We start from the raw sequence: 142,444 nt of genomic DNA, 5'->3' as shown, positions 1-142,444 counted from the left end.
GATGATACTTACAAACCTCGGCCCCATTTTTCACAAATGTCCTCTTCCTTCCCTTGCTAAAGATGCTTTTTTTCCCTTTTTGTTCTTACACAAAAATAGAAGATAACGCAATAGATTTAGGCTACGCTGTCTAGTTGAAATGTATGATTAGATATTGAACATAATACAAATATAAGTTGATTGTCTTCGTCATTCATGTGATTAGTCAAAACTGAGGGTTTGCATATCTTTAGTTTTTACTACAATCATATTCTACATTCAATATGATATACAATGGACTGTCATAATAATTTGGTTTGAATTTGCGTTTGGTGAGAATTGATTCAATCGAACTTTAGGTCTTTCACTTAAAAATAAACAAAATACCACCATATCGTAATATTAAGCTATTAGTATTCACACTTTTCAACAAAGTAATACTAGATTGTAGTATTGATGGTTTGTTTACCTATATGTACATTGTATTTAGCTTCCAATTTCTCAAATCTCATTTTCTCTGCACTAAAGGAACACAACGTTAAGCCCAAGGGCCAAGGCGAACGGATGTATGTATTTGGAACACAAGTTTAGTGGATCCTTAATCCATTCCCCCTGAAAATACCAAACCCAAAACAGTTAAAAAAAAAAAAAAAAAAAAAAAAAAGGTTGCTGTATGGGGACCTCACCACGTGATGTGAATCATTCATCACATGCATGCAGATTGCTTTTACAATTATGAGTGCAATGGATTTTTTTATTTTTTTTTTAATTTTTGAATTTAATCTTGTAATGAATTAGTAATAATATAGTTTAAATTATCTTTGATGAGAACCGAATTTAAAGACTTTCACATAAAGAAAAATATCACTAAATCGTAGTACTAAGTGGTATAAGTGCAACGGATTTAAATTAGTTAAATTCTTTAATTCCATCAGCCATTAGATCTCAAGAATTAATTATGACCATCTGTTGCTGGAGCGCTTGGTTTTGGTACTCGGATCCTTGTAAAAAATTGGTTGCCTTTAATAATACTCTCCCATTGATATAATTCATTGTTTTGGCCATGAATGAAAATAGGATTGTTGCCACATATAATCTCCATCGTATCATGTTAAAAATTATGTTATGCGATGATGTGACATATAATTGAGTTCTAAAAATTTAATTATATATTATCATGTGGACTAACTCATCATTTTGGTCCCTAACATTTAAAATCGATAAAAGTGGTCATTGAGATTATTCACCGTCAATCATTTTAGTCATTTCATAAACAATCTCCATTAAATTAAGGATATTTTATCAAATCAACCCTTCCACTTGAACGGGTGGTTTCTTTAATTTAACAGAGTTTTTCACAGAAAGATCGAAACAATTGACGGTGGATAATTTAAGAGGTCACTTCTATTGGTTTAAATCTCAAAGGTCAAAGTGAGGGTTGACAATCTAAAAAACCATTTTGGCACTTAGATTGTGGCTCTGTCTTCAATTTATATTTCTCTATGCAATACAAGGCAATAGTTTGTGGCTAGTGAGAGTGATCGATTCACAAAATTAATAGTGAAGTTTTTTTCACTCTCAAAATTTTGTATATAACTTTAAACTACTAGAAGACATATAAGTTTCACATGCTCTCTCGATCCACAATCATGTGGGTGTTTTTTAGTTTTGTTCGAGCAGATTGGGAACAAGAACTTTTTTAATTATGTATGGTTTTTTCAAGAGCTTTTACTTCTGCATGTCCATATATTTTCATTTTTTGTTTTGCCATTTAAAGAGAGAAAAGTATAGAGCATCGTAACTTTACATTTCACCGGTGGAGCAGCATTCACATACAGGTAGAAGATATTATGTGAGGTGTTCAAATACGGCCTGTCAGCCAAGAATGGAAATACCAATGGAAAAAAATATCACTTACTTTTTCATGAAATTTGATTTGTGCATCAGGATCAAAATTATTTGGTCACGTGAATTCCGACTTGATACGAAGAACAAATGGTGGCACACCAGATAATTTAGAATAGCACATTGATCAAGTCAACAGTAAACAGTGTATTTCTACCCCTAATTGAATTGCCGGGGCATTTGACATTAAAAATTTACTTTGCATAGAAGAAAAAAAATTAATATTACGTTTAATTTCGAGTAAGACTTTTAACCAATCATGTCTAGCCAGATGTTATTATCTAAAATTACAATCTTGTCCCAATCATGCCACGGTTCATATTCTCTTAGTTTTAATATTATTTTTTTGCACTTTTTTGTATTTGTTTATAATTTTTAAACATTTTTTAATAATAGAATTCATATGGACCGTCGGATGGCTTTTTTTTAATCCAATCCAAGAGTCCAGGTTGTGCCGCTTAGAGAAGAAGTCTTTTACATATATATATATATATATATATATATTTTTTTTTTTTTTTTGAATTTTTAATAAACAAGTTATCAAGGGACCGTTGGATTTGGCAAATCCGACGATCCAGATTCACAGTTTGCTACAGCACGGGTCTGCTGCCTGGTGCAAAAAATAAAAAATAAAAAAATAAAAAAAGTGGGTGAAGTCCTAACGTCAAATAGCCTTAAGTGAGGCCTCAGGCCTCAGGCCATTCTCGCCCAAAATGGCTACAATATTGGCTTATCCCATTAAATACCTCTACAACGTGTTTTCATAATGTCATCAAATCGAAGCTTGGTCGTTCCCAATGATAGGATCTTCACTAATCGTTGTATAAGCACGACATCAAGCAGCATCTTCATAAATTGAGTAATTTTCACCTTTGTTTGAAGCCTCATTTGAACCTGCTATTGATGATAAACTAAATCAGCAAACTAAACAAAATAAATTATATATAATAAGTATATAAAATGAAGTTGTGGTAAACTTGGTTAGATGAATTTAGTACTTATAAGAATAATGAAAAAGCAAAAAAAAAAAAAAAAAGAGAGCAACGGCCAAATTGAAAAAACATCAATCTAGCCATTTGAAACAAGAGAGAGAGCAGCAGTAACCGTAGCTTTCAAGTTGAACTTGTAAAAGAAATTTAAAAACAAAATGAATCGGGACCCTTCCTTTGGAAACTGTTGATTCTTATCCCGGAAGTATTAGCTGCAACAAGAAATCGATGTATCATTTGGTCTTTCTCTAAGGGATAATGATGTTCACGTAACCATTTTTATATCTCACACGTCTTTATTATTCTTATCTTATTGAATTTTATTCGATAATCCGACGATTGAAAATTGAGAGAATGGTGTGCAAAATAAAAATGGATGCACGGATAGTACTACCGTAAATAATAGATGCAGTAAGAAATAATGGCTATAGAAAGTATTAATATATAGTATAGAAAATTCATGATGCATTTCATTCGTTGAATCTAGCCTTCGGTAAACAATTTATTTATAGAAAATAATTTACATTTTCAGCTATATTTTGATTGTAGGTTTGGAAAATGGAAAGCACGAGTACTTCAATAATTAAATAAAAATTATCTTTAGTTCATATCTTACTAGATTTAAACACCTGATTATTTTAGGCATATTTGCAATCTAATTCAGCTAAATTTTTTTACCTTTACTTCTTTTGTTTACTCATGGAGTTAAACTTAAGAGGAAATTGAAGGAATGGTCCTGAACTATGATCGAAATGTAGTTTTGGTCCTTAAACTTAAAATTCATTAGATTTGGTTCTTGAACTTAACAAATTGTAGAGCATTGGTCCCTCCATACTAACACGGTAACACCGTGAGATTTTCGGTTAGTTTGATGATGTGATCTTTGTGGGCTCCATATTTTTGTTAACTAAATGTCACGTGGCTTAAAAATTCAAAATTAAAATAAATACAAACATAGAGAAAGTAAAAAAATAAAAATATAAAAGCTAACTCTCTCTCTCTCCCGTCTTCCCTTCTGCCTCGCCTCCTCCAAACCCCAGCCACAGCATTGTAGCACTCTCCAAACAACCAAAACAAAAGAAAGTTTCTAATCCAAATGTCGAACACAAATGCCATTGTTGGATGATCAGATGGACAAGATCGCTTACGGGTTGGAGATGGCAGGGTGTCGGTTTATATGGGGCGTTCGATCAAAGACGTGGACACCGGATGAAGAGTGGGAAAATGACACGTGTCTGTCATTTTCTCGTTCATCGTCTTCGATCTATGCTTTAACTTCCAAAATCCTCAGCCATCAATTCCATTCTCCCTTCCCCATTTTTCCCACCCTCCACCTCCATGGATTTCCTCAAAACCTTATGATTTCGGATATGTTGCCACTTTCCATGAACGCGTTTTGACGCAGGAAGCATGTAGAGCTTTGGTGCGGGTGTTCACACCACCAGCTCTCATGGATTTGCTTCGACGGCTTTGTTGCCTTCGATGGCTTTGTTGCTCATGGGTTCTCTCACCAACTTTCTTTAGTTTGTAGTTACTGTTCTCACGGCTTTGTTTCTAAAAAATATATTCGCTTTGGTGAATCCAATTGAACAATAGAATATCAATTCTTTGCTAATATAAAATAGTAGTTAACCATGCATACATTTATTTACAATTTTTCTCCATCTTTTTCTTATCTTTTCCACATGCATATATATTTTCTAGTTAATAACCAAGTAAATATTATGTAGATGTACAATTTGTGGTCGAAGCAAAATTCCAGTACGACCCTTCATGCAAAGTCGCTAAGGATTGCAACAAGTTGTGTTATCACTGCAAGTGCATCAAGGAGACTTGCCACTGTTCAACAGAATTTCAGACCAAGTCAATTTCTGAAGAAGGAAACCCTTAACTGAGAGTTCACTGATGTTCTTGGAATAATTGTGCTACTAAAGCACAAGGGTTGTAATTTGATAAACATATGAATAAATTGACATCTTTTCCTTATCCTAGCAAACATATAAATAATAATTAATCATTCAACTTGTGGCGTTTGAGTGCAAAAGTTGGTGACAACAGTACAATATTTAGCAAATTTCATTCTAAATAGATGATTGATATTTCTCGATCACTAGCACAATATGAAACCTAAAGGCAATATGTTCAGGTCAACAGGTTAACCTCACTCACACAAGTAGATTAACACATAATGTTTCAATGGTTGCTCATTGCATCAATTTGGAAAGAGTCTGTTGCTATACCCATGGAAGCACTTGATAAACACTTTCAAAGAATGTTGGTTTTGGCGGAATGGGTTTGCATCTAATGTACATGGTTGTGAGAAAATGTTGAGCAATAGGATAAGGAAGATTACACAAACCATTGAAAAGAGCAACCACAAACACCCTAGTCAATTGACCTTGCTCACCAAGGTGAATTTACTTGCTCCTTCTGTCCATTCTATCTTTTACAAAAGAAGCTTGGTAGTGGTACCAAGCCCAAGTCTCCTCCTTTACTCCCAGTGCTTGTGGGGTGAGGAAATTGAGTAGATAGCTACACTCCATGGTACCATTAATGAATGGATTGGTATTATTCTTCTGGCTTGGGCTATGGAATCATTGGCTACCTTGCCACTTGAGCTTTGGTGAATTGAGCGATTCAATTAAGTCCGGTATCATTCTGGTTTTCTATACAAACTGGGCAGCAGAAAAAACAGATTGGAATCATCAGGGGCAGGTGCTTCAGTCCTGCTCAGTTACTTAACCTTAAGGCTTGAATACAAGCCTATTTTCGGGGCGGGATGGAGTTGTTAGGTACCTCATTCTATTGGGCCTATTCCATTTAGTATAGTTATCCCATTCACATATTTCGGGTTGTAGATTGCTCAGGCTCTATGTATTTAGTCTCTTTTACTCTTTTGAAGGATTATGAATGAAAATATAAATGTTTTAGTTCATCTCCTTTCCCCTTTTCTCTCTACTTCTCCCTCTTTTCTTCCTTTACGATTATTGATCCCATAACATTCGCATTGGAGTGTTTACTGCAATCAACACTCCAATCCGATTTTTCAATCGATATATTCATCATCTTTTCTTTTCCTCCTCAAATTACTTTCTTAATGAAATTGAAGATTCGGTCCACGACTGTGAAGTGTACATCGATGGCAAGATCTATTAACGCTATTGAATTACAGAAATCTTAAAGAATAAGAAACTAAAGGAATCGAAGAAGAGGAGAGAGAGCTTTCAATCATATATTCTGAGTAAAAGGAAATATTACATCATGAGTCTCTAAGTCTCTAAGACTATACTTATATGGAGACCGTGTTGCACAGTTTTACATTTTTACCCTTTTAACTCCAACTACCTCTAACTGTTTTGAAGATAAGTCCCACCTGATTCCAACTAATTCAATTTATTTTGGTTAAGATCAACAGTATATGAGTATTATTAGCAGAAGTGGGCAGAGGCAGACAGACAGATTCAACAACAGAAAGTGGAAATTTTATAACTTTTGAGGTTTATTTACATAAAATCCAATACAATTGCACCTCCAGTAATCCAACTAGCAAGTTCGTACATCCGTTCCTTAACAAGTTACTGCCTTCATTTTTGCCAAAACTTACGTTCACATCCATCCATAGGCAAGGAACCTGAGAAAGATTAATTTTAAAACATGATCAGCGTAAAGTCTAGCGGAAATCAGAAAAACAAAAAACAGTTCATGTAGATTCATAAACGTACAATCTCGGGTTGGCCATCCCAAGCGCTGTCGTGCTAAATCGTATTCGATTATCTTATCTTTGAGAATAATATCTGCAATGGAAGAAGAAAAAACATCATACTATATAATGTCACAAACAGCAAGTGTGTTTTCCCTTAAAACTCGACAACCAGGTAATAATTCGGATCTAACCTCCAAAGATTGTGACCGGTCCCTTAGATTTCTGAAATGCAATCTCCCAAGTAGTAACACCATTCTGAAACGATACAAAGTTCATCACATTAACTTCAAACAACCTTCAATTTCATTTAATATAATTATGTATATTGCAACTACTTTGAAAAAGAATTTTTACAGCAGGAGCTGGGAGATAAAACACAACATCATAGGACATCGATATGTTGACCCCGCTGCCGACAACATGTTTGAATATTTTCACGTGTCTTACGTGATCCCGTAGGCGAACCTGGTGTAAGTCGACCGGATAAATGGGGGAGACTGCAGGCCGCAGCGTTAGAACCACTGCTTGGACAGTGCAGAGCCGGAGCAACAAGAAGGTTATGAACACCAAAAGTGAAGCCATGTGGTATCATCTGGAGGGGTCGGAGGGAGAGGGAGAGGGAAGGGTGATTGCCTGAAGGTGAGTGGGCTTCGGCTTCCAATTTAGAGAGAGGTGACTGTGCTTCTGCTTTCTTTACACACAGAGAGAGGGGGGGAGAGAAAGAGAGAGAGAGAGGGGAGGGTGATTGAGAAGATTAGTGGTGATTAATGGGGAGCTTCTGCTCCAATTTATAGAGAGAGGCAGTGACTGTATGCTTCTGCTCCAATTTATAGAGAGAGGGAGTGACTGTATGCTTCTGCTTCTTTCAGAGAGAGAGAGAGAGAGGTTGAAGCGAGTCAGATAGAAATCGGTGGAGCTACTATTTTTGATGGCATGTAAAGACTTTCAAGGCATTAGCAAGTCTTACTACAAAAACCCCGCGAAATTTTAAAATAAATATATGGCGAAGATTCCACTGACTTTTTCCTTGTACGAGTTTCTTTCTGCACATGGACCTAACTGAAAGCCCGAGGTGAGCAGATACGCACAAACCTCGGCTCCGTTTTTCATAAATGTCCTCTTCCTTCCTTGCTTGAATTAGATAAAGTTGTTTGAGCCCAAATATGCTTTCTTTCTCTATTTGTTCTTGCACAAAATAAAGAAAACATGGTGAGTGGTATATTTAGGCTACGCTATCTAATGGGACAGTTAGGTATCAAACTAAGTCGATCATTTTTGTTATTTACGTGAGTCGAATTTGAGTGTTCAAGTTCTTTGCTACATTTAGCATTACCTATACTAACGAGTGTGAGAGTGAGCTAAATCTCATAATGGACAAGTCATAATAATTTGGTTCAAATTCGTCTTTGACGATAACAAAATGAAAGACCTCTCACTTAAAAGCGAATATGAATATCCCTATACTGTAATAACACATGACTAAGTTTTTGCACTTCTACATCCGAAAGAAAAATGCTAGAACAGAACACCAACATTAAGCCCAAGGGCCAAGGCAAGCGCATGTATGTATTTGGACTTGGTTTCCAAATACAAGTTTATTGGATCATTTCCCCTACAGTCAGCTTGACAAACACCAATCCAAAAACAGTCCCAAAAAGACCACTAAAAAAAATGTAAATTCGTAGAGGACCCCATGCTGAGCCATTCATCACGATACCACATGCATGGCCTATTGCTTTTACAGCCTTTACAAGTTTATGGAGGGCTCTTCCACTCATTCGTCACAATGCAGACTACTCTTTTTCTTTTTTCTTTTTTTTTTGGAAACTATGCACACTACTTTTTCGTTTTTACATTGGATTTAAATTAGTAAAAAAATTCTCTATTTCCATCAGCCATTAGATCTCAAGGATTAACTATGGCCGTCCATTCCTGGACCATTTGGTACTCGGATCCTTGCAAGAAAATTGGTTGTTTCTAGAACTGTAAGGGTAAATCTTTATCGCAATTATTTTACTTTTTTTAATTGCGTGATGAAAAAGATAGACAAAGAATGAGATTGAAATTGATACATGACATAATCTCTCTATTGTAAAGATAATCTCATAATCCCCATTGCATGATAAATATTATTAAAAAATTAAAAATAAAGCAATAAATTTGTATCTTCTGCGATTAGGAGCGTTAATTAGGTAATCAAGAAAACAAAAAAATAAAATGCTAAATAATATTATAAACTTTCCTGCAAATAGAACCAAATTTCTATGAGTCATACATATCATTTACCTAGAGACCGGTGTTATTTCATTTTTTTTAATTTTATCCGGTGATATTTATTGAATTTTTCTCAAATATTGGACACAAAACGGTCAGTATGTATGTGGAACAGGGAAACCCCTTGCTTGAGACCATAAGGAATCCAACATTCCCTGCGCTTGTCCATTCAGTAAAATTACAAAAACATCGTCTTCTTTTTTCAAGAAATATGAGAATGTGAGAATCTCGAGGAGGACATGAAAGTAATGGTGGATTTGGTCACCAACCACCATGACCACCATGAGAGGATCTTTGTTACAATTTTGTTTTGAATTTTTTGTTTACATCATGCAGAATATTTATACTATATGTATTTTTATATATGCAAAAAAAATCAGTTTTTCCGTAAAATTAATGAACAATATGGAAAGGAATCTATTTATTTGTAAGCACGTGCATGGTCATTTGTTTTCCGATGTGAGACTAATACTCTCAACATGTCCTCCTAAGTGTACCGAACATGTGGACAACATAAAGATGTTATAGAGCAAGTGTAGTCGTTGAGCTTCACGCATGACAGTCTGCTCTAATATTATGAAGAAAATCGATATTCCACCATAAAATCATTTAGCAATACGATCAATATGTATATATTTAAATATATTACTATATGTAGGATATTTAATTGTGCAATCCTTATATAAGTTTTTTTTTTATAAATTTTTTTTTAAATGCACAATTATATTTTTTGAAGTACTAATAATAATTTTCTTTTAATCATAATTTTGGTGGCTTTTGTGCTGGAAATGTTGGGAGCTTTTTAAGATTCCACAAATTGGGGTCGAAGCAAAATTATGCATGTGTACAATTTGGGGTCGAAGCAAAATTCTAGTTCGACCCTTCATGCAAAGTCGCTAAGGATTGCAACAAGTTGGGTCATCACTGCAAATGCATCAAGGAGACTTGCCACTGTTCAGCAGAATTTAAGACCAAGTTAATTTCTGAAGAAGGAAACCCTTAACTGAGAGTTCACTGATGTTCTTCGAATAATTGTGCTACTAAAGCACAAGGGTTGTAATTTGATAAACATATGAATAAATTGACATCTTTTCCTTATCCTAGCAAGCATATAAATAATAATTAATCGTTCAACTTGTGGCGTTTGAGTGCAATAGTTGGTGACAACAATACAATATTTAAAAATTTTCATTCTAAATAGATGATCGATATTTCTCGATCAGTAGCACAATTATTCAACTTGCGATTCCAACTTCGGTAAAGATTCAAACTTTGAAAACAAATTCCTGAATTTCCACTTGTGATTCCAAAATTCATTCATCCCCAAAATTGTCAAATTGTATACAGCAGGAGGGCTCTAAAGCTGATTGTGACAAGCATTGAATTTAAAAAAAAACCAAAATTATATCAAACAGGTAATAACTTTGATTGTTTCTTTCTAAGCTTGATACATCAAAACCAATTCAACACCCAAGTTGAACGAGTTTGCACGAAATTATGTATAATCGAATATAACTGTAGACTACTAAAACATATCAGTATCACATGTTTACCCAATTCACAATCATGTGGGTGTTTTTAACTTTCTTCGAGCAGATTCTGAACAAGAGTTTCCTTAATTATGTAGAGTTTTTTCAAGAGCTTTTACTTGTGCATCGTAGATGTTCATATCGTGTTATCATTTTTGGTTCTAAGTTACTTGATTATTCTGTTTTAGAGCATCTCTCAGATGCCTTTTTAACGCTGTAGATGCTCCACGAAGTTCCGAAGCATGAGGCTTGTTTCGAATGGGACGTTAAACTAGGAGCCTCGACATAATTTGTGCTTTTACTTCATACTTGCTACTGTCAACTTAGAAAACATGTCACCTAGCCAGTACTATATAGTTTTTTTCCCTCGTAATGAAACAATAATATCATTCATGAAAAACTTTAACCTTATTGTGGTCGGTGGTCCACATTTCCATCAATAGATCTCAACCACAATGCATGACAAAATCTGATTTCAACAAAACATGCAGGTGGACTAGTGCGGATACCTGGGCAATTGTCTAATTCCTCTGCGAGCCATTCATCCAGATTATTGTCTTCAAGGTGTCTAGAACTCAAGATTAAGGACATTCACCAAACAAATTCAAAGAACTCATCATTGTTCTGAGAATTTAGAGATGAAGTTCATTTCCGAAGACGTGTCTACGCGCTCGCAAGCGCAGAAGGAAATCCCTAACCAAGAGTCCACTACTCTTCAAATAATTGTGCTAAGCGCAAGAGTCGCAGATGCGAGAAACATATGAATAAATAGATGTCTTTTCCTTGTCCTACCAAACAAACAAATAATAATTAATCATTCAACTTCATCCAATTCGTGCCATGTTCTTTAAAATTTAGCAAATTTCATTTGGAGTAGATGATGATATTCTTCTACACAAATCAACGGTCTCGCACAGCTGTTGACGCAGCTGCAGCATGAGTCCAGCGATCACATGCTGCTATTTTTTTTCTTTTTTTTTATTTAGTACAAATCAACGGTCCAAATTTGATTTGAAATTTGTAATAATATAAATCTCGAATTTAGGTTATGCACTATAGATATTTTTTTGTTAGCTAGAGATAATATTCTTTTTGGGACACAAGATTCTCTTTTAAGTTTTAGAGTATCTCCAATAAGAGTTCTCAAAGCCGTCTTTACCACCATATGTTCCTATATATAAGGACTGTAGAACTTCTAATGGGGTGGAATAGTTGTCCCAGTAATATAGTGTCTCGCTGGAGTACACACAAAAATCGCCACATATAGGGACTCTTAAGTGGGGGCTGAGATTGATTTTGTGTGGGACAAAAGCCTCACCCACGTGAATCCAATATATGGTACCTTCTTTGTTCTTCTTGTATTTTTTTTTTTCTTCTTATTGTTTTTAGATCAATGACAACCATACTCCAACCAAAATAATAACGATTTGTTTAATTTTTTAGTCCTTACATTTAAAGATATACTATAAGGACTTTTTATTGGAGACAATATTCTTTTAAGGATCTGAATATCCTCTTATTGTGTACTCCATTGTTGCACTGATGAAAAATGGCAAAAACCCCTCCAAATAGATGAATTGTGGTTCTTTCTGTCAGCTAGATAGCCAAGAAAAAACCAAAAAACCACTCTCTAGCTAAAAGCATGATCAAGATCAGTTGACAACCATATTTGCAATAAAGCAATAGACATAGATTAACCTATTGAGTTACGTGTGAGCTTTATTTTTGTTTAAGACCAGTAAACCAACTTTTAAAAGAAAACAAAGCAAAGTAGGAATGGAAGATTAGGGATATATACACAAAAAGAATACAATTATTTCTCGACTTTGAGTTTTTCTTTTGGGGTTGCAGTTGGCAACAGGAAGGAAGAATTGCAGAAGTGGGAAGTGGGTAACTTTTTTGGTTAAAGAGATTGGTATTTAAGGACAGCAAAAATGGACGTCTCAACCATCACCCAACACATGCATCCTCCATTATTTGCTTTGTAAGGATGATAGTCTAGAAATATACTTACTATATAAGTGTATCTACCAACCTAGCTTGGTTGGATTATATAGTAATGGAGGAGAGGAAGTAGTAGAAATATAAAGAGGGATGGAGAAAACAGAAGAGGGTTTGATGTGTGTTGCTTTCTTGCTCCATTAACCGTCCATCTCTTCATGTATGGGAAAAAGGGAAGGTGTGTGTGTGCGATTGTGTTATAAGGGTATTTGGAGAGTGGCCTCTTTTTATGAATGGAGGTTTTTGAACGGGATCCATTTATGCTAGAAGTTGCACTCAAGAGCTTTATTTTCATGTAAAGAAAAGAAAAAGGAGAGGAAGGTCATGGTCTTTATGAAGAGAAAAAACAAAATGAGAGGACCCCTCATGTTTTTGCTTCTTGGATTTTTGAATTGCCCCTTTATCTAGATTTGTTTTCTGACCTCCCCAAGAGTACTACTTCTGTTCAAAGTTTTTCATCTCTCTCTCTCTGTCTCTCTCTCTCTCTCCTGCATTATTTGAACATATAGTTACTAACAGGGTAGTGACGTAACTGAAGGAGACTTCCATGTGATGTTCTGTGAAGTGTTCACGACAATGTCCTATTTTTGAGTTCATTTATGGAAAGTGGGGAGCATCCCCTTTGATTCACTGTGCTACCATTTTACATCAATATGGTGCCAATGCCACAAAATGTAGGGCGTCTAAGAGATGTTTTATGCATGCATATATATATACATGTAACAATGCATGACCACCATAAATTACAGAGAAATTAGTTGTATTTACCAAAAAAAATTATTTACTTGTTCATGATGTGAGGAAGAGTGTTAGCCATATTGAGATACATTATGCTTGTAAGGGAGTTGTTTTTAGAGTCCATCGTGACTAGAGGTTACGTTTTGGGGAAAGGTGTACAACATACGTAATTAATCACGTATAATTGATACAAGTGTGAGTAAGATTCCTGTTTGAAGAAAGAAAATTAAATAGGAACATATCTTTACAATATTTCACCTGTTGGAGTAGTCAGGACAAAGGCGTGGATGGAAATAAGGACCCATGTGGTCCTACGATCACCTGGAGTCTGAAAAACATAATCACCCACATGGTGCAATTTGGAGGGGCGAAAACACTCTAAAAGCAAGTTTTTCACTTGAAATATTCCGCCGTACAAACAAATCCAACATCTCAAAACACGTCAAGCTATAATAACACAACAAATCACTAAACCCTCACTTTATATCTTCAAATCATTGAATGATGTAGGAGCTTTTTGTCCTTACGCAGCTCCATCACGATTTGTTCCTTCGAATTTGAACTTGGAAAAACAATTAATTAATAAATTATTTTTAATTGATTAATAAATTATTTTTAATTAAAAAAAGAGAGCAACGGCCAAATTGAAAAAACATCTATCTAGCCATTTGAAACAAGAGAGAGAGCAGCAGTAACCGTAGCTTTCAAGTTGAACTTGTAAAAAAAATTTGAAAACAAAATGAATCTGGACCCTTCATTTGGAAACTGTTGATTCTTCTCCCGGAAGTAATAGTTGCAACAAGAAATCGATGTATCATTTGGTCTTTCTCTAAGGGATAATGATGTTCACGCAACTATTTTTATATCTCACACGTCTTTGTTATTCTTATCTTATTAAATTTTTTTAATTCATTCGATAATTCAACGGTTGAAAATTGAGAGAATGGTGTGCAAAATAAAAATGGGTGCGCGGATAGTACTACCGTAAATAATAGATTCAGTAAGAAATAATGGCTATAGAAAGTATTAATATATAGTATAGAAAGTTCATGATGCATTTCATTCGTTGAATCTAGCCTTCGGTAAACAATTTATTTATAGAAAATAATTTACATTTTCAGCTATATTTTGATTGTAGGTTTGGAAAATGGAAAGCATGAGTACTTCAATAATTAAATAAAAATTATCTTTAGTTCATATCTTACTAGATTTAAACACCTGATTATTTTAGGCATATTTGCAATCTAATTCAGCTAAATTTTTTTACCTTTACTTCTTTTGTTTACGCATGGAGTAAAACTTAAGAGGAAATTGGAGGAATGGTCCCTAAATTATGATCAAAATGTAGTTTGGTCCTTAAACTTAAAATTCATTAGATTTGGTCCTTGAACTTAACAAATTGTAGAGCATTGGTCCCTCCATACTAACACGGTAACACCGTGAGATTTTCCGTTAGTTTGATGACGTGATCTTTATGGGCTCCATATTTTTGTTAACTAAATGCCATGTGGCTTAAAAATTCAAAATTAAAATAAATACAAACATAGAGAAAGTAAAAAAATAAAAATATAAAAGCTAACTCTCTCTCTCTCTCTCTCTCTCTCCCGTCTTCCCTTCTGCCTCGCCTCCAAACCCCAGCCACAGCATTTTAGCACTCTCCAAACAACCAATACAAAAGAAAGTTTCTAATCCAAATTTCGAACACGTCTCCCATGGTAAACGAATTCACAATGACATCCATCCACGCTGTCTCCAGAGGTAAGATTCAAGAATTTTGTGGGATGCAGGTTCGGGGTTTGGGTGAAGGCTGTGCTCCGCGGGCTACAGGTTGGGGTCGGCTGCGGTTGTTGGTGGATGAGGTAGGCCTGCAATTTTTGTTGTAATTTTCATCTTTTCTATTATATAAATAAATAAATAAATAAATATATATATAGGTGAAACTAACATGTAAACACTTTTAACTAAAACTAACGGAATTGATAATGAAGGGCTAACGCTCCGCATCTTATCAAGTTCAAGGATCAAATATAATGATTTTTTAGTGTAGGGACTAAGCTGCAATTCTAGGATAGTTAAGGGACCATTCCTCCATTTCCTCTACATTTACAGCTCTATATATCTTACTTACATTTGCAGAAAATTGTACTCAAAGCAGAACTATCAGATTCCTTTGCTTTTGCTGCCAACAACCGAAGAGATGGAGAAAACTCTCAAAGTAGCTTTCATCATCGCGCTCATCTTCCTTGCTGGATCTAGCGGTAAAATATACAATCCGAACACTTATTTTTTTCCTTCACTTACTGCAAAATGGAATCGAAGCTTGAGCAAGCCTAATCCTAGTAGCGGTTTTGAGTTTAGTTTCCCCTGCATTTTTTTTTGTTCATCGTCTCCGATCTGTGCTTTAACTTCCAAAATCCTCAGCCATCAATTCCATTCTCCCTTCCCCATTTTTCCCACCCTCCACCTCCATGGATTTCCTCAAAACCTTATGATTTTTGATATGTTGCCACTTTCCATGAACGCGTTTTGACGCGGGAAGTATGTAGAGCTTTGGTGCGGGTGTTCACACCACCACCTCTCATGGATTTGCTTCGACGGCTTTGTTGCCTTCGATGGCTTTGTTGCAGATGGGTTCTCGCACCAACTTTCTTTAGTTTGTAGTTACTATTCTCACGGCTTTGTTTCTAAAAAATATATTCGCTTTGGTGAATCCAATTGAACAATAGAATATCAATTTTCTGCTAATATAAAATAGTAGTTAACCATGCATACATTTATTTACAATTTTTCTCCATCTTTTTCATATCTTTTCCACATGCATATATATTTTCTAGTTAATAATCAAGTAAATATTATGCAGGTGTACAATATGTGGTCGAAGCAAAATTCCAGTTCGACCCTTCATGCAAAGTCGCTAAGGATTGCGACAAGTTGGGTTATCACTGCAAGTGCATCAAGGAGACTTGCCACTGTTCGGCAGAATTTCAGACCAAGTCAATTTCTAAAGAAGGAAACCCTTAACTGAGAGTTCACTGATGTTCTTGGAATAATTGTGCTACTAAAGCGCAAGGGTTGTAATTGGATAAACATATGAATAAATTGACATCTTTTCCTTATCCTAGCAAATATATAAATAATAATTAATCATTCAACTTGTAGCATTTTGAGTGCAATAGTTGGTGACAACAGTACAACATTTAGCAAATTTCATTCTAAATAGATGATCGATATTTCTCGATTAGTAGCACAATATGAAACTTGCGATTCCAACTTGGGTAAAGATTCAAACTTTGAAAACAAATTCCTGAATTTCCACTTGCGATTCCAAAATTCATTCATCCCCAAAATTGTCAAATTGTATACAGCAGGAGGGCTCTAAAGCTGATTGTGACAAGCATTGAAATTAACAAAAAAAAAAAAACCAAAATTATATCAAACAGGTAATAACTTTGACTGTTTCTTGCTAAGCTTGATACATCAAAACCAATTCAACACCCAAGTTGAACGAGTTTGCACAAAATTATGTATAATTGTATATAACTTTAGACTACTAAAACATATCAGTATCACATGTTTACCCAATTCACAATTATGTGGGTGTTTTTTACCTTTCTTCGAGCAGATTATGAACAAGAGCTTCCTTAATTATGTAGAGTTTTTTCAAGAGCTTTTACTTGTGCATCGTAGATGTTCATATTGTGTTATCATTTTTGGTTCTAAGTTGCTTGATTATTCTGTTTTAGAGCATCTCTCAGATGACTTTTTAACGCCGCAGATGCTCCACGAAGTTCCGAAGCATGAGGCTTGTTTCAAATGGGACGTTAAACTAGGAGCCTCGACATAATTTGTGCTTTTACTTGTATGAGACTTGCAACTGTCAACTCAGAAAACATGTCACTTAGACAGTACTATATAGTTTTTTTCCCTCGTAATGAAACAATAATATCATTCATGAAAAACTTTAACCTTATTGTGGTCGGTGGTCCACATTTCCATCAATAGATCTCAATCACAATGCATGACAAAATATGATGGCAACAAAACAGGTGGACTAGTGCGGATACCTGGGCAATTGTCCAATTCCTCTGTGAGCCATTCATCTAGGTTATTGTCTTCAAGGTGTCTAGAACTCAAGATTAAGGACATTCACCAAACAAATTCAAAGAACTTATCATTGTTCTGAGAAATTAGAGATGAAGTTCATTTCTGAACACGTGTTTACGCGCTCGCAAGCGCAGAAGGAAATCCCTAACAAAGAGTCCACTACTCTTCAAATAATTGTGCTAAGTGCAAGAGTCGCACATGCGAGAAACATTTGAATAAATAGATGTCTTTCCCTTGTCCTACCAAACAAATAAATAATAATTAATCATTCAACTTCATCCAATTCATGCCATGTTCTTTAAAATTTAGCAAATTTCATTTGGAGTAGATGATGATATTCTTCTACACAAATCAATGGTCTTGCACAACTGCAACATGAGTCCCGCGATCACATGCTTTTTTTTTTTTTTTAATTACAAATCAACGGTCCAAATTTGATTTGAAATTTGTAATAATATAAATCTCGAATTTAGGTTATGCACTATAGATTTTTTTTTTTTTTTGTTAGAGATAATATTCTTTTTGGGACACAAGATTCTCTTTTAAGTTTTAGAGTATCTTCAATAAGAGTTCTCAAAACCGTCTTTACAACCACCATATGATCCTATATATATATAAGGACTATAGAACTTCTAATGGGGTGGAGTAGTTGTCCCAATAGTATAGTGTCTCGCTGGAGTACACACAAAAATCGCCACATATAGGGACTCTTAAATGGGGGCTGAGATTGATTTTGTGTGGGACAAAAGCCTCACCCACGTGAAGGCTTTACTCTTTTTTTTTTTTTGAAAAAAAGGGGATGGGAATCCAATGGTCTAGATAGCTTCTTTGTTCTTTGTTCTTCTTTTTTTTCTTTTTTTTTTTTTTTTTTTTTCTTATTGTTTTTAGATCAATGACAACCATACTCCAACAAAAATAATAACGATTTATTTAATTTTTAGTCCTTACATTTAAAGATATATTATAAAGATTTTTATTGGAGACAATATTCTTTTAAGGATCTGAATATCCTCTTACTGTGTACTCCATTGTTGCACTGATGAAAAATGGCAAAAACCCCTCCAAATAGATGAATTGTGGTTCTTTCTGTCAGCTAGCTAGCCAAGAAAAAACCACTCTCTAGCTAAAAGCATGATCAAGATCAGTTGACAACCATACTTGCAATAAAGCAATAGACATAGATTAACCTATTGAGTTACGTGTGAGCTTTATTTTTGTTTAAGACCAGTAAACCAACTTTTAAAAGAATTTTAAAAGAAAACAAAGCAAAGTAGGAATGGAAGATTAGGGATATATACACAAAAAGAATACAATTAGTTCTCGACTTTGAGTTTTTCTTTTGGGGTTACAGTTGGCAACAGGAAGGAAGAATTGCAGAAGTGGGAAGTGGGTAACTTTTTTGGTTAAAGAGATTGGTATCTAAGGACAGCAAAAATGGACGTCTCAACCATCGCCCAACAAATCCTCCATTATTTGCTTTGTAAGGATGATAGTGTGGAAATATGCTTACTATATATGTGTATCTATCTGCCTAGCTTGGTTGGATTATATAGTAATGGAGGAGAGGAAGTAGTAGAAATATAAAGAGGGATGGACAAAACAGAAGAGGGTTTGATGTGTGTTGCTTTCTTGCTCCATTAACCGTCCATCTCTTCATGTATGGGAAAAAGGGAAGGTGTGTGTGTGTGTGTGTGATGGTGTTAAAATGGTATTTGGAGAGTGACCTATTTTTATGAATGGGACCCAATTATGCTAGAAGTTGCACTCAAAAGCTTTATTTTCATGTAAAGAAAAGAAAAAGGAGAGGGAGGTCATGGTCTTTATGAGGAGAAAAAACAAAATGAGAGGACCCCTCATGTTTTTGCTTCTTGGATTTTTGAATTGCCCTTTTATCTAGATTTGTTTTCTGACCTCCCCAAGATTACTACTTCTGTTCAAAGTTTTTCATCTCTCTCTCTCTCTCTCTCTCTCTCTCTCTCTCTCTCTCTCTCTCTCCTGCATTATTTGAACATATAGTTACTAGCAGGGTAGTGACGTAACTGAAGGAGACTCCCATATGATGTTCTGTGAAGTGTTCATGACAGTGTCCTATTTTTGAGTTCATTTATGGAAAGTATGGAGCACCCCCTTTGATTCCCTGTGCTATCATTTTACATCAATATGGTGCCAATGCCATAAAATGTAGGTTGTCTAAGAGATGTTTTATGCATGCATATATATATACATGTAACAATGCATGACCACCATAAATTACAGAGAAATTAGTTGTATTTACCAAAAAAAAGAATTTACTTGTTCATGATGTGAGGAAGAGTGTTAGCCATATTGAGATACATTATGCTTGTAAAGGAGTTGTTTTTAGAGTCCATTGTGACTAGAGGTTACGTTTTGGGGAGAGGTGTACAACATACATAATTAATCACGTATAATTGATACAAGTGTAAGTGAAGTTCCCGTTTGAAGAAAGAAAAGTAAATAAGAACATATCTTTACAATATTTCACCTGTTGGAGTAATCAGGACTCAGGCGTAGATGGAAATAAGAACCCATGTGGTCCTACGACCACCTGCAGTCTGAAAAATATAATCACCCACGTGGTGCAATTTGGAGGGGCGAAAACACTCTAAAAGCAAGTTTTTCACTTGAAATATTCCGCTGTACAAACAAATCCAACATCGCAAAACACGTCAAGCTATAATAACACAACAAATCCCTAAACCCTCACTTTATATCTTCAAATCATTGAATGATGTAGGAGCTTTTGTCCTTACGCAGCTCCATCACGATCGTTCCTACTTTACGAGTTCCAATTTGAACTTGGAAAAATAATTTAGTATTCACCATAGTCGACTTTGACATAGTTTTATTCAGGCATCTGGTGTGCAACTGCCCCAAATATTATACGGTAGGAAAATGCCTTGAAGATCATGTTTTTAGATAATATTTTAGAAACTGGTAGTTGATGGTTGAATTCTTAAACATTGATGATTTAAAGATTGAACCGAGCCACCAAACTATCATATCACATATATAGTTTACAAAATATAGTTCAAGTAGATGATCTCTTTATAAAGTATTATTCAAGATGCCAAGTGTTATGCAAAAAGGCCCTGATACCAGAGTTCAGAAGAATTGAAGTAATGCAGAAAAAAAACCAAACAAAGTAGGAGCAATTTTTATTTGTATAAAGATAACACGACTCATAGTGTGCCATCAACGCATTATAATAAAAGTTGTTGGCATAGTTAATATGTCTCACTTTAACAGATATATTAACAAAAATTATAAACGTCAGGCGTATGTATACATCAAAAAATTGCTCAATAAGAAATGGAGAATCCTCGTATGTTTACGTTTGTTTTTGTTAGGTTTTATTAGCGTGCCACACATGATATAAACTAACTATCAACTTTGCTGTATTTTCCTATACTTTGTTGCAAAAAAAATAAAATTTGAATCCAGGAAAAGTCCCTGAAACATACTGAAATGTGTCCTAATTAATCACATTTTATTCTCGTTTCATCATCTTTAGGTGCAGTGAATTGTAATCACATCGGCAAAGAGAATCTACTCACTCAGCAAAAATAGGGCAAAGTACGTACAGAGAATCGAAACCTATATAATCCTAGATTAATTGTAAATACATTGAAATACAAAGGTGGCGCCTCACAAAATCTATGTCTTAAACTCTCTACAAAATCCTATGAACAAATCAACACATTTAAACTCTATAAAAAACCTAACTCAATCTTTTCCCACTCATTCGAATTCTGATGGTTGTAGTGAGATCATGGCTACTTCCTCACCCTCACCGCCGCCGCCTCCAACGCCGCCCCACGTAGTGATATTCCCCTTCATGGCTCAAGGCCACACCATTCCACTACTAGACATTGTAAAACTTAGAGTACTAGGGTTTTCAGCTTTTGGTTGCACACACATATAATGATGGGTCGCAGTCTATTTATACAATACTTTCAGATTACAAGTAGGGTTTTGAATACCCTATTTACATGGAGATCTTTGAATTCAAAAATACAAAATCACAACAGCTTATTTTTGAATTATCCAAAATTGAAACCTAACCTAGCAATCTTATCCTATAAAGAGTTTGTTGCGGAACTTAGTTTGGGATAAGATTGACTTGGTCTAACATCCCCCCTCAAGCTGACAGGTCGAGCAACGACGGGAAGCTTGGAAACTAACAAGTTGAAGCGTGAAGAGGAGAGACCTTTTGTGAACAAATCGGCAATCTGGTCTTGGGAACAAATAAAATGAACCAAAAGCTGTCCACGCACCACTTTTTCTCGTACATAATGGTAGTCCACTTCCAAGTGTTTCGTCCGTGCATGGAACACAGGATTGGAAGCCAAAGCAATGGAGGAAACATTATCACACCATATCTGCGGCCTTGGCAGATAGAGATGGAGATCTCGAAACAAACTTCCTAACCATGACAACTCAGCTGCAGTATAGGCAAGCTGCCTATACTCAGCTTCTGTGCTAGATCGTGAGACAGTCTTCTGTTTCTTCGAACTCCAGGAAATCAAATTCGTGCCCAAATAGATACAGAAGCCACCAGTGGAATGACGTGTGTCCGGATTTCCCGCATAATCAGCATCAGAGAAAGCATTTAACCGAACATCACCAGGTTTGTAGACAAGACCGTGGGCATGTGTGGCCTTTAAATACCGCAAAATCCTCTTAACCGCCATCCAATGTGTAGTCCGAGGCATATGCATGTACTGGCAAACCTGGTTCACAGCATAAGAAAGATCGGGTCTAGTGATCGTCAAGTATTGTAACGCTCCAACAACCGTTCGATATTGTTCTGGATGAGAATAAGGTTCACCATCATACTGACTGAGCTTGTGTCCCGCAGGTACAGGAGTGGATACTGGTTTTACAGCAGTAAACTTGGTGCGCTCTAGCAGATCCAACGCATACTTGGACTGTGTAAGATGCATATTCTCCCCATAATATGTAACCTCGACACCCAAAAAATAACTTAAAGGACCTAAGTCCTTCATAGAAAACAAAGTGCCAAGCTTCTCTATCAACCATTGCATTTGTTTATCATTATTGCCTGTAAGAAGAATGTCATCCACATAGATAAGTAAAATCAAGTAAACGCCTCGTTGATTAAACACGAACAAGGAATAATCACATAATGATTCTTCAAACCCAAGTTGAAGCAGATAATTCAAGAATCGTCGAAACCAGGCTCTGGGAGCCTGTTTTAATCCATACAAACTTCTCTGCAATTTACACACATAATTAGGATACTGTTGATCAAGAAAACCAGGCGGCTGTTTCATGTACACATCCTCATCCAAATAGCCATGCAAGAATGCATTTTGTACATCCAACTGTCGCACCATCCACTTCTTCGACACGGCAAGACTCAAAACAAGCCGAATGGTGCTGTGTTTCACGACTGGACTAAATGTTTCAGTATAATCCACTCCGGATTGCTGATGATAACCGTTAGCCACAAGGCGAGCCTTGTGACGTTCAAGAGAACCATCGGCACGTCGCTTGATTTTAAACACCCATTTGTTTGGCAGCAGGTTCATTCCAGGACAATAAGGAACAAGCGTCCATGTTCCACACCTTTGCAAAGCACTGAACTCTTGTGCCATTGCTGCCCTCCATTCTGGATATTTAATAGCCTGACTAAAACAAGACGGCTCAACAAACATGGAGTCAGTGATTGCATGCAACGCATATTTGGGATTTGGCTTGTGAATCCCAGTTTTTGACCGTGTTATTATTGAGTGGGGAAGATGAGTCTCTCGAATGGAAGATGACGTGGTAGATACAATTGATGAAGGAGAAGGATTCTGAGAACTTTGCACGGATGGAATGTGAACCAAGTCTTGCTCATGGGTGGGACCTAATGTGGAACTAGGTTGAGGTGTCCTATTTACACTAGGGATGGTAGTGAGAGGTGCATTAGGATTAGGGTCCAAATCTGAAACAGGTTGTTGCGGAGTAAAAGTTGGCATGATATGCGGCTGTTCACTAGACACCAAGTTTGACTCACGTTGGTTGTTGAGGCTAGGGTGAGATTCGACAAGATTGGGTGAAGATATGGAAGGTACCAAAGTAGGTGAGGGTGTTGTGGTTAAAATCAAATTAGGGTAAAGAGGTGTACCTGTGATAGGGACGTCTTCCTTGGGAGATGCAAGTTCCTTGAAAGGAAAGGAATCCTCATCAAATAAAACATGGCGAGACACGTAAATGAGTCTCGTGGAGAAGTCCAAGCACTTGTATCCTTCATGATTCAGTGAGTATCCTAAGAAAACACATGGTTTGGATTTTGGTTGAAGTTTATGCCGTGTATAAGGAGTCATCAATGGAAAACATTTTGAACCAAACACTTTAAATGCCTCATATTTTGGACTCTTTTGAAACAATTTTTCATAGGGAGACACGTTAGATAAAACCTTGGTGGGAAGCCGGTTTATAATATAAACAGCTGTGGAACATGCATCAAACCAAAATTTTTGAGGCATATGAGCATGAGAAAGCATTGTAACACTTGTTTCAACTATATGACGATGCTTTCGTTCGGCAATTCCATTTTGTTCAGGATGTTTTGGACACGAAAAACGTTGGGAAATCCCATGTGTAGCAAGAAAAGTTTTGAAAGCGCGACTCATGTATTCACCACCTTCATCACATTGAAGGGCTTTAATAGATTTGTTAAACATTTTTTCAACATGGGTTTTAAATGTCACAAAAATTCCAAACACTTCAGATTTACTTTTCATAGGAAAGATCCACGAATAGCGTGAGTAGTCATCCACAAACAACAAGTAATAACGAAAACCTTCATTAGAAATAATAGGAGAACTCCAAACATCAGAATGCAAAAGTTCTAAAGGACAATAAGACACGGACATAGACTTGCTAAAGGGAAGTTTAGTGCTTTTGCCTAAGGGACAAGAGTCACAAAACGTTACAGTAGTTGTACCAGATGATGGTACTTGGTTATTTGCAATTAAAAATTTAATAATTGACGAAGCAGGATGACCAAGACGTAAATGCCATTTTTGAGGCGAGACTCTAACACCGACACACACTGAAATAGGATAGTTGGACAATCCACCGCCACCAGGAAATGGATATAATCCATTCTCACATCTCCCGCGGAAAAGCGTCTTCCGTGTTTTGAGATCCTTAACAAGGAAGAAATAAGGAAATATTAGTATGTAGCAATGGTTATCTAGGGTGAATCTGTGTGCTGAAATAATATTAGTGGATGCGGATGGACAATGTAAAATGTCATGGAGGTTAAATGAGCAAGACTTAGTTGAAATTTGATTCGAACCAGAATGTGCAATGGAAAGTTGAGAACCATTACCTACTCCACCAATGTTTTCATTACCAGTGTATTCTTTTGGATTTGCAATATTCTGAAGGTCTGGGGTGACATGAGCATTGGCACCCGTGTCAAGAAGCCAGTTTCCATTCATAGGCATCACTTGAGAAGATGCCATGGCAGCAAGACGAGTGGTGGGAATGCGTCCTTCATACGCTGTATTCATCCGCTGGAAACAGTCCAGAGCCGGATGGCCAGGTTTGCCACAAATTTGGCATTTGATGCGTTCACCAGAGAGGTTGCACCGGTCACCATTACTTACAGACGCACCACCACGTTGATAGGTGTTGTTGCGAGGAATACCACCGCGTTGATTGCCATTGTTGATGGCACCACCACGATTGAACGGAGAGCCTCCACGTCCAGTGCCACGAAAGCGACCACCACGGCCTCGTGACGCTACAAAGGCATTGATCGGAGCAGTTTCAGTCAACACAGCCTGCTCCGTCATCTGTCTCTCCGTGGTCAGCAGAAGAGCTTCAAGTGTTGGATAAGTGATTGGAGTATCACGAGCTTGTGCTGCATTCATAGTCATCTCGAACGCAGGACCAAGATTATTTAAAATAATTTGAACCAGTTCATCATCACTTACTGGTTGTCCAGCCAAAGCAAGGTTGTCGGCGATCGCATTCATTCGATCCAAGTAGTCAGCTACAGAGAGGTCACCCTTCTTCGTCTGCAGCAGTTCTGTACGCAAAAACAATACACGATTCTGGGAAGTTGACGCATACCGTTGTTCCAATGCTTCCCAGGTTGCACGGCACGTGCGTTTGCTTGCTACTGTTGACAAAACAGAAGTAGTGAGAGAGCTGTTGATCCAACTGAGAATCATCTGATCATGTTGAATCCAAGTCATGTAGGCTGGGTTAACGGCAGTGGAGCCAGCCAAATTCTTAGGAGGACACACAACGGAGCCATCAACGTAACCCATCAGGTCACGGCTCTTGAGAACAGGCAAAATCTGAGCGAGCCAAAGCGGATAATTCGAGCGGTCAAGTTTGATATTAACCACACTAGTCATAGAGGTGATGGCGGGTAGGGGGGACGGATTGATGTGAGTGGTGGAGTTGGTGTTGTTGGTGTCAGCCATGGAAGCGTCAGTGGGTTGAAAAAAAATTGGATCGTTTGTCGTTAGACTGTGGCTCAATACCATGTAAAACTTAGAGTACTAGGGTTTTCAGCTTTTGGTTGCACACACATATAATGATGGGTCACAGTCTATTTATACAATACTTTCAGATTACAAGTAGGGTTTTGAATACCCTATTTACATGGAGATCTTTGAATTCAAAAATACAAAATCACAACAGCTTATTTTTGAATTATCCAAAACTGAAACCTAACCTAGCAATCTTATCCTATAAAGAGTTTGTTGCGGAACTTAGTTTGGGATAAGATTGACTTGGTCTAACAGACATATCCAAGGAACTATCAAACGGTGGCGTAAAAGTCACCATCGTCACCATCAACTAAACGCACCGTTTATCCACTCCAAACTCTCAAACCAGGCGTCCATCGCCGTCTCCGTCATTCCGTTTCCACACGTCCCGGACCTTCCGGAGGGCTGTGAGAACACCGCCGACCTTCCTTCAATGGACTCGTGGGTTCGCTTCGTCACTGCCAAAGAGAAAATGAAACCACGATTAGAAGCCCTTCTGCATGAGATGGTTGACGGTGGGTCCCGCCAACTTTGTGTAAACTCAGACTTTTTCCACAGTTGGACGTTGGACACATGTCTATCATTTTACATTCCACCTGTCGTGTGGCATGCATGGGTTACTCGCGTGTCTTCCAATTGATATTCCACGTGTCGTGTGCATCAAATGGGTTGACCACGTGTCTGACATTTGGCCATAAGCAGGACGGATCTGGTGTGGTGACCTACATGTTATTTGGTACACAAATGCCATTGTTGGATGATCAGATGGACGAGATCGCTTACGGGTTGGAGATGGCAGAGTGTCGGTTTATATGGGGCGTTCGATCAAAGACGTGGACACCGAATGAAGAGTGGGAAAATGACACGTGTCTGTCATTTTCTCGTTCATCGTCTTCGATCTGTGCTTTAACTTCCAAAATCCTCAGCCATCAATTCCATTCTCCCTTCCCCATTTTTGCCACCCTCCACCTCCATGTATTTCCTCAAAACCTTATGATTTCGGATATTTTGCCACTTTCCATGAACGCGTTTTGACGTGGGAAGTATGTAGAGCTTTGGTGCGGGTGTTCACACCACCACCTCTCATGGATTTGCTTCGACGGCTTTGTTGCCTTCAATGGCTTTGTTGCTCATGGGTTCTCTTACCAACTTTCTTTAGTTTGTAGTTACTGTTCTCACGGCTTTGTTTCTAAAAAATATATTCGCTTTGGTGAATCCAATTGAATAATAGAATATCAATTCTTTGCTAATATAAAATAGTAGTTAACCATGCATACATTTATTTACAATTTTGCTCCATCTTTTTCTTATCTTTTCCACATGCATATATATTTTCTAGTTAATAACCAAATAAATATTATGCAGGTGTACAATTTGTGGTCGAAGCAAAATTCCAGTTCGACCCTTCATGCAAAGTCGCTAAGGATTGCAACAAGTTGGGTTATCACTGCAAGTGCATCAAGGAGACTTGCCACTATTCAGCAGAATTTAAGACCAAGTCAATTTCTGAAGAAGGAAACCCTTAACTGAGAGTTCACTGATGTTCTTGGAATAATTGTGCTACTAAAGCACAAGGGTTGTAATTCGATAAACATATGAATAAATTGAAATCTTTTCCTTATCCTAGCAAACATATAAATAATAATTAATCATTCAACTTGTGGTGTTTGAGTGCAAAAGTTGGTGACAACAGTACAACATTTAGCAAATTTTATTCTAAATAGATGATCGATATTTCTCGATCAGTAGCACAATATGAAACGTAGAGGCAATACGTTCAGGTCAACAGGTTAACCTCACTCACACAAGTAGATTAACACATAATGTTTCAATGGTTGCTCATTGCATCAATTTGGAAAGAGTCTGTTGCTATACCCATGGAAGCACTTGATAACACACTTTCAAAGAATGTTGGTTTTGGCGGAATGAGTTTGCATCTAACATACATGGTTGTGAGAAATATTGACAATGTTGAGAAAATGTTCAGCAGGAGGATAAGGAAGATTACACAAACCATTGAAAAGAGCAACCACAAACAGCCTAGTCAATTGACCTTGCTCACCAAGGTGAATTTACTTGCTCCTTCTGTCCATTCTATCTTTTACAAAAGAAGCTTGGTAGTGGTACCAAGCCCAAGTCTCCTCCTTTACTCCCAGTGCTTGCGGGTGAGGAAATTGAGTGGATAGCTGCACTCCATGGTACCATTAATGAATGGATTGGTATTATTCTTCTGGCTTGGGCTATGGAATCATTGGCTACCTTGCCACTAGAGCTTTGGTGAATTGAACGATTCAATTAAGTCCGGTATCATTCTGGTTTTCTACACAAACTGGGCAGCAGAAAAAACAGATTGGAATCATCAGGGGCAGGTGCTTCAGTCCTGCTCAGGTACTTACCCTTAAGGCTTGAATACAAGCCTATTTTCGGGGCGGGATGGAGTTGTTAGGTTCCTCATTCTATTGGGCCTATTCCATTTAGTATAGTTATCCCATTCACATATTTCGGGTTGTAGATTGCTCAGGCTCTATGTATTTAGTCTCTTTTACTCATTTGGAGGATTATGAATGAAAATATAAATGTTTTAGTTCATCTCCTTTCCCCTTTTCTCTCTACTTCTCCCTCTTTTCTTCCTTTACGATTATTGATCCCATAACATTCGCATTGGAGTGTTTACTGCAATCAACACTCCAATCCGATTTTTCAATCGATATATTCATCATCTTTTCTTTTCCTCCTCAAATTACTTTCTTGATGAAATTGAAGATTCGGTCCGCGACTGTGAAGTGTACATCGATGGCAAGATCTATTAACGCTATTGAATTACAGAAATCTTAAAGAAGAAGAAACTAAAGGAATCGAAGAAGAGGAGAGAGAGCTTTCAATCATATATTCTGAGTAAAAGGAAATATTACATCTTCAGTCTCTAAGTCTCTAAGACTATACTTATATAGAGACTATGTTGCACAGTTTTACATTTTTACCCTTTACCCTTAACTCCAACTACCTCTAACTGTTTTGAAGATAAGTCCCACCTGATTCCAACTAATTAAGTTTATTTTGGTTAATAAGATCGACAGTATATGAGTATTATTATTAGTAGAAGTGGGCAGAGGCAGACAGACAGATTCAACAACAGAAAGTGGAAATTTTATAACTTTTGAGGTTTATTTACATAAAATCCAATACAATTGCACCTCCAGTAATCCAACTAGCAAGTTGGTACATCCGTTCCTTAACAAGTTACTGCCTTCATTTTTGCCAAAACTTACGTTCACAACCATCCATAGGCAAGGAACCTGAGAAAGATTAATTTTAAAACATGATCAGCGTAAAAATCAGAAAAACAAAAAACAGTTCATGTAGATTCATAAACGTACAATCTCGGGTTGGCCATCCCAAGCGCTGTCGTGCTAAATCGTATTCGATTATCTTATCTTTGAGAATAATATCTGCAATGGAAGAAGAAAAAACATCATACTATTATGTCACAAACAGCAAGTGTGTTTTCCCTTAAAACTTAACAACCAGGAAGTAATTCGGATCTAACCTCCAAAGATTGTGACCGGTCCCTGAGATTTCTGAAATGCAATCTCCCAAGTAGTAACACCATTCTGAAACGATACAAAGTTGCAACGGGACTGAAGGCAGGGCCGGCTGATGGTTAAACCAGAGAAGATCACGACCGTAGATCGCTATGTGATTTGTGATGGAATGGAGCAGAAGCTCCCCATTAATAAATTGGACCAGAAGCTCCCCATTAATCACCACTAACCTTCTCAATCACCCCCCCTCTCTCTCTCTCTCCCTCCCCCACCCCCCCTCTCTCTCTCTCTGTAAAGAAAGCAGAAGCACAGTCACCTCTCTCTAAATTGGAAGCCGAAGCCCACTCACCTTCAGGCAATCACCCTTCCCTCTCCCTCTCCCTCCGACCCCTCCAGTTGATACCACATGGCTTCACTTTTGGTGTTCATAACCTTCTTGTTGCTCCGGCTCTGCACTGTCCAAGCAGTGGTTCTAACGCTGCGGCCTGCAGTCTCCCCCATTTATCCGGTCGACTTACACCAGGTTCGTCTACGGGATCACGTAAGACACGTGAAAATATTCAAACATGTTGTAGGCGAACTTGGTGTAAGTCGACCGGATAAATGGGGGAGACTGCAGGCCGCAGCGTTAGAACCATTGCTTGGACAGTGCAGAGCCGGAGAAACAAGAAGGTTATGAACACCAAAAGTGAAGCCATGAGGTATAATCTGGAGGGGTCGGAGGGAGAGGGAGAGGGAAGGGTGATTGCCTGAAGGTGAGTGGGCTTCGGCTTCCAATTTAGAGAGAGGTGACTGTGCTTCTGCTTTCTTTACACAGAGAGGGAGGGGGGAGAGAGAGAGAGAGAGAGAGAGAGAGAGGGGAGGGTGATTGAGAAGGTTAGTGGTGATTAATGGGGAGCTTCTGCTCCAATTTATAGAGAGAGGCAGTGACTGTATGCTTCTGCTTATTTCAGAGAGAGAGAGAGAGGTTGAAGCGAGTCAGATAGAAATCGGTGGAGCTACTATTTTTGGTGGCATGTAAAGACTTTCAAGGCATTAGCAAGTCTTACTACAAAAACCCCGCGAAATTTTAAAATAAATATATGGCAAAAGATTCCACTTCCTTGTACGAGTTTCTTTCTGCACATGGACCTAACTGAAAGCCCGAGGTGAGCAGATACTCACAAACCTCGGCTCCGTTTTTCATAAATGTCCTCTTCCTTCCTTGCTTGAATTAGATAAAGTTGTTTGAGCCCAAATATGCTTTCTTTCTCTATTTGTTCTTGCACAAAATAAAGAAAACATGGTGAGTGGTATATTTAGGCTACGCTATCTAATGGGACAGTTAGGTATCAAACTAAGTCGATCATTTTTGTTATTTACGTGAGTCGAATTTGAGTGTTCACATTCTTTGCTACATTTAACATTACATATATTAACGAGTGTGAGAGTGAGCTAAATCTCATAATGGACAAGTCATAATAATTTAATTCAAATTCGTTTTTGACGATAACAAAATGAAAGACTTCTTACTTAAAAACGAAGATGAATATCATTATACTGTAATAACAGATGACTAAGTTTTTGCACTTTTACATCCGAAAGAAAAATGCTAGAACAGAACACCAACACTAAGCCCAAGGGCCAGGGCAAGCGCATGTATGTATTTGGACTTGGTTTCCAAATACAAGTTTATTGGATCATTTCCCCTACAGTCAGCTTGACAAACACCAATCCAAAAACAGTCCCAAAAAGACCCCATGCTGAGTCATTCATCACGATACCACATGCATGGCCTATTGCTTTTACAGCCTTTACAAGTTTATGGAGGGCTCTTCCACTCATTCATCACAATGCAGACTACTTTTTTTTTTTTTGGAAACTATGCAGACTACTTTTTCGTTTTTACAATGGATTTAAATTAGTAAAAAAATTCTCTATTTCCATCAGCCATTAGATCTCAAGGATTAACTATGGCCGTCCATTCCTGGACCATTTGGTACTCGGATCCTTGCAGGAAAATTGGTTGTTTCTAGCACTGTAAGGGTAAATCTTTATCGTAATTATTTTACTTTTTCAATTGCGTGATAAAAAAGATAGACAAATAATGAGATTGAAATTGATACATGACATAATCTTTTTATTGTAAAGATAATCTCATAATCCCCATTGAATGACAAATATTATTAAAAAATTAAAAATAAAGTAATGAATTTGTATCTTTTGCGATTAAGAGTGTTAATTGGGTAATCAAGAAAACAAAAAATAAAATGCTGAATAATATTATAAACTTTCCTACAAATAGAACCAAATTTTTATGAGTCATACATATCATTTACCTAGAGACGGGTGTTATTTCATATATTTTTTTAATTTTATCCGGTGATATTTATTGAATTTTTCTCAAATATTGAACACAAAACGGTCATTATGTATGTGGAACAGAGAAATGCCTTGCTTGAGACCATAAGGAATCCAACATTCCCTGCGCTTGGCCATTCAGTAAAATTACAAAAACATCGTCTTCTTTTTTCAAGAAATATGAGAATGTGAGAATCTCGAGGAGGACATGAAAGTAATGGTGGATTTGGTCACCAACCACCATGACCACCATGAGAGGATCTTTGTTACAATTTTGTTTTGAATTTTTTGTTTACATCATGCAGAATATTTATATTATATGTATTTTTATATATGCAAAAAAATTCAGATTTTTCGTAAAATTAATTGACAATATAGAAAGTAATCTATTTATTTGTAAGCACATGCAAGGTTATTTGTTTTCCGATGTGAGACTGATACTCTCAACATGCCCTCTTAAGTGTACCGAACATGTGGACAACACAAAGATGTTATATGGCACGTGTAGCTGTTGAGCCTCACGCATGACAGTCTGCTATGGTATTATGAAGAAAGTTGATATTCTACCATAAAATCATTTGGCAATACGATCAATATGTGTGTATATATATATATAGGATATTTTTCAAAAAAAACTATTATCGACACTTCAAAAATTTAATTGTGCAATCTTTATATAAGTATTTGTTTTATATAAAAATTTTAAAATACACAATTATATTTTTTGAAATACTAATAATAATTATTTTAATCATAATGTTGGTAGCTTTTGGGTTGGAAATGTTGGGAGCTTTTTAAGATTCCACAAAGCACTATCTGCTAACAATCTCACACATGCTCTCCTCTTCTCACCTTCACCAGACAGTTATTCCCAGAGACTTGTTCAAAAGCCGAACTGAGAAAAGCAAAAGCTGCCATCCAAAATCGCTTTTCTCCACGACACTTCTTTCTCTCCCTCCCTCTCCCTCTCTCTCAGAATTGGATCCTCTCATAAGCAAGAGATCAGGATCCTCCTGACCCACTAACATGGGTCATTGAATTTTGATCAAATTGTTACAATTATTATAACTTTTAAAAGAATTCCCTGTTTATAACCGTTGGATCAAAATCTTACGGATCGTGTTAGTAGATCAGGAAGATCCTGATATCCTACTCAGGAGAGGATCCAATTCTCTCTAAATTATTTTGAGACCAAATCATAGTATTTCGTTCTCATGCTTCAAGCTGCAGACAATAATTGTTGTTCTTGTACCCATGGATTATCCAACACCAAAGTGAAAATAATTTTCTAGACAAAATTCTGGGAATTATAATCATTATTCTTACGTCATCAATCTCTCATTAGAGGAGAACCATGACAACATAAAAAATCAAGAGTTCTCGAACTCTCTCTCTCTCTCGTGAGAGTCTTTCTCCTGTGAGAGTTTTTTTTTTTTTTTTTCCGAGTTTAGTTTCCCCTGCATTTTTTTTCGTTCATCGTCTCCGATCTGTGCTTTAACTTCCAAAATCGTCAGCCATCAATTCCATTCTCCCTTCCCCATTTTCCCCACCTCCACCTCCATGGATTTCCTCAAAACCTTATGATTTCGGATATGTTGCCACTTTCCATGAACGCGTTTTGACGCGGCAAGTATGTAGAGCTTTGGTGCGGGTGTTCACACCACCACCTCTCATAGATTTGCTTCGATGGCCTTGTTGCCTTCGATGGCTTTGTTGCTGATGGGTTCTCTCACCAACTTTCTTTAGTTTGTAGTTACTGTTCTCACGGCTTTGTTTCTAAAAAATATATTCGCTTTGGTGAATCCAATTGAACAATAGAATATCAATTCTCTGCTAATATAAAATAGTAGTTAACCATGCATACATTTATTTACAATTTTTCTCCATCTTTTTCTTATCTTTTCCACATGCATATATATATTTGTTAGTTCGACGCAGGTGTACAATTTGAGGTCGAAGCAAAATTTCAGTTCGACGCTTCATGCAAAGTCGCTAAGGATTGCAACAAGGTGGGTTATCACTGCAAATGCATCGAGGAGACTTGTCACTGTTCAGCAAAATTTAAGACGAAGTGAATTTCTGAGAAGGAAACCCTTAACTGAGAGTTCACTGATGTTCTTCGAATAATTGTGCTACTAAAGCGCAAGGGTTGTAATTCGATAAACATATGAATAAATTGACAGTTTTTCTTATTCTAGCAAACATATAAATAATAATTAATTATTCAACTTGTGGTGTTTAAGTGCAATAGTTGGTGACAACAGTACAACATTTAGCAAATTTTACATTCTAAATAGATGATCGATATTTCTCGATCAGTAGCAAAATTATTCAACTTGCGATTCCAACTTGGGTAAAGATTCAAACTTTGAAAACAAATTGCTGAATTTCCACTTGCGATTCCAAAATTCATTCATCCCCAAAATTGTCAAAATGTATACAGCCGGAGGGCTCTAAAGCTGATTGTGACAAGCATTGAAATTAAAAATAAAAAAAAAAAACACCAAAATTATATCAAACAGGTAATAACTTTGACTGTTTCTTTCTAAGCTTGATACATCAAAACCAATTCAACACCCAAGATGATATTCTTCTACACAAATCAACGGTCTCGCACAACGGTTGACGCAGCTGCAGCATGAGTCCCGCGATCACATGCTGCTTTTTTTTTATTCTTTTTTTCTTTTTTTATTACAAATCAACGGTCCAAATTTGATATGAAATTTGTAATAATATAAATCTCGAATTTAAGATATGCATTATAGAGATTTTTTTTATTAGAGGCAATATTCTTTTTGGGACACAAGATTCTCTTTTAGATTTTAGAGTATCTCCAATAAGAGTTCTCAAAGCCATCTTTACCACCATATGTTCCTATATAAGGACTGTAGAACTTCTAATGGGGCGGAGTAATTGTCCCAATAGTATAGTGTCTCGCTGGAGTACACACAAAAATCGCCACAGATAGGGACTCTTAAATGGGGGCTGAAATTGATTTTGTGTGGGACAAAAGCCTCACCCACGTGAAGGCTTTCCTCTCTTTTTTTCTTTTTTGAAAAAAAAAAACGGATGGGAATCCAATGGTCTACATAGCTTCTTTGTTCTTTGTGCTTTTTTTTTTTGTTTTTTTTTTTATTGGTTGTTCTCATTGATGTGTGTTGCTTTCTTGCTCCATTAACCGTCCATCTCTTCATGTATGGGAAAAAGGGAAGGTGTGTGTGTGCGATGGTGTTAAAAGGGTATTTGGAGAGTGGGCTATTTTTATGAATGGAGGTTTTTGAACGGGATCCATTTATGCTAGAAGTTGCACTCAAGAGCTTTATTTTCATGTAAAGACAAGAAAAAGGAGAGGAAGGTCATGGTCTTTATGAAGAGAAAAAAAAAATGAGAGGACCCTCATGTTTTTGCTTCTTGGATTTTTGAATTGCCCTTTTATCTAGATTTGTTTTCTGACCTCCCCAAGAGTACTACTTCTGTTCAAAGTTTTTCATCTCTCTCTCTCTCTCTCTCTCTCTCTCTCTCTCTCTCTCTCTCTCTCTCTCTCTCTCCTGCATTATTTGAACATATAGTTACTAACAGGGTAGTGACGTAACTGAAGGAGACTCCCATGTGATGTTCTGTGAAGTGTTCATGACAATGTCCTATTTTTGAGTTCATTTATGGAAAGTGTGGAGCATCCCCTTTGATTCACTGTGCTACCATTTTACATCAATATGGTGTCAATGCCACAAAATATAGGTCGTCTAAGAGATGTTTTATGCATGCATATATATATATATATATATATATATATATGTAACAATGCATGACCACCATAAATTACAGAGAAATTAGTTGTATTTACCAAAAAAAAAGAATTTACTTGTTCATGAAGTGAGGAAGAGTGTTAGCCATATTGAGATACATTATGCTTGTAAGGGAGTTGTTTTTAGAGTCCATCGTGACTAGAGGTTACGTTTTGGGGAGAGGTGTACAACATATGTAATTAATCACGTATAATTGATACAAGTGTGAGTGAGGTTCCCGTTTGAAGAAAGAAAAGTAAATAGGAACATATCTTTACAATATTTCAATTGTTGGAGTAGTCAGGACTCAGGTGTGGATGAAAATAAAGACCCATGTGGTCCTACGACCACCTGGAGTCTGAAAAATATAACCACCCACGTGGTGCAATTTAGAGGGGCGAAAACACTCTAAAAGCAAGTTTTTCACTTGAAATATTCCGCTGTACAAACAAATTCAACATCTCAAAACACGTCAAGCTATAATAACACAACAAATAACTAAACCCCACTTTATATCTTCAAATCATTGAATGATGTAGGAGCTTTTGTCCTTACGCAGCTCCATCATGATTTTTCCTACTTTACGAGTTCCAATTTGAACTTGGAAAAATAATTTAGTATTCACCATAGTCGATTTTGACATAGTTTTATTCAGGCATCTGGTGTGCAACTGCCCCAAATATTATATAGTAGGAAAATGCCTTGAAGATCATGTTTTTAGATAATATTTTGCAAACTAGCAGTTGATGGTTGAATTCTTTCTCATTGATGATTTAAAGAATGAACCGAACCACCAAATTATCACATCACATATATAGTTTACAAAATATGGCTCAAGTAGATGATCTCTTTATAAAGATGCCAATTGTTACGAAGAATTGAAGTAATGCAGAAAGGTCCTGATACCAGAGTTCAGAAGAATTGAAGTAATGCAGAAAAAAAAAAAAAAAAAAAACCTAACAAAGTAGGAGCAATTTTTATTTGTATGAAGATAACACAACTCATGGTGTGCCATCAATGCATTATAATAAGAGTGGTTGACATAGTTAATATGTCTCCCTTAATCACAAGTTATAATTTGTGTGAATTAAAAATGTCAGGCGGATGTATGCATAAAAAAATTACTCAATAAGAAATGGAGAATCCTCGTATGTTTAAGTTTGTTTTTGTTAAGTTTTATTAGCGGGCCACACATGATATATACTAACTATCAACTTTGCAGTATTTTCCTATACTTTGTTGCAAAAAAATTCAAATTTGAATCCATGAAAAGTCCATGAAACATACTCAGAAGGTGTCCTAATTAATCACATTTTATTCTTGTTTCATCATCTTTAGGTGCAGTGAATTGTAATCACATCGGCAAAGAGAATCTACTCACTCAGCAAAAATAGGGCAAAGTACGTACAGAGAATTGAAACCTATATAATCCTAGATTAATTGTAAATACATTGAAATACAAAGGTAGCGCCTCACAAAATCTATGTATTAAACTCTCTACAAAATCCTATGAACAAATCAACACATTTAAATTCTATAAAAAAACCTAACTCAAAATCTTTTCCCACTCATTCTAATTCTGATAGTTGTAGTGAGATCATGGTTTGAAGCCAAAGAGAAAATGAAACCACGATTTGAAGCCCTTCTGTATGAGATGGTTGACGGTGGGTTCCGCCGACTTTGTCTAATCTCAAACTTTTTCCACAGTTGGGACGTTGGACACGTGTCTATCATTTGACATTCCACCTGTCGTCTGGCATGGATGGGTTGCTCACCTGTCTTCCAATTGACATTCCACGTGTCGTGTGCCATCTAATGGGTTGACCACGTGTCTGACATTTGGCCATAAGCAGGACGGATCCAGTGTGGTGACCTACGTATCATTTGGTACACAAATGCCATTGTTGGATGATCAGATGGACGAGATCGCTTACGGGTTGGAGATGGCAGGGTGTCGGTTTATATCGGGCGTTCGATCAAAGACGTGGAGACCGGATGAAGGGTGGAAGAGAAGGGTAGAAGGGAGGGGGTTGGTTGTACGTGATTGGGGGGACCAGCGGAGCATCCTAGCGCATCCGACGGTGGGGGTTTCCTGAGCCATTGTGGGTGGAACTCAGTGATGGAGAGTTTGTCAGCAGGGGTCCCACTACTGGCTTGGCCAATGGGAGCAGAGCAACCACTGAATGCCATGTATGTTGCAACGGGACCGAAGGCAGGGCCGGCTGATGGTTAAACCAGAGAAGATCACGACCGTAGATCGCTATGTGATTTGTGATGGAATGGAGGAGTTGATGGAAGGTGAGGAAGGGAGGAGGGCTAGGGAAAGGGCAGGGGTACAGGGGACCATGGTACGTCATGCCGTGGAGAAAGGTGGATCGTCGGATACGAAATTGGATGAATTGATCAAATGCCTCATTGCCAACCAAAAGGAAATAAAATTCTAACACGGACAATCTAACCAAAATGTTCGTATTTTAAACTCAATTGTTAAAATGATTTGTTTTTCAATATGTCGTCAATCCAACAGTAGACACTCAAAATCACGTTAATAGTAGACGCATATAAGATAAAATTCTCTGAAATACCGACCGATAATTCACGTTAATAATTTGGTTTTGTAGATTGACAATACTACCCTGAGTCACCTTTTTCACTCCTCACAATTCAAAACAGCTGCAGCAGGGGCTGCAACGGTAGTTTCACGATCAAGAGGAAAAAAGTTTAATAAGCTCAGTCATCTTCTTCCTGATCAAATTCCTTAACCTTCACATCGGCATCTTCTCCGAACTGAATGCAGGTATCGATCTGAGCCAGGACATAGCTCATGCTGCCAAAAAGATGTGTGTGCAAAAAGAAACCCCAACATTATCGTAGATGATATCAATCGAACAGTCAATACATGCATGAAAAGACCGTAGAGGAAAACGTGCATGGATGGATAGATAGATACAGAAAAATGTGCATAGACAGAGTGTGCACCTGCTTGACTTCCTCAAGTCTAGCGGCAGAAAACTCACCATGCTATAATCATCGACCTGACAAACCAACCAACAAGATAGTCACTCCTTAATGCACTAATTTATCGTGGCCAGTAAGATTATGACTTCTTTGTTTAACAAAAAAACGCCTATAAGTACCACAAGTCGTAACCATCACCACAAAACTTGATGTTAGTCGGGTACAGGACATGGTACAACCCTAAACTATATATAACCTCTACTATATAATCCACAGCCGAAGTCAAGTGAAGGTTACATGGCTTCTCAACTGACAGGATAACTGATACCAGATAATACAACCAAGAGTCCAAATCAAACCATACAGAACAACCATAAAGGAAAATCTTATCCAGAAGAAAGTATGCTTCGCCAAACAGCTATCTCCAATTCACAAACTCAAATGGATACAATTATATAAGAAACGTGCGCACTATAACTCACCAGTTCAATCAAAGATTTATTTAGCTTTGCAAACTGAGGAGCCATGCGTTGATTCAACTCTGATAATAAAACTTGAGGCTCCGGATACAAGAAGCTGGAACATTAAAGATACAAAACAAAATTGAGCTTTTTAATAAGCTAAACAGATCAATAAGGATGGGTTAATAGAAGTAGTAGAGGATAGAGTAACTCACTTTTCAATATCCTTTTTTCTCGGTGCAAGGTCCATTTTGGAGAGGATATTAACATGTGGTAATTCAAGTTGAATCATGGCAGAAAGAGACGCCATGCACCCACTAATAAACTTAGTCACATCCGTAATGAACTGTTTCAATAGAAGAATAAATATATTTATTTGGGGTTATAAACAGTAATTCCAAGGAAGGACGAAAATATTTGTTGGGAAAAGATTACATGATAGAACTACAGAAACTTATCACAGACCTGAGAATCAAGCAAGTAGACGACACAGACTTTGAAATTTTTACGCTGCAGATGCTCCACGAAGTTCCGTAGCACAGGCACATGCGAGAAAAGTTCTATCTGGCCTATAACACAAGTGGAAGCCTAAGATTATTATGTTTCACAGAAATTCCTCCAAACACCCACGCACAGAGAACTAGGAGCCTAGACATAATTTTGCTTTTACTAGTACGAGACTTACTGTCAACTCCAGAAACATGTCACCGAGCTACGACTACAGCTGTTTCCTTGTAAAGTAACAATAATATCATTCATGAAAAAGTTAACCTTAATTTAGTCCACTTTTCCATCAATAGATCTCAACCACAATGCATGACAAAATATAATGACAACAAAACATGCGGATTAGTATGGATACCTGGGCAGTCAAAGACTAAGTAGTCATCATCCGTGTAATTGTCCAGTTCCTCCGTGAGCCATTCATCCAGATTGTCTTCCAGGTGTCTAGGAATCAAGATTAAGGACATTCACCAAAGAAATTACAAGATTTAGAGAGAGGAGTACAGCTAGAAGTGGTACAAAATGATTCACTGCTGTTATCCCACGCAAAGATTCCATGCAGTGCCCTTCAAAAGAATAGCAATCATTCCAAGTAAAAGAACGAAAAGAACATAAGAAAATTCAAGAACAATTTGGAAAAAGAATACTCCATGCAGTATAAAAGTCCACCATTGGGACCCAAACCAAGTTCCTCCATAACATCCTCCAAGGAAACAAGTTCCCTAATATCTGCAGGAGTGAAAAGAACAGAGAACAAGTTAAGTGCGGTTCATGAAACCAAACAAACGAGCAACTAAATGAATTAACTACTTACCCATGGCCACAGGGTAGTCAAAATGTTCTGCAGCAGGATCCAAATTAACAATATTGATACTCCTCCCAATAGCCGTACAGTGTTCGTGCAAACTAGAGCAATAAGTCGACTGTTTCCAATAAGCAAACAAACTTATCAAAACTTGCAATGGGTATATAAAAAACATCAAAACAATGCAGTCAAGCGATCCTGACGTGATCATAATGTATTCCTCATTCAAACACTGTTGGGGCAAATTAGAGCATTAAGTTGACAGGTTACAAGAAGTCAACAAACTCATCAAAACTAGTACTGGGCACACCAAAACATCAAGAAATGTTAATCATAGTAATTGCCCATGTGATTATGATGCATCCCACGTACAAACAATGTTGCCGCAAATTACATCAATAAGCCGATAAGTTCCGAAAAGCAAAGCAAACTCATCAAAACTACAAAAGGGTACATAATAACATAAAAAATACAAACATAATAATACCCATGAGCTTATGAATCCCACATTCAAACGGTTGGTGCAAATTACAGCAAAAAATGGAAAGTCAAGCAAACAAACTAATCAAAACTTGTAATGGGTACACAAAAACATCAAAAAAAATATTAACTTTTACTGATTTCCCATATGATTGTGCTGCAAGTGAGTGAGTCTTACAGTAAATTTTGGGTAGTGAAATTCACCTTGCCGCTGCCGGCAGGGCCAATAACCAGCTGCGCGTAACCCATTTCAAAAATCTGGGTTTTCTTGCTAGGGCTGCGAATTCAGATAAGAAGATAGAGAGATTTGAGAATACCGTATAAAAAAAAACCCTAATTTAAGCTTTACCTAGAGAGAGGGTCTAGGGTTTATGATTTATTTTTTTTTTTTTTTGTTTTTTGAACATCAGGGTTTATGATATTTTAGGACGAGATGAACACTGAAAGAAGGTCCCTTTTCTTTTCGCTTCGTTTTTCTTTATCTTTGGCCGCTACATTTTCTTTTGGCTAAATTGCAATACCAGTCCCTGCAGTTCACTTGTACTTTCACTTTCGTCTTCGTGGTTTTTTTCTTGCATTTTGATCCTTTACTATACTTTCTTTTGTTACAGACGATTCTGTTGAACTGAATAAACTCAAATACAACTGATGTTGTGGAAGAGGCGTTTTGAATTACAACAGGAGGGCCCTCGTTCCACATTATCGCACTATTAACTGTAAGTGCGTATTTAGCTAGGCGACGGGCGACGGGCAATGGGCAACCACATTACAAAGGAAAAAGGATGGTTTTGTGCAACGTCGACTCCAAATTTTGAGAATTACAATGCTCGAACAAAATATCAGAAATAAAATTTGGGGCTCTTTCAAATTTTCAAGACATTTAGAGCATAACAGGATCACCTATGCAATAACAAGGAAAGAAAAATATTCATTCACGAATTATATCGAACTCAAATACGATCTCAAAATTTTGAATCTTGACATCTGTGGGAGTTGGTAAAAAGGGCATACGGAACCCACGTACATAATCAACAAACTCAATCAAGGGGTTGGCCGTCGTAACCTACGAAGATAACACAGCACAACCAAGTTGCCCTTTTTGCATCTAAAGTAGCATATCCGTACATTTTATAAAAACGGCACGTACCAAGTTTACTCTTAGGCTATCTTCTTAACTTGTTTCACCCTTTCGAAATCTGGGGTGTGGAAATTCTTTTCCACCTCCCAAGCTAATTGAGACATGCAGTTAAACATTGACTTTGCACCCTTCTCATCCGTCACCTCCCGGGAGAAGGGAATGCGAACCTCAAATATACCTTCCTGAGGAGACCAGAGATGCAGGTCAAAGCCTAACCGATCAACCCAAACCAGTTTTGCTTCAGAAACCTGCACAAGGAAGCTACCATGACCATATTGCAACAGAAAAACACAATATAAAGCAGATTCACTGATAAAGTGATGTATAAAGTCCTCAAGGAATGTCAATAAGGATTCAATAATTCAGGGTAAAATGCACTTAAGATTCTAGTAGAATGATTAATTGGTTTATTGTAACCCTGTAAATAAAAATGAAAGGTGCTATAACTTTGCAGACGGGTCCATACAGTTGAAAGCATCCAAATTATGGTTTGCGTGATTGAAAAGTAACATGGCAGTTTAGTTGGGAATGCCATTTAGTCTAGGATGATTTATTTCATCAAATAGCACAAACCCCCAACTTGAAATCTCAGTCATTGGTTGCTTAGTTTCTCAATTTCATTTTTGGTTAACAAAGACATTTATTGGTCAAATGTAGTTTTTCCCTTGCAACTATCATTGCCGCTCTCTAGCTTAAGTTAAGAATTTTGTATGTAATTCAGTGTTTCTGGTACCAACTTAACAAGCTGTCAATATGCAATAGACAACACAACTATCAATCACAAAAAGTGGGTTGGCACAAACCTGGAAGTTCAAATCAGCATAGATGTTGCAAAAACGATTAATATCTTCAATGTTGTTGGTGTTTATCTCATTCACTAGCTTTACCGCAAAATCCCTAAGAGGATCAGGTTGTGCATTTTTATAATCTGAAGATGTAACCCACATACCAACCTGTGAGAGTATCAGAAAAGTTAGAAAACAGATCTGCTTTTGAATAACTCCTCCATCTCAAATATGTGCCAACTCAAGAGCTATGGGCAAAACTTGGAGGCATTAGCCCACGCCAGTCTTACCAGACTACCAGTATAGAAAATACCTATTGCTTACAACTACTAAGCCCAGCACAGGGGCAAGTAAAATACCATAATACCTCTTTAAAGTCCTCCAACTGAAGTACCCGTTCCACAGTAACAACATATATAAGATCTTCATCAACTTCTTCTCCAAACCTCTTTTTCCATACTGAATGAAGGTACTGAAAGAAATGGCATTGAAATCCAGATGAAATACTGACTAAAAAGATATAACATCCCACCTCATAAATAGATACTAGCAGAAACTAAAACAGATCAAAAACTAATGCTTTTTTTGAGCTTCAAATGGATCACAAGGTTCTCCTTTTTTCTTTTAAGAATGAATCAAATCAAAAGGCCACTACACGTAACAGCTACATGGGTCTGTGTATGCTTCTGTCGGAGAACTGAGTCCAGTAAATAAATCCAGCCACATATGCTGGAACTCATGTCTGTACAAAAACTGGATTCAAATCCAAGTTCTAAGAGCATCTCCAATGGGAATCCCTACTTAGGGAAATCCACCACAACCTTTGAGGACTCATTTATGAGCTTTAGAGGAATATTCGAGTCCCTAAAAGAATATATTATCTACAAAGGAAATTCCTTATACAATAATCCCTAAATATAGGGACTAAAATATTAAAAAATTATTATTCATTTCATTGAAACATTGTAACCATTGATAAAAATAAAAAACTATCTCTACCATTGATTTTTCAAGAATTAAAAAAAAAAGAAAAAAGGCAAATGAGAAGGTTGCCCCACTTGGGTAGGTTCAAAAAACAAGGAAAAAAACATAAAGAGAAGCACCATTCCAACTCAAAATTAATATGGAGTCCACTATTTGAGTCCCTATATGTAGTCCCCATATTTGAGAATTCTTTTAAGGTATCTGGTGAGTCCCTATGTATTGAGATACTTTGAGGACTTCAATTCCGGCCCATTGGAAGTCATTTGTCTCTATATTTAGGGACTATACAATTGTAGGGACTCCATTGGAGATGTTCTAAGATCGCAGCCCAAACCCAACCCAATCCAAATGTCAAGCATATAACATTGTAAACAATTATTCAATCACAAATGTTACGCAAGCCAAACATTGAAGTGATAGCTCCAACATCTACTTGACAAAAGCTGTGGCAGTCTGCCATAACGATCCAGTATTTTATCCTACTGCAAACAATGGAATCAGAAATGGACTGGTTACAGTTAGTTGAAGACTATGCAAGTCTGACATACACGAAACATTAACTGTGTTACTTTTCTAATTCTGCATTCTTCTTAGTGAATTCTATCTTTAGTCCGCATAAATCAGCAACAATTATGTTTTCAAGATGCTTCCTTACAACTCAAGCAACACGCCGCATTCTAACACACATATGGTAAAGCCATAGGTAACAAACCACTTCATAGTGAAGCTTGTTCCAGATGAGCAAAAACGATTTACCTTCAACATTGCCCTATTTTCTGGTTTGTCAATGCTGCCTAAAATCGTGCACTGAGGTGTCCGCAGCCCGCTTTGCTCCAACTGTGTACCAAATAAAACAACACCACCACCTTGAAAACCTCAAGAATCACCTTAAACTTCATAATCAATCATCCAAATTAAAAAAAGTAGACCCTTTTAAAGCACCTGGACATGGAAGCTAGACCTCCTGTCAATAGAAAACTGCCGATTAGAGGCATTCAAGCACAAGACCGGAGTCCCTTCCGGGTCGACCGCGAACCGAACGCCAATCCCCAAAGGCCAACCCTCTTGAGTCAGAGTAGAAAGCGTGCCCACAGACACCAACTCCATAATTGTCCTGGAAACCTCAGCTGGAACCGGCTTGTGAGTCTTCGTTTCCAACTGGGTCGGCTCCGAAACCGCCGAAAGCGAGCATCTTAGGGCTCTGAACCTAGTTCTGCGAAATGAGTTCTGTTTTATGGGAGTGAAAGATAGGATTTTGGGCGTGGGTTTTGAGGGAGGGAGTGGAAGGGACAAATGGGTTGTGAGAGATTGAGTTTGGAGAAGCATTGGAGGGTAAATTTGGGGTTTAGGGTTTGTTGATTCAATTGAGTTTTTTATTTGAGAGGAGTGGAGTGAAATGGTGTGGAAATGTTTTGGCAGTCAATGGGATGGAGAGGGCTGCATACTTTGAAGAAAAGGAAAGTGACAGTTTGGAGATACAGTTGGGGTCGGAAGAGGTGATGATGATGATGAGGATGAGTATGATGATGATAAATTGGGAAAAGGGATCAGAAAAATGTGAGAAAATGAGGGAAAAATCAAGTGTAATTTTACACAATAGGGCCTAAAGTGTTGAAAATATTGGCATTGTTATGAATGCCCACACACATATTTTTCAATGCCCACAAATGTGATGTAGGCTTTGGAAACAAAAAGATTGTATTTTCAAAGTTATGTGATGTCAATTTCAAAATGTAATAATACGAGTTACTCTATAAATAGAGTACTCGACTACAATCAAAACACAGAGAAAGAAAGGAAAGATTAATAACATCATTATCTATTCCTACCTCCTTTATCTGTCATCCTCTTATGTTATAATTACAGTGTGATATTTTACACATGCTTCGCTCCTGTCACAAATAAATATTATCTCTCTAACTTTGACCCATTTATAACATAAAACTGTTTTTGCTTTTGCTTGTTCACCTCTTGTGATAGTGATAACTACATTTTGTGCTTTTTAGGTTTTTCAAAAAGTAACACAAAGGTAACACAAAATTACGAAAGTACTATTTAATTGTATGTGTTTGTATTGAAATAGGTCACCAAGGTTAATGATTAGTGGTGAAGCATAAACTAAGTATTAATTTTTTAAATTTGTTCACCACTATTTGGTGTGTGAAATTATATTAAATACGTCATTAGCTATTTGAATTAGCAGTTATTTTTCACATTAGCAAACGTTTAGTGTCTCACATTACCTTATTTTGTTGACTTCATAATATCTTTTTAACTTCTAATCCACAGTATCGTAAACTAACAATACTGAAGATAACATATTGACGACATATCAAATAACCTCTAATTAAAAAGGTAGTAAAGTGGTTATGTTTCAAGAGCATAGTAACGTGGTTCTGTTTCAAAAGCAGGGCTAACATGATATTTAAGACATAATTCTGGGGCATTTTGAAAGGGGTAAACTGTCATTTGACCTCTTGAACTATTATTCTGGTTGAAATTGATCCATGAACTATTTTTTTTGGTAAATTAACCCCCTAAACTATTTGAAATCAACCAATTGACCCCTTGTCGGTAAATTTCATCCACTATTTCTTCAAATTCAAAGGAAAACTAGTATTTGCTTCATCAATTCTTACTTGTTAACTATAACCACCATTGAAATTATGACATATGAAAACAAAATAATGTGAGATGCTCCGTTATGTAAACATTTGGTTTATTTTTATTTTTTATTTTCTTCTCATTATGCTATGTGTTTTTGAATTATTATGCATTCATGTATCAAAATTTTATTGGTGATTATAGTTGATAAGTAATAATTGATGATGACCTGACTAATTTGCCCTTGAATTTGACGAAATTGATTCCGCAATCTAACAACAAGAGGTTAATTGACTGATTTTAAATACTTAAGAGTGTTAATTTACCAAAAAATATAATTTAGATAATCAATTTCATCTGAAGTGATAGTTTAGGAAGTCAAACAATAATTTACCCTTTTGAAATATGAGTAAAAAAATGAAATAAGGTAAAACCTTTCCCTTTATTTTGCTTTCCCCTCCAAAACTACAACTTTTCCACTTTAATGAGAAGCAAATGGCGGCAGCAACCTTCAACAGTCCCGTTCGTCCCTTCGCATCACCCATTTCCCGCCAAATCAACTTCCCTCGCCAACGGTCTCCGCTTCTTCGATATAATTCCGTCAAAGGTGAGTTCTTTCTTCACTCCTATCTAAACTCCGCAACTCAATTTCCCAAAAAATTTTAAAAAATTGAAAGCTTTTTTCCTCCTGTTTGGTTGCGGAGATACGTTAACCCAGTAGGTGGATAACCCCGAACTTCAATGAAATGCTAACAACCAGCTCCTTGTTCGGTTTAGCTAAAGTTTCAGTCTTTCGGTTCCAGTACGTCCGAAGTAACTGCAAAAAATGAAGATCAATTTTTCAATTTTCTTTTGTTTTCTCGCATTTTCTCGGCAACCAAACAGCCATGTTATTTGTGTGTTGTAACTGCAAATTATGCTCGTTTGGTTTTGCCTTGTTGGTTCTAACGGTGCAAGAATTGTATGTACATGTATGGATAAGTGATTATTGGGTGTGTAGGTTTTCAATTATACGGAAATAGGTCTTTGCAATGTGGTGTGATTTGTGCTGTCAATGGAGGCGGGAGAGGGTACGTATCTTCGTGGGACGAGAAGCCATATGAATATCTTCCAAGTGGGAAAAAAGTTTACTTGGATGAGCAAGATGTTGTCACGTTTCTTGATCCTCCTAAGGAGTTGATTCCTTTGGACTCGGCTTCCTACAATCCTGCTGCATATCTTTGGTTAGTATCGAATTGTTATGACCCTTTCATTCCGAAACTTTGTTTGAGTTATTTTCTCATTCAGTTGATTGACTTATTATTTTTTTTATGTAATGTCAGTGCTAATTTTAGTAATTTCAAGTTATTCCCTTTGGTTGTGAAATTGCCGAGAAAAAGTACAAGTGTTGTATATATAACACACATGTATAGGGAGTGTCACTTTTGCTTGCATAAGATCAACGCATGATGATTATGGACGCCGTTGATCAATTTGACTTCATCATACAGTTAAACAATTAACAGCATGCCATTAAAACTTGCACATATTTCCCTTGTCCGCATACGTGATATAGTACTATCTTGTAAAATGAAAACAATTTAAATGAGGAACTAAGTAAGATTAGGTTAGTTTGACTGAAGTTTTTATTTTCTTTGAGTCTACAGAATAGGCTGTGCTTCATTTGACTAGGATATGAAATAACATCTATTTCCCTTTAACTGCATGAATCCTCAGATAAGAATGTTTATTTAGTAGTGATAATTATAATTTATAACTATAGGTAACATTAACTGTCTTTAAAGTTTTTGCAGATTGTGAGTAATTACTAATAAGAAAGTCCATTTTGTTACATTTTCTATCGTGTTAGTCGGACAGTATGTACATTTACTAGAGTTATGGTTGAGCTGTGTGTAGGCTTGTTATGCATAGATTTTTTATTTGGTGCGAAAATCATGCAAGTGGATTCAGTTTGAAGGCTGAAGGCTGTTGGCCCTATGTCTGTGAAAGTTTAAAACATAGAACCTGAAGAGAAAGCCCCAGAGTCAAAGAATACTAGTCATCACTTGGATCCTAGCCAGCAAGTCAATAGAGTCAACATTAGTCAAATAAGTTGGGATTGTTAAAACTACTATCAGTACAGTTTTGATTAGTTAGATTCTGTTTTGATTAGCCGAAGTTTTTCAGCTCATTATATAAGCTCAATTGTAAGTTAATTTCATTCATCGGATGAGAAAGATACGAAATTCTTCGTGGCTTCAGTGCCCCTAGCCTAGCAGCAGATTTTTTTATATATATATTCTTTTAAAAGGGTCGTGTTTAGGTTGGTTTATCAATTTTGAATTTGACTAGTAACTGGTTGAGTGGTTGGTGAACATCATTTGTCCCTGATTCTAATTGGTAGATAGTAGATATTATTTCCATTTGGATTTCTTAATCTATTATTACTGTTCAAAAATGTTTGTCTGGTGTTGTTAGGAAAAAAATTGATGATATTCCTCCAGAAAGGCGTTATCGACTTCTGCGCTTGCTAGAACCAAGGTAATGATATTCATTAAATATCAGCTTACTTCAGTAGCCTACTAAGTTATGTAGAAAATTAGAATCAAAGCACTTGATGCACGGATATTTTGCATAGCATTTCTCTCTATGATTTTAATAAGGTGGAATTTAGATTTTAGAGTCACTGATGTTTGGGCACTTGTAATGCAGGCTTGTATCAAGAGCTTGGGAGATAGCTGGCACACGATACGGCGATCCCAACTTAGCCAAGAGAAGTGCATCTACATTGTTGTCTAATGATGATGGTGTAACATCTCTTGAATATTATAATTGCCGAACAAGTGGAGGTAGGTCATGTAAATCAAGCCCTTTTATACTGGAAGTTCTAATGTCCCCATTAGTGCTTTTAAAAAATAACTGTAATTCGTTTGATGGAGTAGTTTATTAGTTTACTCTTTATCAAACTAAAGATGTTAAAAACATGAATCTTCTAATTGTATGACATTAAAAATCCACCTGCTGATTAAGATGAGCAAATAGCCCATTTCTGGTCACATTTGAATGATTATTTGGCATTTCTCAAACTTCTGATTGCGTATTTTAACCTGTTCATTATGCTACCTTGTAAAAAGTTTGACACTGATCTCTTTAATAGGACCAATGCCCATTTCTTGGATAAACTCTTTCCAGAAGGTAATTCCTCTACTCCTATTGATTTTTGCTTTCTTCTATCTCTTTGTATACGCATGAATTGTTGGGACTGCAAAATTGGATGTTCTGCAAATCTCAGGCAATATTTTCTAGCACAGACGGGAACATTTATGGACGATTTATTGGTACTTTCTTTACCCTCTATGATTTTATTATTGAATTTATTATACGTTATTATACATCTATCAAATTGAAAGTTAACATTAAATTGAAGTTTATGTTGGGGACCGTCCCTTGCTTCTTAATAGTCATGGGGGTTGGCCCATTTACAGTTCAACTATTAAGGCCGGCATTAAAGTTGAGTGGGTATTCTTATATGTGCAAATAAAGAAGGGTTTCAGTTAATTGACTTTTCAAGTCATACGTATAAAGCTAGGATAAATTCAAATTTGTTTTGTTTAATGCCTCACTCCCATGTTTCATTAGTTAAGACAAGTGATGACTGACAGACCTTGCCTTAATATTATTTGGTTACTAATTTCGATGTGTATTAGTCCGTTATGTAGAATGTATAGTTCGTTTGTGTAGCATTATGGGCATAACTGAGATCTGTAATGTGGGAATTGAGCACATGAAGTGTGCGTATTGACAACCTTTTCCATGTCACTGATAATCTTTTTAAATGTGATGCAATGGCGTGTCCATAGAAGGTGATTGGGCAAATTGTCGTGTAATTCATCAGTCTGGATATTGAATATGCAGTTATCTAGTGCAAAAATCATGTTAATATTTTCTCTAATTCTTTGGTTTGAATGTTTGAGTGATTTTCCAATGTTAATGGGGAACTATTTCAGTGGAACGAGAGGAGTTGAAAGAATGAGTTACAAACTTACAAACATCTAGCAAACACTTTAGGATAGAACAGAAACTGTTATGACTGGATGCGGATGAGGAGTTCTAGGGTGGTGAGGTTAAAGTTACAGAGAGGAACAAGTTGAGAAGCTACTTCTTCAAAGTATGGGTTGTGGCTTTTGGATAGTAAATCTCTCAGGGAAGCTGCCCAATTCAAGTATAAAGATAATTTCATTAGGAACTAGAGGAAACTCCTACCAAGTGTGGATGGAGGGCTAGGAGTCATTAAGGAAGATTATCACATGACAAAGGGGAAATCTCAATGTATAACTAAAGACGCAAGAACTGTCCTGCATCCTCTGTGATGGGAGAAGTGGAGAACTTCGCAACCTGGGAGATTTGGAGAGAAGTAGAGAATGGTCCAACAACAGATGGGCTGATGTAACAGAAACATTATAGATTTGATTAGGAGGCATCGCAGAGGGAGTGAATTGCTCTGATAGGTTAAAGTTTGGTAAATTGTGTAAGGCAGTGGTGTTAAACACGATTCTTGATGTTTCTGTAGTGTCCCAACATGAGTTTATTATGTATGGTTTACGTTACGTCTACTCTGTCATTGCATGGTTTGCAATTCCAAAACTAAATGTTGATTTGCAACTACTTATTAAGTTTTTTTTATATAACTCTGTACAATTATCGTAATGAATCAGGTGGATCATTTTTAACCGGACTTGCAAATTCCTTTAGTCCATTGTACTTTGTGGTGAGACAGCTTAAGGAAGTAATGCCAACTGAACAACCTTGTGATCTAGCGTATGAGTTTGGGGATGGACTGTTTGACCTTCAAGAATACCCAGAAGGTTTTCCAAGACCAGGTATATATTTTCTTTATATCCAATGCAATGTGGTATTATTAGAACAGTTTGTTCGGAATTTAATTGTGTCATGGTAATTGCTCCCATTTTTCCCCCATGGAAAAGCTAAGAAATACGAGGGAGAAAAACAAATGTGAAGAGATGTTTTGATCTAATAAGTTAGACAGAGAGGCCCTAAGATGGAGGAGCCCTATGCATGTACAATTATACGCATGTGGTGCATACAACATATTGTGTGTACCTGACCATTCTAACCTTTTCTTTTTCGAATAGACTAACCATTCTTACCGATACGTTGAATATATTATAAGGTACAATATTTATGATTTCGGTTCCCATCACATTCCCACTTCCAGTTCTTGTATCAGCTCTACCTACTTTTAGCCAGTACCGAAACTGCCTCGTCATAGCAACTGCCAGTGAGCTGTGTTTTCCATTAAGGGGATTAGGTGTGGCACCGGTTGTTTGCCATTAAGTTGCCTGCTTGCTCAAGCCTAGGAGTAGGGCCGTTAATCACCCAAGCTCGAGCGTATTTTCCACATGAGAAGTTTGTTTTGGGTTTGTAATATCCGTTTTACATCCATTAATAACAGTAGCTAAACTATATATAACTGTATGTAATTTTGCAATGTTTTCATTTTGCTTTTTCAGTCAAACATCCATATCCTTTCAACGATCAGGTGGTTGTGTACGTTCGCCATCTGGGGCCAGGCGTTTCAGTTGGGCAAGCATGGCAGGAAGGAAGGAAATTACAACAGGTGCCACAAAAGTTATGCTCCGATATTTTGATGGTGAAAGATTATTCTGCTCGTAGAGAAAATCAGTAACTGTTCTCGTGAAGTTAAGAGAAGGGAGAAAGGTTACGCTGTAATCAATTATACCTCGGTAGCTCATGTTGTAAGGCGTTGAGAAAACAAGCACAGAAAGGACAGAGGGTAGGGATCAATATAAAGATCAGTTCCTGTTAGTCAAAGCCAACGGTAAGTGATTCACATTGATTTGAATTTACAAGCAGAGTTTCTAAAGCCTTTGTTTTCGCACGTCACTGCATTTATTTTCGATGAATTCAGGTATACGACACCATTCTGTTGCTCCAACATAAAATGATTCAAGGATTGAATCAAGGCAAATGTTACTTTCAAAGTTAAAAATGGTTGATGCTGCCTGGAAATAGGTGTGATTACATGAAAATTTTACAATGTTGCGGCATATCATGTACACCGGGATTGTTGGCTGTTGGATCTCGGTCACTGGTCTTTGACGAAATATCTAACAACCAAAAGCACCAGTGTATCGAATGCCTCGGAGCATACTAGAAAATCCCGTGATTGTACGTGTATATGTAGTAGGGTTGGGCAGGACATTCGGTAGACTGGTAGAGGACATGCAGCACATGAAAACTTTCTACTAAAATGAATACCACACCAACTTAGAGGAATGATCGATGTCGTATGATCTAATTGCAAAGAAGGTTTTAAAGAACATAAGAGCTACAATAATGGACTTTCATTTAACAAAGGATGATGCCTCGAGTTGTAAGTTCCTTGTAGCACGTAGCGAAGAAGCATGTGATTATGTTGATAATCAAATCAATAATCACATGAGAGCAATAAGGTATCTGAAAAATGCACACTAAATGGAAGGATGAGCAGTACTAACCAGTAACTCAGTGTACATCGAAACTCACATGTTACATTGATTTGCACCAAAGAATTAGAAAAACTTACGTGCAACTCAACATATAATTAAACTTGCTCCATTGAATTATAGGTAAGTTTCTCTTGTCTTTTCATGCGCTATGTTGCATGAAAGTTCTTTTACCTCACATATATATTTGTCTTTGTAAAGAGTTTGTAACTCGGCTGGTAAGAACATTCACTGTTTAACCTAAACTCCCAAGTTCGAAAATCTCTTCTTCATTAAAATCGCTTGTATATGAAAACCATATAATTCGTTTTTTCTTCACAAAAAACAAAACATGTATTGCAATAATTTGTATTGTAATCATGTGTGTTGGTGTGTTGTGATAAGTATGCAAATGGCCGAATGGGCTGTCAACTTCTCTCGATCGACATGCACATATGGAGTAAATCGGCAAGAGACATGGCGCGTGGTAGTAGGCCAGAATCTTCCAAAACCAGTAGGCCTCATCTGGCTTTATCCTTAATCTATTTATCGATGCTACAAGACACTCTTCTTTAATGGCTCCATGTGTTTGATTCTGTATTTCTGTATTATTTATTTATTTAATTTGTTCACATAAAATTATTTATTTAAACTCGTTTGCTAACTGTTTCAGTTTTTATTATTTTGGAATTATTTTCAGTTTTCAAGAAAAGAAAAATTGAAAGCTAAATTTTGAAAATGATGTGATTTTCACACTTTTTTTTTTTTTTTAACAAATGATATTATCTACACGAAGGGGGTGGGGATGTGAGTTAAGCCTTACAATGGGCTAGCAATAATATGATTCAAATTTGCCATTGGCGAAAATCGGACCTAAGCCTCTCACATACAAGTGAAGAGGAATATTATACCGTACTACTAAGTGACATTTACACGCCTTTTTTAGCTTTTCACACATCCCTCTTTATTTATAGTTATCGGATTGAATAAATTAAATGCAATAGTCATGATTAAACATGGGTGTGTAAAAGATTAAAATGATGTATGAAAATTACTTCCTTTTTTGAAACCTCGGAAAAAATGAATTTCCGTTTTTTATTTTCAGTTTAAAATAAAAGTAAAAACTAAATAGTTATCAAATCATCAGTTTGTCACCTTTTGTGGAAACTTTATAATTTTCTTCAATGTAATATTGACTAGAGTAAAACGGACCCATTATTCTGCAACTTACAAAGAATGAATCGAATCGAAATCCTCATTTTGTTATTTAGCTTGTTTTGCAGGTCCCCCAGCTTTGTCTCCACACTATAAATTGGAAGGGAAGCTGACCATGTCCTCCTCGTAATGGGGAGTGCATGCTACAATGGACGGCTAAGATCAATCTGGATGCATGTGCGACTAGTGCTAGTATTTTCCCATCTTATTGCTTTTGACGCTTTCGATCTCGAACAATCATAGCACAAGGATTACAAAAAAAAAAGTGACATTTTTACTTCGGTAATAGTTAGTAAAGTTTATGGTTTGTGAGGATGAAAGGAAGAAGTAGGTTCACATCTCGTTGTATTCAAAAGAAGAAAAAGAATGTCAATGGGGGAAGGCAAGGAAATCCAAAGCTTTTTTTTGACATAAAGGAAACAAAAAGTTTGTTTCAACATGAATCGAGGGAAGTTTTTAGTCTTAGGGTTGCCCCAATTCTTAAGTGTCGAGGAAAGTTCAAGGTCCAGGGGATGAATAGAGGAAAGTTTTAAGTCTTTGGGTTACCCCAATTCTCAAGTGGCGAGAAAAGTTCAAGATTCTGGATTCGATTCTCTCTAATGCCACAAAAAATTGACTATTCTTGCAAATTCATTTCCAACTCTTTCTTTAATTAAGCAATAGAATTAGAGCCCCCCATTTCCTTATAATCTTCCACACAGCATATAAAAGAATCAAAAGATAAGCATGACACCCCATCAACCTACTTATATATGCATTTATTTGGGGATCTTTTGATGCTTTACTTTAGGATCTCTTTGCCTCTCATCTTCATGTAACACATTGTCCTTGGGCGGTTGTAACCCCATAATCTATTTATGATGGGAGGGGTATTTTGGTCATTTTAGCAAAACAAAACATCAGTCAAACTTGGGCAAACAAATGCAAAAGTTGAATTCAAAGTGAAAATTTTCTACTACGCTCCGTTGTATCTTCTATACATGAATTATTTATCCTTAGATCTGCAATTAAAAATCTAACAGCTAAAATTTATTTGCAAAAAGTCCAGATATATAGTATACACCAAAGCATATTAATATTTCGCTTCAAAAGTGTTCAAATATAAATCACAAGAAAATGAATGCATTGGAAGTGGGTGATGAGAGGTCCACACGGCTTCCATGAGGTAGGGCTTCTTTTTCTTTGTGCATCTACTACCACCATCATTCGTCCCTTTATCGCAACAGGGATTGGCACACATCCACAACCAGAAACCCTTTATTAGCACTAGTGGCAAGATAATTAGGACGGATCTGTGGGGTTCAATGTCCATAAGCAGGGCATACTTAAAGGCACCCCCGTTGCCTGCCGACACTATTTTTTGCTCGCCCTTTTTTTCCCAAGAGACAAACTCCTTTTACAAATGGACAAATGCAATAGAGTCTGGTTGCACCAGAGTTCGATTTTCCTTCCTCTTAAATTACAATAGTTTAAAATATCGCTTTTTCGGGAAAAAATTGAGAGAGAGAGAGAGAATGCGGTATCAATTCAACTAATGCAATATACAGAGTTATACATGTGTAAAATCTGAAAGTTCAAACAATTAACAAACCTATCTGGCTCCTCTAAGAACACTCCACACAGAAGCAGCAATACATAGGATAAAACTGTGAAAGGCCTACATTCTTATACGTAAATAAAACTCACCGATAATTTTCGTATGTCACAAATAAACCAAGAAAAAAAATTCACAAGGACAAAAAAATAGCTAGAAAAGAATCTATATGGGCAATTTTAATGAGGAGCTATTTTGCATCTACCTGTTCCAGTCTTGGACACCAAGCATTCTCTTATTCACCCTTTATTTTTAACTTTTACCATGATTTTTTTTACCTCAAATCTCTATCTCATCTGCTCACCAATTAGGTCAAGACCCACCAGTAAAAATGACACACCTTGGAATAGAAGGAAGTAAAAGTGGACTCCTTGTGCTGATAGGAGGCTCCTAAGTGCAGCAGTAAGCAGTAAGAAAGCCAGAGCTAGCTCTTTCTTGTATATCTTGTTCAGTTTCTTCACAGGAGGAGGTTTCGGAGCGGCTTCTTGATGTTCGTTTAATTTGTTGAGCTCCGAGAGGCCACTATCTGATGTTCCTCGGTAGAGTTGTGGGTGAATCATCGCCTTTGTTTCCCTCTCCTCTAATTCTAGCAGGTCCGGCTCTGATGACCGACCTGCCTTCTTGGTGACAACCCATTCGTACGAGCTCCCCAACTTGAACAAACCGGAAACCATAGCGTTGAATTTGGTCACGGACATTGTGTTTTCGAACAGGAGGTAAGGGACAATGAAGGGGAAAGATCTAAGGGAAGGAAGAATGTTCATGAATGACATAAATACGGGCACGTAGCAGATAACCCACATGGATAGCTCGGCTTCGGGGACAAACATTGTCAGAGGAAGAATTATGCAGAACAATGTGAAAGAATAAAATGGGAGAATTAACTTCCTAAGAAGAAAGAATAGTAGTATCAAGTTTGCTTTCTTCCAGAACTTCATCTGCAATATGGCATTTTGTAGAGTTATTCTCAGAACGGTCTGATTCAGGGCAATACATTGATCAAAGAGAAGAATCAAATTGCAACATTACCTTAGAACTAATAATTGTTGGAAGGCACAAACGGAAAAGATGCATGGGACCAGAATGCCAACGATGTTGTTGCTTTTTGTAAGCTTCATAAGATTCTGGAAGCTCACAAAGGACCTGAAAAATCAGTTTCTTAAACTTGAGAAATCATTTGACCATATTATTCGCAACATGGAAAATGGCTTCTGATAAGGTACAAAATAGGTAACGAAGAATCCAAATAGTCGGAAACTGAACATAGGATAGGATCAGGTAAGGTAACCTTGACATCATTGAGGAATATGAATTTCCAACCACAAAGATGGGCACGAACTGCTATATCCATGTCTTCTACTGTTGTACGCTCGAGCCAGCCTCCAGATTCTTCAAGTGCTTTGATTCTCCAAACTCCAGCAGTACCATTGAAACCAAAGAAATTGAGGAAAACCCCATTAACCTGCTGTTCAACCTCAAAGTGGAAGCACAAATTAATGTTCTGGAGGCGTGTCAACAAGTTCTCATCTGTGTTGACAAAAGACCACCTAGCCTGAACTAACCCGAGTTCAGGATTGTCCTACCACATAAGTTAGAATTACACACAAAAATCAGTCACCTAAAGCAGAAATAGCTAGAAACCATAGAGAAAGAGCTAAATGAGATCTAGCCACCTTAAAATGGGGAACTGTGAGCTTGAGGTAGTCAGGGTTTGGCTGGAAATCGGCATCAAAGATTGCAACAAACTCATAGTCCTTTACATAATCACAATTCATTGCAGACTTGAGATTTCCAGCTTTGTAACCGGTTCTGACCAAACGATGGCGATAGATGATATTGACACCCCTTTGGTTCCACTTGGCTACCTCCCCCTTAATTAACCATTGTATGCTCTCATCATCAGAGTCGTCCAGAACTTGAATCAGCAAGCGTTCTTTCGGCCAATCGAGTTGGCAGACTGCTGAAATAGATTGTTCATATACCTATATATACATTTTTTGTTACATTCGTTGTCGCCAACAGAATGAATGACCTATGAAAACTACTAAACAGTAAAACATCAATTTCTACAGTTATACACATTTTTAATAATCTTTCCAATTATAAAGTTACTTATATTTGAACTGAAAGGACCAAACCAAGTTAGTAATTTTATCGAACAACAACTCGAAAAAGAATTGGATTGTTACCTCTCTCTCATTACACATAGGAATTTGGACAAGAACTTTCGGATAATTGCATCCTGGAGCTTCCAAATCGTCTGACTTCAATGGAACTTCAAACTTTGGCTTAATCTTCTTAAACTTGATCCAGAAGCAACCTAAACACAGCAGCATCCGGTCGGCGGACTGGATTAAGAAGAGAGCAACACAGAAGTTAGTCAAACCCTGAATTGCAGGAGCAATGTAACCGGCCCGGAACTCCAACCACGAAAAGTAAACCGAGTGAAGCCATCCTCTAATCTCCAAACTCTGTGGGATATGCAAATGCCAACCTTTGAAGTGAGCTATCAATTCAAAAGCCAGAAAAGCCAAAGCCATCACTAAGAACACCATAATAACCCTATACAAAATCCTCCCCTTCCCAGATTTCTCAGTCTCCACAGTCCCAAAAATCAATCTTTTTTTAATTGAACCAAGCAATGACCAAACGATGTTTCCAATCCAAGAAACAAAGCCAACTGCTTTGTGGGCTTTTAGAAGCAAAACCCATGTAAATTGCTTAGCATTCTTCCCTCTGTCCTTATCAACTGGCCTCAAAACTTCATCTTGACCGTTTATCTCCAACACTGAGTAATTAGGGTTCTCCATTGTTACCACCACTGGATTTCCCTTACTTGTACTCTCCTTTCCCCACCACCTTGAAAAATTTAAGCTTGGAGCCATTTTTTGCTCTCAAGCTTCAAACTTTAACTTCTGAAGTAGTAAAAAAAAAACAGAAATCCAACTATGAACAGTAAATCTACAGAAGCCAGATCCCAACATTGAAAATCTTAAAAACCCATTTCAGAACTGAGCACATAAAGCAGAACCAGCACTAAAGACTGAAAATTTGGCACAAAACATTAAAACCTAGAAACCAAAAGTGAGAAAACTCACAAACACATTTGAGGACAGGTACAAAAGAATCGATCAAAAACAGCAACAACTTGACAAAAACCAGTTCAAACCAAATGCAGCAATGCAGAAAGGCAGAGAGAGAGAGAGAGAGAGAGAGAGAGAGTGTGTGTGCGTGAATGGTCTCTTTGAACACTGACTAACATATGATGAAGCTCCACAAGCTACCAGAAATGGGAAATTACTTTTGTGGGGAAATGTTTTTTTTTTTTTTTTTTTTATATAAGAATTTTGTTAAACGTTTAATCCATGTGGGTCATCAACAGTCGCTTGATTAATCCACTATTATAGAAACAAAACCGAGACACAACGTTGCCTTTCCACGTATTACCCATTGCTGGACTGGAATTAAATAGTTTCTAAAATCAGACAGTAAATACAATAAAGTGATGACGAAGGTTATAATGAGCCATAATTAAATCCCTCGATAACTACGTGTTAAGATAATTAACTATAACAATGTATTCAGCTCTTATTGAGTTTTTTTTTATGTACTTCAAAGTATATTAGAATATCGATTTTTGAAAAGAAAAAATATTGCACTAAATTTCTTACTCCGTATAAATTTTAGAGTATAGTGTTCTGGAGTGTTGTATACTTTGAATTTTTAATTGTTAGATCTTAATTATTATATCTGAAAATAAAAATTTAACAGTTAAAGCGTTAAAAAACATATAATACACTAGAAAATCCCTGACAGCCATCTTCTTGTTAAAGAAAGAGAGCAGTTTGTTGGTATTGGTGTATGGAATTTGTATTAAGGTTGCAGACAATGAGGAAGATGAGCATGTGATTAAAATAATTTTAACTTTAACCAGAATATAATCCATTTTATAAAAAAGGACAAGAAAGTGGAATGGCCACAGACAATGCAGATCCCAAGTCTTAAAATTAACCTCAATCTGTTGGCAAACCACACACACTCACACACACGCACACATTGTGTCGGTGGTCTTAAAAAAATACAAGAAAAATCCTTTTAGGTCTTCTTTCTCATGTAAAGCAATAAAAAGATTGTTCATCATGTTCATATATCACAATCATGAAGTTTGCTCGACAAACTTGACTGTGTCTAGAAGTAGTAGGAGATTAAGATTCTTTCTAAGCAAGTTATATGTTTTAAATTAGAGTCAGTTTATCAGTAAAACTAATAACGCTGAGTCGCACTTCGAATTATGTTTTTATACTCTTAATTTACATATATCTTTAAAATTTCCTCATCACGAAAAAAATGAAAAAACCAAAAATTTATTTGACTCTCTATAATCTAATATGTTGCGTCTCGAATCATACTGTAGTGGAGATGGTTAGTATATTGGATAATAATATTTTTTTGATTTCACTAGTTTATTAAAAAAACTTATATTAATATACTAGGAAGACTTCATTGCATTTTCGTCTTAAGTTTCAGTTTGTATTGGACGGCTATGTTTGAGTGCATGCTTTTTGTTCTTTGCGCTTTCATCATGCAACGAGAGAAAGAAAATGCAATGGTTAAGTTGTACAACCAGTACTAGTTTCTTCCCATTTCTAAATTGTATTGATGTTCTTTAGGTTGCTACTATAATCTTAATTTTTCATTTTGATTATTGTTAATTAACAAACGATGAAATGTTTATAAAGATTTTTTTTTTTAAATTGCGCTTCTAATATTGGTTTATTGTACTCATCATCATAAGTATATGTACCGTACTCATATTTATACGAGTCCAACCTCTCCAACCGAGTGGAGACAATCACCATTGAACTAACGGCTAGTTGATTATTGTAGGGGGTGGTTTGGTATGGGATCCCAAACCAAAAATGGAATCCCGAAGCCTAAACTGAAAATTTTGGGGTGAGAATTTGAAGACCAATTCCAAACCAAAAATTTGGTATTCCTAATTTTTAGGGTAGCCAAAATATTTTTGATATTTCGGGATTTGATTTTGGGTTTTTAGGCTAAAATTAGAGATTTTGGACTAAGGGCAAAAATTTGGGCTTTTGGCCTGAAATTTTGTTGCTCAATTTCATATTTATTAAAATTTAGGCTTTTTATCTCATACAAATTTGAAATTATATACCAATTGAAATAACAATTCATTCATACCAAGTTAAATTGACGTTCCAAAGTTTCAAACTACTTAATTTCATACTTCTATTTCTAATATAATCTACTATCAAACTACTTAAATTAAACATGCATGCAATCAAAATAAATAAATAAATATATTTTTTCGGTTCGGAATTCCTGAACCATTGAATATGTAATCCCAATTTCCGTACCGAAAGCTCAGGATCGGTTCAATATGGAGTCCCGAAAATTTCGGTATTATCGGTTGAGAATTTTCAGTATGAGATCGGAATTTTTTTTGTTTGGTTGGGAATTTTTGGAAAAAGTTTTCAGCCCTAGATTATTGTAGTTTTACATTTTACTCAATTGAGAGAAAATTATCCTTCAATAAATGCAGTAATGCAAATGGTAGCTAGAGAAGTAAATGTACCAGTAAATACAATAAAAGTATATTATTGTATCTCATTACTGTGGAATGTGGGTTTTCTTAAAACTAAAGCACCTTTCTTGTATGACTTTGGAGACATTAACTTGTATTATAATTTTTCTTTTTGTATATGTTTTTTAAGCTTTATAGCCAAAATAATTTCTAAGGTTGACATAACTCCTCACTGTGGTCCCTGAGATTTTGAATTAATAGAAGTGGTTATCCACCATCAATCATTTTGGTCATACCGTGAAAAATTATGTTAAATAAGGACCAAAATGACAAAAATACCCTCAAATTAATAAATAATAGGCCAAATGATTTGACAAAAAATGAGGGTACTTTTGTCATTTTATCCTTATTTAAAGGAAATTTTCACGAAATGACTTATTTAAAGGAAATTTTCACGAAATGACCAAAACGACTGATAGTGGACAAAAGTGAAAAATTCTGTCAATTTCAGAGACCATCTTGACTAAAAAATCAATTTTTAATTTTCATTTTGATGAATAAATCAGTTATATTATGAACTCACCAGTAAAGACAATGCAATTCATGTGGGCAAATTTGTAATTTAAAACTGGAGTACTCAGCATTCCTACGAGTCATCGCTGTTGGGTGTTGCTTTAGCTTAACGTTCAAATTAACATTTTGGTCAACATGATCAGCCCACTAAAACATCACTAATAAGAAGAAATTTGATTTGTGATCACGTGTAAAAAAATGACCAAAAAAAGTTTGAAGTGAAATGAAGGCAAATTCTGAAAGAAACTGAAAAGAAAAATGGTTTCAAATGAAAGAATATGTTGCAAACTTAGCCAGGTTCGAATCTCCTTTTACATAATTCAAATGATTTAGTGTAATTATTTCATCATCTGTTGAGAGAGAGGATGTGTTGGGACCAGTTTTCTGGTAATCGAGTCCAAGGCTCAATTTCAATATTTCCAAGTAATACATACCTAACATCTCTCTACTCCTTCAAAGAGTTTTGTAATTTTATTTATTTATTATTTTATTTTATTGTGAAAGAAAGAGTTTTGGAATTCAAGTTATTGCGAATATTTATCCATATAAATAAACCTGGCATTTTGGACCCGACCCGATCCGACCCGTTAATATTAGTATTTGGATGGATGTTTAACGGGTCGGGTCGCTAACGGGTGAACCCGTTAAATAACGGATCACTTTGAGTCAACCCGTTAGCACCCGTTAGTTGAGGATGTTTTAGTAATTTCAGTAAAGTCTTAATAACAAAAAATAAACTTTATGCAAAAAATTATTATTATTATTATTAACAGGTGTTAACGGGTGAAACGGGTGACCCGTTAGCTTAACGGGTCGGGTTCAGGTGACCCGTTAGCTTAACGGGTTGGGTTCAAGTGATCTATTAACTTAACGGGTCGGATTGAACCTGACCCAAACCTAATAAACCCGACCCGTTTACAGGTCTACATATAAACATAAACAAAATCATGTATACGATTCATCTCCTCAGTCAATATCGAGTAGGAAGGAAAGAAGAATATTACTACGCCCACCAATGCAACACTGTGTTAGAAATAATGTGTAGAGCAAGAGATAATGTACAGGGATTAGGAGGAGAAAGTACGCCGGCATCCATTGATTCAACATATTTAGATACTTAAGTGGAAAAGGCTTAAGTTGACGTACTTTGGTTGAGCTGCCCGTAGAATACTTTAACAGGAATAGGCACGAAGCTATCTAAGAAATGGCTTGTTTGGAACTTACATCTATCTCCCAATGCTTACAAACAAGAAGGTTAGGAGTGAAAGCCTTTAGTCGCCCAATGTGGATTACTCTTTTTTCCAAGAACAAGAAGAACTAGCTCTCAACAACAGCTGGAGGCGAGGTGTCTCTATTTGTAGTTGACCTTCAGAACGTCTTCCTTCTCATTAGAGTGCCTATTTATAGGCTTGAAATTTACATGAAAAAGGTCTTAACTAACTACATATTACATACTTACCCAAAAGTGAACAACCACATAATAAATATTATTTACAACACTTTCACTTGGATGTTCACCAATTAGTGGTAGTTGCCTTGATAAATCCTTGCTTAGAAACCTAGTAGGGCAAAACCAAAATGAGGGAGAAAAATCGAGCACATTTTAAGAAATATTGGTAAGGTGTAGGGGTGAAATTTTTTGCGATAAATCGATTTACTGACCAAACCATACCGGTCGGTTCATAATGGTATGGTATAATTTTGACATTTTTTCATAATCGGTTGGCATTATACTGAACTGACAATCAATGGTTTGGCTTTGGTATTGGATTTTGTATACCGTCGGTATGCCATACCTACCAATATATATATATATATATATATATATATATATATATATATATATATATATATTTTTTTTTTTTTCTTTCTATTTACATATTTTAGGTATTTTTTACATGCTTGACATGTGAAGAACTGGAAAAATGTAAGTATTGCTATATTTTTTCTAATTCTAATTATAGTACTTCAATCCAGTGTTTATTGATATTTTTAATTTATTATTCAATATTACTTCTTATTCTAATCATACATTTTTTATATAACATTTCAATTGAAATAGATGATGGTTCTACATCTTAAGCAGGAACATCAATTCCAAGTGCTTCGAAGAATTGATTCATGGAAGATTTCACATGCATTGGTTGTTGCTACTTCTGTCACATCCCGGCCGGGGCGGATCACTTCCCGAGCCCACTCCATCACCGTAGCACGATATTGTCCGCTTTGGGCTTACCATTCCCTCACGGTTTTGTTTTTAGGAACTCACGAGCAACTTCCCAGTGGGTCACCCATCATGGGATTGCTCTAGCTTCCTTCTCGCTTAACTTCAGAGTTCCGACGGAACCCGAAGTCAGTGAGCTCCCAAAAGGCCTCGTACTAGGTAGAGATGAGAATATACATATAAGGTTCACTCCCCTGAGCGATGTGAGATGTCACAATCCACCACCCTTAGGGGCCCGACGTCCTCGTCGGCACACACGCGACTAGGGTTAGGCTCTGATACCAAATTGTCACATCTCGGCCAGGGCGGATCACTTCCCGAGCCTACTCCACCACCGTAGCACAATATTGTCCGCTTTGGGCTTACCATTCCCTCACGGTTTTGTTTTTGGGAACTCACGAGCAACTTCCTAGTGGGTCACCCATCATAGGATTGCTCTAGCCTCCTTCTTGCTTAACTTCTGAGTTCCGACGGAACTCGAAGCCAGTGAGCTCCCAAAAGGCCTCATGCTAGGTAGAGATGGAAATATACATATAAGGATCACTCCTCTGGGCGATGTGGGATGTCACAACTTCAGTGATGTTGCATTATCAAAACAAGAAGTTATTTGTTTTGGGATTATAATAAGGGAATCTTATAACCAGAACCATACTTTTGAATTTTGAGTTTTTTGTTTATGCATTAGTCGCTACAATTGAATTTAAACAATTATATTAGTTAGACTTTTGAGTTTGTGAACTTATAACTATTTGAATTATGTTTGCTGACATTGTTCTTGGCTTATTAAGTTTTGATTTGATTTTCATTTTAATTTGTTAAGTCATGATTATGTTGGCTTATCATCAATTGAAAATTTGCTACATCAACTTCTTTTTCTCTTTTTTGGGTTGGTGCATGATCTTGAGCTGTTGTTTTTGTAGATTATTCGCAAACCATCGGTTGTGCTATTTACCAATCGAACCAGCCAATAATTTTGGCTGAACCGATTTTTTGTAGCCACAAGAAGACAGGTTGGTTGACAGTAACTGATTTTTGGTAATTGTGTATATATCGCTGGCAGGTGGCACAAGAAATTTGGCATGTTTTGCCAACCGAACCCAACCCTAGTAAGGTGTTGGACGCCAATAATGCAACCTCACTAAAACCTTGTCAGGAAAAACCAGTGGGATAAAATTCTAGTCGAAGAGAAATGAGCACATCACTCTTATATTTCAGTTGCAGCATATAATTGAGACTCCCCCTAATGAATAACTTCGCTGGATAAGTGTCTACCCCTAATGATAGTAAACCCTCATTCGACTAGCCATCTTTATCAAGTTTGAAGTAATGTGACTTTTGTTTTCAAGAAATTGAACTTAGGTAGAACTTGATCCTGAGAAGCGCATGAGTTTATCAGCAGTTGACAATAGCTTTTTGTATACCTGTAAAGGTTAGAGAAATCCTAAAAGAAAAAATATACAAGCTGAATAAAAAAAAACCACTTCACTAAGTCTCATGGCGAATATAAGCCATGTATAAAAATAGCCTCATAAGGCTTTCGATATTACTATACAATTATGTGAATTCTTTAACAGTATATTGCAACAATGTAAATTTAGTTTGAACTAATAAGAGTACTCATTGAGGCAATTTATACCAAATTTATACAGAGTACAATGTATTGGTACCGACTACTGAGTACATACTTTGAGCTTTGGGATCTTTCTTTGAAATCTTTGATAAAGATTTCACGGCATTTTCATTCTTTAAGAAATTTCTTCGACAATAAATTCTCAAGTGGTTAGTATGCAGTCTCCATATGCCATAAATCTCTATCCAAAGAAACCTTGTATTTATAGAAATATGGTTACATATATGATGACAAACATACTCATGTCTCTACTATGAAGCATCATGCCATATTAGTGAGTTTATTCACTCATTATAAACACCCAAGAATGACATTTGGGGTATAAACTATAGGCCCTTATTCCACGTTTTTCAATTACTCTTAAAAATGGAATTTGTCTCTTTTCAATTTGGTGAACTTTTTACTTTGTCGACATTAATAGCAAAACTTGGTTGAATAGTCCTTGATGATATAAGTAGCTACTATAGGGCTTGTTTGGAAATGCTTTTAAAATAACTGAAAGCATTTTTAGTGAAAATATTTTTGTAACCAATCCCTAGTAAAAATGCAAGTGAATCCCAGAAAAACACTTGAAATGCTTCTTAAAAGAAGCGCATAACTGATGTTTATTCTAGAAAGCACTTCAAGTGCTTTTAGAATCCAAAATCATTTTCTCTACAAGCGATTTCAGTAATTTTAAAAACACTTCCAAACGAGCCCATGATCATAATAATTAAGTATCATCAGTTTGTGATCCAACAATTCTCATTTTCAAGCGCCTGCTTATTTATAAGTATTCTCAATGCTTGGGTACAAGTGCCTCTTCGAGAAGTCTATTGTCATGACAAACAAATAAAGATGAATTACTTAGAGAATTGAATTATAAATTACTATGGATAGTCATTTAAATGGTGCTTGAACTCTATAATCTCCACATTTGGGGATTTCAAAGTTTGGAACCTATATATTTGTTATGCTTGAGGCATGCAACAGATTAACATACTTCACTTATGAGACAAGAGCGGATGTATCAATGCTGATTAACGACGTTCTTGAAATTGTCATTTCTTCCCCTGGGAAAAATTGTCTCGTAAGAGTGAATATTCGCAAAAATGGAGTAAATAAGAGCACAACCTAGAAGAAGAAAGATAAAATCAAATCCCAATTTGGATGGATAACCCATGTTTGTGTACACAATATTGCTGGTTGAAAAACATGTTTGTGTACACAATATTGTTGATAGAAAAATTAATCAAAATATAAAACTATAAGTTGAAGTGGGTGTCAGTTGTAATGGCAGATTTTGTAATTTTTGTTTATTTTAGATGCATTTAAGTATTACAATACATGATTGATATATTTATAATCAACATAAATATTGTTAATATTTAACTTTGTATTGATTTTATACAAAATCACTCTTTTATCTATTATTATCACATCCCCGCCCGGGCCCCCATCACATCTCAGGCTCGACTCCACCGTAACACGATATTGTCCACTTTGGGCCCCGACCACGCCCTCACGGTTTTGTTTCTGGGAACTCACACGAGAACTTCCCAGTGGATCACCCATCATGGGATTGCTCTCGTGGGAACTTGCTTAACTTCAGAGTTTCGATGAAACCCGAAGCCAGTGAGCTCCCAAAAGGCCTCGTGCTAAGTAGAGATGTGAATTTACATATAAGGCTTACATGATCCACTCCCTGAACGATGTGGGATGTTACACTTACTATGATTAGGGCACAAAAAAAGATACATTATGGATGGGTAGAGAACTTCGGATGGTAATTTTATAAATAATAAATGTATCTAAAATCTAAAATCCCATTAACTAATCAACACTAATAAGGAGGAATTTTTATTAATCTCCATATATTACGTATACAGAGGATTTTATATAATCCTAAATTTAATGCAAAGATTTAGTGGAGATGCAAATTTTAATTTATTACCTTCATAAATTAGAACAAGATTTTCATTTCCAAAAGTAGTCTTGCAACATGAAAATCTAATGTGCTATAAATACAAAGCTCTCTGATTCAGTCATCCATCACATTCTACTAACATAGCAAAAAGACCAAGAAAACAAACAATATTAACGAATCTGTTCGATAATATGGCTTCCGTCAGCTTTGTGGGACGTTTTTCGGTGCTATTTTGCATTACCTTCTTTCTTTTGAGCTCAGGTAAGTAAAGGAATTCTTTTGCGATCAACACTACTTTTTATCAATGATATACTCTGATCAATATAGAGCTCGTTTGAATGTACTTTTTAAATAACTGAAAGCATTTTTGGTGAAATTGTTTTTAGAACCAATCCTTAGTAAAAATGCAAGTAAATTTTAGAAATGCACTTAAAGTGCTTCCTGGAAGAAGCACATTACTAGTGATTCTTGCAGAAAGAACTTTAAATGCTTTTGGAACCAAAAAACATTTTCTCTAAAAGCGTTTTCAGTTATTTAAAAAACAAATCCAAATGAACCCATAAACAGTACATGTAGTGCAGATAACGTTGGTCATAACATAAATGATTGGTATTGAACTTGCAGGCTACGTCTTAGCAAAAATCCTCCCATATGAAATCGGGCCATGTGAAAGATTCTCACCTTGCGACACTTACTGCAAGAAACATATGAGTGGCGCAATATATTGTGGATTTTGCCACCTGAACAGAGATGGAAAAAACATGTGTTACTGTGATCCAAATAATGAGTGTAAACTTCCCCCGCATCCCTCTACAAACATGTAAACCTGCCCTATGGCTACCATGAATAAACAGAGAGATGGGGCAAACCCTAGTTTCATTCCCATTTATCTTTTAATTGAGTTGTACCCAAATCCTCAACTAATAAAACTTTGCAAAAGAAATTATGATCACAGCCTTTTTCTTTTTTGTTACAGCTATGAATTTGATCTTTACGCCGTTATTTTTGCTAATGCGTAAAATCATATTGACTTTGGAACAATATAAAGTGTCAAGGTGTGATCTTCGCAAGGTCACTTCGGTCACCAAATGTAGGCAATAAGTAAAACGAAAAGGAAAGAATTAGAAGATAATCTTAAAGAATTCATCTATAATTAACTAATTATTGGCAGTGTAAAAAATTTATTCGAAACCTCTTAAGGTGTGATTTTCCTTATTAGACCTCTTACTTAATACATGGAACAACCATAACTAGGTATCAAGCTCGGCTCACCAAATATTTTTATATTAAATTAGTATTGCTTGTGAACCTCTTACGAAGCAGATGGAAATATCATTAGACAATAATGTTAAATAAAAGAATGACATACACTGATATTGTCCCTACGTAGATCTCAATAAACCTCTAGATGTGAGATTTAACTCAAGAGACCCTGGTCTATCACTAATGGATTGTAAAACTGAACCATACCACCTAAATTATTTTATTTGTTTTGGTACGTGAATGAAAATCTATCAATGGTCAACTCTTACATTGACATCAATCATTTAATACCCAAAAAAAAAAAACGTAATCATCAATTTATCGACATATCTCTCTCACGATTTCTCCATCTTTATTGTAGAGCAATTTTTGTTGTCGGCTCCTGCCTTTGGTTTTAAGGTTGGAGGCAATCTTCTTGATAATCATTATGGGTCTCTTCCTTCTCTTATTTTCTGTTTTCTTTATCCAAAAATATGATTTTAGTCCTTAAAATTTAATTTTCTCCATATAAAATCTGACATAAGTTTTTTACTTGAATAAAACTTATTGACTAGATTCCACATCAACAAATTCATTAATTATGCTTGACTTCACACATATAAAAAAATTTGGATGCCTAAAATATCCTTATTTGAATTTTTTTTTTTTTTGATAAACCATATTTGAATGTTTGATGTACATAATTAATGCCATGTGTGTAACATCCCACATCGCCCAAGGAAGTGGATCCTCTATGCCTTATATGTATATTCCCATCTCTACCTAGCACGAGGCCTTTTGGAAGCTCACTGGCTTCGGATTCCACAAGAACTCCGAAGTTAAGCGAGTAGCGCACGAGAGCACTCCCATGATAGGTGACCCACTGGGAAGTTATCGTGTGAGTTCCCAGAAACAAAACCGTAAGGGCGTGGTCGGAGCCCAAAGCGGACAATATCATGCTACAATGGTGGAGCGGGCAAATGAATGTGGTGGGGACTTGGACCGGGATGTACAATGTGGATGGATGGTAAGGGAGAATTAATGATTTTACAAAAAAAAAAAAAAAAAAAAAAAACATTAATGTTATAAATTCATTGCCTAATATATAATAACATAAAACATGTCTAATATATGTTATTGTACATGCTTAATTAAGTCAATAAAATTATATTTTACATATTAATGTAGGTAAATTATTTCACACACACACACACACACACACACACATATATATATATATATATAAATGCCTGATATATGTAAAATTCATGCAAAATAATTTACCTAAAAAAGAAACATTTGATTCAAATAGTGCACCTACTATTAAAATTTTAAAATGTTAGATTGCTTAAAAATAATAATAATAATATACCCAATATATGTAAAATACATGAAAAATAATTTATGTCACATCCCGGCCCGGGGCAGATCACTTCCCGGGCTCGCTCCACCACCGTAGCACGATATTGTCCGCTTTGGGCTTCATTCCCTCACGGTTTTGTTTTTTGGGAACTCACGAGCAACTTCCCAGTGGGTCACCCATCATGGGATTGCTCTAGCCCCCTTCTCGCTTAACTTCGGAGTTCCTACGGAACCCGAAGCCAGTGAGCTCCCAAAAGGCATCGTGCTAGGTAGGGATGAGAATATACATATAAGGATCACTCCCCTGGGCGATGTGGGATCTCACAATCCACCCTCTTTAGGGGCCCGACGTCCTCGTCGGCACATTTCCGGCCAGGGATTGGCTCTGATACCAAATTGTCACATCCCGGCCCGGGGCCGATCACTTCCCGGGCTCGCTCCACCACCGTAGCACGATATTGTCCGCTTTGGGCTTACCATTCCCTCACGGTTTTGTTTTTTGGGAACTCACGAGCAACTTCCCAGTGGGTCACCCATCATGGGATTGCCCTAGCCCCCTTCTCGCTTAACTTCGGAGTTCCTACGGAATCCGAAACCAGTGAGCTCCCAAAAGGCCTCGTGCTAGGTAGGGATGGGAATATACATATAAGGATCACTCCCCTGGGCGATGTGGGATCTCACAATTTACCTACATAATAACAAACCCATATATGCAAAATACATGCAAACTAATTTACCTACATAATAAAACAATATTATTTTGTTTAATACTAATTTACCTATTATTTGTACATATAATAATAAAATGTGCCAAATATATATATGATATTGATACATATAAAATAAAATATCTACATAACAAAAGAATGCTATTTGATTCAAAATTAATTTACTTACAAAATAAAGCAATGTAATGTTATTTGATTCATTATTAATTTACTTACAAAATATATATATTATTTGCTAATCATAAATTTACATAAAAGTAAATTAATTACTTTAACATATATGTTAGCACTATGCATATATATATATATATATATATATATATATATTTGAACGTATAGTAGTACTTGCAATAATGATTTGTTCATCATAATTAAGGTGAGTAATGACATTTATTGATTTGATTTGAATATTGTGGCACAAGCTGTAAATATTTGGTAATAAAAGGTCAATTACTTTTTTACTTGACAGTCTTTTTCAAATTTGGGTTTTATTTAGATGTTTAGAATTAGACGGGGTTTTATCTAGGAAATAAGAGTTGTAAGGGTCTATATCTAAAGAACCCTTGATTTATTTTGGTGTAGAATTGTCGTCATGATAGTTGTCATATTTTGGCCCAAGCACACAGTAAACACAAAATTTTAGATCGAGTTATCACTTTTGATATGGGGTTGAAGTTGAAAGCCAGGGAACATGTTGGATTGTGTTGGGATTAGGTTTAGCCAGTACGATGTTATGGGTTTAGCGGGTGTAGTGTTATGGCTCTCGAATGTCTGGAGGATGTGGAGCGGTGACATGGTTTTATCCTTTTATTTTGTTTAAGTTTAATAATTTTCAGAAAGGTTCTTGGAGTTCGATTTTGATTTCTCTCTTTAGGAGATTTTTCTAGTTTGATTTCTCTTTGGTGTGCTACAGCTCCAAAATTTGGAGCTACGTGTGAAGGGTGGAGTAATTTGATTTGCTAGATCTACTTCACTTGGTGTTCTAGGATCATGACAATGATTAGGTGATGTGATTAGACTCATTGGCATCGTACTATTTGTCCCAATATGATTTGTGGATTTTGTTTTCACATGATCTTTGTGTAACACATGGTTTAATGATTTTATGAACTTGTGTAATCTTGTTGTTCCCGACAAGTTCTTGAAGTCTACTTATTGCTTTGTGACTAGTGATACTTTCATATACCATTTTCAGATCTAGTTTTTAGGACCCTTTTTGGGGCCGAATTTTTCATAATATGTATTTGTAATTTTTTTTCAATAAATGAAATATCATACTCTTCTTCCAAAAAAAAAAAAAAAAAACCATGTTAAACAATTTTTGCAACTATTGTTCATTAATGTTGCGAAATCTTGTGTTTTTTGTTTTTCTTTTTGACAAACAATAGTATTAGTGAGTTAAATTGTTGGTTGTTAGGGGGAAGAGAGATCAGTGGAGATTGAATCCGCACAATAGTGTATAAACATAATTACTTTTCGCTATTGCGGTAAATCGCCGTCTAGAAAATCCCATTTCATAATATAAACTTCGATTGATTACATGAAATGAAATAATCGAACCAAAGTGATCACTAAACTGATTGGTTTGGTTCATCTATGCTAGTAGTTTGAGGACTAAATCGAACCAAATCCGACCCCGACCACCCTTACTAGAATTGACAGATCATTGGCCCTTTGACAGATTATTGGGCCTTCTCTAATGGCCTCACGAAAAATAAAACTCGATCGGGCCTATAGACAAAGCCCTTGCGGGAGCTACCACTGCAAGTTAAAGGGGTGCTTCGTCTAGGTCACGTTGACTGACACAGAGCGAGAGAGCGAACGAAAACCAGAGAAAGCCAATGTCGTCGAACGCAGCGGCACCGTTTTGGCGCGCAGCCGGTATGACCTACATCACCTACTCCAACATCTGTGCGAATCTGGTTCGGAATTGCCTCAAGGAGCCTTACAAGACCGAAGCCATTTCTCGCGAGAGGGTACACTTCGCCGTCTCCAAGTGGGCTGAAGGCAAGCCTGAGAAGCCCAGTAAGCTCGTCCATTCATTTCTCTTTCGGATTTCAGATCTTGGGTTTCCATTTCCGTGATTTTTTGTTGATTTGGATGTTAAAAATCGCATCTTTTGATCGTTGTTAGTCGTTGATTTCAATCTGTGCGATTAGAATTTAGGGTTTTTCTGGTCAAATGAGATTTAATTTTGTCATGGGCTGATGGAATTCAATTTGCAATGTTGGGTTGTGTAATTGGTTTGATGTGAAATGAGTGGCTCAGATGTTGGAATTTTTGTAAAGTTTTGTTCTTTTGGGTGTGACAAAAACTGGGGAAAATGCATTTGATTGAATTAAGATTATTTGGAATAGTGAGTTTTCGTCGAATTTAAGATTTCTTGAAATTTTCAAAGGTGTTAATTTTTAGATAAATCTGGGTTGTTATAGTTAAAACCACCGACGTCAAGTAAAGCACATTACGATCACTTAGTTTGTGTTTATGAAATGAGAATGTGTCTTTGAACTTTGCATCTTGTGGTTAGCGCAACTGGGTACTGAGGCAATTCTCTCTGTGTATTTTGAAGACATTTGAGAACATTTGTTAGTAGCTGCAGATCTTTCTTCCTATTGTTTTCTTTTGGTTACGGAGAGAATGCATATGATTTTAGTCGGGAAATGCTAGGACTGCACTTGATGGGGCATTATCCTGTGCTGCAAGAGGACCGGATAACTTAAGTTGTAGTAAGACCCAAGCAAGATGCCTGTATAACTTGTGGGGCATTATCGTGTGCCGTTTAGGATTTGGGGATTATTTTAGATGAAGTGAAATTTTGGTTTTTCTTTTGTCAAATGAGACTTAATCTCTTGATGGGATGATTGAATTCAATTTACAATGTTGGGTTGTGTAGTTAGTTTGATGTGAAATGAGTGGCTCAGATGATGGATTTTTTGGCAAGTATTTTTTCTTTCGGTGTGAGAAATAATGGTTAAAATGTATTTGATTGAATTAATATTATTTGAAGTTGTGAGTTTTCATCAAATTTAAGATTTTTTGAAATTGTCAAAGGTGTTAACATTTAGATTAATATGGGCTGTTATACATAGAACCACCCATGTCAAAGAAAACATGTTGTGATCATATTGTGTTTGTGAAATGAGAACGTGTCTCTGAATTTTGCACCTTATGGTTAGCCTAAATGGGTGCGGAGGCAATTCTCCCATTTCTGCAATTTTAAAGATATTTGGGATCATTTGTTAGTAGCTTCTGATGTTTTTTTTTTTTTTTTTTTTTTTGGTTGCTTTCTTTTGGGGGTGTGGAGAATGGAACGCGGGGACTGCACTCGCTGGGGGATAATCGTATGCTCTAAGAGGCCTGTATAACTTGTGAAGCAAAAGAGTAGGATAAAAACAGGGAACATGATGAAATTAATTAACAGATTTATCTTATTGGTTGCCACATTTTGTTTTCTCATTTCTTGTTTATAGATGATATATTCTTGTGTAGAGTGGTGATATCTATATGCATCTTAGAGCAGTTCATCTTTTGGTCCAAGAGGAAATAAAAGTGACCTTAGTTTGTGATCTCAGCATATGTTGGAAAATAAGTTGCAATGCTTTGGTATTGTCCGCTTAACTGTGTTGCTTTAAGTTAGTTGTACTTCAGGAACTCCTCTAGTCCTCTTGGTGTTCAGCTGCCTGCATATAAGTAGTTAAACCCAGGACAACTCCCTCAGAAGAGGGACGGTTATTATTGAGCTACAGCTCATGATTGGAAGGAACTCTTTCACAGAATATTGTTTCCTATAGTTGCATGCGTATGTAAATTCTTTTACAACATGTAAAATCTGAAACACCTTCGGGCAGTGTGGCTTCTTATTTATATTTCTTGGAATGTTCTTGAAACAAGGCTTTTTAAACTTCATTTCTATGTTTTAGGGATGTTGATAACAATCAAGAAACTACTTGTTTCTCTGGTTACTTTGTCTTGCTGGCTGTAATTTCATGTATTCTAGGATTTCTGTTGTGGATGTTGTACATGTTCGTTGTAAGTTGGTGTGCTGGTTATGCTTTGGTTGTATGTTATCAAATGTCCACTGTGAACTGTTGGTGGGCTGAAATATGAAATTTTGGATTTAGATTTTATTTGTTGATGTCCTATGTTTTCTCAATGTCCTCCGAACTGTTTCTTAATTGGAAGACATGCCGTTTTTGGATCTGGTAATTAGTGAAGAAAATATCCCAGATAATGCAATTTTAAGGCTGGTTTTGAATTCAAATTATAGATAATTGGACTTGTTATTTCCAATGTTGTCTTTATTCCTGAGTGTTGATTTTTTCATGATCTGCTAACCGATGAAGGAAATACAAGGCACTCTGCAGAATGACTATGAGTTCTTAATATTCATTTTGTTTTAAATTTTCGTTATCTTTGAGAATGTAGGATTTGAACAACATGAATGTGATTGCACCGTAATTTTATTTTTGAACTTTGTTAATCGAATTTTTATTCTGCCAAGCCCGTATCCTTATGTATGTTTTTGGTTCTTTCCAACAGCTATTCGTTCGGATACACCTGAAGCATGAGTTGAGAGCGATGTTGGACTGCTCATGCGCTTGTGTTACACAGATGTTTTCTTCGTTTTTGTCGTCGATTTGATAGATGTGATTATAACGGGGTTTTTTGTGCCCAAAACTTTCAGACATGGAGTCTAATCTGTGTTTCTGCATGATCTTTCTGTTATAATAATGTAATTGACACTGATGAAGTGCTTGATTATTGACCCGTGTAATGTCCTTATGACCAAACATTTAAATTTCATTTCTCGCATTACGCCATTGTTTCGAAATACAGATACTTTTCTTGTCCCTTGTTTTTTCTTCCAAACAAATCGAAAAACCTAATGTTTCACTTTGTATACATCACCTGAATGTGCCAACATTTACAACAAATGGGACAGTTTCCCGAATGCTAATGACGATACAAAACTCTGACGTATGTACTCAAACTCGCCTATGGCAAGACCTCGCTTAAAGCGAGATCATGGAACACAGACTACCCAACTTGAGTGTGCAACAAGCCTAGTTCTGAAACCAAGAGCACCACTTGCCACCGTTAACTAATTGGAGTGGTTATGTGTAAGGTAAGATACTAAAGAGGGAAGGCCTAGATGATCAGCTCCTACAAGTTGTGAAACCTTAATTGGCATCATAATCATCACCACAACTATCCCTATCCTCTAGAATTAATTAATCTCTCTTGCCATGCCATATACAAACTAATAATACATAAGATACAATAATTTAAAAATAATAAATTAATATTGTCACAGTTTAATATGAAAATGATTCAAGTATGATAATTGAAATTTGATTCAACGGCTAAAAACATGAGACTCATTTTAAAAGTTATAAGAACCTAAAACAGTTTGATCCAATTTCAAGGTCCCGGATTGGTGGAAGGGATCTGGAGAGGATCTTTTTTTTGTTTTTTGTTTTTTGTCAAATGGTAAACTTTATTAAATTCTAATATAAACGTTTACATCTTTAGCAAGAACATTAAATAAAAACTCTAGATCAATAGTATCCCAACGGAAGACACCTCCATGTAAGGCAACATATTCTGTTATTATAAGAATTGTTGGTTGAGCCATACTAATTCTCCAGTGATAAAAAAATTAAAATAAATTACACAAAAATATCTAGTATATTGTGGGTGCATGGTGATTAGGATCTTTTTGTTCAACCAACCATAGATTAGAACAATAATATCACTTGTACTTAACAGCTGATTAACAAACCCAAACGAATTAAAAAATGGAACTTTAACGAAAAGCTCTCGATACTGTTCACTTTAACGAAAAATCATATTTTTACACTAAAAAGTCAATCATGATACTATTCACTTGACTCTTTATTTTGTTCTTATCGTTAAAATTCAAAATTTTCAAGCCATTTTCATTAGTTTTCCTATTAAAAAAAGACTAAATTGTTTGACCAAAAAGAATTAAGAAATTAAAACCGAAGTTAGTTATTCTACATGTAATGTAGAAAAATACTATACCATATAAATCATATACCCTATGAAACAGTAGTTTACGTATTACTTGATGTGATTTCTTATTTACTTATGTACAAAACTTTAGTCCAAGAAATCATATACGCTACGAATTAATTGATATGTAAAACGTTAATTACATTGATAGTGAACTTAAATCAAACAATGAGTTAGTTGTAATTCGATATGAAACTTGCAATAGACGAGAATAAAATGTAAAAACTTTCTACTTACATAGATAAATATCACTGAACGGTAACAGGATTAACGCTTTAATTTAATTGCACAAAATTAGGAGCCGTAAATCCTAGTCAGACCTCATTCCTTTCTATTATTAACCGTAGACCTGACATTCGTGTCGTGTTTTCCATGTTCGTGTCATACCCGATATTTTAACGGGTCGTGTCGTGTAACACCCGTTAAAATAAACGGGTAAAATGACCCGACCTAAAATCAACTCGATAATATTAACAGGTAATATGACCCAATCCGTTACCCGGTAAGGAAAATATATCTTAAACCAATAAATAATCAAATGAAGAACATAATACTAAATAAGTATATACATACCATATTGTCACATCCAAAACATAAAAACACATTTATCTTTTAAGTATATTTTCGCTTACCTAAATTGATCAAATGGTAAAATTGGAAAATATTCGAATAGAGAAGGGGTTTTTTCGTCCAAAAAAGTTCTGATAATATAAGTGAAATAGAATCCAACGATACAGATTAACTCTCATTTATCTTATGACTGTTATTTAAGTAAAGTCTTTAATAGTTTTTTAATTAATGTAGAAGTGTAAAAAATATATAAATGCTCATAATGACAAGCTTTACAACTTTCATGAAGAGCTTAACTTCGAAATTCGCCACTATAATCATATAAATCATAGATCAAAATTTAACTGTTGATTGTTGTTTACATTGACGCTTCATTGTTCTCATCAAATTTTGTTTTTCAGATTTTGTTTTTTGAAAACATGATCTATTAGAGGATGTAGGAAGATGAATGGTTTGGATCGTTGATATTATATTCAGAGTTTTACGGTTAGTGAAAATTTTGCTTGATATTTATAAAGTTCTTACAAACTATATGACATCGACTCATAATTCAATTAACCATAAATATCAAAATGTGATATCAAAAATCTGAACCGTTCATCTTCTTACATCTGCCAGATGATCATGTTTTCAAAAAAGAAAATTAAAAAAATGAAATTTTGTAAGAAGAATAAAGCGTAAATGACAATCGACGGTTAAATATAAATTTAAGATTTATAGATTATAGTGTTGGATTTCGAAGCTGATCCCTTCATGAAAGTTGTAAAGTTTATCACTATGAGCGTTTGTATTTTTTTTTTTTTTTTTACATTTTTTACACTTATACAATAATTATTATCAATTTTGCTCTCAAATATAAAATATTATTCATGAGGGTTTGGGGGATTTTAAAAATCTAAACGATAATGTAAATGTAACCATTATCTACTCGTGGAGGAATAATGATGAATCACGAGTGTTTATGTATTCTTTCACATTTTTTATACTTGTATATATGTCTTCTTAGTTCTTACCTATACAAATACTTTTGGACAACAATATGTTAAGTAAAATTTATCATAGTAATGATAATAAGGAACTCTCATAATAAAAATAAATAATGACTAAAACATTTTTTTTTATTTTAACTTATATAGAATAATAATTCAAAACTATATATTTAATACATAATATATTGTATATATTAATATGGCTATTGTATTTTATAATAAATCTTTTAGTAATTAAACTTTAAAATTATCAAAATAATTTTTTTCTTAATAGGTCAAAACGGGTTACCCACGTGTATACCCATTAAGAATCTGTTATTAACGGATCATCCGATAATAATTCGATTAGTTATCGTGTTGATCCAAAATTCGTTATTTTTGTATCGTTTTTGTACTGTGTCAGTCGTGTCAAAAACTGGGTCTAATTAACCGCTGTCAAAATCTAGTAAATCAGAGAGTCAAACCAAACCGTCGTTCCATCACATTACCGTTTCCCATCTCTTCCACCAAAACACGCTTCTTCAGCACTCGTCTCCTCTCTCTCTCTCTCTCTCTCTCTCTTCGCTTGGCTCGGCAGCTCAACTTCCACGTCCTAATTTCCGCCGGCGGATAATTTGGAAATTACCTTTTTGCCCTCACCGGATCGTTCTCCCGTTTGCTCCTCGCAGCCCTAATTTCGGAGCTGCTGGTTCAGGTGATTGATCTGATCTGTCCCGCGATTGATGGCTTCGGCGAAGACGGCCCGGTCGAGAGGCACGCCGGTCAAGGAGAACGGCGCCAAGCTCCAGGAAGGCCTCAATGTCTTCAAGTCTGACAAGTTCGATTCCCAGAGCTACGTCCAGTCACGATGCTCCCTCAACGAGAAGGTCACTTTTTTTCTATTCCTGTACATATACATATCCCTATATATACGTGTATGTAATATGCATACATGTTTTTTTTGTTCAGTGTTGTATATTTTCTGTTGTTTGGTTGCTGAGAAACCACGGGAAAGTGAAAGAACGAACTTTCAGAACTCTTGAATTGTTGATGGAATGGAATACTATCTTTGTTTAGTTGTAGAATTTGGTTTCTTGAAACAATTTCGGGATATGCTATAAAGTTCGATTTTTCAAAATTGCGGAATCATATGAGGGGCCAATGTTAAATGTATGTATTTGAATTTTCTTGCAGGAAATAAGACAATTATGTTCGTATCTTTTGGACTTAAAGAGAGCTTCCGCTGAGGAAATGCATAGAAGTGTCTATGCTAACTATTCGGCATTCATACGGTGAGTTTTCGTTAAATGGTTAACGTGACAAGTTGATGAGTTCATAATGTATGTGCAATTTTACAAGTTAATGTTCCGAGGTGCTTCGCAGTAACAGCGCTGCCTTTGCTTGTTGATATGCTTAGCATATGGTTGGGTATTTGGGTGGCCTAGCTTGATACATTTGATTTTACGCAAGATTTGGATAGTGAGATTCGTTAGTTTTAAAATGTACCATGTAAAATATTCCCACCACTTCCAGCTCTAGGTAAAAAGTAAAAGAAAACCTCCTTCGGTTCTCTTAGACCACCTTCACCACTGTTCTAAAAATCCCCGCCTAGGCGCTAGGCGGCTAGTCACCGCTCCGATTAATGCCTAGACGTTTGAAAATTAAGAAAGGGCCCATAGACCTACTGAGGCGCCCACCAAGACCGCCTAGGCATCGACTCGCTTAGGCAGAAAATAGATAACTTTCATTTTGCATATTTTTTTTCCAATAAATTGTAAGAGACTTATCGAGTACTTAAATGAGCACACATTATATGCTTGTTCCCCATGTTTTCATTATGTTCCAATACTTCATAATATATGTGTCATTCTATTTTGTAGTTTATGGTGAAATTATATATATTTTAAGTATAAACATACACTTATTTGCATGAAATATAATGGATTTAGTTAAATCCGCCTAGTCCGCCTAGGCGCCCGCCTAGACCCCGCCTAGGCGCTAGGCCCTAGCTCGCCGCCCGACTAGCGCCTAGCATCTTTTAGAACCTTGATCTTCACACACTATAAATTTCACTTGTTTCGTGTGGTTGCATGTCCATTCTTCTCTAAGTAGTTTGGGTTTTGCTGCTGTGGTTATGGCATAGTGTTCCAGCTTATCCTGGTTTATATTTTGAACTTTTCAGAGTTCAGAACCAATTAAACTTGAGATACAAATTGTTATGTGTACTTGGTGCAGAGTATACTATGATCGTAATTTTTTCTTTAAGTAGGAGTTAAAACGTCTTTGGTCTTGCCTTGTTTGTTTCATGTTGCTTTATACAATTGTTTAAAAGTTGGCATTCAGGGTAGTTTTAGTGCTGATATAGTGACAATCAAATGATTGTTTATGTCCTTAAACTTGTATTTATTTTTGGATGTTTTCGTTTTTGTTACTAGAATTTCAGTTCTTGTTTCTTTAGATTATACGATTGATAATATTTGGTCTCCGAGGTAGTTTAGTGCCAATATAGTCACAGTCAAAGTGATTATTTATCTATTAGAAATTTCTATTCTTGTCTACCTATTAGTATGGTGAACTCTGTTGGGGTAACTTTTATGTAGTTAGTTTACTTGAGTGTAGTTTTCAAATTCTACTGGAAGGTTTAGCCAGTTAATTCTTCAGTTATGGAGTCATTTGACTCATTCCTTTTGATACACAGTATTCGTGGAGTATAATTTTGATTTCATGTAAACTGCATTTCTTACAGCACCTCCAAAGAGATATCAGATTTGGAGGGGGAGCTATCTTCTATCAGAAACCTGCTATCCACTCAAGCTGCTTTGATTCATGGTCTAGCTGAGGGAGTAAACATTGATTCCCTATCTAAATCTGTTCCTGAAGGTTCTAGTGAAAATGGTTCATTAATTTCTGAAGATAGAGATCCCACTGACCTGGAGAAATGGTTGGTAGAATTTCCTGATCTCTTGGATGTTCTGTTGGCCGAAAGGAGAGTGGATGAAGCTTTAGATGCCCTCGATGAAGGTGAACGCGTGGCTTCTGAAGCAAAACAACTGAAGATGCTGGATCAAGCTTTGCTTGTGTCTCTGCAGACTTCTATTGTTGAACGCAGGCAAAAGTTAGCTGATCAGCTTGCTGAGGCTGCTTGCCAGCCTTCTACCCGTGGTGGTGAACTTCGTGCAGCTATCTCAGCACTGAAAAGGCTTGGGGATGGCCCTCGGGCACACAGTTTGCTGCTCAATGCACATTTCCAAAGATATCAATATAATATGCAAAGCCTTCGTCCATCGAGCACCTCATATGGAGGAGCTTATACTGCTGCACTCTCACAGTTGGTGTTCTCTGCTATTGCTCAAGCTGCTGGTGATTCGTCAACGATATTTGGCAAGGAACCAAATTATACGTCTGAGCTTGTGATATGGGCAATAAAGCAAACTGAGGCTTTTGCCTCTCTTATTAAAAGACATGCATTAGCTTCATCAGCTGCTGCTGGGGGGTTAAGAGCTGCCGCAGAGTGTGTTCAAATAGCATTAGGCCATTGTTCCTTGTTGGAAGCTCGTGGTTTGGCACTTTGTCCTGTGCTTTTGAAACTCTTTAGGCCTAGTGTTGAACAAGCACTAGGTGCTAATTTAAAAAGAATTGAGGAAAGCACTGCTGCCTTAGCTGCTGCTGATGACTGGGTCCTTACATATCCTTCAACTGCTACACGGCAACCTGGCAGGCCTTCAACTACATCCCTTGGTAATATGACAGCGTTCCAACATAAACTTACAAGTAGTGCACATCGGTTCAATTTCATGGTCCAGGTAAATCATTTATCTCCCACATATAATCAATTAATCAACTTTCTGTTTGGGCGTGTGTGATTCCTTATTTTATTGTGGCCTCATAGATTACCTGATATTGCAGGATTTCTTTGAGGATGTAGGACCATTGCTCAGTATGCAGTTGGGCGGTCAGACATTGGAGGGTTTGTTCCAAGTATTTAATTCATATGTGAACATGCTTATAAAAGCATTACCGGGTTCAATGGAGGAAGAATCAAACTTTGAAGGTTCTGGGAATAAAATTGTTAGTATAGCTGAGAATGAAGCCCAACAGATTGCTTTGCTAGCAAATGCATCCTTGTTAGCAGATGAACTACTTCCACGTGCGGCCATGAAGCTGTCTCCACCGAATCAGGTTGCTTACAAGGATGATCTACGTAGAAGATCATCAGATAGGCAAAACCGGCATCCTGAGCAAAGGGAGTGGAAGAGGCGGCTTGCCAGCTCGGTTGATAGATTAAAAGATAGTTTCTGTCGTCAGCATGCTCTAGATCTCATTTTTACAGAGGATGGTGATAGCCATCTTACTGCTGATATGTACATAAACATGGATGGGAATGCAGACGAGGTTGATTGGTTCCCATCCTTAATATTCCAGGTATGCTGAATAATGATTTTCTCTGGTGTCATTTCTGTTTGAACTCTTTTCTCTTCCTTCTTTTGAGCTGTCATGCTATTCATAGTTGGTGCTATTCGGTTCAACACATTCCTCTGCTAGTATGCTTTGCATGTTTCATACCCTTGTTTATGTCCTCTATGCTTAAGAAAGGGTTAAGAAAAATTTTGAGGACCTCCCCCTCTGACTTCTGTTGTGTAACTTCTTGGTGGAGGATGTCAAAGTTGGTATAAAACAAATGTCTTATGTCAAAATATTTCTGAACACATGTAGATATGTCTCCTTGCATGGTACCTTGAAATTGGACTAATTACCTTGAATGTTATGGTCAACTAAAGATTATCAGGTGTGACATGCTGTCTTTACATGATCCATAATTATACTTTTTGTTGGTTATTGATTGTCCGAACTAACGACAAAGAGAGAATCTAAAATTTGAAAGGGACATTGATCAATTTAAAAGTGAGGACTTGAGAATTGACCAAAAAGTTCTTGTGGGTTTGGTTTTTTTTGGGGGGGGGGTGCATATGATATTTCCCCTTTTGTGTATAGCGTCTATACATATTCAACTTATTTGTGGTGTATGTGATCTGAGTTTTTTTTTCTACTATTTACATGCTTTTATTATTGAATTTTGTTAACTCCTAAGTTTCTTTTGTTATTTTGTCCCAATTCAGGAACTTTTTGTGAAACTAAACAGAATGGCAAACATAGCAGCAGAAATGTTTGTAGGAAGGGAAAGATATGCTACATTGCTTCTAATGAGACTAACGGAAACTGTCATATTGTGGCTCTCGGAAGACCAGAGCTTTTGGGATGATATTGAGGATGGGCCACCTATAGGTCCTCTTGGCTTACAACAAGTATGTAATTTCTGGTCACACCATCTGATTTACTCCGTGGTGATTTATTTTGATAATCTGTCTTGAATCCAGTATACCAACTCAAACCTTACATGTACAAGCAATAAGAAGCACATAGCCATAATCATGTGAAGGGATGTTCCTTATTTTAGTAACATGAGAAGGAACTATATCGTACAAGGAAGGAAGGAAATAATTGAAGATCTAACATGTAGAGAACAAAGAAACGAGGATGGAAGGAAAAATATAGGATTGGTATATTTTGAGTGAGGGAGTTAGAGTAAAAGGCCTGCAACTGTGATCGCTCTAGTTTTTTATGAAACTCTCTTTCCATGTTAACTGAATCCCAATGTATCGAACATGAAAAGAACTTCCTCGTATACCAGGATACTAGGTATTTTGTAACATGGCCTTTCGGAATGATATGCTGATTCCCAGTTTTTTCCTTTTTTTTTTGCCTGATATTTCTTCCCAGTTTACTAATAATTTAGACAACCTAACATTTGGTACCCGCAACTTTGTGATGATAGTGATATAAATTAGAAATCGAATCTAAAGCTAAGTGAGGAAATAATGCAGATTAGAGGAAATGGTTACCAGATAGTGGATACCAAAGAATATTAAAAGGGTTATCCTAACGAGGACTCGTACTACATGATAGCTGTCTTCTCCCGTCTTAATTTTGGGGATCTCCTCACTGAATACCCAATTATATGTAACTTTTTTCATCTGTGTGCAGTTCTATCTGGATATGAAGTTTGTCATATGCTTTGCTTCTCAAAGTCGTTTCCTATCGCGAAATTTGAATCGAGCTATTAACGAGATCATATCTAAAGCCATGGCAGCATTTTCTGCAACAGGCATGGATCCCAATAGGTATGCTTTGATCATCATCAATAATATACGCACACATATACATGTAGATGCATAACATAAATGCACATATATTGAGTCGTAATTGCAACTTGTTCTATTTTTAAGCAAAAATTATCCTGGAAAATATCCTGGACCCAGTAAAAAAAAAAATCACCTATTGTAAAAAGGTTTTGGGCAAAACCTTCCGGTACGGCACTTCATCTTTTTTACGCTGGACGCTTTTATCTGTTTTGTTTTATTTATTTTTAATTTTGTCATTTATACGAGAACAATCTAAAGGGATTTGATGTATCTTGATCGATCTTTTTCTATATTTATTATATTCTTTGTAATTTACTGTATTCCAAGTTCTGATTTTGTTGTGATTACATGACGTATAGCGTTTGAGCAGTTGATTTACTGTATGCTGGGTTGTAATCTTGTTTCAGTGTCCTTCCGGAAGATGACTGGTTCAATGAAGTCTGTCAAGACGCAATTGAAAGATTAAGTGGGAAACCAAAAGCTGTGAACGGGGATCGGGATCTTAATAGCCCGACCGCCTCTGTTTCAGCACAATCAATCTCATCTGTTAGATCTCATGGGAGTTCCTGAGGCACATCAAGTTTCATCTCTCTGTAAATTAAATAGAAAACTATCCTTGGATCCTTTAGAATTCTTTCTCCCCTCCAGTATAATTTTGGTCGTCATCATCCTTTTCCCTCATTTTTTTTCTGGAGGACGACGTTTCGTCTCACAAGGCTAGGAGTTCTTTTTGAATGATTTGAGTTTGTAAAGTTGTTGATTGCAGTTGTTTGATCTGAATACAACTTTGTATAATTCTTTCACAAGTTCGGGCAGAGTCGCATAATCTGTATTGATATCGTCGTTACCCCCGAGTTCATGTGAATAATGTTTTATTTGTTGGAACCATGGAAGATATGTTTCTTAGGTTGAATATTTCCTTCCATTGAGAAAAGAAGACATTTCAATGTGTATAATACATTGTAAAGTATACTGCGTTCCGTTTAGAATTAGCAACTGGTGCAAAGAGAAATGTTTAAAATACTCTACGTTCGTGAAATATCGTTCATTTTAACCCACCAATGGTATAACCTGTCATGTGTCGGTGTGACGATCACACTAAACATTTGGCCGGTACATGCTTTCTGGGAAAAAAGAATTATCAGTGTATCGAGATCCGGGGCTCATTTAAACCTGCCTAATTTGACATCCACACTTCCGGATTGGCTCGGAAAGGTTGTATCTTCGACTTCGATGCTATTTTAGACATCAGATTTCATTTTCAGAACTGTTTACATCTTCTATTTCCAATCTCAACTGTTAATTCCTCGCATGCATTCAGTGCTACATAGTATTGAAGAAAAATCCAAAATTTTGATCACTTGTGTCTTACTTTTTCGACTCAGTCGACTCAAGTTCTCTTCCTCACTCGACTCAGTCATTCACATGGTTAACATCATAAGAAGCTTATCATCGAGGTGCCAATACCGACATGTTAAATATTTATTGCATATCGAACCTACATTGCACATGTTCACAGATACATCACTATCCGGTAAGATTAAACAGCACTAGAAGTACACCGGTCACAACAACCGATATGGAAAAATTCAAAAGCTAGCCTTTTTTGCTTCTCACTTGGGAATCCGCATCTAACAATTGCTTGATAACAGCTCTCATCGTGGGTCTCTTTTTCGGATTTTTCTCAGTACATCTGAAAGCCACCATAAGCACCTCGATAACTTGATCCATGGTGGTTGAATCCAGAAGTTCCTCCTTAAGGCTTGAATCGACGATCTGATCAATTTGTTCCGTGCTGCTCCACGCTGACTTTGCCCATCCTGCAATGTCAGTTTGCTCCATAAATGATGGATCCAATGCCTTCTTTCTAGTTAGCAGCTCAAGTAAAACGACCCCGTAACTGTAAACGTCAGATTCCACGCCCCTTGTTGGTCTACATGCAATTTCTGTCAAAAGCCATGAAAAAATAACAATTCAGTTCATTGAGTGCATGAAATGTACAACCATTTCTGAATTAAAAATAACCTAGAATAATTACCTGGTGCAATATATCCGGTTGTACCCACAACTGCCATGGATGTCGTTGGTGAAGAAGACCGGTGATCCAGAAGTTTAGCAATACCAAAGTCAGCAATATGGGGCTCCATATCAGAGTCCAAGAGGATGTTCATAGGTTTGATGTCTCGATGCACTATCGGGGGATCGCAATCGTAATGGAGATATTCCAACCCGTATGCAGTTCCAAGCGCTATCCTGTAGCGAACACTCCACTCAAGAGTTGGTTGGGGTTCAATTTCATGTAAAACATCATGAAGGCTCCCATTTTCCATGTACCTATACAAGATTAAACCGTGGTCGTTTCTTAACCAGAAGTCTTCCAATCTAACCAGATTCCGGTGCCTAATTGACCCAAGGGTTTGAATTTCTCGAACCATGCTCAGACGCCTTCCTTCGTGCCCCGCAAATTGAAGCTTCTTGACTGCATAATCTTGGTCTGTCGCCAAGGAGGCCTTATAGACTGTTCCATGGGCTCCTCTCCCGATGATATAGTGACCATTCAGGTTTTCTGTAGCCTCCAGCACCTTGTCGAGCAAGGCAGATGGCCCCTCTTGAGCAGAGATCTCAAGATCGTGCTTGGCCCCTTTGCGCCAGAGGAACAGATAAATCAGCCCATAAAGCACAAAAACAACAAATATCGAGGATCCTAGAGCTGTCAATGCAATTTGCACTTTACCAAGGCCTTTCCGGTTGCTTGGTGGGCTGTTGCAAGGCTTAAAACTGTTGTTTCCCGCGCACGATGAGCCACATGATGGAAGGTAATTGACACATATGTAGGGATTGCCCAAAAATGACGATTGGGATGAGTTCAACAGCTTCATCAACGTCTCCGGTACCGGGCCTGTGAAGTTGTTGTCTGAAACATGAACCTCAGTTAGTGAACTCATACCGTCGAGCGCTTTTAAAGTCCCTGTCAAATTGTTACGAGAAAGATCTAATTGTTGTAGCCTTATCAGCTGCCCTAGCTCCGCAGGAAGCGGACCTGTCAATCCATTGTTGCTAAGATTTAAAGCATAAAAGATACTCTTCAATGCTCCAATTGATAGTGGAATCACACCTCCGAACAGATTTCCACCAAGCTGTAGCTCTGAAAGCTTTTCGAACTCCGACAAGAAAGTTGGGATGCCACCAGTGAAGCTGTTGTCGCTTAAAATCAGCGTTGATAAACCTGTCCAACTTGTCAGAATTGACGGAATGGAGCCGTTCAACAAGTTGGACCGCACATCAAACTTATCCATTTTGGTACACTTGGATAGTTGAGGAGGCAGAGAACCAACCAAATTGTTGTGGAAAAGAACCAAAGTACGGAGCTTTGCAAGATTCCCCAGCTCCGGCGGTATAGCTCCGGTTAACTTGTTTGTGGACAAATTGATAGTTGTGAGGTTGCCACAGTTTCGCAAGCTTGATGGAATTGCTCCACTAATCTCATTGCTGCTGATGTCCATATGATCGAAGTTTGGATTTTCTGCAAATTCCGGGAGAGCTCCACTGAGGTTATTCCGTTCAAGCTTCAACCTCCAGAGAGTGGGGCAATTTCCAACATCAGAAGGTATGGAACCTTGAAGTCGATTGGAAGCCATAGTCAACACCCTTAAGCGCTTTCCATGGCAAAGATTTGGAGGGATTGTACCAGTGAAGTTATTATACATAAAATCTAACTGCACTAGACTGCTGTTAATCCCCAGACCTTGAGGTATAACTCCAGAAAACAGGTTGTTAAACAACGAAATATTCTGCAGTTGCTTCAGCTCAGTCATCTCCACAGGCAGCTCCCCCGTGAGGCTATTATTGTACACAAGGATGTGCTGAAGACTCTGAATCTTCCAAATGCTAATTGGGATTTCACCAGTTAACCTGTTCTCAAACAATTCAAGATCCTGCAATTTGGTCAGCAGCCCCAATTCACTAGGAATTTCTCCCTCTAGTTGGTTCGTATACAAGTGTAGTCCGGTCAAGGACGTACACTTACTAAGTTCAGGAGGTATTTTCCCAGACAAACGGTTCTCAGGAAGGTACAGAAGTTGAAGCTTCCCTAGTTGGCCAAAGGACGACGGGATAGTCCCCATTAAGTTGCTACTCACAGCAGCAAACTGTGTTAAATTACTACAATTTCCCAGGGTTGATGGAAGACCTCCACTAAACTGATTGCGTGACAAATCCAAGAAAAACAAATTCTTGCAATCCCCAGAACCCAAATCAATCCTACCCTCGAGATGATTCCCCCTAACGTCAAGATACACTAGGTTCCCAAGATTGTTCAGACTCTTAGGCAGGACTCCACTCAACTGGTTATAACCCAAATACAACTTCTCTAATTTACTTAAATTCCCAACATTTGCAGGGATGGAACCATTCAAACTATTCTCATACAGATTAATATGGACCAAGCTGGAAATCGAAAACAAGGGTTCAGGGATTTCACCAGAAAAACCATTTACTGACAAATCCAAGTACTCAAGGAAAGTACAATTGGCCAACCCGGTTGGGATTTTGCCACTAAAGTTGTTGGAACCCAAAGAAAGAGTCTGCAAAAACCTAAAGCTGCCAACTTCAGGACCCAATTGGCCAGAAATTCCAAACCCGGTGAGGTTTAAGGCAACCACATTGTGGGATTTATCACATTGGATTCCAACCCATTGGCAAGGATTGGAATCAGAGGCATTCCAGGTGGAGGATATTGGGGTTGGGACTATAGTCCAGTGCTTGAGGAGGGACAACATTGCCACACCATCAGAGCTCAAGCTAGATACAAGAGGTATGGGGACAGAAAAGAAGAATAACAATAAGAAGAAGAAATTTGAGAGAGAAAGCTGCATGCTTTGGTGTCTAATGAGATGAAAAGAAAAATGAAAATTATTTGGTAAAGATATGAGCTTTAGCTACTGCATGTAGATTCAGCTTTCCTTTGCATTTGAGTGAGTTGGAAACCGAGTGGAACAGTTTGAGAGAGAGAGAGAGAGAGAGAGAGAGAGAGAGAGAGAGAGGACGATGTTGGGATTTTGGTAAAGATTTGAGCTTTAGTGGTAAGCATGCTGATTTGAGCTCACAGTAAAACCCAGCAGCATGTATATTGAATTGAGTTGGAAACTGAGTGGAAAAATGTTTGAGAGAGAGAGAGGATTGTGTTGGGGTTTTTGGCATGGCGGTTGAGGCTGTTAAATAGCGTAGAATTGAGTAGAATATGGAGTGTTTTTTTTTTTTATTTGGTCAAAGAATATGGAGTGTTTATACGCGGTCTTCTGGTTGGAGCCACATTTTGGAGACTTGTGTGGACTATAATCGTACTTTTATAACCTAACGGAACCAAGAAACAATACTCTTTTCCTGTGTGTTTTGTGTGTGTTATTTGACAACTAAAATAATAAAAACTAAAATTTGTTTTTTGTGTGTGAACATTGAACAAAGCATAAAGATGAGTACTTTCTAGTGAAATTGTGTGATGAAATCAGGGCAGGTGGGTGCTTGCCTGCAGGGTCGTTTCACCTTTTGACCACAACGTATTGGATCCTTTTTCTAGAAATCCAAGAGATCTCATAATCGTTTCTATTCATAGTACATCGTGTAGTCAGAAATAAATTTAAATTTTAAAATTTAAATTTAAAATTAAATATAAATAGTACCTAGCAAAAACTGATCGCACGATATATGATGAACGAACACGATTACAGAATCCCCTAAATCCATACGAGGATCCTTTTCCCAATGTATGAATTTAATATTACATGTGTTTTAGCAGTTATATTTAAATTTTATAATTAATACATTTTTTTATTTATTTGAACTGTTCATTTTCTTACCTACTATATATTATTGAAAAAAATATATAAAAATGTTCGCGTTTTGATTTTATTAATAAAAAAGTGGGGCTTATGGTACATTATATATTGTCAAAAATGAGAATTGACATTTCTCCATATTTTTGAGCGTTTGATTTCTCAATAGGATGTTAAGTTTTCTCTCATGCGCCTCAAATTTAAAACTTCCATTTCTTAAATTAATGTAATAATTATGAACTTTAATGAAATAAACATGGACATGAGATTCGCATGCTTTGGAGGTAAGCAAACAAATGAACAAGTTTGTGAACTGATAATTGTTTATCGGAAGCATTCCTAAGTTCTCTTAAGTAATAATAATTAAAAAAAATAAAAAAATACCAACCATATTTCTCAATCCCCAACCCCATTTGTTACAAGATAAACATGAACATGAGATTCGCATGCTTTGGAGGTAAGCAAACGAAAACTGATAATTGTTTATGCGCACGCGTTAATTTAATTGTCAATATACACATAAAAGATTATATAATTAACATAAAAATACCACGATTGCAATATATTCGTATTATATAAATTGTCTGTGGATTATTATTGTATTGTATATGCCATATTTAACCACTCCTCAACTACCCTAAAGCATCAATTATTTATTGTTTTTGGTTGTTAAACTGTCAATAAAAAGGCAGATGCTTCAGCATTACAATGACATTACGCAATGTGAAAACAAGGCATGGATTTGCGTATGTCTCGTCCAAAAGTGGAGCTGACTGCACACGACCACGTCAATACGGGGGACGAGAAAAGGATTCCTCCAACTATTTTAAGGGAGGGAGGCCCTACTTACTTAACTACCATCAATTGTGACTTCTGACCTTCCGCAAAATAAACATAGTATTTTACTTGTAAAAAATATAATTGAGCGTAATACTTGGTGCGCGGGTAAATTCAGGGTTTTGACAATGAAATTGTGGGAGATGGATTGTCTGCCCTTCCATTTCCATACTCTTCTCATGCTCTCCTGTTTATGTGGTCACAATTAAACCACGTCAACAGTTTATATTCTTGTTACTTTTTGTTTTATTATTTCTATAAAAAATTAATACAAAATATTAACGTGGCTTAACCGTAACCACACATCACAAGAAGGCATGAGGAGAGTATGGAAATGAAAGGGCAAACAATCCACCTCCGAAATTGTGGGCGGGAATAAAATAAATACATGGTAAACTATTGTGGAAAAAAAAAAAAAAACACCTCTCAATTAGTTTTATTCCTAATGATATATTATCTGTCACTTCACAATTTAACGTTAATTATCGTACCGATATTATAAAACCAAAAATATAAAATGACAAAAAGTACATAAAAAGTCAGTGAGTCGCCTTAGCTTTTCTCATCCCATTTGACAAATATGGTCGGAGTAAAAAAATATCGGAAACATGGACCAAGACCCATGAACCATCACATCTTTAGTCTCCAGATTTTTAGCCAACGATCCGACGGTTATGGATATCGGTCCATGCTATGGGTCAATCCATTCTAGTTGCGAAAGCACATATAGAAAATCAGTGGGTATGATCAAAATCAAGAGCACCCAATAAGGTCAAGTAGGGCATGCATAAAGTGAAGCAAGAATTGCAAACTGCCCACTTTCTATTTTTCTTCACTTTCCAGTAAATCTTCACAACCTATGAATTCAGTTCGCTTACAAGTAATCAATGGCACGCAAGGACCAACGCATAGTTCCATCATATTTGCTTCAAACTAGTTATGGAAAAAATGTGTTTCCTCTCACCGATAAACATCAAGATACCTACTAATCTCGAGGCCAGAAGTACACGAAAATTGCTTGATGATTGCCTAGTGAAGTAATATTACCTGAAACAAACGAGCAGCCGAATACACCAGACCTCCTCAAATGAATAGTGCATTGTCATTTGGTATTGGAATATCCTGTATATAAACCACACAGCATGTATATAATACCCAACATCTTTCTGAAAAGTCATGCTTCGAACATCTTGAATGGTAAAACTGCATGTCTAGCTCCTCGCTTAAACGATGATCCATGACTAGTCTAAGTTATTAGTATGTCGTGGGGATGGAAATGACAAACGTGATGGAAACGAAAAACATGATAATTAATGGTGTGTTTTCCTAAGTATCCACAACGGAATGGAAGTTATGCCATCAAATAGAACTGAGGACCACCTTCAGATGATTGGTTGAGATAAGTTAACCGCTCAAACCTATGTTAAAAAATAATGTAAGCTAGCAAGATGTCTATATGGGTGGGCATTCCTAATTTCGACATACAACAATTTAATCTGTAGACCAATGCACGACCCACCACCCTACAGATGATAACAATATTTTTGCCCCTAACATTGCATTAACACATACTGCTGAAATATGCATGTCACAAATAGGCTATAAGATGATAACAATTTGAGCCCCTAATATCCAGGCATTAACACATACTGCTGAAAATGCATGTCACAAGTACGTTATAACATGGCCAAATGGTATGTTCATGATGCCACTAAGTGCATTCATTCACATGAGGGGAGATGCTAATGCTGATGACGTGACTATGAAATGGATGCATGCAACAGCTGCAAGATGCATCCTATCATGTGGTTGTGATTGTCTCTAGCATAAGGAACAGAGTACATCCCCTTCAAGCTACTGGTATGTCATGGCCGGTGGAGCTCCATTGGCAGCAGGGACAGCACCAGGGTGGTTTCCATCTTTCCTTTTCCCAAATGGGTTCTTTGAATATGTATTTATAAGTCAAGGAAAAAACATATACTGTCAATCACAAAAGGAACATAGACAAGTCATGAGTAACATATATATCTGTGGTGAGGTGGATATATATATATATATATAGAAGTTATTTTAAGGAATATTGGAACTAAAATTATTCTGTAAGATAAAAATCTTGCTGCAAATGCCATTTGGTAATCTAAACTTTGGTATCACTATGATATACCAAGCATAAAAGGGTATTCAAACCTTTTATTCATGTAACATTAATCAGTCACACTGACGCACACAGAAAAGGCACATCAACAGATGACTTTTGCACGTCACTAAATAGGATTTGCTAAACTCCGTATACTAAGTTAAGACAACTTTCATGATTATGTAGAGCATTGACATACTATACATCTGGAAACCTAGATTAAAAAATAGGGCAAGAACCTGATCGATCTGACTCAGCATTGGATCATATAACCCACAAAACAAAAATCCATCCTAGAAAACAGAGTTTTGGAAACATGAATGTTACAGGTGACTTGAGAAAGTAGAAACTAGTCACGGTCATACATGTAAAACAGTCCAGCAACCAGGTACATGAGAGCACAAATTTTGACATATGCTTATTTATACTTGCAGTCCAATTAATATTAAGTTGCATAAACAACAAACAAAATATCAGCCATAAGAAAATTCCAAAAGGATATTGTATTCTCATGCCTACAGAACCAGAACTGGGGATAACAGCACCTTGCAAAGCGTGGTGCACATTGGTGGCACTGTTCACATCCTGCATGGATTATACAGAAAATCTGTTTAGTAAATATAGAAAAGGGCAGGCACTCAGAATATTTATCCCAATATGAAAGCGTCAATGAACAGCGTTTAATTGCTAAATATTACTTACTTCAAACTCAATGAAACAAACAGTATGCCTTTCTTGTCTTAAGATCTTCATTTGCTTAAATCCAGGTTGTCTGCATTACCAAAAATTTATATTTAGCTTGACACCTTTCTTATGAAACAAAGAAATGAAACACATCCTAAGATAAGGGATGAGACATTCATACGAGCTGAAAAGGCCCCTCAGTTCTTCCTCATTAATTGTCTCTCCCAGATTTCCAATAAATAAGGTATTGCACGGTGGGTTATCTTTAGTGTTCTGCAGGAAACAAGAACCATCATAAAGAAGAACAAATTATATTTATCGGCTTCCTACATCATGGACAGCCAACAGTTATGAAAAAATTGGCCACTACGAAACAACAAAAGCACAGCAAACAGGAAGAAAGAAAGTGGGGAATACACAAACAAAATAAGCTACATAAAGGGAAGAAAATAAATATTTGAACTGTGAGTTGAACAAGTAAAAATGAATAGCTAATCTGCTTAGTTAGTTTAAATATCATTTTAAGGCTGCACTTCAGTTTTTTTCTTCTTCGATATAATATACATTCATTTATATAACAAGAGAAGAAGGGGTACAGTGGTTGTTTGACTAAGTGATGGCTAGACAAACTATATCTCTTGATAAATATCAATATCTCAACTCCCCACACACACCCCAATCCAAAGTAAAAAAAAAAAAAAGGAAATTTGTGAGGTTCATGCAAACTCATAAATTAGCAAACACAAACTCTTTACCCAACATTTTACACACACAAAGCATAGTGGATTACCAGAACAGGTACATAGCTACTCGGTGCTGGTACAGGAGGAGGAGGATGCATTTGTACTGGAGGAACAGGATAACCACCATATGGATCATACGTAGGAGGTGGTGGAGCCAGATACCTGGGCCACACGAGCAACATTCACATGAGAAAATGTGAAATATCAGGAAAGGAAAACATATGCTCTATTGAGCAGCAGAAACAACTAAATTTTATTTCGAAATTAGATGAGCAATGTTTGATTACCCGTGTGGCCCCCAAACAGGTGGAGGAGGAGGATGAAAAGGAGATGGACTGCTATAGCCAGCCTGTGAGTAGTCACCACCAGTTCGCAAACGTTTACTCTGATCATAAGGGCTTGTATCGCCTACAATTCCTATAGTTTCCAACTCAAATTAGATAGTCACAAAATATTCAACCAAACTCTCTAAGCTAACCAAAAACCATTGTTATTACGATTCGAACCAACATAATGCGGTAATGATAAACATAAGTAATAGAACCGACACTTGCCCATTACCGGAAACAGGAAATTCTCCCCTATTCCACTAACAAAATTGAACTTTAAACCCAATACATTGATAACTACTCAACGTAGATAAAACTCTATGAACTAGATCCCTAACAAAATACCGAAAACAATAAAACTCTCCAATTCAACTCAAAAAGTAACAAATTAATCACCATCCTCACCTCTTTTAACAAAAAGATTCTTCTTTGCCATCTCCGTGTGCAGCACAGCCTTCGACTCCGAATCGAAAATCATACCCTAAACCCCAAAATCGAACAAAAACTCAAAATTTCAACATAAACATCAAAATCAAAATTCAACCGTAAGAAATTATTCAAAGCTAACCTGAAGGGCGTCTTTGGCAGCAATGGCTTGATGAGCAGTGGAAAAGAGCGCGAAACTCATAGGCTTCTCGCCTTTGTTGTTGACCTGCGAGGCCTCGTATCCTGGCAACCATCTCAGGAGGTTCTGTATCTCTCTCTCCTTCACATCCTCAGGAAGACCAGTGATGAATATGGTGCGAACCTCATCGGTAAGGGGTCGGTTCGGGTTGTCGACGAGGTGGTGAGGAGGAGGAGGAGCTATAGAGCCGACAGCCGTAGGGGGAGGCGGAGGAGCGGCGGCTGCGGGCTGCCATTGCTGGTGGTACGGGTGGATCCCAGCGCCGGCCATATCCGATTTGTACGCAAAACCCTAGAGAGAGAAAGAGAGGGAGGGAAGGGAGAGAGAGTTGAGATTTTTCGTTGGTAAAAGTTGAGTGTTTGGAATGGGATTTTGCCGCGAGCGATCGGGAATTTGCCGAATAGGGTTATACAAAACTGCAACTCTACAGGATGCGGACCCTCTGATTCACTTACCCAATAATTCAATCGCGTGATGACACGTGCCAAAGCAAGATCGTGTGGTTTATAACATTTTCGGTATTTTTGAGTTTATTTTATTTCTTCTTCCGTCGGAGAGTTTTTGTGATATTTATCACACCGATTTATAAATCTATAGATTTTAATAGAATTCGAGAAATTTTAATGAAAATGTTATGGGTTTTAATTGATTTTTAAAGATTTAACATAAAATTTTGAGTGAATACCCTTAAAGGAGGGAGGTGAGATTTAAAAATGGTTAAAAATATTATGAAATCTCTCGAATTTTCTCACTTTTTTTTTTAATCAACGATATTATCTACACTAAAGGGATGATTAGGCTTAGCCTCACAATAGGCTCGCAATAATGTGATTCAAATTCAAATTCACCTTTGGGGAGAATCGAGCCTAAGACATCTCACTTCCAAGTGAAGAATAATACTACTAGACCTTATTATTGAGTGACCTCACTTTTTAAACCCTTTAAATCAGTTTCTAATCTAATACCCCTAGACTGCAATAAGCTCATTTAAAATCATGATTTAATACACCAAAATTTTCAAATAATCATTTAAAATCTTGATTGAATATCCTTGAATTTGTAAAAAGATTTAAAATCGCTCAACAAATTGAATACACCTTCTAAATCTACGTATTACAATATAAACAACATTGATTTGTCTTGGACTTTGAGTGTTCCGCACTAAAAAAACTTCTCAACAGCTCATTCGTCATGGTTGGAGTATAATAATATAAATATTCAATGCAAGATAATCGTCATGTTAACAACCACATCATTAAGACAGGTCATCATGTTATGCACGATCGACCTCTACCAACTTTTAGTTGGTGAGATTTGAAAGTTGAAACATAATACCAAGAAGGAAATTTAGCAAGGTATAAATATATATTGTAGTAACACCAATTCGTCAAGATTTTGCCTCTACCAAAGCTTGGAAACCCAACCTAATTCAGCATATAGCTTGCTTGCCTCCCAAGACATTACCCAATGAATACCAAGCATAAGGTATCGTTTGGTATGCAGACGGGACATGATGGAACGGAATGGGACGGAACGGAACGGAACAGGATGGAACGGAACGGAGCGGGAGCAAAAATGCCCTTGGATGGAAACAAGGAGGAAGAAGAAGGCGACGGATAGGTTATAATTTTGTGTTCCACGGATGTGGAACGAGTCGTTCCAGGGGGATGAGGTAGAACGAAAATTCACCCAAAACTCGTCCCGTGGAACAGCTCATTCCACCCGTTTTAGACGTACCAAATGTGGAACGGAACGCCTTATCCCACTCTGTTCCGACGTACCAAACGGTACCTAAAAGAATTCTGCTGGTGCTTATTACTGAAAAACTTCTAGCATTAATGTCTGCATTTACCAAAAGAAAATTGGAAAACTTCAACAGAATTACCTTACAAATAAGTCCACACACTAGCAGAAGAATTACAACTATTACTACACCAGCACTGACAATAATCGAACAACAACAACAACAACATCGATAAGAATCGCAGAATGCGGATAAAGAACTACCAAAACTAACTAAAACATCAATCCTAATACCACCGGCTTCTGGCTTATCATGTTGGCGCGAAATACATTACCATCTAGACTAAATTCATGGCGCAACCAGGGACACGCAGAGCTGGCCGGCCTCTTTGTTTACTGCTGAAGAAGAAGAAGAACATTACTTAAACCAACTGTGATTTTTTTTTTTTTGCCTGCACCAGAAGCCTTCTCATTAGGTTTTTACTATAGCTTAAGGAACACAAACTCTTCGATATCAGGTACCTTCCCGATCTTATTGAGCAACTCCTCTTTCGGTTCCTCATCCACTCCAATCGCCATTATGGCCTTCTTCTGGACAGTTCTTCCCACACTCATAAAGTTCACATTCACATTCTCGGTCCCAAGTATGTTCCCCACCTGTCCAATCATGCCTGGATGATCCACCTGCCGGCACAGAATGAGATTTCCCTCGAGGCTCACATCCACGCCAAACGTTCCTAACAATGTCAGATGGGGCTTGCCATATTTCACTTTCCCCTCAATGCTTATGTTTCCATTTTCGGAAACACAACTTGCGAATTTGGACTCCACTTTGGAAATGTGTACTTGGATTGAAGCGATAGGGCACTCTGGAGATGCGTCGACAGCTACCCTTTCCTCGCTTATGTGCAGACCTTTATCCTTCGCAATGAAATCTGCATTGACTAGATTGATAAATGAGGCAGATATCGGTTCGATGATGCCTTTGGTGATCATGGCCCTGAGAAGTCTGGTATCCAAGTCATCGGGGTGGCGAGCTGATTGGTAAACCACCCTCACAGATTTAATCCCACTTCCTCCTGCTACTAATTGTACAGCCAACTTTCCCAGCTTCTCGGTTAGCACAACATATGGAGACAACTCAGCCAGAACCTGAGAACATGAAAATTTTGCGAGCTTAGTTAATCTTCCACGAATGTTGCCTATTCCTCTTCTACTAATCAAGCAACATACCTCAGGAGAGACCATGGGAGCGTTGACAGCGGTTGCAGAAAGTTCACCTCTCAATGCTCCAACAACAGCTTCTGCTATTTCAATGGCAACACCTTCCTGAAAATATTATGTTTTGTGCTTTTTTGATGAGTTAAAGGATGTAAGATATATCTTTCGAAAAGTTTGATCAGTATCGGAGAAATTAAACGTGCCTGAGCTTCCTTTGTGCTAGCTCCTAGATGAGGTGTGACTGTTAGATTCTCATGTTGCACGAGCTTACTATCTTTGGATGGAGGCTCCTCTTCGAACACATCAAGTGCAGCCTGTTACGAAACAATGTAACAAACGTAACTGTATGTTAGCATAGATCAAAACAATACTAAAGTCAGCAGAAAAAAATGGAGAAAATGTGGGTGATGGAATATACAAATGATGTTTCTCCCTCTACAGAAGAGCGAAGAAGAAAAAAATAGGTGTGCAGAAATCACTTTCTTCCTTGAAAACATGCTATTTACAATTGTATCTTCAACACTGTCAACTTTGACATAAATTAGAGAATCATACCTGAGCAACAATTCCACTGTCAAGAGCTCTCACTAGTGCATCTTCATCAATGACTCCGCCTCGGGCAACATTAATGATTCGGACTCCCTTCTTCATCATTGCGAATGTTTTATCGTTGAACACCTTTGATGTAGTAGGGGTGAGAGGCATGTGCAGTGATATGAAATCTGCAGTGCCAAGTGCCTGCTCAAAAGAGACCAAATCCACACCAATTGCGCGCGCTCTATCAGCCGGTGCATAAGGATCATGTGAAATAACATGCATTCCCAAGCCTTTCGCACGTCTAGCAACTTCGGATCCAACTTTTCCAAATCCCATAACTGCCAATGTTTTCCCAACTAGAGAGACGCCAATGTACTTGTTTCGTTGCCACTTTCCTGCAAAAGTCCGGCATCAAAGTTAGCATTATGTGCAGGTTAGCAGCAGAACTTCAAAGGAAAATGCAGTCCATCCTTACACATACACAAAGAAATGTGTCAACATGTTCTTCAAGGGATCAAAATTAAAACAATAAGGTGTCAACCAAATTTTTTTACAGTCGATTTAATGAACAAAATTTCGAATTTATTGATCTCGAAAATTATGGAAATTGCAGCCCTTTCATTCACTTAGTAGAACCAACACATGTTTAGTCCAGAAACAATCAAACTCAAAGTTAGGTAGTATTCATTTTTACTTCTGCATTCCTTCCTTTGTTTTTTACTCGTATTTCTCTTTTCAATAGTCAAACATCGGAAAAATTGTGGAGTGTACTGGGAGAAGAGTGGAGTGCAGAAATCATTTCCCGGTTAGAAAACCCTCAGTCAGTCATATTTGTCTTTGATAATCAAAAGGGAAGGACCCTTAATTCCTAGCTATTAGTAGATAAAATATGTCTGACAGAATTCGATTCCTTTTCAACTTGGGAATAAAATTGTTCCTGCATGTCATGCTCACATGCGTGAATGTTCACACGTGCATCCACCTGTGGAATGTGTCGGTTCAACAGCATCCATTCAAATTATATGTACATAAAAGGTTAGGACATGGAGACACAGTTTTTTACACATATTTTGCCACTTATTTGTAGGTCACATTTCGTAATATATTTCAACGATTCAAACCTGTTATATTTTAGCACATCATTTATGATAAAGAAAATGGACAAATACAGTTCTACAAAGAAATACTCAATTTAATCAATAGTCATGTGATTTCGGAATTGAGTATTTTTAGTAGAAATGATTTTTGAAATAAGACATAAAAATAAATAGTTAAATCATTGAAATAAATTACAAAATGAGCTCAGCAAAAAGGTGCATCAAAATATGTGTTTTCGAATTCATAGATCCGTAGACGCTTTCGTTCACTTGTTGCTTGGACAATCATATTTCTACCCAGAAAGCGACAGATCCATATAAATTCAATGCGCACCCACTAAATTCAATGAATTGTAAAGGTACAAAAGCGGAAATCCGACCCCGGCGTACTGTGTACGACTGTCAGTCGCGACATCAAGCTAGACAAAAACTATTTACTTTTGCAATAATTCGATAACAATTGTTTTGCTCGAGAGAGAAAATAAACCCATCAAGTGTATCTTTAGCTTAGGTCTTTGATCCTGCAACGGGATTGCAAGTAAGAGCATTTGCCCTTACATCTAAAATAACAAATTTGAGTCCTTACCTCTCAATATAGCTTGTATTGCATAGGAAAAAACATCTTTAATCTTTAATCTCAAGGGCAAATTATTATGACCTTTTAGCTAAAATAGTTTTTAAGATTGACATAACTCCTTACTTTGATCCCTGACAATGAACATCTATAGAATTGGTTCCTGAGTTTGTCCACTCTAAATCATTTTGGTCATTTCGTGACAAATCTGTTAATTCCTCGTTAAATTGTCATGTGAAGACCACGTAACCGTCTTTTGAGAGCATTTTTATCAAACCCCTCCACTTAACGAGGATTTTGAGGGAATAACCAAAACGATTTACAGTGAACAAACTTAGAGACTACTTCTATCAATTTTCATTGCCAGAACCAAAGTGAGGAGTTATGTCACTTTTAGAGACTATTTTGACTAAAAAGTCAATTATTATCAACAACCAAAGTATACTACTAATTTATATTATGTTAATTGAAAGTTAAAACTAGAGATTTTAAAGTTTCATTTTTGCTTAAATTTTTATTTTTTTTAGTATATCAATATTTTTTCTTAAAAATTTTAAACTCAAGTGATTTTTATACATGTCCATTCTCTCCTGTTAGATCCTTTTCATTTGTCCTTTGATATTAGGTAACGAATGGAGAGAGAGAGAGATATTGAAGTGCATAAATCACTTCTCAAATTTAATAATAAACCAAAATAGTTGGCCTAACAAATATAAAAAGATGACTACGAAGCGAGTTGTAAACTTAAACATAAGTTTGATATTTCACATCCGAAAAGGAAAATCTATGCTTACCTAAAACATGTTATTTGCAAATAATTGCACATATTAAAATTTGATTTCATCCGAAACTAGGAAGGCATGGGTCGTGAGAATTTTCTTAGAAAACTAAAACTATTTATAAAACAACAAATTAAATAAGTGTTAATTACCAGCTTTGATGGAAGCATCAGCTTGCGCAACATTTCGTGACATGGCAGTGAGCAGCGCAATCCCGTGCTCTGCGGCGGCCACGGTGTTTGCCGTGGGCGCATTAACGACCAGACATCCAAATTCTGTGGCCGCCTGCAGATCCACATTGTCTATCCCCACGCCAGCTCTCCCCACCACCTTCAACCTCCCTTTGGCCGCCTCAAACACCTGCCTGGTCACCTTCGTTCCACTCCGAACGATCAAAGCGTCGCATGTCGAGATCTTGGCGCAGAGCTCCTCAGGGGAGAGGTCATACGCGCACTCCAAGTTGCCAAAGCCACGTAGGACTTGGAGACCGGCTTCTCCAAGTTTTTCGGAGACCAGGATGGTCGGAGTTGAATCTGAAGACGGTTGCTTGGGAAGCTGGGAGGACTTTGAAACGTATGTGTCGGATGATGACTCAGCTGTTTTTAGAACGTTGGTTATGAGAAAAGAATGGGAACGCAAATTATGGGAATGGGAGAGTTTTAAGGATATGGGGTTGGAGGTGGTGTGGAGGAAGGAAAGGAGGTAGGGTTTGGATGGTGGTGGCGGGACTTGAGACAGTGTCGCTGAGGCGGTGAAGGCGGAGGAGGAGATGACCTTGATGGAGGAGGAAGCCATGGAAGCTAGGAAGCGTTTTGTAATTTTCCTTTTTTCCTGTGTTTTTGGGAATCTGTGTGATTGTGCGCCGTTGTCTTGTTTTTTTAAAGTCGTTGGGATATTAAAGCAGAGTTTGTAATTAAACCAAATTTGGGTTAATTTTAAAAAAAAAATTTAGCTTGTAATTAGGTATGCATGGTTTGTTGAATAGGAGAGGATGTAACTAAGAATAGACAAAGTTTTGGAGATCGATTTTTTTTTACTTTTGATTACAGCCACTGCAGTGTTTTTCCTCTAAAACCATGGGTTCTAGTTGCACGAGTGAATTTAGAAAGCAACACGTAAAAGTAACCATTTTGGCTTTTTCAACTAAAATGGTCATTGAAATTGGTATAATTTTTTACTTTAGTCTTTGAGATTTAAAATCGATAGACATGGTCCCTCGGTTTGTATTTTTGTCATTTTGATCCTTATTTAACAGAAATTTTTCACGGAATGACCAAAATGATTAACAATGAACGAACTCAGGGACCATTGATTTCAACTCTCAAGAACCCAAATAAAGAGTTATGTCAATCTCAATAACTATTTTAGCTAAAAAGCTTTCTTTTCTTTTATGCTATAGGAATCGTAACATACTCTCATTTATGAGATTCAAAGTGAAAATATCTTCCAACCAAATATAGACATATGTTATTAAACCAAATGGTCATTAGCAAAGAACTTTAAGAACACAAAAAGTCATGGCATACCATATTCATTGATTTTTTGCGACGAATATGAGATTTTCATGACTTCCACGACTCAATCCCTCGTTGAAAAAGTCCTTGGTTTAAACTTACAAGAGTGTTTTGCGTCCAGGGCATTCAAAAATTAAGATTTGCTCATCTGCTCATCGCATACTTGTTCATTACTAGAGGTTAATTTGCATGGACGCATTTGGCATTCCTTTTAAATCAACGATCCTTCTTCCTAATCACGGTCTCTGTTTCCATATTTTCTGAACTTTTAGGTACAAATTTGACAAATGAATTGCAACCCTAGGCTTTTAGGATCTTTGGTTTTCGTAGAGGCTTCAAGTTTTCCCATATTGTTTAGGCATCGCTTCTCTACTTTAACCAAATCTCTATAACAAATAAGGCTTCATTTCTCTACCTAAAAACGAGTTTGGTCAAATATAGGAGAAAATTTTCAATATGCCGGAATACGATCTGTTACACCAAGTGTTATAGTATAAGTCATTGAATTATTTTTTTTTTTAAGTATCCAACCACTATTATGATAGTTGTTTGCGGAGTCGTATTTCTGACAAATTGAAAAAAACTATCCAAATATAGATCACATGATTGGTCAGCTAAGGTAGACAAGCACAGACTTTTCATTTTTTCCAATCAAGTATAGCCACGAGTCACTACTTCCAAGTTTCACGTAAATAAGAGCTATATGAAAATTAACTTTGTTTAAGATTGATTGTACATACTACATATTCAAGCAGAATTGATGGTTTGATCAATAACATGGATTTTTCTTCGATGTGAATTCTGATTGCATGCAAACGCAGATTTAGCCGTTAAATTATTGCAAATTATTGCAAACGCAGTTGGAGTCATTGAATTATTGAGTTCATCATTTCAATAAATTAATCACGAGTCACTATTTATGTTTACCGTCAATGCAATGGAAATTACACTGAGAATATTATAACATGTCAAGTGAGAAATATTATAATTTCAATCCCACTACAAATTTACAATTTATATATCTCTCAAAAAGGAAGAACACATCATGTCTTGGAACCTCTTTATCGGTGGGGACCCAAGCATTCAACTTTGTCTTTTCATGGGTCCTTCTTATTTCCGAAAGTTTAAGTGCTTCAATTTTTACTTGGAGGTGTGGAATCCCTTTTGCCACAATTTAAAACATGTGGTTAAAGAACAGATAATCATTCATTGATACCATACAATAAGACATTTTAATGAATTTTGAGGCGTAATGAAGTATTTGTTGTAAAAAAAAGTATTTTTCAGCTTGTTTTCATCATGTAAATGTCACATGAACGAATCATTTTACTGTTTTAGTAGACGGTCAGATGGACAAAAATATTACAGAATGACTAAATTGAAACACATAATGCATTCGAGGTTTATGTAATTAAAAAAAAGGCCAAATTGGATAAATGATCTCTGTGGTCATAAGGTATTCAGAAGCTAGCCCATGTGCTAAAAAAACTCGGATTTAAACCCTTGTGGTGTACTTCGTTAGCAAATTTAATCCAAAAGTGAGTTTTCTGTTAACTATCTATTAATATATGGGTAATATTGTACTTTGACATGTGCACTCTACCTCGTCTCTCTACTCTTTCTGTAATTTGAATTTTCACAAAACCAGTTCTGAGAAAGCCGTCATTGAGATCGGCATGAAGCTTCAAGACTCGCCTCTTGTTGCTTTCTACGAACAACAAGAATTGAAAGGCTTGAAAGACTGGCCTCTCGCAGATCATTCTCAATGTTCCAGTCCTCTATATCATTGGAGCTTTTTCATGGCAGACTTTAATGTGTGGTCTGCTTGGAATTCCTCCATCAAATGGAGTCATCCCACAGTCTCCAGGTAATCACACAAAACCTTTTCCTTATCTAACTGTATGGAAATATGCAAGATGCCTATCGACAAATGCAGACGCCTTTGGTTTACCAGGAGGCCTCATCTCGAGTATGACAAGAATATATATTTTGATTTTCAAGTTTTTTGATATATTAAACCTGTGGCTTTGACTTGCAATGGCAAGAAGGCCGTAGTTTAGAACATTTGATGATATTAATTACCAGGTGATCATCGTGTTTTAATTGAAACACTTTTGTATTGCAGGGACTGAATGAATTAAAAGAATCAACCATCCAGGCAGCTTCAAGTATGGGAAATTATATGGATGCACCAGTTGATGAGACAATATTTGATATTGGGAAAGAGATTGATGATTTATTGCCGGTCGAGGTGAAGGATCACCGTCTCGGTAATCTGCTTCAAGCGGTATTGGTGGGGGATGTGTTACAGAGAGAGCAGAGAGACGAGGGAGAGTGCACACGTCAAAGTACAATTCTACTCATGTATTAACAGATAGTTAACAGAAAAATCACTTTTGGATTAAATTTGATAACGGAATACACCACAGGAGTTTAAATTCGAGTTTTTTTAGCACATGGACTATCTTCCGAATACATTATAACCACATGGATTATTTATCCGATTTGGCCCAAAAAAATACTAAGTTAAAATAACCAAAATGAAATACGAGTTTACGTTCAAGAATTCATTCAATATCATTTATGGTGTTCTAAACTTTAGAGAGAGAATGAAGACTCATTGTAATTTCGTTCTTAATTGCATGTGAGCCTTCTTCATATGTTTGAGCGCAGATCGTGCATTTATCTAAGATCCTTAATTAAGCACATGGTTGTAACATTATTCTATTACTTTTGTGTATACTATATTTAAGGAGAATCTGAATTTTCTTTGCTAGATCAGAGCGCTCCTAGAGAAAATATCGGTCGGGTTTGGGAAACACGATCTATAAATCCTCAGCATTTAACATTAAAAAAATGAACATAACACATGCTCGTGGGTTTATTAATTATTACGAGGCTTAAATGTCAAAATGGTCCTTGTGTTATAGCTATATGGCCAATTTAGTCCTCGTGTTTTTTATTTGACTAATTTAGTCATTGTGTTTATCTATATTGGCCGATTAAAGGCATTTCAGTCAATCTCTTTTAAAAAATTCATAAGAAAAATTATATGAGATAGAATTACCTTTTTTCTTTACAGAAAAATGAAAATTAATGAGAAATAACACATATAAGAGATAAACTTTCAATCTGAAAAATGATTAAGGTTGTGACATAGAAAAGAGAGGGGGTAATGTTAGGGAGGAGGTCGGGAAGTTGGGAGGAGAATAATTTTTCTTTTAATTTTGAATTTTATTTCATTTTAAAATATTTTAAATCAAATAATAATTTTGTAAATTATTTTATAATAATTTATAAAAAAAATTTACGGAAATTAGATTGAAATGTCCTTAATTGGCTAATGGAGAGAAAAACAAGGACCAAATTGGTCAAATTCAAAACACAAGAGACTAAATTGACCCAAGGACAAAAATTTAGAGACCATTTTAACATTTAAGCCTTATTACGAAGACTAAAAAGTAGATCCAAATCAAACATTTAACATTCTGCATTTGACAAATGGTCCAAATTTTTTATGCCCCACTACGATAGGTCTCAACAATGAGTTTACGAAGGCTTCGAGTAGTGTGGGATAGGTTGATTAGTAGACTGCTTTGGAATAGATGAATTGTCGGGGACAATCATGAGTGAATATGCGTAGAGTTTATAAGTGAATGGTTACAATCTAAAAAAAATGATTCCACGTGAGAACAATTTTCCTCGAGTAATGGGAAATGAAAAGTGGGCTAGTCCTCAGTTATTCAGATAAGTTGTGTTTTTTGTAGTTTTCCAATGTTACAACTATCGTACCAATTTAGGCGTCGATCCTAAATGAAATCAAAATAGCGACGAGTTGAGTATTATGATAGCAGGGGGGAAGCAAAGCTTTGTAGACATTTTATTATATTATGAATTCAAGCTCAAAAGAACATATATACGGAGGATATGTCAACTTGTGTACGTCTTGTTGACCATAAGGGAGAAGGTTGTAAAGCAGGCCTCATTATCCATACCTCCGGTCGGATAAATGGAGGACCGATCGACCCGGGTTTTCACGAGCGTTGGCGGGTCCTGGAGTGCCTATCAAGGGCGTCCACATACATGAAGAGAAGAAGAAAGGGGGGATTACTTGTTTAGTACCAGCGGAGCTTCCAAATTGAAGATTCTGACCATGGGGTCGATGTCCCGAAGCATGTTCAACAGTAAGAACCTGATCTGGAGCAATTTATCCCATTCAAGATCAAAGAGCATATTAACCATGTCCTACCGAGGAGTTTAAGCTCTTTTGGCTTACTTTAAGCCATGCTGAGAGGCTAACCACATATGTTCCAAAGTGACGTGCATTTTTTGGTAATTGGTATTTTCAAGAGAAAAGTTTGGAATTCGACCATTCCTTTTCGATGCGCAGTGAGTAAAAAGCTTGACCATCTTTGAGGCAATTCACATTGTGTTCGTATAGGATGCATTTATATTAGGCCTCCAAGAACTAAGGGTAGAACATGGCTTGCTGTTGGAGCAACCGCTCACCGAGTCGCGGAGATATCGTATTTCTAAATAGTACCTCATTCCATTCACCACAAGGCGGCGCCCTCAATAGGCGGGTAGCAAATCATCTTGTATAATCAAAACATTATACATTAGGGAAAAAATGGATCCAATCAACATCAATTATTTATTTGGGAAAGCTCTAAGAAACTCGGGATTTCATTAAAGATGCAACAAAACTCTGTCGATTTTTTGGGACAATACATACAATGAGTTTATTGTAAGGATGTTATGATCTAATAATATAATGTTATGTATAAATTTTTTTTTTCTGCACGACATTATATTATTAGAATGAGACGTGATATGATAGTAAACATGCTTCATATAAGCTTTTGTCCCACTTTGTGCGATTATAATCTTCATCAATTATTATTGCCCTTATTTTAAAGGGTTTTTCTAAATCTTTGTCCTGAGTAAACACGATGATATATTAATTTAGAAGCTAGATACCTATAGTCTTGTAAAACGATTATGTATCTAAAGTTTTAGAAAGAAGGGAAATGAGAGCTAGAGAAGGGAGGTGAGGTTTGGGTCAGGATTAGAATCAAAGGAGGGGTTGGGAGGGCAGAGAGTTTAAGGTCATGGATCTTATGAAGCAGTGATGGGTGATATATGATCAGTTTGTTCGTATTTGATTTGATCTTTGAGACTAGGGTTTTAGAGAAAAAAAAAATGGAAGTAGAAATACTTGTTTACAAGAGATGGGATTTCGTCCTAGAAAGGCACAATAATTGAATTGAAAGAGAGAAGAATTTTTTTTTTCTTCAGAGAGACAATGAACGGACAAAAGGAAATGGCATAACGAAATGGGCAATCCGGCACAAAATGACATTTTTGTATTGGTCCTTACATGTCATTTCACAAGAGGGTAAAATTGACATAAAATTTATACTAAAATGTGGGTGGAAAAATAAGACAATAGGATGTGTTTATCAGCACTCTTAAAATAAGATAATAATAATTTTTCTTATTTGATTTTCCATATTTACCCTTTGATTTAGTCTCACATGCGTGTCACGTGACTTATTTTTAATTAATGAAAAAGACTATAGCTGCAAGTTTTGCTGAGTTAAAGGACAAATGGTCATGAATTTTTAATTGAAAGACCATTGCTCCAATTAGATTAAAATAAGAGATTATTACTACAATTTTCTCTATTTTAAAATGGGAAAATTAGAATCCCTTGCACTTTTCTAATACTCTTTAGATCAAACATTGGTTCTATTTTGAAATTTGATTAGGACGCCTAAACGATAGGCATGTCAGCATTTTTATATTTATTTAGATTACATGTCATTATTGTGTTTTTTTTTAAAATTTAAAATGTTAATTATTAAATTCCATATCCTTTTAGGCTGATATATTTCTGTACGTGGCCTTTTTTGTAGGAAACCGTATGGTTTGCTGGTAGTGTTTCCAGAATTCTTCTCCCACGTTTGAATTCTGTGATGGACTTATCCATTTCAATTAGTGGTTGTTTTCACTATTCTATATTGATATTATGTGAGATAATTAGGCGTATATATTCGGAGGCTTGAGGCTGGTACGTTCAAAAGGTTTTATCGAGATTCTCTACAACGTCTACCTTGCTATCTGTGGTACATTGTGATAAATACTTATAGCTCATTTATACTGATTGTGATATATTGTTGTTTAGATATAAATGTGCTTAAGAGCACTTCCAGTGTAGGAGCCCTTCCCCCTGGCTATTCACTATTTAATCCACCTCATGAACAGTAATTACCATTAATAAACAGTAATCACCTTTTGTATCTCTACCGTTGCACTTGAATAGCCCCGGTAATTGGTAATAAAATATTAGTATTTTATTTATTTATAAAATAATTTTATTTGCAATCCAATCCCAATTGGCAGCTCCTCTCTCGTCCCTCCCTCCCTCTGTCTCATTCACTTTCCCAAATCCAATCCCAATTCGTTTTCTCAAGAATACAAAGAGGAGATTTTCTCTGCAAATTTGTGTGAGCTTTGAGAGTATGAAGGCTATGGAGGAAGTTGTGGAGGAAAAAGAAGTTAAGCCTTTGACCGCCGAGCAATTGGAGCTGTACGAATCGCAGTTCGAGTCCGAGTCCAAATCCGACGACAGCGTAGACGAAGAAGAGGAGGACGCCAATGAGGACGACGACACGGATGAGGGCGAAGAGGACGATGATGACGAAGAAGATGACGACGACGTCAGCCCACGTCAGACAGCCCTCGGGCGCTCGGGCTGGCAGGAATCCACCGGCCTGGAGCTCGGGCCTGCTCAGGCTCGCTCGCCAGCCAACGCTGGACTTCCTCCCTCTGGCAATCAGGCACTGTTCCGCAGCCTGTCCCTCGAGCAGTTGCTCCCGCTGGAGCTGCTCTAATAGGGTTTCAGATAATTATTATAAAGTTAATGCCTTTTTGTAGTTTTGTTGATTTTAGTCTAGGTTCGAAAAGGGATTTGGATTGGTTATTTTGTTGTGGGATTGCTTAATGCTCATTTATATTGATAAGTTATAACACCAATGCACATTGAAGAAGTTGTGTTGAGTTTTTAAAGATTTGAAAGTTGCCCAACAAATGTTCGATGAAATGCCCCAATAAGCATTGGTGTTGCATGCATTTTGCTTGGGCATGTAAGGCGTATGAAAGTCATGTTTTACACCAATTTTTAACAACATAAACGAGAGAAAAATTAAGCAACTAATAACAATGGAGAGGACACTTCATTTTCTAAATTGTGCAACCAGGTTAGCTCAAGGTTCAATGGTTTGGTAGTTGGTTCATTTAACCTTACATTTGCTATGAATGGATGCGCATGTTATCTTTTGGAATGCGACATGGATGTGAGTGTATTGCACATGTCTGTGACGAAGGAGAACACATATTTTGTTGATATATTGGTGAGCTTAAAAGAATCAAATGAAATTGGCAATGCTAGTCAAGATATTCGTATTGCAGAACCATTTTTGGCTGAAGGTGTAATGCACACCGATGGGAAAGAGTTTTTGGGGAAATTTAAAACACCTAATGCTAAGATGTATTTATCGCATCCTTGGAAAAGCTATATTAGTCATGTTGGTCAGGATTATGAGGGTGGAACGGATGAGTTCAGGCTTAAACTATGCAAGCATGCTGTTGAGATGGGTTTTGAATTTGAGTATGTCGCAAATGAGCAAAAAGGATGACAGCTTCTTGCATTAAGAAAGATATTGAAGGTTGTTTGTGGCGTGTTCATGCATTTATATGCACTCCTAATGGCCATTTTATTATCCGAATATTAAATAATCAGCACACATACATCGGTCGCATTCGAGAACGTATAAGTGGGATGATGACCTCAAAGATTGTGTGTTCCATACTGGTTGAGCAAATTCGGTCCAATCCACACATTAAACCAATTCAGATAGTTGATGATTTCAAAAAGAATTATGTTTTGGATGTTTCCTATTACAATGCATGGTACGGAAAAGAGATGGCGATGACAATGGTTCATGGTGATGACGTTTTATCTCACCAAAAGTTAGGTTGGTATGTTAAAGAGATCTGCATTGAATAACGTTTTTCTAGATAAATATGAGTCGATGTAACATTAAGTAACGTACCAAACGATTAATATTTTATTTATATTATATCATGAACCAAACAATCAATATGAGTCGGTGTAACATTAAGTAACGTATCAAACTCCTGGTACATTACAAACACACACTATATAATGTTTTTCCTAGACAGATACATTTCAAAAATAAAAAAAACTTTACGTACCAAACACCTGGAATGATCTAATTTAATATTATATCATGAACCAAACGATCAATATGAGTCAGTGTAACATTAAGTAACGTACCAAACTCCTGGTACATTACAAACACATTGTATAACGTTTTTCCAGACAGATACGCTTCAAAAAAAAAAAAAAACCTTTACATACCAAACGCATGGAATGATCTAATTTAATAGTATTTCATGAACCAAACAATCAATATGGGTCATTGTAACATTAAGTAACATACCAAACTCCTGGTACATTACAAACACATACTGTATAACATTTTTCCAGATAGATACGTTTCAAAAATAAAAAAACTTTACGTACCAAATGCCTAGAATGATCTAATTTAATATTATTTTATGAACCAAACAATTAATATGAGTCAGTGTAAAGTTAAGTAACGTACCAAACTCCTGGTACATCACAAAGATATATTTATAACATTTTTTCAGACGGATGCTTTTCAAAAATAAAAATTTTACGTACCAAACTATCAATATATGTCAGCATAACATTAAATGACGTACCAAACTCTTGTTACATTACAAAGTTGCAGTCCAATAATGTACCAAACTAAAAATGTTAACTGGTACATTTGAGCCAACGCACAAACATAAATAACATGGCACAAAGTCAACTTATATTCACAGTAGAGCCAAAATTGCATTTTGGCGTGGGAAAATAAAATTATTAATATCCTTAAATTCAAATCCTTCTGATATTCAACAATCAGTATTCTTCTTAAATTAAAATTCACTAGAAAAATAACATTATTAATATTCTTAAATTCAAATCCTTCTAACATTCAACAATCAGTATTCTTCTCGGATTAAAACTCTGAGACATTAGTTAGCAAGAGTCGAGGAACCTTGCGTGCATTTTGGTGTGAAGAAAATGGATACGGGAAACATATATGTTAAAGGCCTTGGCAAATTATGTAATTTAGGTACATTACAATGGGTTAATTAAAATACACATGGTATCAAAATTGTAGAAAAATATTTAATCAAATTGTTAAAATGAACATATATTTAATTTAAGAAGTCTAAAATTGGGAGATCTATATCAAAACGTTCCTTTTAAATTTCTAACTCATAAAGTCACATCAACCAATTAATAAAGAAGCAGCAGTTTTTCCGTCCGCTGAAAAGAACTGTTACACCCACCACAAGTGACATGGACAGATTTATTCACGTCAAAGCAGAAGTAATTGTGTTATTCTTATGGAATGATAATTCTCAAATTATATCCGTTTATCGTGCGATCAGTTTCGATCAGTTTTTATCAAATACTATTTATATTTAATTTTAAATAAAAGTATTTAAAATAATTTATGACCGCATGATGTACAGTGAACAGACATGATTTGAAGATCCAGAGAGGATCCTCATTCATTCTTATGAAAGCTCTGATTTGTATCCTAAATATTTTTTACAAGAAATGTATTCTACCTTCCAACTATAACCTCTCGTTGGCTTCTTTAAAATATTTATAAACTATATATTAAAGTTCTCAATAATATTACAAAGGAATAAGGGACCAAGCAATAATTAGAAGCTTAATTCCTGCAAAAAATATTACACTTTAATAACAGCTTTCCTGCTAAAAAAAAAAACGAATACATCTAATAATTTGGTTTCATCACAAAAATAAAAAGCCCAATGGGACATTCTGGCCCAAATCCTCAAGCCCAACAGACTTCAAGTCTTCAAACACTGAGCTAACAGCAACTAATTAACTTTGTGAAATTTCAACTAATTAACTGATCATTTTCAAGCAAAAAATTTCGAAACAGAAACTGTACAATTTGCTCTTTCAATTCATAGTTTTATTACGAAAGAATGAACCAACATATCTGCAAAAACAAATTACACCGGAGCTGCTAAACAAAGTAAAACCACTGCAAAAACAAATGCCAACATATCTGCAGGACAGAAGACTGAGCAGCACTGAGTATGTCAAAAAGTGATAGATGATCAGTCGATCATCTTGTATTCCTTCCGGTCTTTCATTATCCTCAGCCCGACATATCTGCCAAAATTGGATCAAACAAAGTAGTCAGTTTTCAAGAACATTTCATTGTGCACAACTACAAATGCAATGACTTTGTTAGCAGTGCTTTGAGGATAAACTTACCTCCCAAGCATCATAAGGGTAGCCTGAGGATTTGTCCCAGGTGATATACCGAATGTTGATCCATCGACAACTCTGAGTGCATCAGTACCAATGACCCGGAAATCACCATCAACCACCTTTCCTATCATGCATCCCCCATGGTAGTGCCATATGGTGCTAACAGTGCGCCGGCAGAAATCTGCCATCAGCTCAAAGTTTGATTGGTCTACAGGCAATGCAGGTCCCACAAACCTAAAGTCTTTGTTCCCAAACCAGCCCTGGAACTTGAAATCCTCCATAGACCTGGTCTTGAGTATATCACCAATCTTGCGCGTCCCATTCACACACCTATGCACATCCACCTGGTTGCTGAAGTAGTTGAATCGAACAATTGGGTTCACGTTGACATCTGTTGAAGCCAACCTCAGAGAACCAGCTGAGGTTGGCCCAATGGTTTTCTCCATGAGGGTTGCCACAGTGAGGTAGAGGGGCGCAGATGGCGTCCGAATGAACACGGACCTTGCAGGAGATGCAAAAGGGATAACATTGGAGGCTGCTTCAATGTAGGTTCCTGATTCAGTAATTCCCACAACCTGTATCAGTGAGTGCTCCAGTGGGATTGGTGGCACAATTGAGATACCATTTCTCGGATTATCGTAGAGATACTGCCCAACATAAGAAAGATGATGAGCCACTGGAATCCCCCATGACGAAAGATACGGCCTTGGGCCAATACCACTCAGCAGAAGCAGCTGTGGACTTCCAATGGCACCAGCTGAGACAATTACCTCACCATGTTCACGTAACACAGCATGGTGATAGCTCCCGATGCTGTCACGAAAAACAACCCCCACTGCAGACTGCCTAGACGCTGGAGATGGCCTAGTTGAAGCCAACAGAATCCTCTCCACACTGGCATGAGTCACAACTTTGATGTTCAGTGGTTTTGCATAATTGAGAAGATCTGCAGCACTGTGTCTCCTTCCCAAAGTGTCAAATGTTGAACCACCAATCTTGGTCCCCACCACATGATCCAAATTGAACCCATTGTAGGGATCAACGCCAGCTTCCAATAACCCGTCTCGAACTGCCGATTGCCAAGTCCTCAGCTCTGGCCGAAACACAATTGCCCTTTCAACCCACTCGTACGACTCATTCACCATTCGGAGATCCCAATCGACACTGGTTTTCGCGTAGAAGTCCTGATCTGCACGGCTGTAGAAACCAGCATTTATGGCACTGCTGCCTCCAAGAATGCGGCCTCGGACATTTGCAACTCCTTCTTCAGATGTGAAGGCTTGAGTAGGCGAGTCAAAGGCGTTGACATCCATGAGTGCGGCCAAGAAACCTTCTTTGGTCATCAAGTTTCGATTTCCATAAGCAACCCCACCCCGTTCGAGCAAGAGCACTCGAAATCTAGATGATAATGTCGCAGCCAAGGGGCACCCAGCAGTGCCACCTCCTACAATAATGTAGTCGTAATAATCTTCTGTTGGAAAATCGGTGGCGTTGACAACAAATTTGAGGTAACTTGGCTCTGCAAAAAGAACACAGAAGAATCAGACACTGTCAGGTTCATAGAGGCATCAAAGCAAACGTATACGGTACAGAAATCGCCCTCTGTTTCGTTACCAAGAAAACTCATAGCAAAAACACGAAATTTCAGTAACTTGGCTTTGTGAACAACAGAGAAGAAATTATCCTCTGTTTGGTAACCCAGAAAACTCACAGGGAAAAAAAAAAAAAAGTCCAAGAAATGAAGGCATGCGACATGGAAATGAAACTTATAGCTATCTACAAAAAAACAGAGGAGAAATTAACCCTTTTTGATTGCCCAGAAAAAATAAAGCAAAAATACGAAATAAAATTAACTTTCTTGAATGTGGTCACTGGATTAGAGGGTTAAGCTTTCTTGCATTTTTATTCAGATACCAAACAGAACCCAATTGAGAACGGGTTTCAGAAACATCAAAAACCCATAAAACCCAGAGAGAAAGAAAAGAAAATCCATATGTGGGCCTAAATCTTTAACCTCAAGAAAGGCTCAGAGTTTCGTTAGATTCACTAAATCAGAATAGAGAAGCTCAATCCACCGTTTGGTTTCCAAGAAAAATCAGAAGAAAAATGAAAACTTTGCAGCATTTCAACCACGATTGCATTCCCCATCCCAATTTCTTGCATGCATTCAGAAATTTACGCCAAAAAACGAAGGGATTCTTACGAATCGAAAGAAAAAAAGAGAGAATTTCAGTTACCCTGATGAGAGCGGTGCGAGCTGCGCGTCCGGGCGTCGGCGACAATGGCGTTGAGAAACACGAAGAAGAACGCCAAGTGTCGAAGGTAGAACGAAATGGACCTCGGCATTGTTTGGATTTTCCCAGCGTTTCTTGGAGGAGAGAGAATTTTCCCGGTGTTTCTTGGAGGAGAGAGAGAGGGAGGAAAGGAGCTAGAGAGAGAAGGACTGTTTCTCTGCAGAAGTAGTAGGGAGGGAGGAAGAGAGTGCCTTCTTGGTTAAACATTCAGACGGATGATCGTTATTTAGCGGCAAAGAGCGTTAATCCCCTGCGCCCGTGAGCAAGAGAAGTCCATCTGAATAACCAGATCACCAGACGTTCCATTTATGAGGATCCCACTTCTCAAGAAATCGACGGGTAAAATAGTAATTTCGTATTATGGGTGGGGTCGACGGAATAACTGCCTAATTGGATCTCTGCCGTTAAACACGAAAATGTTGTCATAGTTGCAATTCAACAGATTCTGAGAACCGAAACGACGGCGTATAAAAGCAAAAACAAGTCATCGCACTTTCACTCATTGGCCGATAGACTCATCAGATAAGAGGCCTCTCATAGCGATCTAAACACCCAGCGCAGGAATTTCAGGTAATCTTATTATTTTTATTTGGTTAATAAATTCATGCAATTTTCTTAGTTTTGAAGTTTAGCTGATCAATTGCACCTGCAAAGGATTTGAACTTTGAATAACAAATTTAGGGTTTATATGTTTTAGGGGAAAATTTATGAACTTTGAGTAAATTTTGATTTGTTATGTTAATTAGCAGTGTGAAATAAACAATCCAAGGGCGGGAAATAAACAAGGGTATGCGAAAATCACTTCCCTAATTGAAAAATGATGAAGCTTTATCCTTCGTATGATTTCGGTTTCATTTTTTTAAAGAAGATTGTGTGTGAATTCTGATGTGTGTTATTGTGAAGAGAAGATTGAGTGGTTGTTTTTGTTACTATTTTCTGGTTTTCAGTCCAGATGGATCTTAATGATCTCAATAAGGTGTGGGAAATCAAACCACTAAAGAAAATTGGGGAAGAGGATGCAAGGGAAATACTTGAGAAGGTAGCGAAACAAGTGCAGCCGATAATGCGCAAACGTCAATGGAAAGTCAAAGTGCTTTCGGAATTCTGGTAGTGTATGTTTGTTCTTCTCTATTATGTGTGTTGTGTTGTATATTTACCGCTGTCGGTCTGCAACTTTGAAATGCAGTCCTGCCAATCCTGCTCTTCAGGGGCTCAATGTAGGAGGAGGTGTTGAAATTAAGCTCAGACTGCGGAGGCCGAACAGTGATTGGGTTTTCTACCCGTATGAACAGATCCTTGATACAATGCTGCATGAGCTCTGCCACAACGAACATGGTCCTCACAATGCTGACTTTTACAGACTTTTGGATGAGATCAGAAGGGTAATTATCTTAATCCCCCTTTCATGGTGTTTTTCATTGTTTTCTTGTTTTCTTCTAATGTTTTGCTTATGAAAACTAATGGCCCTTGTAAGAGTATCTTCCTTTGAGAACCTTCTGTCGTGTGCAGTACTACTTCTATGCCGTTAGATTGTTAAGAACTGCCTTGAATATGGTTTATATATAAATGCAAAGCTTACATCTGACTGAAAGTAGCTTCCTGTTTTATTTGAAAGCCGTCCTAGCTGATAGAATTCTTTAATTTTCGATGTAAGATACAGATATAGAATTGTCTTATTCAGTTTTCACTTGTATAAGAAAGGTCATCTTAATCTTAAGGATTAGATGCAGTGTTAAGAAATTCTTAATCACTATTGTGACTACCTATGAGCACATTTCTGTCTAGAATTCTTTCCTAAATTACTGCAACTCAAAAACAACCACTTTTCGGAATGTCCTATGAAGCCTTGTTGAATGGTCATACTACTTATGCATGTATACAATCACGGGACCTACATACCTGCAGTGCATTTGTATATCAATGCGCGTGCTTCTTGTATAATATAAGGGAAGTCTGGAATATCTTCACTTGAATAAGAATATGCATTTTCATATACTTGACGGTATCTGACTACATTGTCTTGGACAATTGTGGGTTCTTCTATTGGTCTGATCATATTTGAGGATCTGGGTCTGGAATCGTTTATAGAACTCTGTTTCATCACAGTCCATATTTCTGAAATATCATGCATAACCTGTTCCTAGATGGCCTTAATTATTTAAGCTTTAAAAAGCACAAGAAAGCTATTAAATAATATGATCCAATATTGTTTCCCCCTCTAATTTCATTTGTGTTTCATTCTTTAGTTTATTAATTATCATTGTCCTTACCCTCTGTTCTGATCATATGGGGTGACCCACATGAATTCTTGTCTTCCGTCATTTTAAAAAACGTCCAGGTATCTCCTTATAAATATAATATTTAGGTTTAATTATAAGCTCTAAAAGGCTTATGCAAAGCGTTTCAAGATTTTGCGTGATGATTTGTTGCAGATTTATCCCTGGACAAAAAGTTCCCATCAAGTCCTAATACTTTTAAAGGTTTATTTGTTATTGTCTACCTTGTAATTTCTGTTGTTGCTCTGAATTGAAACTTTTTGTAACATGTTGTTTCATAACGTATTGTCTACCTTGTAATTTCTATACTTTATGGACGGTGGTCTATCACTAATTTGGTCCCTGGTTTTCTGCAGGAATGTGAGGAACTGATAGCTAAGGGGATTACGGGCACCGGGCAAGGATTTGATCTTCCTGGAAGACGTTTGGGTGGTTTCTCCCGTCAAGCCCCTCTGTCATCTATTCGCCAGACTGCCTTGGCTGCTGCTGAAACCAGAGCACGCCGTGGAGCGTTGTTACCATCAGGGCCTAAGCGTTTAGGTGGCGATAGCAACATTAAGGCGGCTTTGAGCCCAGTACAAGCTGCTGCTATGGCTGCAGAAAGGAGACTGCATGATGATTTATGGTGTGGGTCCAAGTCTTCGGAGGGTGACATTGAAGTACAGGGGAACGTTGGAACTTCTCAAAGGCCAGAACCGTTCACATTTACTGATGGCGTCTCTACCCAGACTAATTTTAAACCGAAGCCAGGTCAGGAAGAAATGGGTGATCAAGCAAAGTGGAAATGCAGTATGTGCACTTTATTAAATAAGGTAATATTATTCTATGCATAGTTTTGTCAGAAATTTGAATACAAAACACCTTCTGTGTGTGTGCGTGCGTGCGTGAGTGCATGCTGTAGAGAATACGCGATCATCAACGTGCATTCTAATGCTTTGAAGTTGTTTCAGCCATTGACATTGAGATGTACAGCCTGCGGGACGCTAAAAGAGGACCTGAAGTATAAGGTTTGGTCTTGCAAATTTTGTACCCTAGACAACAAAGTCGAGCTAGATAGATGCTTAGCTTGCGGAGAATGGAGATACTCGTCCGGCCCTCCTGTCCCTACCCGTGGACCTTACGTTGGTACATGAGAAAGAGTGGATTCTGATCAGCTGGGGACTCTCGACGAGTTATACAGAATGATCTTATGTACACACTTCAACAACTACACATGACATGAATATGTTTATTATAGTGATCTAATTTGATATGTACAGATTGTGTTTGAGTTATATAATATTAATCCTTCAAGGAGTGTTTGTGAATGTGTTGGACGGAAAAATGGTTGGTTATTCCGCCGGAAAATTGTTTCTCAGTTCGGTGGCCCTGGAATGATAGTTGGTTATGCCGTTTATAACAGTAGTATCTTGTTTTCAGTAAGCATCGGGAAAGGATTTACATTCCTTGCTTTTCACGTAACTGATCAGAAATGGCATTCCGTGCTGTACCTGATTATCGCAGGGGACTTTATCCTAGCCGCGGGCGGGCTGTGGTCGAAGGCGGTCTTAGCTATTGTCCATCTGGGATGTGAAGAGACGGTTATCGAATTTTCCTTCGACTGCAGTCTGCAGTAACTATACTATATGCTCGCCGGAGATGTTAGAGGAGCATGGACGTGGTTCTGAGTATTTAGTTCATTTGGGGAACTAGGAATTTTATCTGGCCCGGAGTTCCGATGTGATTGTACGCCAATCTCTGTTGATCAAGACGTTCAGAATTTTATCTTCCCTTCCCTTCCCTGTTCATCTATATCTATGAGCTCGTACCAAAATTCTCGAGGCCACACACCCACCACCGCCACCGCCACCACTCTTTTCCATGGAAAAACACTTCAGCAAGTCATCTCTCTAAGCTCGAGTGCTATATTTAACAGATGCCAAATTACTCGAATCGAGATGGGCTCAAGCAATGGGAATGAGGCAAAACGAAGGTGGAAATGCATGGATTCAACTTTTGGTTCACCAAGACTTTTTGTCATTTCAAAATCTTCTGAAATGTTTTCTTTTTACGTGTATAGAGACTTACTTGCTAGAGAGACTATCGTTTTAAACCACATGATGTGGTTGTTAACGGTTGGTTTTCTCTTTTAAATGATATTTTTACTTTAAATTACATTAAGACGATGAAGAAAGTTGAGGTATACCATAAAACCAATTGATAATATGAGGAGTAGTCTAACATCTTATGTCCTTACATTCTCACATGCCCTCTCATATGTAGCGAATTTTTAAGCTTAACACGTGGATAAAACAAACGGAATGATGTGTTAGTCGTTGAGCTTTACACGAATGACAACCTGCTCTAATACCATAAAGAAAATGAGATTCCATCATAACACCAATTAGCAGTAAGCGAATAGCCATATTACAATAGGAACATGTAAGGTTCATCCTCCAATTAATATGAAATTTATTCTCAATAGACGAGTGAAATTTTTTAAACATAACACGCAATGGATTGACAAAGACTACCTTAATCACTAGGACAATCAATTTGATTTTGTTTTTATGAGATTCAAAATCATGAAATCGTATATTGCATTAAACTATTATATTCACTCGTATACATACTTGGTCAACTTAATGTGTAACTGTGGTGATTTTTTTACGCTACTTTACTTTTCATTTTTTTTCAAATTTATTGGTTCTGATTTTATTGTCTTGAGGGTAACGGACATTAGTTTGGAGAGGAACTCAATGTTTTGTTTTTGGTAAAGAAAGGAACTCAACGTTTGATTGGTACAAAAATGTCAAAATTTCATCTTCTACAAATAGACCAACCCAATGTATACGATAGCATGCATTTCATGTCCACATACAGAAACAAATGTACCAATCCAAGCCATGTACTATTCTAATTTCCGTCTTTCGGTTTGAAAATTTTTCTTTGGTGTGACACGAAAACGTCATGTTATCAGTATCATTTTTTAACACATATTTATTAGTATTATCGTTTAGTATGACTGTCTTACTGTTATATTATGTTACTTAACTGCGTTTTATAATATGGTTAAACAACATGAATCGACATTGTTAGTTCGACAACATATCAGCTATATCATTCACTCATAATATAACACTTAATTAGAAACATCAGATGATATTACGGTCTTCACGTTCAATAATTTTTTCTTTTGTCGACTACATAATATTATTATTATCAAGTGCTACTTAACCTATCCTTATGCATATCTTCTTTTTCCATTAATATAATCTAAATTGGGTTTAGACTTGGGATTACCATTAGGATTTGCCTCTAATTAAAAAGATTAGAATAATAGCCACCAACCATGTGAAAAACACACAATTATATACAGCTGTGCTGGAGGCTGGAGGGCTTCTATTTTCTCTTGGCTTGCTTGACGGGTTTGTTTTGTACAACCAACAGAAACATCAAACAAGAAGATGCTAGGAAATGCAGAAGCTCTGATCTTTCAATGGAACGAAAGCGCCCAGCAAACTACCAAGAAACACCCAAAAATAATGGTAGGCAGGGCGCAAGGGCTGACTTGATGGAACTCAAAGGCAAAAGGTGGGGCTTTAAGTTGGAGAAAGCGAAGAAAAATCTGACAAACCCAAAAAAAAAAAAAAAAAAAAAAAAAAAAAAAAAAAAAAAAAGTCCACTGCTTTTGTCACATACGGACACAAACTTACACGTATAATTGTCAAATGACTGTCTTGTTCCCTACTTCTCCAAACCATACATACATCTTTTCTTTACCAACACATTGGTGGGATTTTTCCGTTGTAATTCGAAGTATTCTATGTTCTACAATTTTTTTGCGTGTTTCAATAAACTTGATGTGAAAGAGAGAAGCAAACCTTGACTTATGTTTCAGGTCACAAGAACATCTCCGATAGAAGAGTTAAATTTGAGAACATAAAACGACGTTTGAGCTCTCAATTTGCACTTCATAAAATGGAGAGGTCAAGAGTTGTTTTAGCAACTTCGGTCATATGCTCTATTTACAATTCCTTTTTTGCTTTGGAAGGATGCTTATTTAGTTGAATCTGATCTACTCAGTAGTCACAAAAAATGTACAAAAAATAATTTATATTATGAATTTATGATGTACGAAATTAGATTCGCATGGACCCGGCCAATATCATAATTGGGCGGGGCTTTTATACAGGCTTACAAATATACATAACCAATGACGAAATATTGTAAGAAAAAAATTATTAAATAATGATTATGCATAATCCTTAATTATTAGCGTAAGTAAAGATTCTGATTAGTATCTGTCGACTAGGCATTACTAGTTTCATTCCGACCAATGATGCTGCAGCACCAATAAACTGGGCCCCACGTAATCGCATGTGGGCCCATTTATATCGGTATGGGCCCCCACCCACTCAAAAGAACGAACCGGTTCCGAACTCGAAACCAAATTAACCTTGCTTTGACCGCTGGCGGGTAACCCAAAGACAATGACAACCTTTTTATTTAATTTTAATTTTTTTCCCTCCTCTACTCTCTGTTCCCGAGTTCATGTGAACTCACGAACCAACTTGCAGAATTGCGCTGTTACGTGTTGTACGCTGCCAGGGCCAAAGGGTAACAGTGTAAGGCAATAAGAAGGGGCCTCAACGCACCCGATTATGCTGTCTAAATCATTTTTCTTAGTATTTTCAGAGAAAATCACCCGTGGACCATTTAAGAGCATCTCTAACAAAAATATGAAAAAATGAATGTCAAATGTTACTTTGATGACTGATGTGGTAATATTAGTTTTTCTCCTTCTCCGGCCCATATGTTTTTCTATTGTAAATGTATGACCCATTTTCAAAAAATATTAATTAAAATAATTTTTAAAATTTATAATGGGTGAATTAATAAGACCTACACCATAAAATAATTAAAAGTTTATTGACAGCATTTTTGGACCCTTTTTCTACTTTCACATTTAATTGCGTTGCATTCCACTTAAAATTAAACATATACTTTAAAGATAAATTTTATTATTATTATTATTATTTTTTAACAAGCGATTTGTAATGACATAAAATAAAGGCTTAAATGTTACAATGGTTCATGTGTTTTTGTCATTGAGTCAATTTAGTCCCCGTGTTTTCAATTTGGCCAATTTGGTCTTTGTGTTTATCTTCGTTAGCCAATTAAGGACATTTCTATCTAATTTATGTAGAAAATTATTATAAACTTATTTATAAAATTATTTAATTCATTTAAAATATTTACAAATGAAATAAAATTAAAAATTAAAAGAAAAATTATTCTCCTCCCAACTCCTCGACCGCCTTCCTAACATTACCCCTTCTCTTTTCTATGTCACAACCTTAATCATTTTTCGGATTAAAATTTTTATCTCTTATATGTTTTATTTCTCATTGATTTGCATTTGTATGTAAAGAGAAAAAAATAATTATATCTCATATAGTTTTTCTTATGAACTTTTTAAAAGTGAATTTTTTTTTTTTTTATCAAACGATAAATTTTGTTAGATTAGATGTTAGATTAGCCACCAATGTGATTTGAACCCATGCCGTCATACAATTATTTAACACATTTCTACCGCTGTGGTAAATGGCCAATTGCTTTTAAAAGAGATTGAACGAAATGTCATTAATTGCCTAAAAGAGACAAACAAGAGGACTAAATCAGCTAAATCGAAAACACGGAGACTAAATTGATCATATAACTATAACAGGTGGACTATTTTGATATTTAAGCCTAAAATAATAATAAAATTACAAAACCCAAAAATATTCGACGGTCCCACCACCACAGACACCTGCAATATCTGATTGGTCCTTGTCTCCCACTCTCTCCATCAGCGCGTGGGCCTTAATTCTCGATTCCCTCTTTCTCTGGGCCTCTTTGCTTTTTAATTTACATGTTTTTAATTTATTTTAATTATTGAGAAGAGAAAGCTCCGGTTTGTTCCTTCCTTTTTCATTTTCTCGCTGTTTCCTCCTCTCTTCCTCGCACAAAGAAGTCTCCGATTCTCGGAACAAAAAATCAAATAAAATATTTATAAAATTAAAAAAAAGGAGAAAAACGACATCAATCAATCACTCAACTAATCAACGAAACAAACGATGACTCGTGATCCTCACGACCTCCATCATCGTCGTCCTCCTCATTAACCCAAAAGCCCCTCCCTCCCTCCCTCCAATTCATCGGACCCCCAAAGAAATCGCGATTTCGACTCCGAGCTCGGAAACTGCATCGTTTCAAACAAGTAGTACAGTCGTTGCTGTCGTCATCCGATCATGAGGCCGATTCAGCCGCCGTCCGGAACGAACCCAGCAGTGGTGGCCCCACCACCGAGGCGGGACAACCAGAGACGACGCCGTCACGACCTAACTCTACCGCTACCTCAGCGGGACACCTCGCTTGCAGTACCGCTCCCTCTCCCTCCGCCCGGTCCGAGCTCGGCCCAGTCGTCCTCGGCCCACAGCGCGGCCCAGCAGCTCATCAACTTCTCCGAGCTCGAGCGCTCTAACCGCATCGGGAGCGGAACCGGAGGCACCGTCTACAAGGCCATACACCGCCCGACGGGCCGGGTCTACGCGCTCAAGGTGATTTACGGCAACCACGATGACGCCGTGCGCCGCCAGATCTGCCGCGAGATCGAAATACTCCGCGACGTCGATAACCCCAACGTCGTCAAGTGCCACGACATGTTCGACCACAACGGCGAGATCCAGGTCCTGCTCGAGTACATGGACGGCGGGTCGCTGGAGGGCCAGCACATCAGGAACGAGAAGGCCCTCTCGGATTTGGCCAGGCAAATCCTCAGCGGCCTCGCCTATCTCCACCGGCGGAAGATCGTCCACCGCGATATCAAACCCTCGAATCTTTTGATCAACGCGAGGAACCAAGTCAAGATCGCCGATTTCGGAGTGAGTCGGATTCTGGCTCAGACCATGGACCCCTGCAATTCTTCCGTCGGGACCATCGCATACATGAGTCCGGAGAGGATCAACACCGATCTCAATCACGGCCAGTACGACGGCTACGCCGGCGATATATGGAGCCTTGGGGTCAGCATATTGGAATTTTACATGGGTCGGTTTCCGTTCTCGGTGGCGCGAGGAGGCGATTGGGCTAGCTTAATGTGGGCTATTTGTATGTCTCATCCGCCTGAAGCTCCGCACAGTGCTTCTAGAGAGTTCAGGAATTTCATTGCTTGTTGCTTGCAGAGAGAGCCGTCTAAGAGATTGTCGGCGGCGCAGTTGTTGCAGCACCCTTTTATCTCCGGCAGTGGCGGTGGCCAGCCCCAGCAACCCCATCAGAATCTTCACCATCTGCTGCCTCCACCGAGGCCTCTTTCTTCTTAGCTCAAATAGTGTACTTTCTTCTACCTTTGGTTTCGCTGCCCAATTACTGTCGGCCGTTGGTTTCTTTCTTTCTTTCCTTTTTTATGATAATCATAATGATCATATGATGATTTTGTGTTTTTGCTGTTCGATTTGGAGAAATTGGGGAAATGGGTTGCCTTTGTTTTCTAGTTTTACCTCCTAATTGACTTTAATTTTTGAGTAATTAGACCCCTTTTAGTTATTATGTGATTGATTTGTGTGTAATTATGTCTCATTGGGCATTGGATTTTGGCTTCTGCAAATGTTTTTCCATTTTTGGCTAAACTTTTTTGTTGGGTTTTCCTGGGGAAAATCAAATGTTTGTTTTTTTGATAGAGGAAAGCGTTAATCTTTTAGGGTTGGATTAAATTTTGCCCTAGGTAGTTCATATCCGTGCACACAGATCCATATCATCAGTCTCATAGAGGAGAGTTTACATGGAACTGGGAAGCTGCAGCTTTTACCTTTTCTTTTACATCTCCTTCTCTCTTTCTGTCTGGATGGGTTTGTGTGTGTGATCAGGGAGAAGAACTTTTATGCAACAAGGACACCAAGGCGGTGCCCCGAATCAGTCACGCGATGCCATTTGGTAGAAAGTTAAAACTTATGGCATCGCGTGATAGATTTGGGGTATCGTCACCCGGTTGCATGTAAGTTTGAGTGGGTTGCATTTTCCTGAACTGTTAATGAGTATTACACTGGAATTGATAATTAATGAGCCTTTTAGTAGCGTGTTGAGCAGAGAGTAGTTGGTAGGGTTTGAACAAAAAAAGCTTTGGATTTATGAGTTAGATGCTTCTCTTTGTATGGAAGGACATTAATAATGGAGGACACTGGCGTGTGATGAGGATTTATTTGTTCTTTGCCCCCTCCATCATCAAGGCTGTCAATATTTGTTTCTCTTTCTTTATCAGTGAAATCAGTGGTGTAATTCTATTATTTATATATGTATATATATATATATATATATATATTTTTTGAACACAAGTGAATATTCTGCACCAATCTACAGTAAAAGAGAGAGAGTGAGGGAAATATTCGAATCCGGAAATTGTCGGTTTAAGAGAAAGATCATAACTATTAGGGCAACCCACCACTAATGATTTGATTTCTCTTTTTATATTTATTTGCTGCTGTACGATTAGGTACTCGTAACTCATTTGCTTCTGCAGTATTTTGATTAAATTTGCATGCATAAACATTTACTGTTTGGGACAATACTATAGGCCTAATTGGATAAATAGTCTTCGTGATAATACGGTATTCGAAAGATAGTATCTGAGCTAAAAAAATCAGACGTAAAACTCTTGCAATGAAGTCCATTATGAATTAAGCCAAAATCAAAATTTCCGTCAATTTCTCCGTTCAGCTTCCTTTATTTCTAGAGGGGTTAGATTGTGCAACCTCTTCAACGAGTTTCTCATCATTGTTGGTTAAGAAACTTACTAGCTGAATCTAAACCAAGAACAAGCTTGAACTCCAACAATCTTATAAGAGCAACAGTGAATCAAAGTCTTTGAGCACTGATCTGATAAATTTGTCTTTTTTTCTTCAGGAAAACTAAGGAAAATGGTGTAATTGTATTATTTATATATATTTTGAACACATGTGAATATTCTGCACTAATCTACAGTAAAAGAGAGAGAGAGAGAGAGGGAGAGAGAGAGAGGGAAATATTCGAATCCGGAAATTGTCGGTTTAAGAGAAAGATCATAACTATTAGGGCAATCCACCACTTGCAATCACGATGATTTGATTTCTTTTTTTATATTTATTTGCTGCTGTTCGATTAGGTACTCGTAACCCATTTGCTTGTGCAGCATTTTGATTAAATTTGCATGTATAAACATTTGCTGTTTGGGACACTATTATAGACCTATTGGATAAATAGTCTTCGTGATAATAAGGTATTCAAAAGATAGTCTCTGTGCTAAAAAAAATCAATCTTAAAACTCTTGCAATGAAGTCCGTTAGAAATTAAGCCAAAATCAAAATTTCCGTCGATTTCTCCATTCAGCTTCCTTTATTTCCAGAGGGGTTAGATAGTGCAACCTCTTCAACGAGTTTGTCATCAATGTTGGTTTAGAAACTTACCAGCTGAATCTAACCAAGAACAAGCTTGAACTCCAACAATCTTATATGAGAGCAACACCGAATCAAAGTCTTTGAGCACTGATTTGATAAATTTGTACACAAAACTTGATTTGATAAATAGATGAATTAAATCCATATCTTTTCTTTATCAGATTAGAACCTAAAAAATCTCTTGCTGAAAAATTCACAGGTGCAGCTACAAATATTATATTAAAATAATCTACAATAAATCTGGTTGCTCAGTAAATTCGAATTTTTTTTCTTATATTTTTGATAAATAAAACTTAGAATTTCAGAGCAAAAATACGGTAGAGATGTAGATGACCTTTTCCTTCCCCTCTAGCCATAAGCATCCCAAGTGCAAGACATGGTGATGGAGGCAACAGTTAAGTTGATTCTAAGCTAAGGTTGGCCGCTTCGCAACTGGCAGTGCCCGGGGAGGAAGCTTTGGTTGAGAGTGTGGAGTCATGGCCTAGAGGTTTAACGAAGAATTAATGGAAATTTGAATGTTTGGGCTTAAATCCTGACTGACTTCACTACAAAGGGTTGCGATTCGGTTTTTTTTTTTTAATTTTTACCATGAGGCTACCTTCTATCTATCCTATTACCACGAGTACCGTTTATCCAATTAGGTCTAATATTACGCCTGCATTTTAGGGTTCTACTTTAGTGGCTACGAGCTCTGGATTCACAGGACCACATAATCTGAATCGATCCACATCATTTAGCATTCATAACATTTAATGCTACATAGCATGAATTTTTTTGTTTCCACATTTTAATGTAGTTTTGGTGCTTTTAATTAAGGAGGCAGATTGTTTGCCCTCCTATTTGGATGCCCTTCTCATCCCTTCCTATTTTGTGCGGTCACGTTTAAGTCACGTTAACATTTTATATTGATTTTTTTTTATAGAGATAATAAGACAAAAATCAATAGGAATATAAAATGTTGATGTGATTTAATCGTGACTGCACAAATAAAAGAGGATGGAAAAGACACCCAAACAGGAGGGCAGACAAAATACCTCCTTTAATTAAAGTGTAATTTAAGCCTTTAATGGTCCATGTGATTATTTTTTAGAAGCCTCCATATACCAACTTTCCTCAAAAGAGCTTATTTTCCCAATTGGGTTACAATTCCGATTTCTTTTCGTTTGGATGATTGCGATAACGTGTGAATTTGGTGTATGAATGAATCTTAGGCTTTTATGGCAGTGCATAATTTACAATCCAAATGGAAAAAGGCAAAGCCTAAAGTTGCATACCCATGTTTTTATCATATATAGGTTATGATCCAAGACAAACGCTTATAACGTATACTTTGACACACGTTTTTATGGGTCTACTTTGTAATATATTTCAACGATCCAACAGTTTATTTTTTATGTCTTATCTCATAGGTTATGTCTACCAAAAATCATCTAAATTCGAAATTATATAACCGTTGGATTAAGTTTAGTGTTTTTTGTAGAACCATATTAGTCATTTTCTTCATTACAATTAAATGTCTTAATGATTTTAAATTTGTCTAATTTTTTTGCAAGAATCTATAAATGATGTAATAAAATATAACTGTTGAACAGTTGAATACATTACGAAATGAACTCCATGAAAACCTGTGTCATATACATATGCGTTTCCGTACAGTTTTCTTTGTGTAGCCCCTTTTTTGCAGTCTTGCCTTTGCCGTGTGGAAAGAGAGGAGACCACAGATTCACGTCATGACTAATAGGAGATGATGATCCACACCTATTCTGGGGAATGGATTTAAATGAGTAATGACCGATGAAAGGAATGTACATATATATTTTAATACAAGCGATATTCTGCATTAATTTATGCTAAATGAAGAAGAGAGGGTTTGAACTAGCGACCTAGTGAACTGAAAAAAAACTATAATCAACATGACAGTTCACCGTTTGGAGTGTAGAACTACTTCCAAGGCAAAGAGTCAAGTATTATCTTCTAATACCAAATTATTTTCACCACTCCCCCACCACGACTTGGGTTAATTAACCTCAAGGGCTGAACATTTAGGGTCTTTTCAAACCCTACCAATTACCAAAAGACAGCCATACTAAAACACTGTATTTAACAAAACCTAGCCCAATCACATAATCTTTTATACCTAGACAACAAAGGGTACGTTCCAAACATTGGAAAAACTGCAACCAAATGCAGATATGGCAACATCCCCTCTTCCCACTTGGTTGCTTTTCCAATTGTCATGCCCCTAACCTAACACATATCAGCCTCTAATCAATGTATTCACTTTTGGATTTCCATCCATAGATAGCTCATAGCCCCACCCAAAACCTATCCACTCCAATCCAATCCAATCCAATCTAATACTGCCTCTCCCACTTTTAGTACCACTTTTGTCCTACAAGGGTTAAAGTAAATAATTTAGTCCCAACTCTTATGGGATGGAACCAAAAGCAGCTCAGCCCTTCATTCTCCTAACAATAAAGAGCCTGGTTAATCAATCCACTTGGATCTCTCAGGGGAGGGCAAAACAAACGCATGAACTTGACTGAAAGGGTAAATGCTTTTAACACTAGAGCTATCTTCCGCTAGCAATGAGTTTAGATCTCTGAGTTGCTTCAAGAGAGAGCAAGATAAAATGTATGTCTATAAGTGACAGCGTATGATCTAATTCAAATGTCTCGTAGCCAAACAAGCTATCAGAGTAATGTGTTCACATGATCTAAAGTCTTCATATGGATGATCAATCACATTATGATAGTTGTTTGGCTACTAGTTTTATTTTATTCCAACGAAGAAATGGTTTCCATTAATTATAGTATAATGTGTTATGAGAATGCTAAGGAGACTCTCGTAGAGCTCGTTTGGATGTGCTTTTAAAATGACTGAAAGCGCTTTTGGTGAAAATGTTTTTAGAACCAATCCTTAGTAAAAATGCAAGTAAATCCTGAAAAAAAAAAAAAAAACACTTAAAGTGCTTCCTGTAAGAAGTACATAATTGATGCCTCTTGCAGAAAACACTTTAAGTGCTTTTAAAACCCAAAAACATTTTCTCTAAAAGCGTTTTCAGTCATTTCAAAAGTAAATCCAAACGAACCCTTAAAATTTAGGATTCTCTATAAATTTTTGTCATCTCATGTTTTTAACACAATATTTTATAATGTTAACACATAAATTGACGTTAAATTGTGAAGTGACAAAGAAAAGAAACAACAATAGATAGTCACATTTTGAAAGATTCCCCTTCGCATTTCTCATGTGTTATTTCAAAAGCAAAACGATGAGCATGCTTCATATACGGGAATATATATATATATATATATATATATATATATATATATATACACACACATATAATAAAACACGAGAAAACTAAGAAAATGGAAATGAAAATATGAATTATGAGGTCAACGTTCTTTTTATTAGAAAAAGAGCATCACAAACGAAAGACATAAACTGAGAACGAAGCAACATTAAAAGCAAATATAAAATCAATCGACATTTACTCTTCTACAACCAATTAAATTGATCAATTTTCACTTGGGATTCTGCAGGGAAATACGAAATGTTCATTGGATGATATCTATTGGGGTACACCATAAAAAATGTCATTGGTATCAATAATCAATTAGATGTTTGGTGAAACGACATCTGACCTGTCACGCCTTAATTCTGAGATACGTTAAGAGTTGACGTTGGCGGAAGGACAAAACGATAAAACAAAGACAAAGAGTCCACTGGAAATCATAAGATATATATGATAATCAATGGAATTAGGCATCAAATTAAACTAGAATAATAAGAATAACTGAGACCCTACTCCCAAATGCTCCAACCAAATATATATGTAATTCTGCTAAAAAAGACCGCTACACGGCGGAATAATTTCCTGATCGAGTTGTTGCAAACTGGAAGAAACATGTGATGGGCTCAAGGGCGTTTTCAGGAAGTATGGAAATAAAAAGCGCATGAGTTTACGTGATAATCACTATCAGCTGCATATATAGCTGCGAGTGAGGGCGGATTCATGAGAAAGGGCAAGCTCGATAAAAAGGCTATTTCTGAGGACGAAGAGTCAAGACCACAGTGGCTAACGAAGGGATAAAACACAAAATTCTCTTCACGCCAAAACAAGAAGACACAATCGCACTTGGGATGCTTGCACTTGACTAACTATTAACCCTTATTATTTTAGGAGCAACGACTTATTTTTTAGGAAAACTAATTAAAAAAACTTGAAAACTTTGAGTTTTAATTAAAATGACAAAATAAAGGGTAAAGTGAATATTATTAGGATTGAAATTTTAGTGTTAAAATGTGGTTTTTCGTTAAAGTGAACAGTACCAGGAGCTTTTCGTTAAAGTTTCCTTTTTCTTTTCAATCGATGGATGGCAGCATGACAAAATGAAGAAAAGTTGGACCATTTACTTCCCCAGGATTACTAGCTAGATGAGATTACAAGATGCATGACAAACTGAAAAAAAGTTGACGAAAATGGGAAAAAGATGAAGTATGATGAAAAAACATGATTATATTTAATGGACCTAAACTGATAAGAATTTGGAACAACCTATGTAGAATATCTGCAACTTCAACTAAGCAGCAAGGTCTAATTGATCTCGCCCTTAGATCACATACGATATACGAGCCTGCTGATTAATTAAAGCTTTTACAGTGGCCCGGCCGGATTATTAAGGTGCAGCTTCCAATTTTTTCTTTACAAATCTTATTCTTGACATAAACACACACACACACACACACACACACATATATATATGTGGTTTCTATATGTATTAAAAATTGTATTAACAATTGTTTCAATTCTGTGTGTTCAAATAGCATCCCATTTTTTCATTTTTCTCCAACGAATAAATTGTTTCTATTGACTTCTTAATATCGAATGCTCTAGTATCCACTTAGGGATGGCAAAATTACCCGTAGGCTTATAAATTAAAAGCGGTTCATTTCCGGTCTATAGTATTACCTATACTACGTAATAGTTTATAGAACATATTGAGGAGGTAGATTAATCAGTGAGGTTAGATGTTGGTTAAAATTACAGTGCCATTGTTCCGAGGGAAGATATATAATTTATGATCCCAAGATTCACGAGACAATCAGTTTGAAATCTCAAATTTTGGTAATGATCATGCACAGTATAGAGCCTCTCAGAGCCAAAGTAAAGCATGCAAATTGTGGATTTGCTTTAGAGTCTTCATATTTAACCCACTAAATTTTGAGTATAATTCCTGTCTCCTCTCCTCGTTGGGGTCGACATGAGAGGGGATCTAAGACTCGTCTCATGACTCCGAGTTCAGGATCGAGGGAAGAATCGACACAGGTTAGTTGAGGTTGTTGATGTCGTTAGTAGTGGATATAGGGTTGAGCCATAGATGGTAGGTAATGAATGTAGAAGAAATTAAGAACATATTATGATTTTATAATGATATGAAATATACAAAATTGATGAGGGGAGTAGTCTGGGGGTCTTGGTGTCGGCGAGGAGCTGGTGATGGTGGAGAGAGTAGTTTTTTCTTAGTTTTTTATTTAACCTTCAAAAATTAAATTTTTAAAACATTGGCATACTATAATATATTGTTTAATTAGATTTGTATATTTAGCAATGACATGGCTATTAACGGACTCTAGACTTTCCACATTGTGTGATTTAACCAAACTTTTAACGAATGTGACGAAATGGGAAAAATTAGACACAAAGTTAATTTTTATGAGGTTATTAAAGGAAACATTTTAAGTAACATAGAGTAAAATGAGACTAAATTTAAGTTTCGAAAGGTGTTAATCTATGGTGTAAATCAGCCTTTCTAATATTTACGTTTGTGTCTTATATTATCTTATGATATTATGAATAACATATTGTCCAAATTAAAAACATGGAGAGGTAATGAGCATTACCTGCTTCCTTTTGTCTTTTGCTATTAATTATACAGTAAAACTTCTCTAAAATAATACTCTATAATAGAATAAGAAAGTATAAAAAATTTCGGTCCCAACTTAAGACCAGCTATGCATTGGAATAAGTTTTATATTGTAAGAAGTTATAATTTTTTTTCTCATCTTAAGGAACACTCACATCCACATAGGTATAATTGTCAATGAGTACAAAAATATGTAAGAAATGAAATACTCGACGTCCAAGGAATTTTGTTTAGGAAATGCAACATTTGTTAAGGATAATTAAGTCAATGAATAATATTTCATTAGTGTATTAAAATAAACTCTATATTGTAATAGGTTTTCATTTGTCTTGGTCTTATCTTAATCAAATATTTCCAAACGATCTCTTTATTAGACCAACTCCAATGGTGGGCTAAAAGCTAAATTACCACCCAAAATTTCCCCCCAAACCCACTCCAACCCAAGGGGAAATTTTGGGCTAAATGCTAAACCAATGTCAAATTCCCCCCAAAATTTAGCCCAGAAATCGGGGTAGACTCTACCCAATATTTATCGGAATTTAAATTTTTTTAGATTAAAATGTTCATAAAATTAATTTACAATAGTCTACATATTTATTTAAAAAAAAAATTTAATTTAACAAAAAAATAGCCTAAGTTCATTTTTTAATAATCCCGAGCTAAAATTTTAGGTTAGAACGGTTGGAGCATAAAAACTGTTTCTGGGCTAAAAGCTAAATTTTCTGGGCTAAAAAATTTAGCTTTTAGCCCAACCATTGGAGATAATCTTAGTTAACAAAATTTGCCACTAATGTTATTATGACTGGGTAAAAGCATCAATAGTCACCAAGGAGTATGTAACCAACTATTTAATCGTCAGTGCATTGCGACTAAAGCATATAGTCTTTTATTGGTGACGAAAAGGGCAACAAAACTAAAACAAAAAACTTATGACCAGCTTGATTAACTGGTTGGAAGAAGATTGTCGAAAGAGTTAGAAGGCTTAGGCATGATACGATGGCATGAATTTGGAGAAAGCCACTTGCTTTGCACCTTTTTCATGGATGACTTTGTTAACTGAGTCAAAGAAGATTATCAAAGGAGGTAGATATTAAGGTAGATACTGAAATAGATAAGCAAGCTATTAGTTAGCTAAAACTGTAAACCTTTAGCTGTGGTTATTGTGTAATTAGTTGTAGGAGCTAAGGGCATTAAGGGGATTAATGCATCAATCCTTTAGCTATATATACTCTCTTGTACTGATGTAATTATTCAAGAAAAGTAAATATCATTTTACAGAGAGATTTTTCTGATTCTATATGGTATCACGTTGCCAACCGCCTCATGGCTCTCGTTCACCCACCGCCTCGATCCTCTTCCGCTCACTGTCTCGATCGATTTCTTGATTGATTTCTTTTGATTTCTCCCGATTTCTTGATCAATCTGATTTCTCCCGATTTCTTGATCAATCTCTACCTTTGATCTGTAATTTCTGTCTCGATTCATCATGGCATCCCCATCTGAACCATCATCTCCGATGGATTCACCATCATTACCAAACCCTAATCTCTCTGGCATTTGTCCCTCTCCAAATTCGTATATGTCTCTTACGATTCAGAACATTGGAAGTATGGTACCTATCAAGCTCAAGCGCACCAACTACCTCCCATGGCGTGCCTTGTTTGCTCCCATTCTTCGTCATTACAAGCTCCTCAGTTTTATCGATGGTACTGAGCCCTATCCGGCTTCTCTTCTCCCTGATCGATCTGTGAATCCAGTATTTAAGCAGTGGTTTGAGAAAGATCAAAATCTGTTAATCTGGTTGAATTCGACCCTCTCTGAAGATCTCATTCCTTTCATGGTTGGAGTATCTACATCTTGAGAGCTATGGCAGAAGCTTGAACAATGTTTTGGTGGAGTATCTGATGCTCATGTTCATAAACTTCGCTCTCGTCTTCAATCTATTTAGAAAGGTCATCAATCGATCTCAGAATATCTGCAACAAATCAAGGAAATTTCTGATTCTCTCACTGCTGTTGGTGCCCCTATCTCCGATCAAGACCTAATTTCCGCGACACTTCATGGCTTACCAGATGAATTTGAGTCGTTCCTTGACTCAATCATGCTTCGGTTGTCTTCTACTTCTCTTGATGAATTACACGGCCTGCTGCTTACTAAAGAATTATCCATGGCTCGTCGTAAGCAAACTGGTTCTTCTTCTGTCACTGAGCCATTTCAGGCATTCTCTGCTCACTTTCAGGCATTCTCTGCTCACTCTCAGGCACCATTGCTGCCTACGCCTGCATATTCTTCACCACTTCAATCTTTCTTCCGTTACAACTCTAATCGTGGGAGACAGAATTGTACATTTAATAGAGGCAATCATAATCGCCATACCAATCGTGGCTCTTTCAATGGTAATCATCGTGGTTCTCAAAATCATCCTCAAGGCTGCCAATCAAATTATCAAGGCTTTTCATTCTTTTCAAGCACCAAGAATCCATGTCAAATTTGTGGTTCCACTAGCCATGAAGCTATTGACTGTTTTGATAGGATGAATCTTGACATCTTTGGAAGAGTACCACCAGCCAAGCTTGCTGCCTTATGTGCTCATTATTCTTCCAAACCCTCTCCCTTTTGGCTACTGGACTCTGGAGCTACATCACATATTACCAATGATATTGCCAATCTTTCTGTCTCCTCTCCCTACACCGGTGAAGACAAAGTCTATATTGGAGATGGTAAAGGTTTGTTTATTAAAAATATTGGTTCCTCATATTTACATACTCCTTATACTGATTTTAAGTTGAGTAATGTACTACATGTTCCACATATGAAGCACAATTTACTATATGCGTATCAATTTCTCAAAAATAATGATTGTTCTGTGACTCTTGACCCTGATGGATCTACTGTAAAGGATCATGTTTTGGGGAAGACGCTTTTGCGGGGCCAAGTTAAAGATGGGTTTTATCCTTTGCAAGGTTTCAATAGCATTGTCATTTCATCCCCATCAGCTTTCATTAGTGTCAAAGCACCTGTGAAGATTTGGCATCGCAGATTGGGTCATCCATCTTCTTCACTGTTTCGAAAGGTTCTATCCAGAAATAATCTTGCTGTACAAGGCAAGACCACTGTTGATTTCTTTGGTTCATATTGTGCTCTTGCTAAAAACCATAAACTTCCATTTGGATGTGCAAGTTCTACTACAAATCACAGTCTTCAACTGCTTCATTGTGATCTTTGGGGTCCTACGTATGTTCTCTCACCTAGTGGTTTTAAGTATTATATGTTGTTAGTCGATGACTACAGTCACTATAGTTGTTTGTTTCCTTTAAAGGCCAAATCTGATGCCTATTCTACTTTTGTTGTATTCAAAAAGTATGTAGATACCTTACTTGGCAATAAAATCAAAGTTGTACACTCCGATTCAGGGGGTGAATTCACTAGCACTCTATTTCAGTCTTTTCTTCGTTCTCATGGTATTGTACACCAATTAAGTTGTCCTTATACCCCTGAACAGAATGGTTGCGCAGAAAGGAAGCATCGACATATTGTGGAAACTGCTCGAACTTTACTTGTTGCATCTAATGTACCTCATCTTTATTGGGTAGAGGCCTTCTCCACAACTGTGTATCTTATCAATAGGTTGCCAATATCTGGACTATCTCAATCTCCTTGGGAACTCCTTTTTAAAAAACCCCCAAATTACTCCAGATTGAAGGTATTTGGCTGCCGTTGTTTCCCATGGCTTAAGCCTTATGTTCAATCCAAGTTGGATCCTAAAAGCAAAAGTTGTATTTTTTTTGGGGTATAGTGTACAACAACAAAGGCACCTGACGATTGTGTACACATAATATAATCGTTTTGTTGAATACATGGATAATTTTATTTGGGAGGAGATGTGGGTTAAATCTTCAAGTTTAGCGATTACATCAGTACAAAAGTGGAACTCACTGTTGCCATGTCATCACTTAACGGCATACTCAACAGAAATTTGAGTTTTGTTCAATTCTTTATGTATGACATTGAAATGAAGTAATAGTAAATATATGAGATTGAAATAGTTTAAAAATGTATGAGGTTGCAATTGCACATAAACCTGAATGTGCAAAATGTAATTTACCCTTAATTTTTTTTCACATGAGTTATAATTGGAGGGTTACAATCATCTTTTTATGTAATTTTAGTTGACAAAAGGGTTTTCTATTAATTATTATAGACATATGTACAAGATCAAACGTACTAAAATTAAAATAAGCATAGCAATAAACAATGTGTACAAAATTAAATGTAATAAAACTGAAAATAAACATACCATTCAACTATGTGTACAACAACAAAGGCAGCCAACGATAGTATACACATAATATGTTTTACTAAATAATACTGTGTCAAAGACTAAGAAAAGTTAAAATAAAAAAAAAATAAAAAAAAAACTAAAAAAAGAATAATAATTTGACCAAAAAAAAGTTGACCGAAGAAAATTCTATTAAGTGAATAGATTTTATTGTTCTGTTGAATACATGGATAATTTTATGTAGGGTGTAAATCTTCATTCACCAAGTGAAGATACGCACTAGCTTCTCGATGCTCTATAAAAAGAAAGCATTTCTTTCATTAAGAACTCATCTCAACTCAACATTTTCTCCCTTAGCTTGTAACTAATTTCTTTGATCTTAGTTTTTGAGTTTTGAGCTATGGATGCAGTAGCTACTCAAACAACCATGGAGACCACAAAGGTAACAAGCATCAAATCGCTTGCTGAATCCCATGCTTTCAGCTCTCTTCCTTCTGCATATATGTTCAATGGAGACCCCCATAATGAAGCAGATCCTAATGATCCTGAACTCACAATTCCTGTAGTTGATGATATGTCTCTTCTCACATCGGGGTCTCCTGATCAACGGTCCAAAATCATCCATGACCTCGTCAAAATTTGCCAAGAATGGGGATACTTCATTGTAAGCATAAAACCATATATTAATTATTATTTCAGGAGTTACGCTATTAGATACATATAAAACTAACATACTTGCTAATGAAATCACACACTTACTGAGAGAGTGTACCCAACATTTTTGTTTATTTTTGGTACAATGAAATATTAACACTAAGGCATAGATTGTAGGCTAAGCCACACAACGGTTCGTCCATAATAATTTGAAATCTAACTTGTCATCTACTTGAGTTGAGCGAAAGACTTATCACATAAGAGAAATAAAACACCACGAGACCTTAGTGTTAAGTGGCACCCTAAGTTAACCCTAAAGCATTATTGTTACTTCAGTATATGAAGCATTATTGTTATTTACTTGTATGTCCGTAGGTACGTAGTAATTAGTTTTCTATACATAAAACTAATACTTAACTAATCATCATGGTTTGCTGGCCATTAACCACGAAGTGCCACCGACCTTAATGAAGGCGATGATCGATGCATGCCATGGATTTTTCACTCTCCCAGACGAAGAAAGGGAGGAGTTCAAATCTAGTGACGATTTGCTAGAGATGTTCAATTGCGGGACAAGTTATAATCATGACTTGGATAAATTCCTTATGTGGAGGGATTTTTTAAAGGCCAGAGTACATCCTGAGTTTTATGCCCTAAGCAAACCGGCTGGCTTCAGTGAGGTCTCATTGAAGTTTAGCCTGAAAACAAGACAAGTAGAATTGGAGATAGCAAGAGCAATCGCAGAAAGCTTGGGATTGGATCATACATCATGCCATGAACACGGATCGTGGATTTGAAATCCTCGCCGCAAACTATTATCCGCCTTGCCCGCAGCCAGAAAGCGCAATCGGCCTTCCCCGTCATACTGATTCTGGCCTGTTCACTCTCCTAATCCAGAACGAGATGAATGGCCTCGAGGTCGAACACAACGGAAAGTGGGTCACTATTGATGTCCCTCCCAACTGTTTCTTTGTTAACCTTGCAGACCAAATGCACATTCTAACTAACGGCAAGTACTAGAGCGTGATCCATCGGGCCACCTAGAACAACAAAGCTACAAGGATCTCTGTTGCCTTTTCGCATGGACCATCTGCGGACACAGTTATAGCACCGGCGCCGGAGTTGCTTGAAAAACACGGCCAAGCTCCCAAATACATTGGAATGAACTATATAGAATACATGAAAATTCAACTGAGCTGCAAGAGCTACCAGAAGTCAACCTTAGATCACATACGATACGAGCATGCAGGCTGATTAGTTGAAAAGCTTTTATGGAGAAGAACTAAAAACTAAAAACTTTCGTTTTCGTTTTCGTTTTAGTTTTATGGAGAAGAACTAAAAACTAAAAACCGACACCATGAATTATTAAGATGCAACTGTCGTTTTCGTTTATTACGTAAAATAAAACTAAAAACTAAAAAACCTAAAATTCTAACAAGTTGTCATGTGTTGAAGAAATAAAATAGGAATCATTTGGTGTTGTGTTTATTTCCTGCCTTTAGGAGGAAGTAATATTTAGATTCCCTTGTCCTTGTGGTTTTAGGTTTGCTTGTATAATTATGATTGATTTTATTTCATGTTTTTGAGTTATCCTTGTATCTTAATTTTCTATAATTTTCTTTTTATGGAGAAGAATAAAAATTGCGAGTGTGTGTGAGATTATAAAAAACTTATAAATTTTTTTTTTTTTATAAATAATTTACCCACTTTTTAAGATAATTTACCGCTCTTCGATGTTCGCATTTGTGCATCATTGACTTTTTTTTGCGCTTAATCTTATTATTGAAAAAAAAAAAAAAAAAAATCTTACATATGGATCGGATTTGTGGCAACGTAAGAAAGACGCTAGTTTTAACACAAGTCTTAAACCATTAGATTTATACACTATGAATTGTTGAGATATAATATGATATTCCACTTTATTTTTAATATTTAAATAAGGGTTAAGTCTAGATAACTACCTAACTTGTTAGGGTTAATTCCGAATTATTCCTAACTTTTTAGAACTTTTCAAATAACTACCTAACGCTTTGAAAAGTGGACATTTGTTAAGTTCAGTCGCGTTAAGCGATGATGTGCACAATTATTAAAGCAGGTTTTTACTCTCAAGTCATCTTGGAGTTTTGAATTTCCAAATGAACACATCTTAACTAAGCAAATTTACGGCTTAACTTGACTAAAAAGCTCTAAAGACTACGATTAGTAGGGACCAACTTTAGTATTTGTCCACCTGATCATTAATGCTAGAAAAATCTTTACTTAATGTTGGTAAAGTCATCACTTAACACTGGTAACCTAACGGATATCTAATTTATAAAACGTTAGGCAGATATTAGAACCTATTAAAAGGTTGAGACTAATTTAAAATCACTCTAAAAAGTTAGGTAGTTATTCGTACTTATCCTTTTGAATAAGTATGCATTAGAAGCAAAACGTTTGAATTAAGATTTGGTATTTTGTTTTTCATTGATTCTCTCTCAATCTCTTTCTTCTCCCCGTAATTTTCGTTTGTCTACATATCTTACACTCTAACATTCTTCCTCGTAGTCATGCATGAATTTTTTATTAAGATGGGCTGCGATAAAAGATTATTCGTATGTTGCATATCTTCATCCACATTTTGTATGAAGATATGCATGCACCAGCTTCTCACTCAGTGCTCTATAAAAAGGAAGCAATGGATGCAGTGGCCACTCAAACAACGATGGAGACCTCGAAAGTTACAAGCATCAAATCGCTTTCTGAATCCCCCGCTTGCCCAATTCCTTCTGCATATGTGTTCAACAAAGACCCCATTAATGACGAAGCAGATCCTACTACAAAAAAAAATCAGGCTTTCAGTCACAACGAAGACTGTGACTACAAGTATAAAATGTTGTGAGTAAAACATTTAGTCACGAAAAACTTTTGTAACTAGGTTGTGATTGAAAACCCCATAACTCATTGAAAACCCCGAATCTTCACTTTTAATCACAATCACTCTTCACGACTAAAAATTTTAGTAACAGCAATCCTTAGTGACTAATAAGCATTTTAGTCACAACCAGTCCACTTGATTGAAAATCTTAGTAACAACCTTCTATAACTGAAGCTCTATTAGTCACGATATCAGTTATAACTAAAACGTGGATAATAACAACTAACAACTAACGATTATGACTGAAAGTTTAAAAGTAACGACTTTATCATGACTAATATCTCACTCAAACATGTTTTGCATGACCAATATTTAGAAATATCAGTGAATACCATTAAATAAACAAGGCCAACCTCCCAAATACATTGGAATAACCTATATAGAATATCTGCAACTTCAACTAAGCAGCAAGAGCTACCCGAAGTCACCCATAATTAGATCACTTATATATAAATGAGCCTGATGATTAAATTAATAAAGTAATCCTACCTGAAGTCACCCTTGCAAGAAAATAAAGTAAACAAAATACGAAAGCACAAATTTCGTGTAGGATTGTTGGTTTTGCATACAAGTTTAATTAAATAGACTTATTACCTTTCTAATATAAAAATCTCCAAATACTAAATTCTTGAAATTAAAAAATTAACCTTATATCATAGCTTAAATGATTATTCACATACTATATATATACAAGCGATATTTTAATTAAACTAAGTAGAATTATGGGAATGAAAATTTAACGTTTTCAGTTGCTTAAAAGTGAGTTCATTCATTTTATTAATGCAGTTTACGTCTACGTCTGCACGATTAATGTCATATTTGTGTGAGTGTGTTATATAAACATTCAGTTCATAAACTTCTTTTTTGGCCACCATCATCTTCACTGCCCATAAAGAAGAACTGAAAGCTTTACCAGCCGAAAATCGGTTAATGAAAAAATCACATGAGCAATAATAAACTCTTTAAAACCCTGTCTAAATTCTTAACCATTTTCTTTGTTAGGAGATTTCTGGATCTTCATTTTATTTTTCCATCTTATTCGTGAATTTGTTTATTTATTTTTATTTTTTCATCTTCATGTTTTTTTGAATTATTTTTATTATTATTTTAGTGTCCGAGCAATCAAATAAGTGATA

General features: G+C 36.7%; 13 protein-coding genes, 1 long non-coding RNA gene and 1 pseudogene across 18 annotated transcripts; 6 read left to right on the top strand and 9 right to left on the bottom strand.

The window, feature by feature from the left end:
- Positions 1-6,143: 6,143 nt before the first annotated feature.
- LOC137741157 (uncharacterized) lies at positions 6,144-7,283 on the bottom strand. 4 transcript variants are annotated; one of them, XM_068480962.1, is made up of 4 exons: positions 6,931-7,283; positions 6,768-6,831; positions 6,596-6,667; positions 6,144-6,504 (listed from the first exon to the last, which is right to left on the bottom strand). In XM_068480962.1, exons 1-4 carry the CDS (start codon positions 7,156-7,158, stop codon positions 6,458-6,460), a joined length of 411 nt encoding a protein of 136 aa, XP_068337063.1. In that variant the 5' UTR covers positions 7,159-7,283; the 3' UTR covers positions 6,144-6,457. The 4 variants fall into 4 exon arrangements, 3 of the variants coding, with proteins under 3 accessions (XP_068337063.1, XP_068337064.1, XP_068337065.1); XM_068480963.1 differs by having other exon boundaries at positions 6,146-6,504; positions 7,024-7,283; XM_068480964.1 differs by having other exon boundaries at positions 6,147-6,504; positions 7,042-7,283.
- Positions 7,284-28,901: 21,618 nt separating this feature from the next.
- LOC137741084 (uncharacterized) lies at positions 28,902-29,485 on the bottom strand. Its single transcript, XR_011069201.1, has 3 exons — positions 29,313-29,485; positions 29,143-29,214; positions 28,902-29,061 (listed from the first exon to the last, which is right to left on the bottom strand). It is a non-coding gene; the product is annotated as an uncharacterized lncRNA (long non-coding RNA).
- An 8,487-nt stretch (positions 29,486-37,972) lies between these two features.
- LOC137740297 (GPN-loop GTPase 3-like) lies at positions 37,973-41,024 on the bottom strand. The gene is made up of 9 exons (XM_068480157.1): positions 40,845-41,024; positions 40,170-40,278; positions 40,003-40,084; positions 39,714-39,799; positions 39,317-39,420; positions 39,067-39,197; positions 38,873-38,966; positions 38,412-38,467; positions 37,973-38,259 (listed from the first exon to the last, which is right to left on the bottom strand). The coding sequence occupies exons 1-9, from the start codon at positions 40,887-40,889 to the stop codon at positions 38,163-38,165; spliced, it is 804 nt and encodes a 267-aa protein (XP_068336258.1). The 5' UTR covers positions 40,890-41,024; the 3' UTR covers positions 37,973-38,162.
- Positions 41,025-41,555: 531 nt separating this feature from the next.
- LOC137739834 (glutamyl-tRNA reductase-binding protein, chloroplastic-like) lies at positions 41,556-45,024 on the bottom strand. The gene is made up of 5 exons (XM_068479555.1): positions 44,490-45,024; positions 44,304-44,384; positions 42,931-43,035; positions 42,582-42,731; positions 41,556-42,026 (listed from the first exon to the last, which is right to left on the bottom strand). The coding sequence occupies exons 1-5, from the start codon at positions 44,871-44,873 to the stop codon at positions 41,799-41,801; spliced, it is 948 nt and encodes a 315-aa protein (XP_068335656.1). The 5' UTR covers positions 44,874-45,024; the 3' UTR covers positions 41,556-41,798.
- A 1,603-nt stretch (positions 45,025-46,627) lies between these two features.
- Positions 46,628-52,732, top strand: LOC137740398 (uncharacterized). Of its 2 annotated transcripts, XR_011069170.1 has the most exons (9): positions 46,628-46,758; positions 47,152-47,374; positions 48,609-48,671; positions 48,843-48,979; positions 49,288-49,325; positions 49,423-49,468; positions 50,846-51,010; positions 51,662-51,990; positions 52,081-52,732. XR_011069170.1 is itself a non-coding variant. In XM_068480276.1 (8 exons), the coding sequence occupies exons 1-8, from the start codon at positions 46,647-46,649 to the stop codon at positions 51,835-51,837; spliced, it is 960 nt and encodes a 319-aa protein (XP_068336377.1). In that variant the 5' UTR covers positions 46,628-46,646; the 3' UTR covers positions 51,838-52,732. The 2 variants fall into 2 exon arrangements, 1 of the variants encoding a protein (XP_068336377.1); XM_068480276.1 differs by having other exon boundaries at positions 51,662-52,732.
- Positions 52,733-55,366: 2,634 nt separating this feature from the next.
- Positions 55,367-58,659, bottom strand: LOC137739938 (probable xyloglucan glycosyltransferase 5). Its single transcript, XM_068479693.1, has 6 exons — positions 58,544-58,659; positions 57,635-58,360; positions 57,119-57,427; positions 56,734-57,024; positions 56,475-56,588; positions 55,367-56,383 (listed from the first exon to the last, which is right to left on the bottom strand). Exons 2-6 carry the CDS (start codon positions 58,328-58,330, stop codon positions 55,733-55,735), a joined length of 2,061 nt encoding a protein of 686 aa, XP_068335794.1. The 5' UTR covers positions 58,331-58,360; positions 58,544-58,659; the 3' UTR covers positions 55,367-55,732.
- Positions 58,660-72,430: 13,771 nt separating this feature from the next.
- Positions 72,431-75,470, top strand: LOC137739501 (ATP synthase subunit epsilon, mitochondrial-like). Its single transcript, XM_068479091.1, has 2 exons — positions 72,431-72,683; positions 75,198-75,470. Exons 1-2 carry the CDS (start codon positions 72,500-72,502, stop codon positions 75,224-75,226), a joined length of 213 nt encoding a protein of 70 aa, XP_068335192.1. The 5' UTR covers positions 72,431-72,499; the 3' UTR covers positions 75,227-75,470.
- Positions 75,471-78,742: 3,272 nt separating this feature from the next.
- LOC137739778 (exocyst complex component EXO84B-like) lies at positions 78,743-85,370 on the top strand. Its single transcript, XM_068479488.1, has 7 exons — positions 78,743-79,119; positions 79,427-79,524; positions 80,979-82,035; positions 82,139-82,654; positions 83,350-83,535; positions 84,275-84,411; positions 84,840-85,370. Exons 1-7 carry the CDS (start codon positions 78,976-78,978, stop codon positions 85,000-85,002), a joined length of 2,301 nt encoding a protein of 766 aa, XP_068335589.1. The 5' UTR covers positions 78,743-78,975; the 3' UTR covers positions 85,003-85,370.
- Positions 85,371-85,665: 295 nt separating this feature from the next.
- LOC137739777 (receptor-like protein kinase) lies at positions 85,666-89,600 on the bottom strand. Its single transcript, XM_068479487.1, has 2 exons — positions 86,471-89,600; positions 85,666-86,378 (listed from the first exon to the last, which is right to left on the bottom strand). Exons 1-2 carry the CDS (start codon positions 89,304-89,306, stop codon positions 86,029-86,031), a joined length of 3,186 nt encoding a protein of 1,061 aa, XP_068335588.1. The 5' UTR covers positions 89,307-89,600; the 3' UTR covers positions 85,666-86,028.
- A 3,042-nt stretch (positions 89,601-92,642) lies between these two features.
- LOC137739498 (uncharacterized) lies at positions 92,643-96,021 on the bottom strand. Its single transcript, XM_068479084.1, has 8 exons — positions 95,562-96,021; positions 95,399-95,474; positions 94,952-95,081; positions 94,712-94,826; positions 94,103-94,194; positions 93,940-94,009; positions 93,740-93,822; positions 92,643-93,051 (listed from the first exon to the last, which is right to left on the bottom strand). Exons 1-8 carry the CDS (start codon positions 95,886-95,888, stop codon positions 92,955-92,957), a joined length of 990 nt encoding a protein of 329 aa, XP_068335185.1. The 5' UTR covers positions 95,889-96,021; the 3' UTR covers positions 92,643-92,954.
- A 1,408-nt stretch (positions 96,022-97,429) lies between these two features.
- Positions 97,430-102,428, bottom strand: LOC137739565 (D-3-phosphoglycerate dehydrogenase 3, chloroplastic-like). Its single transcript, XM_068479180.1, has 5 exons — positions 101,722-102,428; positions 99,138-99,514; positions 98,786-98,896; positions 98,595-98,690; positions 97,430-98,513 (listed from the first exon to the last, which is right to left on the bottom strand). The coding sequence occupies exons 1-5, from the start codon at positions 102,362-102,364 to the stop codon at positions 97,845-97,847; spliced, it is 1,896 nt and encodes a 631-aa protein (XP_068335281.1). The 5' UTR covers positions 102,365-102,428; the 3' UTR covers positions 97,430-97,844.
- A 10,768-nt stretch (positions 102,429-113,196) lies between these two features.
- Positions 113,197-115,849, bottom strand: LOC137738885 ((R)-mandelonitrile lyase-like). Its single transcript, XM_068478357.1, has 3 exons — positions 115,741-115,849; positions 113,507-115,022; positions 113,197-113,401 (listed from the first exon to the last, which is right to left on the bottom strand). Exons 1-3 carry the CDS (start codon positions 115,847-115,849, stop codon positions 113,347-113,349), a joined length of 1,680 nt encoding a protein of 559 aa, XP_068334458.1. The 3' UTR covers positions 113,197-113,346.
- A 389-nt stretch (positions 115,850-116,238) lies between these two features.
- Positions 116,239-119,370, top strand: LOC137739949 (DNA-dependent metalloprotease WSS1-like). Its single transcript, XM_068479704.1, has 5 exons — positions 116,239-116,367; positions 116,745-116,904; positions 116,984-117,179; positions 118,430-118,885; positions 119,024-119,370. The coding sequence occupies exons 2-5, from the start codon at positions 116,750-116,752 to the stop codon at positions 119,204-119,206; spliced, it is 990 nt and encodes a 329-aa protein (XP_068335805.1). The 5' UTR covers positions 116,239-116,367; positions 116,745-116,749; the 3' UTR covers positions 119,207-119,370.
- A 4,682-nt stretch (positions 119,371-124,052) lies between these two features.
- On the top strand, positions 124,053-125,589 carry LOC137739473 (mitogen-activated protein kinase kinase 5-like). Its single transcript, XM_068479047.1, has one exon. The coding sequence runs from the start codon at positions 124,349-124,351 to the stop codon at positions 125,417-125,419; it is 1,071 nt and encodes a 356-aa protein (XP_068335148.1). The 5' UTR covers positions 124,053-124,348; the 3' UTR covers positions 125,420-125,589.
- A 12,548-nt stretch (positions 125,590-138,137) lies between these two features.
- Positions 138,138-139,645, top strand: LOC137740519 (2-oxoglutarate-dependent dioxygenase 19-like; annotated as a pseudogene).
- The last annotated feature ends 2,799 nt before the right edge of the window (positions 139,646-142,444 follow it).

Source organism: Pyrus communis, chromosome 7 (assembly GCF_963583255.1).
Source record: "Pyrus communis chromosome 7, drPyrComm1.1, whole genome shotgun sequence".
NCBI lineage: Eukaryota > Viridiplantae > Streptophyta > Magnoliopsida > Rosales > Rosaceae > Pyrus > Pyrus communis.
Note: the sequence above shows the minus strand (reverse complement) of the source record. Positions and strands in the feature narration are given on the sequence as shown.

Excerpts from the sequence above, each read along its gene's own strand:
- LOC137739938 (XM_068479693.1), bottom strand. The coding sequence starts at position 58,330 with ATGGCTCCAAGCTTAAATTTTTCAAGGTGGTGGGGAAAGGAGAGTACA. Across the intron at positions 57,025-57,118 it reads TCACAGTTCCCCATTTTAAG|GACAATCCTGAACTCGGGTT; the intron begins GTGGCTAGATCT and ends CTTATGTGGTAG. Across the intron at positions 56,589-56,733 it reads TATTCCTCAATGATGTCAAG|GTCCTTTGTGAGCTTCCAGA; the intron begins GTTACCTTACCT and ends CTGATTTTTCAG.
- LOC137739777 (XM_068479487.1), bottom strand. The coding sequence starts at position 89,306 with ATGCAGCTTTCTCTCTCAAATTTCTTCTTCTTATTGTTATTCTTCTTT. Across the intron at positions 86,379-86,470 it reads AACCGGATATATTGCACCAG|AAATTGCATGTAGACCAACA; the intron begins GTAATTATTCTA and ends GGCTTTTGACAG.
- LOC137739949 (XM_068479704.1), top strand. The coding sequence starts at position 116,750 with ATGGATCTTAATGATCTCAATAAGGTGTGGGAAATCAAACCACTAAAG. Across the intron at positions 116,905-116,983 it reads AAAGTGCTTTCGGAATTCTG|TCCTGCCAATCCTGCTCTTC; the intron begins GTAGTGTATGTT and ends TTTGAAATGCAG. Across the intron at positions 118,886-119,023 it reads TGTGCACTTTATTAAATAAG|CCATTGACATTGAGATGTAC; the intron begins GTAATATTATTC and ends AAGTTGTTTCAG.
- LOC137738885 (XM_068478357.1), bottom strand. The coding sequence starts at position 115,849 with ATGCCGAGGTCCATTTCGTTCTACCTTCGACACTTGGCGTTCTTCTTC. Across the intron at positions 115,023-115,740 it reads CTCGCACCGCTCTCATCAGG|AGCCAAGTTACCTCAAATTT; the intron begins GTAACTGAAATT and ends TTCTTTTTGCAG. Across the intron at positions 113,402-113,506 it reads ACCCTTATGATGCTTGGGAG|ATATGTCGGGCTGAGGATAA; the intron begins GTAAGTTTATCC and ends CAATTTTGGCAG.
- LOC137741157 (XM_068480962.1), bottom strand. The coding sequence starts at position 7,158 with ATGGCTTCACTTTTGGTGTTCATAACCTTCTTGTTGCTCCGGCTCTGC. Across the intron at positions 6,832-6,930 it reads TTTATCTCCCAGCTCCTGCT|AATGGTGTTACTACTTGGGA; the intron begins GTAAAAATTCTT and ends GTATCGTTTCAG. Across the intron at positions 6,505-6,595 it reads GGGATGGCCAACCCGAGATT|GTTCCTTGCCTATGGATGGA; the intron begins GTACGTTTATGA and ends AATCTTTCTCAG.
- LOC137739565 (XM_068479180.1), bottom strand. The coding sequence starts at position 102,364 with ATGGCTTCCTCCTCCATCAAGGTCATCTCCTCCTCCGCCTTCACCGCC. Across the intron at positions 98,691-98,785 it reads CTAGCACAAAGGAAGCTCAG|GAAGGTGTTGCCATTGAAAT; the intron begins GCACGTTTAATT and ends TAATATTTTCAG. Across the intron at positions 98,514-98,594 it reads CTCCCATGGTCTCTCCTGAG|GTTCTGGCTGAGTTGTCTCC; the intron begins GTATGTTGCTTG and ends TCATGTTCTCAG.
- LOC137739501 (XM_068479091.1), top strand. The coding sequence starts at position 72,500 with ATGTCGTCGAACGCAGCGGCACCGTTTTGGCGCGCAGCCGGTATGACC. Across the intron at positions 72,684-75,197 it reads AGGCAAGCCTGAGAAGCCCA|CTATTCGTTCGGATACACCT; the intron begins GTAAGCTCGTCC and ends TCTTTCCAACAG.
- LOC137740398 (XM_068480276.1), top strand. The coding sequence starts at position 46,647 with ATGGCGGCAGCAACCTTCAACAGTCCCGTTCGTCCCTTCGCATCACCC. Across the intron at positions 48,980-49,287 it reads TAATTGCCGAACAAGTGGAG|GACCAATGCCCATTTCTTGG; the intron begins GTAGGTCATGTA and ends TCTCTTTAATAG. Across the intron at positions 51,011-51,661 it reads AGAAGGTTTTCCAAGACCAG|TCAAACATCCATATCCTTTC; the intron begins GTATATATTTTC and ends TTGCTTTTTCAG.
- LOC137740297 (XM_068480157.1), bottom strand. The coding sequence starts at position 40,889 with ATGGGTTACGCGCAGCTGGTTATTGGCCCTGCCGGCAGCGGCAAG. Across the intron at positions 39,421-39,713 it reads CTTAGTCTTTGACTGCCCAG|GCCAGATAGAACTTTTCTCG; the intron begins GTATCCATACTA and ends CTTGTGTTATAG. Across the intron at positions 38,967-39,066 it reads AGAAAAAAGGATATTGAAAA|CTTCTTGTATCCGGAGCCTC; the intron begins GTGAGTTACTCT and ends TTAATGTTCCAG.
- LOC137739778 (XM_068479488.1), top strand. The coding sequence starts at position 78,976 with ATGGCTTCGGCGAAGACGGCCCGGTCGAGAGGCACGCCGGTCAAGGAG. Across the intron at positions 82,036-82,138 it reads GGTTCAATTTCATGGTCCAG|GATTTCTTTGAGGATGTAGG; the intron begins GTAAATCATTTA and ends CTGATATTGCAG. Across the intron at positions 84,412-84,839 it reads ACAGGCATGGATCCCAATAG|TGTCCTTCCGGAAGATGACT; the intron begins GTATGCTTTGAT and ends ATCTTGTTTCAG.
- LOC137739498 (XM_068479084.1), bottom strand. The coding sequence starts at position 95,888 with ATGGCCGGCGCTGGGATCCACCCGTACCACCAGCAATGGCAGCCCGCA. Across the intron at positions 94,195-94,711 it reads GTAGCTATGTACCTGTTCTG|AACACTAAAGATAACCCACC; the intron begins GTAATCCACTAT and ends TGTTTCCTGCAG. Across the intron at positions 94,010-94,102 it reads CTGAGGGGCCTTTTCAGCTC|ACAACCTGGATTTAAGCAAA; the intron begins GTATGAATGTCT and ends TTGGTAATGCAG.
- LOC137739834 (XM_068479555.1), bottom strand. The coding sequence starts at position 44,873 with ATGCTTCTCCAAACTCAATCTCTCACAACCCATTTGTCCCTTCCACTC. Across the intron at positions 44,385-44,489 it reads GGTCTAGCTTCCATGTCCAG|TTGGAGCAAAGCGGGCTGCG; the intron begins GTGCTTTAAAAG and ends TTTGGTACACAG. Across the intron at positions 42,027-42,581 it reads ATGCTGATTTGAACTTCCAG|GTTTCTGAAGCAAAACTGGT; the intron begins GTTTGTGCCAAC and ends TTCCTTGTGCAG.
- LOC137739473 (XM_068479047.1), top strand. The coding sequence starts at position 124,349 with ATGAGGCCGATTCAGCCGCCGTCCGGAACGAACCCAGCAGTGGTGGCC.